The sequence below is a fragment of the Ictalurus punctatus genome, chromosome 4, assembly GCF_001660625.3.
Source record: "Ictalurus punctatus breed USDA103 chromosome 4, Coco_2.0, whole genome shotgun sequence".
In the NCBI taxonomy this organism is placed as follows: Eukaryota; Metazoa; Chordata; class Actinopteri; order Siluriformes; family Ictaluridae; genus Ictalurus; species Ictalurus punctatus.
Window position 1 is genome coordinate 23,370,974 of NC_071284.1, and position 109,834 is coordinate 23,480,807.

The 109,834-nt window shown below is 39.1% G+C and overlaps 1 protein-coding gene across 4 annotated transcripts; it reads right to left on the reverse strand.

The window, feature by feature from the left end:
• Positions 1 to 9,396: 9,396 nt before the first annotated feature.
• Positions 9,397 to 92,640, reverse strand: LOC108264294 (latent-transforming growth factor beta-binding protein 4). Of its 4 annotated transcripts, XM_017465685.3 has the most exons (35): positions 92,023 to 92,639; positions 85,176 to 85,406; positions 81,768 to 82,045; positions 78,761 to 78,863; positions 71,851 to 71,910; positions 65,068 to 65,190; positions 57,742 to 57,906; positions 54,790 to 55,167; positions 54,124 to 54,228; positions 49,082 to 49,210; positions 47,050 to 47,175; positions 46,326 to 46,445; positions 46,066 to 46,185; positions 44,876 to 44,995; positions 42,618 to 42,737; positions 42,411 to 42,530; positions 42,155 to 42,274; positions 35,286 to 35,405; positions 31,885 to 32,004; positions 30,755 to 30,874; positions 28,513 to 28,638; positions 28,219 to 28,344; positions 27,757 to 27,879; positions 25,860 to 25,991; positions 25,645 to 25,770; positions 25,309 to 25,443; positions 24,036 to 24,230; positions 18,622 to 18,693; positions 18,327 to 18,455; positions 15,497 to 15,640; positions 13,397 to 13,549; positions 13,103 to 13,274; positions 12,539 to 12,753; positions 10,537 to 10,686; positions 9,397 to 10,150 (listed from the first exon to the last, which is right to left on the reverse strand). In XM_017465685.3, the coding sequence occupies exons 1-35, from the start codon at positions 92,228 to 92,230 to the stop codon at positions 10,014 to 10,016; spliced, it is 5,121 nt and encodes a 1,706-aa protein (XP_017321174.1). In that variant the 5' UTR covers positions 92,231 to 92,639; the 3' UTR covers positions 9,397 to 10,013. The 4 variants fall into 4 exon arrangements, with proteins under 4 accessions (XP_017321174.1, XP_017321175.1, XP_047010994.1 ...); XM_017465686.3 differs by lacking the exon at positions 65,068 to 65,190; XM_047155038.2 differs by lacking the exons at positions 27,757 to 27,879; positions 28,219 to 28,344 and having other exon boundaries at positions 92,023 to 92,640.
• Positions 92,641 to 109,834: the final 17,194 nt, after the last annotated feature.

Genomic DNA, 109,834 nt, shown 5'->3' on the forward strand with positions numbered 1-109,834 from the left:
TCGAGGGAAATATGAATGCAGCAATGTACAGAGACATCCTTGATGAAAACCTGCTCCAGAGTGCTCTGGACCTCAGACTGGGGTGAAGGTTCATCTTCTAACAGGACAACAGCCCTAAGCACACAGCCAAGATAACAAAGGAGTGGCTACAAGACAACTCTGTGAATGTCCTTGAGTGGCCCAGCCAGAGCCAAGACTTGAAAAAGGTTTGAACTCTCTGCTGAGATCTGAAAATGTCTGTGTACCGACACTCCCCATCCAACCTGATGGCGCTTGAGAGGTCCTGCAAAGAAGAATGGGAGAAACTGCCCAAAAATAGGTGTGCCAAGCTTGTAGCATCATACTCAAAAAGACTTGAGGCTGTAATTGGTGCCAAAGGTGCTTCAACAAAGTATTGAGCAAAGGCTGTGAATACTTATGTGCATGTGCTTTTTTTGTTTTTTATTTTTAATAAATTTGCAAAGATTTTAAACAAACTTCTTTCACATTGTCATTATGGGGTATTGTTTGTAGAAATGTGAGGAAAATAATGAAGTTAATCCATTTTGGAATAAGGCTGTAACATAACAAAATGTGGAAAAAGTGAAGCGCTGTGAATACTTTCCGGATGCACTGTAAAAAACGACTGCAAAGTTTCAGAAATCAAAGTGCACGACAAACAGAGTTATTGACTCCCAAAAGAAGGAACCGATTCTGAACAGCTGAAACGAGTCGTTAGTAATTCCAGACTTACTTTCTGTACAAACCTATGTAGGTTTGTAACAAAAAGCCCTGCCTCTGGTCTTGATTGGCTGCTCACTGACCAATCACAACAGACTGGGACATCTGCCCAATCAGAGCAGAGTATGCTCCCTGAAAGGAGGAGTTTAAAATCGTTTAACAAGTCATTTTTGACATTGGGAGGAAAAAAGGTATTGCTGCAGTTTAAATTATGAGCATATGGATGTTTGTTTTTTTTTTTTTTTTTTACCTTGGATGCATGTTGTATGAGACCTTTAAAACAAAATTAGGCATGTTTCAAAAATAGGTGCGCTTTAACACAAGAGCTGTTTTTGTGATTATAGCGCATATAAAATAATAGCGTTGTACAACCTAGGGTCATTCATGCACAGTGTAAAATGGCATTTGAGCTTCAGTAAAAGAAAATGTGCACCTCCCTATATTTTGTATTTTAATGGCTCTCAGATTTCTCTGAAGATTAAACTATTGAATCACATGTACATATTCTTTCATTTTGGGCCACACAGTAGGATGGCACAGTGAGTATTGTTGCCACCTCACACCTCCAGGGTTCCTAGTTATATCCTGAGCTTGGATTACTTTCACATAGTCTCTCTGTGTCTGCATGAGTTTGTCTGGTTTTCTCCCACTGACTGAATGCATGCATTTAGGGAGATTGGCTATGCTAAATTCCCTTTAGGTGTGAATAAGCGTGTATGCGTGGTGCCTAAGTAAATTTAACCTGACTTGTTTGGTGTCATAGTGCTTGATTCATTACTTAGTATCTTGCTAGTGGTAAATGTTGTAAGATAGACTACCTAATAGCTTCACTATCAACGTTACTGCACTCACAGCAGTCGAACACTGAGACACACTCAACACAGTGTAAACTTTTAATAGTTTTACATGTGGAGTGTTTTAGCTAAATGTAAATCCCAATGTAATTAGAAGTATAGTCTATGACTTCAGAGAAATACAGCCCCTCGCTTCAGTCTTCAAGCCATGACCCCAAAACCCACTCAGCCATCCCCCCCCCCGTAGACACTACAATGCCTGAATGCCTTCCTGTATTGATTGGTTGGATGTTGGTGGTCTACATCATTTGTCTTCCCTCCTAATCATTTATTCTGACCAAAGCCTGGGGCAGCACAGACACTGGAGTTTTATATCTGAGCAGATATTTCATTGACAGTTGCTGGAATGTGAAGTATCGGATTCCCAGAATAAAGTCTTTATTGGGCTAGATAATTAGCCAATAGCGAATACAAAAAACTGAATAGATAGTTACATTTTAAATGCTTTTTAAAAAATAACTTTATAATACTCCTTAATTTATCGTTTACTGTCCCTTATATACTGTTTTAGCTTTTCTCTTTTCTTCCAATTTGATCAATTCCCACACTTGTTCATTTTACCTATTTCAATTTTACACATTTCCTAATCTCGTCTAAAATAAGATATTGAGTACATTGTCTTTGTGAAGTGAACTTTTGCTTATTAGGATGGATTTTGACAGCTTCAGGATCACACCATGTTCTGATCAATGTCAACATAATTTAAAGATGACGCCTAAATATTGTCAGAAATACTTTCAAAACAAATTCAGAAGATCACAATATGGTAAATCTTGCATTTCTATTTTGACACTAAAGTGGACAGGCTGGAACATTTATTTTCCTTAAGTCCTTTTGAATCTGATACTGAAATTGTTCCCTTGCAATAATTCTGCATTTCTTCATGGCTTGCAGAATTTCACATTTCATTCAAAGTATATCGTATTTAAGTTCTGTATCTATTCTACAGGTTTTTTTTGTTTATTAGATAAGATCATATAAAGCGAGAACTTATATAACTACAGACATACTAGCTTTATGTTAGCAAGGCATTTCAAGGTGCATGCACTTTAATGCATTGCTTTATTAACACTGTGGGAAAAGCACTCATATGGAAACAGTGATTAATAATGTACTGAAATACTGCACAGACCTATTCTGGCTGTGGTTCAGGTGGTAGAGCGGGTTGTCCATTAATCGTAGGGCGCTTTGATTCCCGGCCCATATGACTCCATATGCCGAAGTGTCCTTGGGTAAGACACTGAACCCCAAGTTGCTCCCGATGGCAAGTTCGTGCCTTGCATGGCAGCTCTGCTACAGACATTGGTGTGTGAGTGTGTGTGTGAATGGGTGAATGAGACACAGTGTAAAGCGCTTTGGATAAAAGCGCTATATAAGTGCAGACCATTTACCATTTACCATTATGTCTGGGCCACAAGCCAAGTTTGCACAATTGACTATCAAAGTAGAGCCTCTTGCTTGCTGTAAACCTATGGCAATACATTTTTAAACTTCACATAAATATAAAACTCCCACTGTGTTTTTGTTTTTCAAACCATTCTGTGTAAACTCTAGAGACTACTGTATGTCAAAATCACAGGAGATCAGCAGTTTCTAAAATACTCAAACCAGCCTGTCTGGTACCAACAGCCATGCCACAATTAAAATCACTCAAATCACATTTTTCCCCCATTCTGGTGTTTGATGTGAATATTACCTGAAGCTCTTGACCTGTATTTTATTATTGTGCTACTGCCACATTAAAGTCACCAATGAGTGTAAATAAATAGTTAATGTTCACATATTAATTTATTGACAAATAAATTACAAATTGTTTGAAATAAATGTACTCATTGAAATTTTTTTTTAGAATACAGTAAAAATTAACAAAATAATTTCCACATTCCATACTCCACATTAATCCTGGTATACATAACCAGATGTTTTATTTTGCTAGTATATAATTTTCCACATTAACAAAGCCAGAAATGTGGGCATGACAAATTCAGCATTTAAATGAATTGGCTACATTCTGGCACTTCAGGTTTAGTGTTTCTGTTTGACACATTTGGCCTCCTGTTCTCTATTTGACGGTGTCAGTTATGATGATCAAAGGTACCACAAACACAAACACCAGGGTTGCATTCAAACTGCAAACACAAGACTGTTGTGTTAAATAGTACTTGTTTGGAAACTCTTGAGAAAAAAAAAAACATATTAATGGCCACATGGCCAATACAATAATAATCCATATGAGCAACATTTAATGCTTTATTTCATGCAATATAATATATTCATGTTTTATGCAGTATAAACCTATCAGTCAAAAACAGATATAAACAGAAAGAGCAAAATGTTAAAATTATAACTTGTGGTAGGCTTTTTGTAACCAACCATTTTTAGTTAAAAAATATATTTTTTAAAAAGGCACATTTTAACCTTTTCCCTCCCAGGTTGGTAGCTATCAACTAGCAGGTGGGAAGTGTATTGAATAATTAGTGAAAATAAATAAAATAATACTAGTCATGTAAAATTCAGCCTGTTCACGATGAAAAAAAGGAAAGATTTTAGCAAGTAAGAAAAATCTTGGATATCGGCAAATTATTAATGATTATTTATAATTTGAAATAAACTATTTCTCTTTAATAGATTGTTTTAAATAAATGTAAAATTATTAAACATGTTCCTAGATTTTTTTTGTATTCATTTCAAGCTAGAAGAGGCCAAACTGAATGCCAACAGAATAAAATGAATTTCAGCATGTAATGACTAAGTATGTCTAGAAATAGGATTAATTGTCTTATTTTTGTTTTATGATAATCTCATAATGAGAAATATTAGATAAATGTACCTTTATTCAAGACACAGTATCTTCACTTGCTTAGGTATAATTTTTTGCTTTGTTGTGTTTAAACAACTCACCCTGCCTTTAGCGCGTCAGCTTCTGTTTACCATTACAAACAACTTGTAACAAATGAACGGTTTACTATTTCTAATGTTGGATTCTGACTGTGAGAATTTTTATGAGAGCTGCAAATCTAATGTAACCAAGAATTTTACACTAGCAAGTAACAAGTCACTTGTGTCTCTTTGGCTTTAGCTTGTAGTTTGGGCATGCAATGTCCAGCATGTTTTTTTTGTTGTTGTTTTTTTGGTGCTGTTGTTGTTGTTGTTTTAGTTCTTATGGTAGTAGTCACAATGTAAATGCTTCTAAGGTTAACTGGACAAAACATGAATCAAATAATATGCTAATCAGTGTGAAAATTGGCTGGTTGATATACATGCTTAGCGCATGTTATTCGCTAGGCTTCATATTAGCTTTATTAAACCAAGCAAACTAACTGTGCTAGCTATGTACACACCAGAAGCAGCAATGATCTGCTACTTTTTTTTCCAAACTTTATTTTTCTTCTACATGTCTCTATACCCATTTAATGAGAGTCCATAGGTGACAGGATAAGATAAAACTAGTTATAAGCACAGCTTTCTATAGGGCTTTTTACACAGAGTTTAACCCCGGGTTATTGTTGTTCTAAATGTCCCTTTTAACCCCGGGTAGATGTACGTATCACACTTGTAATTTAGAAGCAGGGTTAGCACCACTTTTAACTAGGGATGCACCAAAATGAAAATTCTTGGCCGAAGCCGAATATAATGAAAAACTTGGCCGAAAGTCGAAGGCCGAATACGAACACCTTTTTTTTTTGCGTTTTTTCCATTTATTTTACCATTTTTTTCACCATTGCATAAATTAAATAGTCAAAATGTGCTTTTCACTATTTTGTCTTGCTTTTCAAAGAAAAAATCAATTACAAAAACTACAATTTAAAAATATTTATTTAACACTGAACATTTTTTTTTCATTCCAGCAGGCATAAGCTACCAACAAGGCACAATATAACTTTAAATAAATAAATGAGTAAAATAAAAATCTTTAGATGTGGTCATCTTTGAGTCCCCTTTGAATAGCCTATGTTAGGCCTATAACTGAATGCTGAAAGAATGGAACACTCTGTAGCCTACAACTAAAAAGTGCATTAAAAGGTGCATTGACAAGAGTGCAAAAAATGGTTCTATTCGGTTCTATACGGCTGATTATATCGGGGATATATACCGCTCGCATCCCTGTACACCTCGCGGAGTATTATAGTAGATATAGTATAGTTAGATACGTTGTTAATGTTATGTTCCTTGATAGATTTAGTTAGTTTAAACTATAGATTAGTTAATTTAGTCCCCGCTGGTTTTTCCGCTCCCAGTCCATAGTCCTAGTTCATGTTTCTTGTTTTGTGTTTTGACCGTTTTCTGTGACCTCGACTTTGATTCCTGCTTTGCCCAGTTTATGCCTGTTTGCCGATCGCCCGACCCTTTGCCTGTCTTGACTACGTTTTTTGGATTACGATTTGGGTTTGTCTGCCTGCCCTTAAATAAATACGTCTTTACCTGCTTCCGTACTCTACTCCCTTACGTCTCGCAACGTGATAGAATACTCCGGAACAGAAACAAAACAAACGCACGTCCACGCACGTTTACTGTCCACAGTAAACATCCGAAGAGCACGTAGCTCGTGCACGTAGCTCGTGCATGCGCGCACCCCCTCATCGAGGTTGTGACATTCGCGCGTCTCACTCTGGTTGCTAGGCTATTTGGACACGTCATCAAACACGTCATTGTTCGGTCAAATTTATTCGGCCTTTTCACTTATTCGGCCGAACACTGAAAATGCTTTTTTTTTTTTTTTTGCTATTTTTGGCCGAATAATTTCGGTTGCCAAACATTCGGTGCATCCCTACTTTTAACCTGGGGTTATGAAACCCTGCTTTGAAGCAGGGTTAGCATTGCTTTTGAGGCTTTTGCCTCATATCACATGCTTTGTACTGTACATTCACAGAAACCCTGCATGTTGTGTAAACAGTAGTTGCTGCGTTTGAGGGGGAAAAAATAAAAAAATAATGACAAATGGTGACAGAAAAAATGTCAATTGGAAATAAGTGTTTTCTTGCCTTTATGCATCTCAGGAGGCTTAAACCTGCCAAGGAGGATTTACGTGTCAAAATTTTTTCTCACTAATGTGAAAGCATGAGACAAGCCGTTATTTAAACCTGTTAGCACTCTATTTATCCAATCATGGTTGTTGACACCGCAAATATGCAAATAAGAACGTTGACCCAGGGTTAAGGAATGTACAGTGTTAAACGTCAGATTATGAATACTCAAGATTAATTGTTAACCTTGGTTAAAGTATGAGCATTGTTGAATATGAAAGAAGATAACTCAGGATTCCGTTTATCCGGGGTTTAGAGTGATCCAGGGGGAACTATTTAAAGTGTGAAAAGCCCTTGCGTGGATCCGCCCGGTCTGCAGCTGGATGTTTAAAGTCTCATGCAGCAACATTCAAAAGAAATAAACAGAAATAGTTTTAGTTTTTAATTCACAAAATGTTTAAACAATAGAACAACAAAAAACTGCTATAAAAATGCTAATCGTATATAACCGGTGCTCAAATATTGCTAAAAACCAGTTGATAGCCTCTTTCGCATAACATATTCATTTCATAATTCATATGAATTGATTGTCATGAAGCAATGCCTACAGTCACATAGCATGTGTTGTTGCATCATGGCAAAAACAAAGATGTTATCATTAACAGAGTTGTTTTTTTTAAGAACACAAACAACGATAATGAGAAAACTAACAATGAAAACGACAATGAAAAAGGCAAGTGTCCAAGAGAGTGAGCGGCAGCAGTTTGGTTGACCATTCCCACAACTGGAAGTGATAATGCTACCCTGATTGTGGAAGGAGATGGTAATGGAGTAGAGCATGGCAAGTTCCAGAAGGACTGAACCAGTAATTGGCTACTTTGAATATCATACCAATAATAATAATAATAATAATAACAATAATAATAATAATAATAATAAACAACTTTATTTTATATAGTGCCTTTAAAAAGGCCTCTCAAGGTGATTTACATAGGAAAAGAAAATAGAAACAGAAGTACATAGCATAAAACAAAGTATTTAAGCATGCTTCAAGAATAGTTAATCCCGAGTGGAGTGCGAGCGGGGTTTCTAAAAAATGAATCTCAATTTTTATTTTTGTGTTATAACAGTATAAGTAATGCTATTTTATTTTATTTTTTTACATCTAGATCACTTCTAATGTTTAAGGTTTTGTGTTCATAAGGTAGAAAGTGGAGTACAGTCAGAAAGTCACTGGAAGCTAAAATATATATATATAAAAGAAGAAAAATGTATTTTAACACTTTTTTTTTCTTACGTGTTTGGTGGTGGTGGTGGAAAGGCTGATTTTCCGCTGCACCCTTGGATTTTGCAGGATAAACTCTGAGCGATTTAATGAGCTTGTGTGTGGGTGAGTTATGTAGGTGGCTTGGCCTATAAAAGGCTTAAGGGCTGTATTCACATAAACACACCGAGTATTAGGGTTAGGGAGCCTGATAAGCAGGTTAGAGTTTACTGTGAGAATGAAATGAGTTGTTGGTGTTCATATGTCTTATTGTCTATTATATGCCAACTTGGTGTTTCTTCTAATAAAATCTTTAGAATTTGGCTACACTACTTTATAAATGATATAGTATAGCTCCAGTGAAGTGCCCATTACTGATTCTCTGATTACAACCCTGCTCATGTGTATGGACAGTGATTTCATTTCAGTGTGACATAACTGCAACACACTGATGAAAGTAAAATTCAGTGAGGAATTACATTCATTTCTGATCGTCTGTGTCACGATTCCCCCTTGAAGCAGCGTGCTCTAAGCGCGAATGCGCGAGCACCTGCTTTTCCGTTGACTGTAATGACATCTGGACACGTGGGTTTTGTTTATGTTTCTGTCATGTCTCCTCCCTGTTCTGTCATTGGCTGGGATTTCACGTGGGTCTGAATTGCTCTCAGCTGCTAGCGGTTTAGACGCTGATCATGTCCGCATATATACCGCGCGCCTCCCAGCACACAACGCGGAAGATTAAATGTTTAGAGCTAGTTTAACGCGGCTCATAGTCATGGTCCATGGTTAGAGTTAGTTCGCGCTGGATTATCCGCTTCCAGCCCCTCGTCATAGTTCGTTTCTTGTTTTGTTTATCGACCTAGATTCCTGCCTTGCCCCGTGTATGCCTGTTTGCCAATCGCCTGACCTCTTGCATGTTTGTGGATTACGTTTTGGATCACGTTTTGGATTTGTCTGCCTATCTCTCTTTCTAATAAACAACTGTTCATCCTGCACTTGCATCCGTCCTATCTCTGCTCCGTCACGATTCGTGACAGTCTGTATTTCTTTCTTTAAAAATCCCCTGCTCCTCCCCTGCTGAAGAGACAATTCAATATAAGAGTAATCCAGTGAACGTTTTGCGTTTCAGTGTGGCACATTTTCCTCATGTCGCAAATAAAAGTACTTTTCTATAGTTCACGAGATCTTCAGAATGGTAAAATAATAATAATAATAATAATAATAAAAACTTGGGTGCCGTCTGCTACAACCTATTACAGACAATTTTGTAATTATGTCAGGAGAATCGCTGTATATTTCTTCAGAAAACTATCCTCTTCTGAAAACGAGTCCTCCAAAAAAAAAAAAAAAAAAAAAATAGAGGAAATGTTTTACAGGCTACAATGCATAATTTATGTTTTAGTATAATAATACTCAATATACTACATCTCTGTCCCAAACCATACTTCCATACCAAACAGTATGTTATAGACAGTAGGCCTGCATCACCTCTTCTTATACATAACATATTTGGTCTTGCCATACTGTATAGTATGACACTATGACACACTATACAAACTAAAGGGTGTATTTTATGGCTGGCCCCAGACAACAGTCAGGTAAATTGCATTTTTTAATGGAATTTTACAAGAAACTTTACATGAAAACTGTACTATTGAAAGAAACTGATCTGTTATATTTGCTAATTTATTTTTGACACCTCAGAATTTTAGCTGCATCAAAAATATAAGGCAATACAATGAACAAATCACCGTAAAATTCAAAAGGTCACAAATACAGTGCATTGTGTTACACACGTGATACACAACCGTACAATCACAAACAAACATAAGGATGCTTTAGACCTCTATGACGCTCAAGTTCATTCATCAAACATATCACCTAATGACATTCAAATAAATGTGCTTTCATAACCAGTTTCAAATAAACTCTACTCGAAACTCTTGCGTTTACTGAATCAGTGTCCGTATCTCAGATAGCAAATCTTTTACAGAGTCAAAATATTGTGCCTAAATGGTTTGTATATTGCATTTGTGTAACGGCTAGAAAATTAGATATAAAAATATATATAAAAAAAAACAAAACAATTTACAGCCATAACAGATAAAAACTATAGTGTCTATAAAATAATCCAACAAAATAGGATATAGTTAATAGCTAATTGAGTCAGGATTTTTGCTAGTGTATGTGTGTGTGTGTGTGTGTGTGTGGTTAAGCAGGTATGCAGTAGTTCGGTCTGCGTGACGTGATGAATCCCCTCAGACACACACATCTATACGAACCTTCTGTGTTTACACACCGTGCATTTATACACTCTGGAAAGGTTGGGTCCTCACACTCATCCACATCTGCAGGGTAGGGGAGTGACACATAAAACACACACACACACCACACACACACACGCACAATTTTAATTTTTTTGTTGTTGTTTTTTAATATTTTTGGTACTTTTGTGTTTTGGTCATTTTGTTTATTTTACTTATGGTTGATTCTTTCCTATTCTTACTTTTGTTATTTCACATTTTACTTAATAAAGGGCCAAAATTTTTATTAAGGGCAGTTTCCAGTTTATACAACAAACTCAGTGTATATAAAATGTATTATTCATCATCATCATCATCATCATCATCATCATAATAATAATAATAATAAAATAAACAGAATCAGAATTTACAATCATAGCAGGATATTGTCACACATCCCACAGGTCTGTTATAAATAAGGACAGTGTTACCTAGACAGGTCATAGAGGCGATATCGAGCTGATATCCATCATAACAGTCACAGGTGTATCCTTCACCTACACGAACACAGCGGCCATTTTCACAGCCCTGCAGTATACCACACTCATCCTCTGGCAGGCCAGCGAATGACTCGTACCGCCCTGAAAAAAAACACACACACACACACAAACACACACACACACACACACACACACACACACACACACACACACACACACACACACCAGAACACCCATCAAGACATTGCTTATTATGTGCATGTAGAGCTTGGAACCCTATTATTTTTGTTGGGATTTTTCTTCTTATTATTATTTTTCTCCACTAAAACTGATCATGCAGATTAAATCATAGGAGGCGCACACATGAAACATGGTCTCTCCCGCTAATCAGGCAAGACAGATGGGCCCGAGTGGTGTAATGATGGTGCTATCGCAATGTGATTTATGATTTGACCCATATCTCATGAACCATAAGTCCTATATTGAAATTTCTTCATTCCACTTATTCACTGGATTCTCCCAACAACAAAGCCTCAAGAACCATTTATCTCTGCCCACTTTGATTTTTTAGCTCATTTGCATAATATGCAAAACCTATTTTTGCAAACTAGTCCTAGGATTTTACAAATACTAGTCAGGAGAGTGTGTCCCCCAATAACGATAAAAAACATACTGTTGAGATAAACAGTATGGCTGCTGCATGCTAATAAATGCTAGCAATGAAAGGGTGTAACTCATGTATGGTTGCACGTGTTTGCATGAAAATTGAAGGACAGGATTCTGAGGATGATTGTGAAATGGGGTGTGCTCATACATAGGGGAAGGAGCTAACTTCAGATAAGTGGTTAACTGATGATGAACTGTTCATAACTAAATAAATAAAAATGTGGCCAGTCAGTGTTCAGCAGGCAATTGACAGGGTTATCACTGACCTATCGCCACAAAAGCTGAATGGTGGGTTCCTCTAGGGACCCATTCGTAACTACTACAATCTCACTCAAATTGGCCACTGAGGGGCAATATTCATCCTTTTGCACATGAAAACAAGCATATCTCTTGTGAAACAAGGTGTACTGATTTGATTCCTCACAACGTAAAAATCTGCCTTTGTGACCATTTGGGAGAAACAATTAATACAAGAATAACTGATAAAAGTAAATAAAGAGTCATAAATAACAATATCTTATAGCACTTCTTGCAGCATCTAATATACATGTAGCAATTTGGGAAAAACTTGTCTGATGTTGCTGTGGCTGAATTTAGGAAAACAGCCAAAAATTAATTTCTCTGCCAATAATATACTTTGACATCATATTAAGACAACATATATATATATTTTACAAAAACAATGTGGGATTTTTTATTTAGGCTATTTTCTAATGCTGCCTTGGCACCTGCTTACAACCTAGTGTGATTTTCTCATGAAAAGAATGTCATGATTTTAACAAGCTGTTGGATAGCTAGATCACTGACATTATTTATGAGTGCTCTCTTGCAAGGTGCGCTATCAGTTTGTGTTACAAACCCTTGTGAAAATCGACGGCCTGCTCTAATTCCTAGAAATCTGCAATAAAAGCAAGTCAAATATAATATAATATAATATAATATAATATAATATAATATAATATAATATAATATATGATATAAAATATAATAAAATATGACTATAGCATATAGAGTTATTAGTATTTTTTTAAATATTAAAATAGGTCAATTAGGTAACATGGAAATAGAAGTATCAAAACAATAATTAAAAAAGTTGTCGTGTTTGCATATAGTCTTATTGCTAATAAAATTATTTAAAATGTGTTTTTATTGTGCTTTTTTTATTATGAAATGTCTTTTTAAATGTTATTATTAAGTAAATTGACTATTATTTACAACAAATAAAACATAAATAAAAATAATTTTAGTACATTTAATTTTAAACTAATACATTAAATAAGATAAAAAAAAAAAAAAACTTATATAAATGCTTTCTGTGTGTACACACTTTCATAGACTCTCTGTGGTCTTTCACTTCCTGGTCTTCTGTCAGTGAAGGGTGGGAAAGGAGCGGGGCCTCTCCATGACTCCTGATCTTCAGCACCTTCAGTGAGGGGTGTGTGGATAAAGCGTGAGCCGTAGAATCGTCCAGTACGAGGATATGATGCGAATGGAGGAGCAGCAGCTGGGTCATAATCTTCTTCCTCATAGTAACGCCTGGAGCTGGATCAATAAGAATATATTTATGCTGTTGTGTTACCGTTCATTTCAATAATTGACATTATTATTATTATTATTATTATTATTAGTAGTAGTAGTAGTAGTAGTAGTACACAGCAAAATTACCAGTGTTCATTTAACACCCACAGTGTTGAATTCACACCCTACAGTGTTTATATAAGTCCATTGGACTCATATAAACACTCTGGGTGTTAATTCAACACTAGGGATTTTTCTGTGTAGTAGTAGTAGTAGTAGTAGTAATAGGAGTAATATGAGTAATAGTAATGTCAGTGGCCAGTAATACTACTTTGAATTTCAATAGAACTGAATACAAAGACTGCTTGCGTACCTGAGTCCTGCACTGTAGTCACTGTAATCAGACGAGGGTATGTCTGGGTAAATGGGGGCACTGTACGGCGTTCTGTAACCCCCTCCTCCACCTGGCAGTGAGGCAAAACGCTCTGCATACCGAGGAGAGTTTGGAGGAGGACCGAAAGTGCTGCACAGTGTCTCATATTGCTCTGATAAAATAAAAACAATACATTTCAAAATCCAATTCACACACACATACGCATGTGTGTGTGTGTGTGTGTGTGTGTGTGTGTGTGTGTGTGTGTGTGTGTGTGTGCGCGCGTGTGTTTACCCTGGTCTCTCTGGGGACACAGAGCACACTGAAGCCCCCAAGCTTCACCATATAAACAGCAACACTCCATAAATGTCACTTGAATCCCTCGCAAAACACTCTGACACACCAGATCAGCTGTTACATGCTGCCAACAGAATGAGACGTTCTCATCTAGACAGAAAGAGAAAAATTGAGAGCAGACAGCATTAATATAGAAGTAAAAAAATAAGTTGAAAAAGTGGGTGGCACAGTGGCGCAGAGGTTAATATTGCCAGCTCACAACTCCAGGGTTCTGGTTTCGATCCTGAGCTCAGTCGGGGACTAAGAGTACTATCAGTCTAAAATACCTATTGTGAGGTTAGTATAGTATGAAAAAAAAACACAAGACCAGGATAAATGTGCTTTTTTTTTTTTTTTTAACAAAGTGCTAATTTAAGTACTTCATGAAGAGGTAGGTCTTTATTGTTGTTTGATGACAGCCAGTGACTCGGGGAAAGTTAATTTGACCGCCAAGGTGTCACAACAGAGAACAGCCTTGCTTTAAGGTAGGTCGGCACTGGTCCGTTTTTTGCTTTGTAGGTGAGCATTAGTGTTTTAAATGAGTGTTTTAAAGCTGACGAGGTCTAATGGCATGCAGAGGAAGACCTACCAGAGGCAAGTTGCAGCAGTCCAATCTCAAAATGACAAGGGACTGAAGAAGCACCTGAGTGGGCTCACCTCCCAACAACTTGCCACAAGGTTGGTCCTAGGCCTGAAAGCTGTACATGTATGCATGGTGCCCTGTGATGGACTAGTGTCCCTCTCAGGGTGCATAACAGCTTGTGCCCAGTATTCCCAAGATCCACCCTGGATCCGCCCTTAAAATAAAGTGGTTACTGAAGATGAATGAACAAATGAATGAAGTTTAAAGTGCTTTAAAGATGGATTAGAACAGATTCAGATACAAATAGAAAATATACAATAAACTGCACTGATTTGCAATAAAAAAAAAAAAGATAAACATATGCTTTTTGCTAAGTGCAATCTGCTGGCACAGATTCTCTGGATGGTATGCCAATTCACAGCAGAGTATCTCTCTCTCTCTCTCTCACACACACAAACACCCACCCCCACACACACACACCCACCCACCCACCCACCCACACACACACACATACATACTTGCTCATTCGCACTTAGAGACAATTTAGAGTAGACGATCTATCTCTCTCTATCGCCATGTTACGGAGGTTCAAGGAAACTGGACTACCTAAAGGAAATGGACTTGTACATGGGAAGAACTTACAAAAGTGCTAGTCACTAAGAAGAGAATCCTGCAAAAACTCCTCAGCAAGACTGCTCACCCACTGCTTTACACACTATGCAGTCTCAGAAGTACTTTCAGCAAGAGATGCAGACCACCAAAGAGCAATACTGGTTGCCACAGGAGATGTTTACTCACTGTACCAAACAGACTGTACACCTTCTCACCTGTCTACAACTATTTCTTACCAAATATATTTATTATCATTTGTTCACTGTTATTTGTATTGTCTTGAGCAAATTGGCATGTTTTATTTCAGAACTGCCCTAAAGCCCCCCCACCACACACACACACACACTACATTTATGCATTTTTATTATGTCCAAATTTTCAGAACTGTAACAGTCACAACATGTAATAATACTAAAGTGGGAATATTCCCTAATTGGTTTAAGAATGTGTTAGTATGTCTAACCCTAATATTTCCTAACTAGCTGTTTTATACTTCCCACCATTTTAATCTCCTCAAAGGTAATATTACTAAATGTGCCCAAAGTTCCAATACTCCCAAAATTTGCTAACTGAAAAAAAAACTGTGAATGTTTTTAAACTTAACATACCCAGCATGTTTATATTCTCAAACTTAACAGTTTGACAACCTTTTAAATATTTTAGCAAATATGTCTTTAATTGAAATAAAAAGAGCAAAATTAACAGGGAGCAAGATTTTTTGGGTTGGTAATTAGTGTTATTAACCTTTTTGTAACTTTTTGTACTGTTAATATGGTGAACAGAATGGTATAGTTTTATTATAGCTTTATTATACTAGTTTTATTCTTATATGAATCATATAAATGAATATCAACATGTCTTACCCACAGTGAGGTCTGAATTGTTGACACAGGAGCGCTGTGTGTCATCCAGCACTAGAGGCGGCTCACAAGTGCAGTAATATGAACCGAGTGTGTTCACACACAGACCACCCGGACACATATCCCTACTCTCACACTCATCATTATCTACAAACAAAGAGACACATTCAATAATATTATTCAAATTATTCATATTCATATTATTACTATAGAAATTATTGAAGGAACTACCTTCTGATCATAAACTTTAAAAAGAGTGACAGGTGACAACAAAACAAAACAGGTGACAGAAAAGTGTAAGTGTAAGCCTAGATTAGTGTAAGAACTATAAGATTAAATGTGAAATTCCAGTTTGGTCACTAGTAGGGGAGACACTAAGAAAAAGAACGAGACCAAATTAAAAGTCGAACGATCCTCTACATAAAAAATTCATAAAAGCTAAGGGTAGAGGACTCTATGTGTGAATGTGCTAGCAGAAAATGTCAGTTTGGTTGGACATTGTCCAGGTTATTTATTTGTTGCTATTGTTGTGGTTATAAATGAATGCACATAAATTTATGTTGATGTGATCCTATGCTAACAAATTATTACCTCAGTATTGCATTGTTCTATCAGGCATTTTGGTTGAAAATGAGTTAATCACATAAACTTCATCCTTGAGGGAACACTTTATTGTTCTGTGGTGTTATTAATTCTATTTTGCAAAGTTTTGGGTGTAATATAAAAAAAATAATAATAAAAAATTCTATCTCCAATCTCACAGATAAACTTGGTTTTATGAGGATCTATCTGCCAGACCATCATCATACAGGATGAATGAAACATAGATGGCCTTGGCCAATCAATATCCACATTCTATTTACAGTGTGAAATAAAAGAATAGACTTAAAACCTCAGTAAGGTGAGCTGGAGGAGAAAGAAACTTTTAACTGTTCTATACAGTATATATGCTATATGAATAATAAATAGTAAATGTACAAAACAGCCAAAGTATAAGTCTAGTGTAGTCCCTGGTATAAATGTTCTGACACATTAGATAGTGTTCAGCACTGAATAAAAATAATATCGTAGCTTAAATCAGATAAAATTAGCATTAATTATTACTGACATTGTTTGATAAACAGAGCATTTTAGTGTAAGTGGGGATTGAAGGTCAGCTAGAAGATTATTTGTGCAACTGAGTGGCCGCAAAAAAAAATAATTTATGTTCTAATGTATGTTAAATGTTTTACAAAAAAAATCAAGGTAAAATATATTGTCTAGGAACAACGTCAGTTTTTAAAACTTGAAATATCTTGTATCTTAAATCTTAGAGAATACACTAAGAAATATAAAACTTTTAAGAAGCATTTATAATCATAAAGTAATCTTAACAAGCTCAATGGGCTCTTTAGTGAGTTATACCATATATGACTTATTTATTGAGATTTAAGAGATTCATGAGAATAATAAAAATTACAGAACAATAAAATTAAGCAGGTAATGTTTGGCCACTATTGAAAAATCTACTTTCTAATAGTCTCAGAATTTCCTTAATGTAAATTTGAAGGAAACAAATTGTAGGGCTTTTAAAACATGTAAATGTACAGTGCAGTCCAAAAGTCTGAGAGCACGGGTAAAAATGCTTCTGTTTGGCATTCTTTTTCAATTTAACACAAAAGGCTTTCATTACAAATTATATTATCAGCAATAAGTAATAAGTGAAAAGTAGAATTTTGGAAATATTTACATAAATTTCAGAATTTCTTAGTATTTGGTATGTCTTTTTTTTGCTTTAATGACAGTATGCACTCGAGCTGACACAGACTCCACAGGCTTGTGTAAAACCTGATGATCCATGTTAGATCAAATCCATCCCCATGTCATCTGAACATTTGCTTCAGTAGAAGGGATAAGACTCACAGAAAATTGAATAGTCAAGATGTTGCAAATTTCCTTATATATATATATATATATATATATATATATATATATATATATATATATATATATATATATATATATATATATATATATATACACACACACACACACACACACACACACATATTTTTGAAGTTTCAAATAAAAAAAATATTCCAGATTTTCAATGTGTTCTCAGACTTATGGACTCTACCGTCAATTTTAGGATTTCATAATTTTGCTAACTGGAATGTCAAAACTTTGATGTCCAATATCTTAAAATGAACCTTAAGGCTACAAAATGTTAGACAATTCTACAGAAGAGAAAAATGGGAATAGAAATTAAAAGTGTATACTATCAGATCCACTAGTACAACCAGTGTGTAAAATTAACATCCACCACATGACAAATTCAGGTAAATGAACATTAACTCACTCAACATAATGGTATTTTAGGTTTTTGTTTTCCTTTTTTTTCTAGATTGCTTTAATTGGCTTTGACTGATCTATAGCGATCTAAGCTCAGTAGTCTCTTGTGCATCAAAATTTATAGTACAGCAGTGCCAATTAATAATATGCATACTGTCTACACAGAAACACTCATTAATGAATCTGAAAGCAGATTTAGATGGAACAGCACATATATAATTTCTATAAGTGTTCACTTTCATACATGACTCAGGATGAAAAAAAGTTGATTCATGCCTTGACTAAAATATATTGCTCATACAATCTGGATCTCAAAGACAGACTTGTACTGATGCATGAAAACAGAAAAAAAGAAACATAAAGAGAAAGATTGGAGCAAGAAGGTTAGAGTAGATATGGAATGTGTCAGAAAGTATATGGTGGCCTACATTATATTATGATATGAAATGAGTCATATCGGTGTGTGCCACAAACACGGAGAATCAGATAGATGTTTTCTTACCTATACACTCCATTAAGTCCATGTCATAGTAGTATCCACTGGGGCAGTAACACGAGTAACCAGGGATGTTGTTTACACACACACCACCTTTACACACCTCCGGGTCGAAGAGTTTACACTCGTCCACATCTGCCATGATGCCACAACACACCAATCAGGGACAACAAGCACAACAAAGCAAATACATATACACAAGGCTTTGTGTTGGAAGAGTTACTATTTACAATATAAAGTGTGTATATATGTGTGTGTGTGTGTGTGTGTGTGTGTGTGTGTGTGTGTGTGTGTGTGTTACCCCTATAGCTGAAGGCCCCCAGTGCAGAAGTCACATAGCCGCGTCCGTTCGGACACATTGCTTGGAATTCAGCTGAGGAAAATATAAAACAGGTGTGTACACACACTTACTTGCCAGTTTATCAGGTAAACTTAACACATAGGTCACTTTGTAAGGGTACAGTTACTGACTGTAGTGATCAAGTGTATTCATACTGTATATTCATGTGTACAGGGAGGAGAATAAGTATTCTAAGAAAAGCAGCCCCATATCATAATGCTCCTACCTACATACTTCACTGTGGGCATTGCGTTCTTAGAAAGTGTGCGCTCATGATCCTTTCTCCAAACATGACCTGAGTTATTGCCAAAGAGTTCTTTTTTTGTTTTGCCTAACCAGAGTATACTGTTCCAGAAGAATTCTGGTTGGTCTAAATGCTTTTAGATCTCTGTGCTTTTTCTTAAGCACATCTCTGTGCTGCTTTCTTAGCAGAGGAGTTTTGCATGAGGTATAGGAATAGAGATGATGATGTGATGCAATTCACTGCTTATGTTCTCTGTGTAACTGTTTTTCCTGCTGCTTTCAGTTCCTGCAGCTACTTTTGTTTCGCTGCTGGCTTCTCTTTTACCTTCCTTATTATAGTCAGAGAGGGCATTATGAAATCTTGTTAACCTGTCACCTGTCCTGGGACTATTAATTGGGGTTCCATTAACTTTACACCTGCATATTTTCGAACCATTTGTACTGACAGGGATGTTTAAGTTCTTTGCTATGGCTCTGCAACTTACATTTGAGTGTTGTTTAATAATCTTGTCCCTGAGAACTTTAGGAAGCTCCTTTGCCTTCACTATGATTGCTACTTCCATCAAATCTGTACCAACCAATGCCTTTTAAAAAGACACCAAGTGTAATTTACACAAGAACATTCTTTTGCAGTGTTGATATCTAGAACTTTATTTATTTTATGTAACATTTACATATAATTTTTAAATATAGTTTCTGAATACTTTTCTCCCAGTCAATTTGCCTTTTTAAACATATATGTTTATATGCTTATGAATACATATAAACATATATGTTTATATGCTTATGAATACATACTTTTTTGTTCACATTTAAGTACAAAGTCAAAGCCAAATCCCTTATGCACATAAATTTGAACTGTATACAGTATACACACACACACACACACACACACACAGGTGGAAATATCATGGAAAAGTTCATTTTTTCCATAATTTATTTAAAAAAGTGGAACTTTCATATATTACATAAAGTGTATATTATATATTCATATATACACATAAAGTGAAATATTTCAAGCCTTTTTTGTTTTAATCTTGATGATTATGGCTTACAGCTCATGGAACTCAAAATCCAGTATCTCAAAATATTAGAATAAAGAATTTATAATACAGAAATGTTGACCTTCTGAAAAGTATGTTCATTTATGCACTCAATGTGCTTTTGACTGCTTTTGCACGAATTACTGCATCAATGCGGCGTGGCTTGGAGGCAATCAGCCTGTGGCACTGCTGAGGTATTATGGAAGCTCAGGTTGTTTTGATAGCGACCTTCAGCTCGTCTGTATTGTTGGGTCTGGTGTCTCTCATAGATTCTCTATGGGGTTCAGGTCAGGCAAGTTGGCTGGCCAATCAAGCAAAGTTGATAGTTACTAGTTACTAGTAGTTTTGGTGCTGTGGGTAGGTGCCAAGTCCTGCTGGAAAAGGAAATCAGCATCTCCATAAAGCTTGTCAGCAGATGGAAGCATGACGTGCTCTAAAATCTCCTGGTAGACACTGCATTGACTCTTGGCTTGAGAAAACACAGTGGACCAACACCAGCAGATGACATGGCACCCAAAATCATCACTGACTGTGGAAACTTCACACTGGACTTCACTCTTCCTCCAGACTCTGGAACCTTGATTTCCAAATGAAATGCAAAATTTACTTTCATCTTCACCACGATTATGGTTGTGTGTACTGAAACAGACTGAGAGATTAAAGGCTCAGAAAACCTTTGCAGGTGTTGTAAGTTAATTAGATGATTAGAGCCCTTCTCAGGTCAACATTTCTGTATTATAAATTCTTTATTCTAATATTTTGAGATACTGGAATTTTGATTTCCATGAGCTGTGAACCATAATCATCAAGATTAAAACAAAAAAAGGATTGAAATATTTCACTTAATGTGTAATGAATCTAGAATATATGAAAGTTCCACGTTTTGAATTAAATTACTTAAACTTACTTAATTAATTGAAAAAGGTTTTCCATGATATTCAAATTTTTTAGATGTACCTATATATATATATATATATATATATATATATATATATATATATGTATATAAATATATATATATATATATATATATATATATATATATATATATATATATATATATATATATACAGTGAGGGAAAAAAGTATTTGATCCCCTGCTGATTTTGTACGTTTGCCCACTGACAAAGAAATGATCAGTCTATAATTTTAATGGTAGTTGTATTTGAACAGTGAGAGACAGAATAACAACAAAAAAATCCAGAAAAACGCATGTCAAAAATTTTATAAATTAATTTGCATTTTAATGAGGGAAAAAAGTATTTGACCCCCTCTCAATCAGAAAGATTTCTGGCTCCCAGGAGTCTTTTATACAGGTAACGAGCTGAGATTAGGAGCACACTCTTAAAGGGAGTGCTCCTAATATTAGTTTGTTACCTGTATAAAAGACACCTGTCCACAGAAGCAATCAATCAATCAGATTCCAAACTCTCCACCATGGCCAAGACCAAAGAGGTCTCCAAGGATGTCAGGGACAAGACTGTAGACCTACACAAGTCTGGAATGGGCTACAAGACCATTGCCAAGCAGCTTGGTGAGAAGGGGACAACAGTTGGTGCGATTATTCGCAAATGGAAGAAGCACAAAAGAACTGTCAATCTCCCTCGGCCTGGGGCTCCATGCAAGATCTCACCTCGTGGAGTTGCAATGATCATGAGAACAGTGAGGAATCAGCCCAGAACTACACGGGAGGATCTTGTCAATGATCTCAAGGCAGCTGGGACCATAGTCACCAAGAAAACAATTGGTAACACACTACGCCGTGAAGGACTGAAATCCTGCAGCACGCGCAAGGTCCGCTGCTCAAGAAAGCACATATACATGCCCGTCTGAAGTTTGCCAATGAACATCTGAATGATTCAGAGGACAACTGGGTGAAAGTGTTGAGGTCAGATGAGACCAAAATGGAGCTCTGTGGCATCAACTCAACTCGCCGTGTTTGGAGGAGGAGGAATGCTGCCTATGACCCCTGGAACACCATCTCCACCGTCAAACATGGAGGTGGAAACATTATGCTTTGGGGGTGTTTCTCTGCTAAGGGGACAGGACAACTTCACCGCATCAAAGGGACGATGGACGGGGCCATGTACCGTCAAATCTTGGGTGAAAACCTCCTTCCCTCAGACAGGGCATTGAAAATGGCTCGTGGATGGATATTCCAGCATGACAATGACCCAAAACACAGGGCCAAGGCAACAAAGGAGTGGCTCAAGAAGAAGCACATTAAGGTCCTGGAGTGACCTAGGCAGTCTCCAGACCTTAATCCCATAGAAAATCTGTGGAGAGAGCTGAAGGTTCGAGTTGCCAAACGTCAGCCTCGAAACCTTAATGATTTGGAGAAGATCTGCAAAGAGGAGTGGGACAAAATCCCTCCTGAGATGTGTGCAAACCTGGTGGCCAACTACAAGAAACATCTGACCTCTGTGATTGCCAACAAGGGTTTTTAAACCAAGTACTAAGTCATGTTTTGCAGAGGGGTCAAATTCTTATTTCCCTCATTAAAATGCAAATCAATTTATAACATTTTTGGCATGCGTTTTTCTGGATTTTGTTGTTGTTATTCTGTCTCTCACTGTTCAAATAAATCTACCATTAAAATTATAGACGGATCATTTCTTGGTCAGTGGGCAAACGTACAAAATCAGCAGGGGATCAAATACTTTTTTCCCCCACTGTATATATATATATATATATATATATATATATATATATATATATATATATATATATATATATATAGAGAGAGAGAGAGAGAGAGAGATATATATATAGAGAGAGAGTATTTAGTCTATAATATCATTATTGTGTTCCTTATAGGGAGGAGGTTCTCAAGGTAGGTAGCATTTTTGTGATGTTTGATTGTGACAGGTCGAGAAGGGAAGAACTTTAAGTTAAGGATGATTAGTCAATCTCAAACTTGATCATGTGACATCACGGCTAGTCTTACTTTTTATTTCTTAATTCCTATTCAGACGGCAATAAAAAAAATTCTCTCTCCACCCATAAGCAAAATACAGACCAAATTACCGACCTACTCTGTGGCGATAACTGTAGTTCTTTTTGCATAGACACATTGGTAATTTTGCAAGTCTGCCTACATTTTTTGGCATAAAAATGTCCATCCTGTGTTAATATATATATATCTGTACATAAACACATACATAAATACAAATATACAGACAGGCTTATGTTGGTCATGCACCTTTTTGTATGTAGAGTTACAGCCTCTATTCCATACACAGTCTGTGTTAATCTTTCACCAGTCCTTTCTCAATGTCACTTTCTAACCAGAGCATTTAACTCTATAGTTTTGGTTTATGTTTCTCAATGTGACCCTGAGTTGTTTATAACACCACTTGTTCTATTATATCCAGTGGTGTAAAAAGAGAAACTGTACTTAAGTAATGTATGGATACTGTGTCAGCATCTTACTCAATTAAAAACTAATTGAATTGAAATGTAAAAATTAAAATAAAAAATTAGAAGTATGGAGCCAAAAAGTCACTCAAGTGAAATAAATGATCTATGGTTAAACATGCACATTCAAGAGCAAAAATAAATATTTGTAACTGATTTGTAATTTTCTGCTAACACTAACAAACCTAGAATTTGTCTTGATGGTTATCTAACAAAAACATAGATGTCTAACAAATTTTCCTAACTTAAAGTTAGCTAACTTCATGTTTAGTTTAACTAGCTAACTTAATCATGTTCCCTTAGATTCCAGCTGACATGATTTACAGTAGATTTGGTGACATTTATTTCACTGGTAATACATCTCATCCTGTATGAATCACTGGTAAAAATCAAGTAAAATAGTTGTGCATTTTCACTTTACACAACGGTCACTAACAGGCTCCATGTATCGTCAGTTTGGTCTAGAAAGAAATCCACCACAGCATGGCTTTTTATAAATTTACATTCATTAATGTAAATGCTTGCCTGTTATGCTTACCTTAACAAAAGTCCAGAATATATATATATATATATATATATATATATATATATATATTAGCCATGCTAGTCCACTTATACCAGCCACCCTGATTACAGTATTATTACACAACCTGTTTGTGTGTGTTTGCTTACATGTTGCAGCTTGTGGGCAGAGAGTGTGTTGGCACTTGCGCCCCCAGGCTTTCCCCACAGTGCAGCAGCACTCCTGTACAGTCGCATTAGAGGATAGAACTGTACACTGGTCCCTCTGATCCACGTTAGAGTAGCACTCTATTTGCTCTCCTGGCTGAGGTAAAGGTGATGATGACCCTGTCCCTGACGGTGACCCTAAAAAAAACAAACAACAAGATTAGATACATAAATGAATGCCCTAAAGTGAGTTCCTGATCCTACACTTAAATCTAACTAAGCAGGTATACTGCACTAGCTCTAGCTGATACAGCAGTCTCTCTACGACATGCTGCCTTAACTTACGTCTTTACTTATTTTTGCACATGGATCCTGTGATACATCACTCTAGAACTTCGGCACATTTTCTGATCGTGGTGCTTCGTTTCATTTTGTTTTCTACGTTCATATCATATCATATACTGTATGTACATATCAGTCGTGTTAAGATGATTACAAGACGCTTCAACATTACATATTGATTTTTATTTATATTCATTTTCCTCCCACACTGTAATTCCTCCATTACAGATGAATACAATTGTAATTAATTATAATTAGTATTGTTTCCATATTCAGTACAGAGGAAGTGCTCTGTATTCAATTGCTACAACACCAGGGTTTTTGTTACACTGTAATTATGAGGGCTAAAGTGTATAATAAAACATGATCAAATGTAGAACTGGTTCAAGGTTACAGGAGGCCCAAACCCTGAATGCATTTATCTATAATATAATTAACATTTTAGCATTTAATCTCGATTGCCTTCTCATTGTTTTAACTGTATTCTTTCTAAACTACCCAACTTTCTAACAAGCTGGGATATATGAAGAAAATAATTTCACTGCACTGTAATGTGACACATAAAGGCTTCTTCTTCTTAAGTGTCTGTATCTCTCAGTTTGGAACACTAGGGGGCAGTTATGTACTAAAACCAGCACTTTGTGTGTGTGTGTGTGTGTGTGTGTGTGTGTGTGTGTGTGTGTGTGTGTGTGTGCGTGCGTGTGTGTGTGCGCATGTGTGTGTATGTGCATGTGTGTGTGTGCGTGTGTATGTGTATGTGAGTGTGTATGTGTGCGTGTGCGTGTGTGTATGCATGTGTTTGCGTGTGTATGTGTGTGTGAGTGTGTGTGTGTGTGTGAGTGTGTGTGTGGGTGTGAGAGTATGTATGTGTGTGTGTGTGTGTGTGTGTGTGTGTGTGTGTGTGTGTGTGTGAGTGTGTGTGTATGTGTGTTACCTGTGGTCAAACACTGTCGTGTAAGTGGGTCAAATTCTTCCTGCCGTTTCTCACATTCACACATGAATGAACCTTCAACATTCCAACAGCGTGCCGCTCCGCACACACCCGCCATCACTACACACTCATTAATGTCTACACACACACACACATAGAAATAGTTCATCTACTCTACAACACTGTATCTATCCACATGTATATTACAGTATCACAGTATACAGTTTTTAATGACTCCTCCTTATACCATGTAATGATCATAAAAAATAATGTTCATGAAAAGGTATATATAGGTGAGGACTAGATATACAAATGTGTGGATGTATGTGTGTGACGTACCCACGCATGACCGTCCGTCTTTCGCTGTCTCATACCCCTGGTCACAGATACACTGATATGTTCCAATCAGATTCCGACAGAACATGTGATGGCCACACACACTCTCGTTTGCACACTCATTAATGTCTGAGAGACAGAAAGGGTCGGTGACCAAATTTAGCATAAGCATCAGCACATTCTGTAATTCTGTAGTGTGTGTGTGTGCTTAATCTTACCCACACACTCTCCTGTAGCCGTGAGGCTGTATCCAGGTTCACAGGTGATAAAGCATCGAAACGATCCGATGGTGTTCTCACAGCGCTGAGAACCACATACAGTCCCACCAGAGTCCACACACTCATCCACATCTGAAACGCGCGCACACACACACACACACACACACAATGAGCCTGTTTTATCAATATTTTAGCAAGGCTGTGTGTATATGTTTGCGGAAACCAAACTGAACAAAAAAATTTCCCCCACATTTACAAACGTTTCCGAAGCACTGATTTTCTTTGCATGTGCATGACACACCTGATTTTTAATCAATTATGCCCCCCAAAACTATCATAAAAGTCCAGATCACACAGCTGAAATGACGAGCGAAAGGCAAACATAGATTTACTCATGGATAGATGTGAAATTTATTTTGACGCAATAAAATAAAATTCAATAAAAGTTATTTAACAGTGTGACATCACATGAAAAGGCCAAAACCTGGAGCTAAAAGAAAAGGTGAAATCGATGTGAATTAAAACAGGTGAAAAGAATGGAGTTTGACATGGGAATGAAGAAAAAATATATAGAGTATATCTACTGTACCCAGGTGATTGTGGAGACCAAGCACATCACACAGACACACTCCTATGTTTAAATTGTTTTTCTTTTAATCAAACAGCGTGTCTCAGTGAAATCCCTCACGCCCTTTCTGAAGCCTTTCTGTTAGAAAAGCAGAAGGGCATGTGTCCCCAAGAAGTGAATGTTCTGCAGCACACTAGGGAATGCGATTCATATAAAACGACTGGGTTTGACAAAATATGAATTCAATTTGTGTGTGTAATTGAAATGCATGAGCTGTTTAAACTTGACAGTCAGTATGTTTACATGGACAACAATAATCGATATTAACCCGATTAAGACGATGCTCTGATAAAGAAACTAGCATGTAAACAACGATTATGGATTGCCTTAATCTGGCTAAAGTCATACTCAAAGTAAACACAAATCAAATTAGACGTGTGGAGTATTCCTGTTTTAGTCGCATTATCGACATGCGTTACAGACATGTAAACACCTTAATCACACTATTAACATCTTGTGGGAGCTTTCAACGCATTTCACCGCAACTCAGGTAAACACCTTAATCAGAATATTATCTTATTCAGAATAAGGTCAAAAATTTGATTATTGTAAAGTAGTCAGTGTAATCCGTACATAAAAAATGCAGAAATCCATTCGAATGACACGAGCCAATCAAGTCGACATTTGTTTTTCTTCTTACGTGTAAATTTACACACACTCAGGAGCATGAGTAGGATATGAAATAATGTTTTTCAGAAATAACGTGATTTTCAGAAACACCAACTTTCTTGTGTTTGTATCTGGCTACGTGTCTGCTTCGAATTTCCCTTCACTACATCCTGACCAAAATATTTCTCATTTGCAAGGAATAATCTAACACAGGGCCATGGCTTTATGGTTAATGCATAGACTGAGTTCGTTACAACAGTGGTTTTCCTGTGTTGAATAACAAGCCACTCCCTTTTCTATAGGAACACCAACAAACGTAATGCTTGGAACATAAGTGTGTTGGTACCTAAATGAGTTGAAACAAATAGCTCACTGATACTTGAGTTGAGATTTAATGTTAATTAAATGTGAGCACTTTCTGTCCTTAAAATGAAACCAAGCCAACTACCTAAGATGAGTGGTTTGTTAATGATTGTTCACCTGACTTACAAAATGTCTAGCTTATGATATACTCAAAAAGAACCTCAGCCGTATTCAAACACACAGAAACACACACCAGTGTCAATCATGCGCTGGCCACATTTGTAAATAGACACAGTGATGAGACTACTATTTAGCAAAGTGGATAGAACTCTTGAAGTGGGAGTGTGTGTGTGTTACCAAGGCAGGCTGTTTTTTCGGGATTGGCGGTGAAACCAGCTTTGCAGTGACACATAAACGAGCCATCAGTGTTGGTGCAGTGCCCGTCCTCACACACTCCATCTCTGGCACATTCATCCACATCTGGACACGCACACACACACACACATCTGTAATTCTACCTTTGTGGGGTATTTCCATTTGTCTTAATAATTTGGCTATAATTTTTGTTACAGCTTTGCTAGTAGAACTGTAGATTGTAATACATTTCCTGCATCACAAAGATGTCTAAGTATCGAGAATATTAAATATTTTGGCGGGTCTTATTGTCCCACCCTTACCTTTAAATCAATCTGAACAGTACATGAAACAGTGGCACGGATTATTTATAGTTAAAACTGTGATCAATTCTGTTAATTAGATGTAATAATTACATATCCGCACATGACCAGGCACAGCAATAAACACATACTAAACACATACCATGACAGAAAGTCCCATTGGCACTTGTGTGATAACCCTGAGCGCACACACACTTGTATGAACCCTCTGTATTCACACACTCTCCTCTAGGGAAGCAGAACTCACTCTCCGAACATTCGTTAATGTCTGTTAAACCACAAAAAAACCACGTTTATTTCTACAACCAGAGTGCAGTGACAGAATCAGTATCAGGTGAACTATGGCTACGTTAACGGGACAAACACCAAATTGGATTTAGACAACAAACTGTGCATGTCTGTCCTCTGTAAATTCCCACAATCCCTTGTCTCTGACCTCGGCACTGGCGTCCAGCTCCTGTAGCACGGAACCCGGGCAAACACTCGCATCTGTATGAGCCGTCCATGTTCACACACACACTCATTGGCCCACATATTCCAGAGCTCTCACACTCGTCAACATCTAAACAGAGGCAGGGGAAACAGACAATTTGCACAAATTTAAGTTAATTTGTATTTACTTTAATGACGTATGTACAGTTTAACTTTGTTTGAAATTAGAACGGTGCAGTCATGCTGCTGGACATGAGGATTTCGTCTTGGAACAAAGCTTTGAAACATCATGCATAAACATGACCAAAATTAATTTGCAGACAAATGAAATCCTACTAATCCTGTCACTTGAATGAAACCTTCCGCCTGCATCCACATGAAATCAGGCTCAAGCATTTAACCTTGGTCCATCTTTCCCAGCCTGGACAAGTTAGAAACAGATGTGCTGGAACTTTGTCTCTCTCTTACACACTCACACACACACATGGTATCTGTGAGTCTGTAATAAACACCAATCCTAACCAAATGTAGCTGAGGTACGAGTTTGACTTCTGTCTCTCTTTCTCTTTTACTGTATCTCTGCCATTTATTAACTAATTAGTTGATGAATTATCTGCAAAAAAACCGCCCACACAATTTGAAATGATACAAAGGAAATGTGGATGTGTCCTGCAATAAGTCCCACGAGCCAAACACAAGGCATAATCAGCAGAGAAATATTTTGAAGTCTCCTGACCTGATCTAAAGGAAGGCAGTGGATGGCATCTGACATGACAAAGATGTCAGGAAAAATGGACAGGCATTTACCAGACTGAACAAATGTGTCAGGATGAATGTGTGTGTGTGTGTGTGTGTGTGTACACTGAGAACAAAATGAAGACTAACTCTTACGATTTTATCTCCAACCTTTTGTCCTTTTGTCCTAAGGGTAGGCAAACATTTGTGCTTGGCAGATATTTTTATGCACCATAAGTAGAGAATATGTTACGCCACGGCGAACTCGCGGCCACCGAGCCGACGAGAACTACACTTCCCAGCCACGCCCGCGCTCAAGGTTGCCGGAGTACTGAGTGCCAACACCCGTGTTCCATCCAAGTTTATATAACACCTTGTTAATGACAGCGCGGCGCGAAATAAACGCTCAGTTTCCCAAACACTGTAGTTATACCAAGCCTTCGTATACTTTTCGGACTTTTTTGGATTACGGACATTTGCCTCGTCTTCGACTCACGATTTCCCGAATACCCCTTTTGATTATTTCGTTGTGACGCCTGATCATTCGTCTGTTGTTTCGGACTTTTCGCTCTCAGCTGTTTCCTCGTCTTCCTGTTGCGGCTCTGCCCGCGCTTGCCCCCTCGCCAGGTATCGTAACAGAATAAAAGACAATGTGGTGTGCTGTCCTGAAATATTTTATTCCTCTCATAGCACAGCAGTTTGCCAAGGAGTACAATGTTTTATTTATTAAAGAATGAGATAAATAATTTTAATTTGTTTATAATTACATTTCATGAAACAAGTTCCTATAAGTTCCTGTTATCACTTACAGCTACATACAGTACAGTCATTCCCAAAACTGTAAATTGTAAGGATTTCTGTCCTGAAGAATTTCCTGTATTCAATTCAATTTGATTTGTATAGCGCTTTTAACAATGGACATTGTCTAAAAGCAGCTTTAAAGAAACATATAAACACAGGATACAGATTTTAAGTGTGTGAATTTATTCCTATTGAGGAAGCCGGTGGCAACGGTGGCAAGGAAAAACTCCCTAAGATGATATTAAGAAAAAACCTTGAGAGGAACCAGACTTCGAAGGGAACCCATCTGAAAACTTACTGACTGTTACTTTAACTAAATGCTAAATAAACATCTCTGTATGGAAAGCTTCACCATATCAACAATGATATGTTTTGCTTTGTTAAATAATACGTTTAAATCTTTTTTTTTATTAGACTTTAGGACTTTTTATTAGGATAATGTGGAGCAACCGCCATACAAGTTTCTGTGAATTAGCTGCTACTATAGAAATGATAAAATATTAGAATGAGCAGACTAGTATACATTTGTAATTGCAGACAGAATTAGAATCGAAAAACGAATCAATGCCAAATCTGACATTTGAGAATTCAGCAGTGTTGTGGTATAATAATATCATGGAACATAAACATCTTATAGGCTCTTACAATTTCAATAGTTCCTTTAATGGGATGTTGTTCTATAGTATAAGTCACATTGTGTGTGTTCTCACCTGAGCAGGTGTTTCCCCGCAGTTTGTATCCAGAGCGACACACACACAGGAAGCTTCCAGGAGCGTTTTCACATCGGCCGTTAGAGCATGGGGATGGAGTCTGACTGCACTCGTCCACATCTGCACACACAAACACCTTATTCTCCTGCATCACGCATTGTAACTACTGTATAAAGGACATGAACTCTTGAGTCTCATTTACTGTACTTTGTTAGGCTGATGCTTCTGATCAGAAGCCAAGCAGCCTAATGCCTTAACTCCTGAGCTACCTCTGCCAGATTTTATCCTCTTTATACTAAATGCTGTACATCGGTTTAATACACCAATTACTCTACATCCATAAAAAGTCTAATATCTTAGCTACACTTAAGTGTAGGTACTGTAAGTTATTTCTAATTATGATCCTTTAAATTCTTATACAGTATATCATCCATGTAGTGTAACTAAAAAGTCTGTTACATCCCTCAAAATAAAAAGTTCTTATTTAAGTTAATTACATTAAGCTAATACATTTATTTGTACCAAGTTGCTGATACAGTGGGGGAAATAAGTACTGAACATGTCACCATTTTTTCAGTAAATATATTTCCAAGGAGGTTATTCACATGAAATTTTCACCAGATATCAGTATTAACTCAAGAAATCTAGAAATATAAAGAATTCACAAAATTAAAGTCCATAAATAAAATTGTGTGTAATAAAGAGGAATGCTACACGAAAAAAGTATTGAACACGCTTAAAAAAAAGCAGTTCTCCGATTAATTTCTTCATACAGGAAGCATCTTGAAGCTGTCATTACAAACAAAGGCTTCTCCACAAAGTATTAAATAGGTTTCAGTTAGCATGTTCAATACTTTTTTTCTGTGTTCAGCAGAAAATTCAGCGTTATTACACATAATTTTATTTATGGACTTTAATGTTGTTAATTCTTTATATTTCTGGATTTCTTGAGTTAATACTGATGTCTGGTGAAAATTTCATGTGAATAGCCTCATAGGAAATATATTTACTGAAAAAAATGTTGTTCAATACTTATTTCCCCCACTGTATGTATTTCATCTAAATAGCTGGAAAATGTAATAATTTTGGCCAACATTAAAAAACAAATACTTAAACAGATTGTTAGTTACCTTGACATTGGCCATTAATGATCTCGAAGCCTGGACTGCATGAAACACACTTGAAAGAGCCAACAGAGTTCATACACTTTTGTCCCGGGCACTGAAGCTCATTCTCACACTCGTCCACATCTGAGCATGCAGGAAAGACACACACATTAATACACTGATAACTGTCTCTTTTCAGGTATACAGGAACTTGCAGACTCAATAAGAATGACAGCTATAAGAAAAAAAATAAATTTAATTATGAAAAGTCATAAGAAAACAGAAATGACGCAAAGAAAAGACACTTGTGAGATTCATAGTTGTTCTAGAAATAAATTCATACAGCCAAACATATGTGGACACCTGACCAACACATCCATATTCTTCCCATATTCTTCTGCAAACTGTTGCCATAAATTTGGACGCATACAATTGTATAGAATGTCTTTGTACACTGTAGCCTTTCAATCTTCCTTCACTGGAACTAAGAGGCCCAAACCTGTTTGAGCAGGACAATGCCTTTGCGCACAAAGTGAGGTCAATGAAGACATGGTTTGCCAAGGTTAGAGTTGAAGAATTCAAATGACCTGTACACAGCCTTGACCTCAACCCCACTGAACACCTTTGAGATGAACTGGAACGCTGACTGCACCCCAGGTCTCCTTGCCCAACCTCACAAATTATCTTGTGGCTGAATGGGTAAATCCCCACAGCCATGCTACAAAATATAGTTGAAAGCCTTCCCAGAAGAGTGGAGGTTATTTTAGTAGCAAACTGGGAACCAACTTTGGAATGGGATGTATTATAGAAGCAAATTTTAAGCAATGATTACAACTAAAAATACAATTTGTTTTCTATTTTATTTCCACAAAACAAACATGGATTGTTTCATATAAAGCCAGCTTTTTCTCATTTTCCATTTCACATTCTTAACAGCAAAATGGTAAATACAAAAATTTTAAATCTTTCTTTAAACTTTAATCCACATGCAAACGTCATCAGCAGGGGTAGCTGTGAGAATGTGAACAGGGAACATGTGGGAAATGAGAACTTGGACAGGGAATTTGAATAGGGATGATGGTAAAATATCTCAAATACATCGGAAAGAGAGCATCACTGGAACCATAAGCGGATGTAATGCTTATGGAGAAATGCTCTGCCATGAAGATTTGCTAAAGTCACAACATGATAAGGAAAAGGCAAATGTATAACAAACTCCTAGAAACTGAAGTAGCTATGCCAGACAAAGGAAGCTACTTTGTTGAGGCCACAATATGATAGTGTTTAATGAAGATTACCACAAAAATTTGGCAGCACACAAACAAACAAACAAGCAAACAAACAGAAAACACAATGATATTATAGGCTCAACACATTTACTTCATTTATCAACCTCATTTATCAACCTAGCCAGTGCCATTTTTAGGAGGTTGCCCTTCACTTGATCTTTCTTCTGGGTCAAAACAAATGAACTGTTTAAATATACAGTTTTTGTAAAATCCTAGTCAAGACAATACGTATAAATTTGTTATTTTCGTTTTTTTGATTTTCAAAATGGTTATGGATTGAATGGACACACAGATTCTAAACCTATATTTGCTAAATAGGATATCCGCTCACGCCACAGTCCGCCGACACGCACCGCCAAGCTCCGCTCACGCCACAGTCCGCCGACACGCACGCCAAGCTCCGCTCACGCCCCCGTCTGCTGACACGCACCGCCAAGCTCCGCTCACGCCCAGCCAATCTCCGCTCACACCCAGCCAAGCTCCGCTCACGCCACAGTCTGCCGACACGCACCGCCAAGCTCCGCTCACGCCCCCGTCTGCCGACACGCACCGGCAAGCTCCGCTCACGCCACAGTCCGCCGACACGCACCGCCAAGCTCCGCTCATGCCACAGTCCGCCGACACGCACCGCCAAGCTCCGCTCACGCCACAGTCCGCCGACACGCACAGCCAAGCTCCACTCACGCCACAGTCCGCCTTGCAACACAGCCAGCAAAGTAACCTGAGCATCTGGGGCTTTCCACTGCAGGGGAGGCACACCTTGCTGCGCAATCCAGAGGTGAAGGCTGGCCCAGAAATTTTTTTTGGGGGGGCAATGAGGACAGCAGAGCTCCAGCCTGAGGCCTACGGGGAGTTCTCAGCTGTGGAGCTCTCACCTGAGGTCAACATGGCGACCTCAGAGGGACGGGCTGAGGAGGCTGTCCCGCTGCCCTGCACAGCCGAGGAGGCTGTCCCGCTGCCCTGCACAGCCGAGGAGGCTGTCCCGCTGCCCTGTTCAGCTGCGGACGTCGCTCAGCCTCCCCGTTCAGCTGCGGACGTCGCTCAGCCTCCACGTTCAGCTGAGGTCGTCCCTCAGCCTCCCCGTTCAGCTGAGGTCGTCGCTCAGCCTCCCCGTTCAGCTGCGGACGTCGCTCAGCCTCCCCGTTCAGCTGCGGTCGTCGCTCAGCCTCCCCGTTCAGCTGAGGTCGTCGCTCAGCCTCCCCGTTCAGCTGAGGTCGTCGCTCAGCCTCCCCGTTCAGCTGAGGTCGTCGCTCAGCCTCCCCGTTCAGCTGAGGTCGTCGCTCAGCCTCCCCGTTCAGCTGAGGTCGTCGCTCAGCCTCCCCGTTCAGCTGAGGTCGTCGCTCAGACTCCCCGTTCAGCTGAGGTCGTTGCTCAGCCCGCTTGCTCCATGGCAACTAGCGTTCCCCCCTTCTGCTTCGAGGAGACCCACGCTCCTCTCCCTGGCCGCACGGGGGACTTCTCTCGGCCTTCCAGTTCAGCTGGGAACGTCGCGCCGCTTTCATGCTCTGCCGAGGAAATATCTCAGCCCCCCTGTGCCATTGTAGAAGCCGCCCGGCCTCCTGGTTTTGCGGGGGACATTTTCTCCAGGGGGCCAGGACCACCAGATGGAGGACGTATAATTTTGGGCGCGGGGAGGGTTCTGTCACGTATCGGGAAACTCTGGACTCCACTTCCCATCAGCCACTGCACTGCTCTAATTGTCACATGACCACCTGCACCTGATTCATGGTTTGGTTAATGAGCACTCATGTGTGTGTATATATAGTCCTTGTCTGCACCATTATCTTGTCTTTCGTTGTCTTAGACCCCTGTGTTCCATGTTTGACTCGCGTTGTTTATGTCTCGTTGTTTGTTTCTTGCCACAGTGTGTTTAGTCAAGTTTTCTTAGTGTCTTTGTTTCTCGGTACGTTGCTGCTAATAAATGTCACTATCTGCACCTGCTTCTGGTCCAACCTCCGATTTGTGACACATATATTTAATCTGTTACATTTATTACCAATTTAGGAATACTGAGTAGTAGTAATAATAATAATAATAATAATAAACAGACTAGCCCTTAACCCTTCCTGAATCATCACATCTGAGATTATACAAATCATATCAATATCTTGTACTGAAGAGTCATATGCTGCTTACCTGTACAGGTGTTCGCCTCCAATCTGTATCCAGGTCGACATACACATCGGAAACTTCCGGGGGTATTTTCACAGCGTCCATTAGCACAGAGGCGTGTGTTCTGCACACACTCATCCACATCTGACACAAAAAACAACATCAGCATAAACGACAACACAGCCCATGCTGATCACTGGTTGTACAAAATAATATATAGTATTGTATTCTATAATATCATTATTGTGTTCCTTATAGGGAGGAGGTTCTCAAGGTAGGCAGCATTTTTGTGAGGTTTGATTGTGACCGGTCGAGAAGGGAAGAACTTTAAGTTAAGGATGATTAGTCAATCTCAAACTTGATCATGTGACATCACGGCTAGTCTTAATTTTAATTTCTTAATTCCTATTCAGACGGCAATAAAAAAAAATTCTCTCTCCACCCATAAGCAAAATACAGACCAAATTACCTATCTACTCTGTGGTGATAACTGTAGTTCTTTTTGCATAGGCACATTGGTAACTTTGCAGACAAGTCTGCCTATGTTCACTTTCAAAGGGAACTTTGTGTTGCATTTAGCATAACAGTATGGGAGCGCCTTGTGCGCATAACTGGTATCTGAAGCTTGTGTAAAATTATGCCTCTACTTATAGGCCTGCCATGATCAGGTGACATGGCAATTAAGCACGTCGCATGATATATATATGGCACCTGTGAACCACGCCGCCAGCCTTATTATCTTAAGCGAGGCTGCATGTCTGTTGTTTGTGTGACAAAAGAAAAAGAAATGCTTCATTTCTACTCTATATTTCTCAATATCTCTCAACTTTTCTATCCCTTTTTAGAAAAAGAAAAGAAAAGAGAGTGAAAGAATGAGCGAGAGGGATTTCAGGAAGTGTGTTACGCCTTGCTCCCGTTTCATCACGGGAGGAGACGGATATGCTTTCTGCGTTAAGTGTTTGGGTGTAGAGCATGCTACAGCAGCCCTCGAGGGGTCTGACTGTCAGCATTGTGAACGTTTCACAACTACGTCTCTCGGCTCGCTCTCTTCTCGTCTGAAGGGAGTTGGGTTTCAGAGCCTCGCGGATCTGGGCTTGCCACTGCCGAGGCAGCCAGCCGGCTCAGGTCCTGGGGTTCTTGTATGGATTTGGATGAGGAGCCAGAGACGAGCGCTGCTCTATCTCTTGCTCTGTCTTCCGGGTCTGGCTCTCCGCCTGACTTTAGAGCTTGCGTCGTGACTCCTCCTTCCCCTGTGGAAAGCCAAAACACCCTCACTGACTCCGAGGAGTCGGTAGAGGGTGCCATTGCACCAAAAACCGACAGCGGCTCTCAAGCATATAAAGAGCTGCTTGAGGTGATCACTAGGGCGGTTCAAAAGTTGAATATAGACTGGCCCGTGGAAGAGGAAGTGGCTCGTAGCAGGCTGGATGAGCACTTCCTCTCCAGTAAAAATAAATATAAAGCTCCCTCACACTGCAGAAAACTCCCCTTTTTTCCAAAAGTGCATGAAGAGATATCACGCTTCTGAAGAAAACCATACACTAGCCCCACAATGTCTGATTACTCAGCCATCATGGGGAGTGAGCAGCACGGCTATGTAGCTATGCCAAAGGTGGAGGAGGCGCTTGCGAGCCACCTCTCTCCATCAACGGCAGGTAATTTAGGGAGGCCAACTTTACCTTCGAAGACATGTAAAGCCACTTCGGCGTTGGTGGGTAAAGCCAATGCGGCAACGGGCCTTGCTTGTGGGTCCCTGCATACAATGGCAGTGTTGCAGGCTTACCAAGCAGACCTGCTGAGTGAGCTAGATACTGGTGAGGGAATTGGGCCCGAGGCAGTGGCAGAGCTGTGCCGCGCCACAGATTTATCCCTCCGGGCGACCAAATAAACGGCCCGCCATATCGGTCGTTCAATGGGTAGTCTGGTTGTGGCGGAGAGGCACCTATGGCTCAACCTCTCAGGGATGGGGGACAAAGATAAGGTCTCCTTGCTGAACGCCCCTGTTAAACCTTCTGGCCTGTTTGGCGGCGAGGTCAATGCCATCGGCGACAGCTTTCGTGAGGCAAAACAGCAAACAGCGGCGTTCAGCCAGTTCCTTCCCTGTCGTGTCAAGTTCACACGGGCCTCCATGAGTGGAGCCCGGGCCAGCGCTGGTGCGAGGGAGACGCAGAAGAGGAGTGTGGCGGCCCGCCTCCCCCCGCAGAAAGCCAGGGGGATCGGGCGGCCACAGCCACAGCCTGCTAAGAGGCCTGATCTAAGAATGATCATAAAAGCACAAGCAGGCAAGGAAGGAACGGTCCTGATGGGCCACGGAGGGACATATCTGGGGACATGAGGCTGCTAGGGCAACTAGCCCCCAGTGCTACTGTAAGGCCTGCCCTGGCCAAGGCCATCCCACGTTTTCAGTCTTCTCTGGTCAGGGAGCTGTCACAGGGTGACGGAAATCTGATGCTTTCCCTCCAACGAAATGTGGAAAAGCTAACATCACTGAAAGACCATTTGGCAGCATGGAAACTACTGCCAAATGTGTCCCCATGGGTTCTGTCTACCATAGAAAAGGGTTACCGGGTCCAGTTCAGTGCTCGACCCCCCCGGTTCAGAGGTGCGCTCACCACAGTTGTCAGCACAGAGTAGAGCCCAATGTTAGCGCAGGAAATAAGTTCTATTTTGGACAAAGGGGTCATAGAACATGTACCCCATTCCCTAAGGGAGGGAGGTTTTTACAGCCGTTATTTCCTGGTCCACAAAAAAGATGGGAGTATGCGGCCAATTTTAGATCTGTGTCATCTGAACCTTACTCTTCGGACATACAGGTTCAAGATGCTGACGCTCAAACTTATCGTGTCACAGATTCAGTCCGAGGACTGGTTTGTGACAATAGATCTGAAAGATGCATATTTCCACATAGGAATATCGCCCAGTCACGGAAGTTCCTGAGGTTTGCGTTCCCTTCAGTTCCCTTCGATGCTGCTCTGGCTCCCTTGGATGCTGCTCTGGCTCCCTTGCAATTCCAGGGCATCCGTGTACTAAACTACCTGGACGACTGGTTAATTCCAACACAATCCAGGGAACAGGCGGTTCAACATTGAGATGTTGTTCTCGCCCACATGAGGAGCTTGGGGCTCAGGTTGAACCTCAAGAAAAGTATGCTTTCTCCAGTACAGAGGACAACTTTTCTAACGGCTATATGGGATTCTACTACGATGAGGGTGTTTCTATCCCCAACACGCGTACAATCGATCCTATCAACTTTAAGCAAGATAAAGCTAGGTCTGGGCATCCCCTCCAGCCTTTACGAGAGGCTGTTGGGCCTTATGGCAGCAGCAGCCAATGTCATACCGTTGGGCCTATTGCACATGAGAGTGTTTCAGTGGTGGCTGAAAAGTCGGGGGTTCATACGAGGATGAAACCTCTGAGAGTAATCAGTGTCACGCGGTGATGCCTACGTGCTCTGAGTATTTGGAGGTGCCCGCAGTTCCTAGCCTCGGGTCACACTCTAGGGGCGTCCCCTTATCGCAAGATGGTAATGACAGACGCGTCCCTCACGGGCTGGGGTGCAGTCTTAAATGGCTGTCCAGCTCATGGTCTTTGGAGCGGCCCTCATCTGGAGTGGCATATAAATCGCCTAGAGATGCGGCCTGTATTCCTAGCACTGAAGTTCTTTCTTCCTCAGTTGAGAGGTCACAATGTGCTAGCTGTTTCAGACAACACAGCTGTGGTCTCATATATCAACCACCAGGGAGGGTTACGTTCATGCCCCCTGTTCAGGCAGGCGCAACTAATACTTCTCTGGGCAGAGGGAAAGATCTTGTCAGTGAGTGCAATGTACATTCCAGGCAGCCGGAATGTAAGGGCAGACATCCTGTCAAGGCAGGGGCTGAGGCCCGGGGGTTGGAGGCTTCATCCACAAGTGGTGGAGTCCATATGGCGGCGGTTCGGACAAGCAGAAGTGGATGTGTTCACCTCCGAGGAGACAACACACTGCCCGCTGTGGTTAACCCTCACTCCTCCTGCACCATTGGGGCTGGACGCCATGGTGCACACGTGGCCGAGATCACGTCTATATGCTTTCCCCCCGATCGCTCTGCTCCCACAAGTTCTAGCGAGAGTTTGCCAAGACCGTCTACATCTGCTGCTAGTAGCACCTTATTGGCCAGCTCGAATATGGTTCTCGGAGATAATGTCCCTGCTTGACGGCACTCCTTCGGAGATTCCCATCCGCAGGGACCTCGGCCAGAACTATGGAAACTGTGGGTCTGGCCCCTGAGGGGCACCAGCTCATAGATTCTGGTCTCACAACTGAGGTTGTAGAGACCATGTTAAATGCTAGAGCACCATCCACAAGGAAATTGTATGCGCTCAAGTAGCGGCTTTTTGTCTTGTGGTGTGAGGAACGTCAGCTAGACCCAGTGCACTGCACAATAGCTACAGCCCTGGAGTTCTTACAAGGACTTTTCTCAGCAGGGTTGGCGTTTACGTGGCCGCCATTTCAGCCAGCCACACCCCTGTTGATGGAGCCTCTGTGGGGCAACATCCTCTAACTTCGAGGTTCATGCGTGGTGTCAGACGGCTGAGGCCCATCTGCAGGCCGCGCATACCTTCCTGGGACCTTTCTGTGGTCTTGGAAGGTCTGTCAGGGGCCCCATTTGAGCCCTTAGAGTCAGCCTCTGAGAAGCTTCTGACTCTAAAGGTAGCTCTTCTACTGGCCCTGACATCTCTCAAGCGAGTGGGAGATCTACAAGCTCCCTCGGTTGCCCCCTCCTGCCTTGACTTTGCCCCTGGACTAGCCAAGGCCTTCCTGTATCCTAGGCTGGATTATATTCCTAAAGTGCCTACATCGGCTGCCCACCCTGTGGTGTTGCAGGCCTTCTGCCCTCCTCTGTTCCTCACACAGGAAGAAGAGAGGATGCACCTGCTGTGTCCAGTAAGGGCTCTCTGTACGTCGGAGAAGCTGCTGGTCTGCTTTGGTGGCGACAGTAAAGGTGATGCTGTGTCAAAGCAGCACATCTCTAACTGAATAGTGGAGGCGATCTCTATGGCTTACGAAGCGTGTGGTCTCGCCATGCCTCTAGGCAAAAGAGCTCATTCGATTAGGGCGGTCGCCTCCTCGAAGGCTTTGTCCAAAGGGGTATCCTTGCAGGATGTGTGTTCGGCTGCAGAGTGGTCTACGCCACACATATTCATTCTTTATTACAGCCTGGATATTCATTCCACCCCGGGCTCAATTGTCTTGTAGTGACCCTCGGGCTTGGGTATTTTTGAACAGGCCGTACCCTCGGTATGACGGAGTGGGTATTCCCGTTCCAGTACTGTTATGCTAAATGCAACGTCGAAGTTCCCTTTGAAAGGGAACATCAGGGTTATGCATGTAACCCTGTTCCCTGAGAAGGGAACGAGACGTTGCATAGCATTGTCATACCAGGGCAGGCCTGTGAATTGCGTCTTCGCTTCAGATAATAGAGGCTGGCGGTGTGGTACACAGGTGCCATATATATATATATCATGCGATGCGCTTAATTGCCACGTCACCTGATCATGGCAGGCCTATAAGTAGAGGCATGATATTACACAAGTTTCAGATACCGGTCACGCCTGCAAGGCGCTCCCATACTGTTATGCTAAATGCAATGTCTCGTTCCCTTCTCAGGGAACAGGGTTACATGCGTAACCCCAACGTGTTTTGGCATAAAAATGTCCATTCTGTTTTAATTAATTGCCATCCAGATGTGGATATATAATCATGAAGGGGAAGTATAAAAAGTTATTACATATGTCATCCAGTGAAAGTGATCCCTTTCAGATAGAGCTTTAGCAGACGTTCTTAGAATAAAAAAAGAATGTTTTTAAAGACAATGTGAAATGGAAATTTGAACTCATGTTCTTCTGCAACTTGAATTTCTGACTGAAATGGCATAATTGGTATGGCGGGATATATGGTGTATATCTTTGGTATATATCTATCAGGATTTCATTAGTTTGTGAAAATTAATCACAGAGTCAGATCTAGATTCTAGACTGCAGTCAATCATTGAGGACTGCTTATCTCCCACAGCACCACCAGCACCCATGTTAGAGGATGTGGGAGTAGCAGCAATCCTTGTAGTGCTGCTGCTTGCAAGTCGGTATCACCCTGACTGGAGTACAAGCTGTCTGAACTGCAGACTAGAGTCTAAATCTGATTCTGACTCTGAAGGATTCATCAATTTCTATCCACAAAAGCCATTTAGATGCTTGTTCTGTCCCTTGTCATATTGAGACTGGACTACTTGCTCCTGAAAGGCCATTCAGTCTCTGCAACTGATCCAGAACGCAGCTGTATGACTTGCTTTTGTCGTGTGTGTGTGTGTGTGATCCAAAATGCAGCTGTATGATTTGTTTTACACACCACCCTATTGCTGTGCTCCATACATGGGCTTCCTGTAACTGCCTGCATAAAATTTAAAACACTGCTTGCCTACAAAGCCACAACTAGACCCATTTACCTTAAAGTAGTTATCACACCGTGCACTGCACCACATTCCAGTCAATGCCCTACCACTGCTCTGTTGGACCCACCTTCTATCAGCATATAAGGAAGGCATGCATCAAGGTTCTTCTCTGTTCTGGTGCCTAGTAGCTGGAATGAACTTCCCCTAGATGTGCCCTAGATTCACTGGCTGTCTTCAAACAACTAAAGACCTACCTCTTCATGAAGTACTTAAATTAGCACTTTGGCATTTTTTTTTAATTGTTCTGGTCTTATGGGTTTTTTAGACTGATATTAGTCAATACAAGTGCCATCTACTCAGAGCAGCTAGTTAACTATTGTAAGTTAATAAACATCACATGTACAATGTGCTAATAGTGATAAATCTGTTATTGTGATAAAACATGACCAAACTGTTGTTACTGACCTGTGCACTGTCCATTATGAAAGCTGAATCCAGCACCACACGATGTGCACCGGTACGAGCCTGGAGTGTTCACACACACCTGACCACGACACTGCAGATGGTTCTCACACTCATTTACGTCTAACACACACACACACACACACACACACACACACACACACACACACACACACACACATACTATGTATGCATCTCTCTCAATATAGACAGTATAGGCCAGGAGGGCAATATGAATGTGTGTGAAGGAGTATTTCACCTGTGCACATGTTGTCCTGAAGCTTGTACCCTGTATGACACACACATCTGTAGCTGCCAGGTGTGTTCTCACAGCGGCCGTTAGCACAGGTGGCAGGAACCTGATGACACTCATTGATATCTAAGAGAGCAGATCGTATGAATATTGTTCAAATGGTATAAATGAATGAATGCAAGGATGAAGAAATTTAGACACAATTGTATTTACCTGTGCATCTTCTGTTAATTATTGCAAACCCGGGGCCACATGACACACATCTATATGAACCCAGAGTATTAATACATCCCTGACCAGGGCACTGTAGAGAGTCCTCACATTCATTCACATCTGAAACAAAGACAGATACAAATGCACATTCATATATGTATGCCATCAGATGCCCTTTATATGTTTTTAGAAGCAATCCAAGTTCTCCAAAATGAATTCTGTAAATCAAACCATGTATTTCCAATGATGTGACAAAAACAGCAATATTCCACCTCTTATGTACTTTGTTTTGTTAGCATCTCTTAGCTAGTGTTGTTTTTATGAATATTAAATTTTCCCAGACTACTCAGTAACAGATTTTTATAGTTTTTAATATTAATAATTGTTGATGCAGTCTTGCTAAATTCAAGGTGAAAGCCACAACTTCACATGACATTGTGTGAAAACATTTTTTACATGAGAAATCTTGTTAAATATCTGTAATAGCTGTATTAACTAAACCTAAAGTTTTAGAGATAAAGTTTTATCTTTTTTATATAGTTTTTCCTCAACAAAAAGACTTACAAACAGATAGATAGATAGATAGATAGATAGATAGATAGATAGATAGATAGATATCATATCAAAAGTTTACATACACATAGGTTAAAGATATTAAAACTCAATTCTTCATACCTACAAACATTTCATCTTACCATACATTACTTGCGTTAAGTCAAATTTCAACTTTAATTTACGATATTGATGTAACTCAGTCATGTTTGTGGGCTTCCTTGCTCGATTTTCAGTTCCATCCTTAAATTTTCTCTGGGATATTCAGGTCAGGGCTTTGTGATGGCCACTTCAATACTTTCACTTTGTTGTCTTTAATTTTCTTACAGCTTTATGTTTTATGCATTTGGAGGTATGTTTAAGATCACTGTCCTGCTGGAAGACTCAGCAAGTTGGTTGTGACCACGTTTTAACTTTCTGGCTGATATCTTGGGGTGTTGCTTCAGTATTTCAAGATAATCCTTTGGCCATCAGTTTTCAGAAGTGCACCAGTCCTTTTTTTCAGTCAAACAACATGATGCTGCCATCCCCATACTTCACAGTTGGGATGGTGTTCTTCAGATTAAAATCCTCACCCTTTCCCCTCCATGCATAGTGATGATTATTATGACAAAATAGTTCAATTTTTGTTTCATCTGACCAAAGAACACTCGCCCATCTTAGAGTAGGGACATCTCTTAATAGTAGATGTACATACTTTGTTACCTGATGCCTCTAATTCCTTCACCACTTCCTTTGTTGTTGTCTTGGTGTTCAGTTGAACCTTTTGGACCAATGTTCATTCATCCCTAGGAATTTGTAACTCCTACTTGAACAATGCAGTGTCCGTGTGGTCCCAAAATATGTACATTTGCATATAATTGGTTGTACAGATGCTTGTGGTACCTTCAGTTGTTTGGCAATTGGAGGGCCACTTTTTTTTTTTCTGAACTTAGCTGAGTTGCTTAAATCTTCCCATGGTTTCAAGGGTAAACAGCACTGGCTAGACTCCTAACTCCTAATTATGACAATTGGCCAATCAGAAACTTCCTATAGTCATTACATAATAAAAAAAAAAAATTCCAGACTGTTTAAAAAGAGACAATTAAGATTTGATCCACTGGAATTCTGATGTAGTGAATTACAGTTGAAATAAATGAGTCTCTAACCGATTGATTTCAAATGACCTATGAACAAAGATGCCCTAATTGACTTGCCAAAAGAAATGTATGCTAACATGAAATGTGTGAGATTGAATATCTTTAAACTAGATGTTTGTAAACCTTTGACCTCAATGGTAGATAGATAAATATATACTTTTAATTAAAATAAAAACAAAAATTAAAGAGCTTTATTAATAGAAAAGTCAATTAATAGAAAAATTCAGAATGAAATTCAGATTAAAGCCAGCACTGTATGTCATATATCATGGAGGTAACTCTGGACTTCATTTCCCAGCAGCCACTGCACCATACTACATCATTCTCACATGACCACCTGCACCTGTATCACGTTTCTGTTTAACTAGCACTGCTATATATAGCCACTGTTTGTACTGCTTCCTTGTCTCACGTAAATTGTCTTCTATGCTTTTGTCGACGTGTCCATGTTTAGTTTTTGCCACAGTATTTTGCCAAGTTGTCTTAGTTTTGTTGTTTGTTTGTTTATTAAACTGTTTGGAAATCTGTGATTGCTTCCGCACCTACCTTTGTAACATGACACTGTACCTGTGCAGGTGTTACCCTGTAGCTTGAACCCATTATTACACACACATCTGTAGCTGCCAGGTGTGTTCTCACAGTGGCCGTTAGAGCAAAGAGAAGGACGCTGACGACACTCATCAATATCTGTGTGACATGAGAAAATTAGCAATAAGGCTAATGATGAAAATGTTTTAAAAAATAATAATAATTACACAGTCTTAGTAGCCATCAGTTTAGGATTGTGCAAGCTGCATGTTTAAATCACCACTTAGTTCAAACGCTGTGTTGAGTTGTTAAGTAGTTTGGGGTTTGGCAGTGTTCTAAATAAGAAAACACATGTGAACAGCAGGATTGAAACCTGCTGAGCTTGTGAGGCAGTAAAGGCTGATTTTTACTTGATGTTAACTATGAGAGATGGCCTCAGTGCGTATTCTACGGTCACCTGGCGAGTCACGTAGAAATGAATGCAATTAACACAGTGCTATTGAGTACTAACGCTAACAGGTTTCCTGTTACAGTGAGTGTTTGAATTTTAAAAACCTCTTTAACCTACTGAAAGGTTTGTTTTGAGCACCTCTTTTCGGGATTTTCTAAATTTGTAAATACTTTTACATGTATGGTCAGGGTTTTCGATTTGAAACACAGCCTGATGACGACAATCACACCCACCGCAGAATGTTTTAAAAAGAAACAGAGCTTGTCAGCGTGCTTAAAAATGTTGTGCATGAAATTGCTAAAGATTACAGTTTGATTTGGAAACAAGACGGACAGAGATTTTTTGGCTCTGTTATGCCATATAGTGGATGCTGCATTTAATCATCCAGATGTACGTAAGATACACAACCAAGTGTACAGTGCCAATAGCTTAGGTGCTGCTCATGCTCACATATGCCTGGTTAAAATGAAGCATATTTGCAGCTTAACGCTGCCTAACAGCCATTCTATTAAACGTTTTAATGGAAATCGAGACAAATAATGTTCTATGAGTGTGTAATGACTCACACACAAAGTTTACACAATGAAAAACTGGAGACTGTAATTTAACTTAAACTTGTAACTCCAATACAAAACTATTGATGTCAACTTTGGACAGCAAACATGTCTTGCTAGATGGACAATTTGGGGGAAGAAAATGTGCATGCGCATTTAATTTTTGGTTAAAAGGTTCCTTTAACCCTAAATGAATAAATTGAGTGTGTGTTGATTTAACACACCTGAGCACTGGCCATTAAGGAGACCAAATCCAGGTTTGCAGGGCACACAATTGTAGGAACCTTGAGTGTTTACGCACTCCTTCCCTGGACAGCGGAGCGGGTCATCACACTCATCGATGTCTGAAACACACAGATGTAAGTTATCTGGATTCCACGACATCATAAATTGTACATCTTTATATGTTTATACGTCTCAATGACATATAAGTGAGACATTGGGATCCACTGGGAGTAAGAATTAGAGGAGCAGAGAAGCTTACCTGTGCAGGTGTTGTTCTGCAGTTTGTATCCTGTCCTGCACACACACCTGAAGCTGCCGAGCATGTTCTCACAGCGCCCATTAGTACAAGGGTTAGGGATCTGACGACACTCATCAATATCTGTAATATATTAATAAAAGTGATTGATTATATCTAAAAGTCCGGCAGGGATTAAGTTAAAGATAAAGTAGAAAATTAAAAATATGCCCACAGTGTGAAGGATAATTTGACTGAGCACTCATCTGCTATGCTTACAGCTCATTTACATGTAGTTCATAATTTTATCTGTACAAAACTCCAATCCTATAGGTCTAAATACTGATTTGCACATTTTTGGTATTAAGTTCTCAGTATGGACACTTAACCCAACTCTGAATCTGACTCTAACAGAGAAAAAAGTTGGCAGACAGAGACTTAGCTGAAATTACTAAGAGACATTTGCCAAAAAACTGCTTTAGTTTAGTTGATGTCAGTAAAAGACCAACACAGAGTTTCAGTACCCGATTTAACAAACCCTTGATAACTTGCTCTAGTATTTATATGCCCATCAAAAAATATGATTTCAATATAGGTTGGCTCCTCGATTTGTACAGCCAGGCTGGAGTTTGTTCCACTGCTAGTACACACCTGTGTGACGGATGCAACACTCTTCAAGTTGTTAGGCATACTGCAAACAATATTGGAGCAAGATCAACTGCTAAAGAGACTGTTAACACACACTGACCTGAGCATAGGTTTTGCTGGGCATTACTCCGGTAGCCTGAAGGACACACACACTGAAAACTTCCCACTGTGTTCTCACACTGACCAGCCAAACACGGCCTCGGAGTCAACAAACACTCATTTATATCTGTGAAAATACAAACCGATACATTTCTATTCATTTGAATTAAGATTGTAACGCTAACATTGCTACTTTCAACATGCCAAATACTTTTTATGATGGCTAAAAAAGCTTGTGCATTACCAGTGATGTACTGCACAAAGAAAAGCGGGTTGGTTTTCAAACATAACATACATAACATTGTATAATGAAATAATATGCAAAGTTATATATACTATATTATGTGTAATATGGTACTAGAGGTCAGATGTTTTTAGCTTCCTCGTGTCCCTGATTAGAAAGGAGAATATTTGCTAGCTACTAATCATGTTAGAAATGTAATGCATATGACAAAAAGTTTGATGTAGTATCTATGTTCATTAGCTCAAAGTACATACTGTTTGATGTATTCCTGTGTTGATTACTTACAACATATTCCAGAAAGTACTCTTCTATCAAAGAGCATTTGAAAGACTGATATTTAATTTGCAATTAATAAAACTTAAATAACTATGGATTGGGACACTTGACATAGTATAAGATGAGTTACAAGAAAAGAAAAAGTCAAAACTTTGTGTTATTGTAGTCTATTTAATAGTAAGTTGTTGGCTAGTAGGCTAATTAGTGGTTTGTACAGTTATTGTTTATGGCTCAGCTCAAATAAAATCTAGCATTTAGAACATAGACTTATACCTCCTTCAAGGACAAAAGAACAGCTGAGGAGGCTTAACGGTTTGGATCACATGACCTTTGGGGTCAAAGGTTATTATCGAGGCAGAAAAATAAAAGTCTAATGGTGATTATCTGGGTGGTAAATACAAAGACTCTTGAAAATAAAAGGCCAATGTGACGCGTGAAAGCATGACCAAGTTTTCAAAACCTTTTAAATGAACTTTGACCTTTGAGAGCTTTAAAAGGCCTATGGAAAAATGTAGTAAAGCCTAAAGGATGCTGAAAATGGGTAATTCTTGAAGAAAAACAACAATGGCATCACTCCATAGACGAATCCTGAATTTTAATTTAGGTTGTAGCTTTTCGAAGAAAAATATACAAATTTCAGTCTCACAGAAATACAGCATTTTATTCAAATGTATTACTTGAATCAAATTTTCATTTATTATGGCAATTTACTATTATTATTATTATTATTATTATAAATTATAGTTGATTTTCTATTAAGAATCCATTATTTAACACCAAGACAGATCCAGTGTTAAAATCTAGTCGAAATATTCTGTTCTCACACAGTTCATTTTTTGCATACTGTTGTAATGCATACAGAATAGGGGTGTAACACAAAGAGACTATCTGTATCTGTTTATCAGTTTAAAACCCTACCACTATACTGTCAGCCTGGTATGTGAATTCTGGCATTTTTAAAAAAAATTTTTTATGTAACTAGAGATGTGCACACAACTGATTTCCTAGTCATGTAGTTATTATTTTTGATTGTACTTGATTTTAAGTTTAAGGGGGCAATTAGTTTTTCACATTGGTGATAGGTGTTGGATAACTTTTTTTTTGCTTCAATTAAAAAAAAATGCATTGTGTGTTTACTCAGGTTGCCTTTTGTTTTATTTCATTTGAAGATCTAAAACTATTTACATTTACATTTATTCACTTAGCAGACGCTTTTATCCAAAGCGACTTACAAATGAGAAAGATACAAGCAAAATTTATATCTCATATTTAGTATGAGATATACACAAAAACAGAAGAAATACTTTTTCACAACATTGTATCTCAAAGATCATGTCTCCAATATTTTTCTTTTGCCTTGCCACTTCTTCCACAAGTAGCTTGCATAAGTATTTTCTACCAGATAGGGTGAAATTTTGCAGCTTTAACTACATGCCCAAAAAATGCACTAATTTTAGTTTCTGCTGTTTTTGGAAGATTATAATGCAGGAGAAGCATGGAATACATTTCATACCTTGGCAATGACCTGATTGAGAATTGAGGATGAACCCAGGATTACACAAACATGTGTGCCTCCCTCCAGGCTTATCGACACACCGACCCGGCCCACAAACCTGAGGGTTAGCCTCACACACACGCTTGTCTGTAAAACACACAAACAATGTAAATAGCAGTGATGACCGTTCATGATATTAAATAGAAGGGCTAAAATCTAATATCTATCAATTGCACTACAGTGAAACTATTAGGGTTGCACAATGCATTATATCTCATTGATGGTATAATAAGAATGTGAATGATAACGTACTGTTCTCTCTTCTCATCCTTTTCTGTTCTTTATACTTTGATTGGACAATGTATGCTTAGTCTATTTACTTTTAGTTTCATTTAATTTATGTCAACTAGAGACATGCATAGGACTCATATTTAAGGAATATAAGGGAGTCATGCAAAGGGTGCAGAGCTATGAGAGTAAAACAATGGAACAAGAAGAGGAGGTACAAACCTGATTTACCCTCATACATGGGCAATATAAGATCTGCCACTAATAAAATGGAAGAATTCAGAGCAGTAACTAGGAGTCAGTGAGAATACTGTGAGTGCAGTATCATGTGCTTTCTTTATGGAGGCCTGGCTAACAGAACTGTTCCCCGATGCCAATTCCTGATCTCATTGCAGACTTCCATTTAATGAATAACAGGGAAAGTTTCTAAAGCAGAGGAAGTGGGCCAGCGATATTTGTGACCATTAAATGGTGTAATCCTGGACATATACATTTAAAGGAACAGCTTTACACTCCATACATAGAGCTACTAGTCATTAGCATGCGATCATATTTCCTGCCAGGGAGTTCTTGCATGTTATCGCAATGGTGTATGTCAAGTCCTTTGCCGACACAGCCTCTGTGTGTGACTTCAATCATATCATGCCAAAATCTCCCAGACTTTGCCCACTTTTTTTGACTTTTATGTCAAATGCCATACCAGGCAGAACAGAATCCTGATGCAAACATCAAGGGTGCATACTTCTCCAACCCATCACTGTAGTGCTGACATCACATCTGATGAAGCCCCTCAAAAGGCTTATCTTACATCACCTCAGGACACATGTGGGCACAACACTGGACCCCCTACATTTTGCCTATTTCTCACATATAGGGGTGGAGGATGCTGAGATCTACCACAGAACTTATTCTCATCTGGAGATGATGGGGAGCACTGTGAGAGTCATGTGTTTAACTTTTCATGTGCCTTTAACACCATCTAGCCTACTCTGATGAGGGAGAAGCTGCATGCAGCACAGGTGAAGACTGCTCTGGTGTTGTGATCATTGATTACCTGATCTATGGGGAAGTGGTGGCTTGGCATTTAAGGCTCTAGTTTACTGATACGAAGGTCGGGGGTTCAAGCCCCAGCACTGCCAAGCTGCCACTGTTGGGCCTTTGAGCAAGGCCCTTAACCCTCTTTGCTCCAGGGGCGCTGTATCATGGCTGACCCTATGCTCTGACCCCAGCTTCCTGACATGCTGGGGTATGCGAAGAAGAGAATTTCACTGTGCATATGTATATGTGATAAATAAAGACTCATTATCATTATCTGCAGGCCCCAGTATGTGCGGCTACAAAACTAGGCCAGCAGCATGGCTACAAACGATACCAACAATCATTAAGGGAGCCATATCAGTCATGGGTTCTGGCCTGGACACAATGGAGGTACTGTTGTTTTGGACATGAGGGAACTGTCCAAGCTCACTGTCATGAGCAATCACTCCCACTCACTTCATGCAACAATCACTGTACAGAGGAACACGCTGAGCAGGAGGTTACTCCTGCCTCAGAGCACTTTCACAGGTCCTTACTCACTGCAGCCATCAGACTGTGCAACTACGAACATACTGTAACTTCTCCACTGGAGAAGGCATGTTGGTTTATTTGCACTACTCCTTTGAGGATGAACATCATACTTTAAGAGTTTTGCTCAGTCCAGTCCTGCACAATGACATTTTTGCACACTGTTATAACCTACATATGAGGGTATCTGATTATATTCTGTCTCATTTTGCAGATAATCAATATTCCATTTATATACACTCGCTGTCCACATTATTCGGAACACCTGTATATTCATGCAGTTATCTAATCAGCAAATTCAAAAAATCATACAGATACAGGTCAAGAGCTTCAGTTAATGGTCACATCAAACATCAGAATGAAGAAAACGTGTGATCTCTCAGAAGGGCTGGTTTGATTATTTCATAAACTGCTGACCAGGGAATTTCACACACAACACCACAGAATCATGCAAAAAAAAAACATCCCATGAGTGTAGGATCTGCAAGCTAGAAACACTTTGTTGATGAGAGAGATCAGAGGAGACTGACCAGACCGGTCTGAGCTGACAGGTAACTCAAATAAGCACTCTTTACAACCATGGTGAGCAGAAAAGCATCTCAGAACGCACAACACATCAAACCTTGAGGTGGATGAACTACAACACATCAGAATCTGAAAGAATTCACACATCAGAAAGAATCTGAGGCTCTCATGGGCACAGACTCACAGAATGAAACTCACTGGACAGTTGAAGACTGGAAAAAGACCAGGCAATTTTTTTTCTAATCTTCAACTGGCCAGTTTGTTACCATGGGTGTAAAGAGTGATTATTTGAGGTATACTTTCCAGTAGCTGAAATTAACCTTGCCATCTTCATCTGATCTTACAACAAAGCGTTTCCACCAACAGAACTGTCACTCACTAGGCTTACTGCAATAGTCGGTGTTGCCTGTGCAACAATTGACAGTGTTCGGCTGCACACGGATACACATCACTTGCCAACCACGGCACCACCCCGACTGTATTTTGCTTTTATAGTAATGAAAACCATTTTGTTCGGTTACAGAATGGACTCTACAATTAAAAACTGAACACGTCTGCTCAATTCCGCATGAGCCGCATGAATCAGAGTCGCAGAACACATCAGCAGGAGTCAGATTTCGTTTATCGCATGATGAGAGTGAGGCGAGTTGACTGAGAAGAGGAGTGAGGCGAGCTGACTCACAAGAAGAGTGAGGTGAGCTGACTGACAAAACGATGGTGGAAGATTTGGTTTCAAAGCAAAAAGTAAAAGCGCCTATTTGGCAATATTTTAGATTTAAACCCAATGTGCTTATTCATTTTGTTAATACAGCTGTCTTATTCGTTTTGTTAATAAAAGTTCTATGTTTAATATATGCAAGTTTGTCATTGTACTGTTTTGTTGTTGCTGTGTTTTTCATTAAGAATAATAATGAACCCACCATTCAAGCAGCTGCTGCCACTGATTTGAAGCTAATTCAAAAGGGAGCGTGAAATGCGCACGGCCATTCATAAGCAATTTAAAAGCAAAGGGGAAAAAGAGGGAAACGTGCCAATGACACCCCTCTGGGAAAATTTCCTCACCAGCACATCCCTATCGCTTAATCAATGTATTTTGTTTTTTGCACCATTCTGTGTAAACTCTAAAGACTGTTGTGTTTGTAAATCCCAGGACATCAGCAATTTATTAAATATTCAAAACAGCCCTTCTGGTAGCAACATCCATGCCATACTCAAAGTCCCATAGATAACACCTTTTCTTCATTCTGATGTTTGGTGTGAACATTACCTGAAGCTCTTGACCTGTATCTGCATGATTTTTTTGCATTGCGCTGCTGCCTGCTGATTAGATAACTGCATAAATGTGCAGGTGTACAGGCGTTCCTAACAAAGTGGATGGTGTGTGTATTTGCTTATCATTTGAAGAATAGCTCAATAAGCTAGCGAACTATTTTTCTGCAGACATTAGCTAGCAACATTAGATTGAAGTTCAATTGTATATGAGGCAGATTAAACAGACAGACAGCAGACAGACAGATGTGCTGAAGATTAGAAAACAGGTTAGAAATTATATCCTACCACATGTTAATCCATTACACCTTTTTTTCAGGAGAAGGCCCTGGTTAGCTATGATAGCTAGCATCTATGGAAAAGTAAAAAATCTTGTATCCTGTATCATGGGTTATAAAGCAGGTTGCTGGTAGCATTGAAGCTAAAGTCAAGTACGCAGCATGTCTCAAACTCTTACCAGGACTGTTCTCTGTATCTGCATCCTAGTGAGCCAGTCCATACAAGGTAACTTGGCAAGAACATTCTTCCCTGCAATGCTCTTTGCATATTTGGTTTTTAAAAAAGCAGGCCGAGATTGTATTAGCAGGGCAATGTGCTGTATTACATACTTGTGTTTATATAGGTGCATATGTGTGTTTATACTCTATTTGTGTAATGTATGTGTCTTTCACTCACTGTATGCCTTTGAGTCACTGAAAGTCACTATACATAGAATGGCTAGTGATACTCTCTCAACTCTGTCCAAGTCCATATTTTGTGGCTTGCATAAAACACTGGCACCAGCTCAGTCTATTTACATATCAAAGGAATGGACTGAAACCATATTCCATATCTTGTTCACATTTCTCTGAACAAAAAATGTAAACAGCTTTCTGGCACTGTTGTCGTTTGTGCGGTTTTCAGTCCAGTATCTGCTTACAGGTTCCCATTTTCAAAAAGGAAGACATTAAAGGCCATATAACAATGCAACAGAGTGAGGGTTCAGTTATTCAGTAAACAAAAGCTGCTGGAATAAATATTGTTTCTAGGAACAGTTTATTAACAAAAATAAATTAAATGCACATAATCTTTCCCTTACCAAGAGATGCTTGATGTCTGTGGTTTGCTTTTGTAGTATTTCACTGAAGCCACATAACTTATGCAGGTAACATGTAAGAAAAGCTTATACCCAAAGGACATGGCATCATACACATTTCATAGCTACATTATTTGTACTAGTATTACACACACTTGCTTAAACTATCAAAATAAACTTATTGCCCTATGATTTTTTTTAAACAAACTAAAATACTTACAGAGGAAATTGAAAAATTAAAGTGTGTATAAACATAGTGGAAGCAAAGAAGATACAAGAGTAAAAATTAATTGGACAAGAAATTAGGAATGATTGTGATTTTTAATTATTTTCTGACCTGTTCCGCGTGGAGGTGGGCGGGCCGTAGAGGGAACTGGGAGAGGTATTAGAGAATAGTGGTGTCTGTTAACCGATGGCCTGCTTGTCTGGCTCCTAATAACATCTATTTATGAAAAAAAAAATATTATGCTTATCATTAAACATAAATGAACATAAGAAAACATAAAAATAAATTAGTTAAAGTAATAAACAAGTGCTCATTTGAATTACATTTTGAAATGGAAAATATATAGGCAAAAAATATCTTTTGATTTTGAGCTGATTTTTGAGTCAAGCTATTAAAATGAGTCAATATTTAATTAAAAAAAAAGAATTCCATCTGTGCCTGTGAGTCCAAGAGAGCTAAATTGGAAATGCTCTCAGGGAGGGAGGGGTGGTACATCCTCTCTCCCTTATCAATCACAGCGACACTAGCCAATATTGGGCATCTTTGGGCGGATAGTGCAGATAGTGCTTGTGTGTTATGCCGCCCCCAGCATTTCTGAAACATTTGTAAATCTGGTGGAAATTTTTGGTTTGGTTTCACTTACACAAACATTTACACACAACTTTACTAAAAGACTGATAAATGAGGCCCAATGTGTACTGCAACCAGTTCTCACACTGAGAATAATAAAGTTAATTCAGTTGCGTTCATGTCAATTCTCATGTTATGGGTACTCACAGGGCTGTTCTTTGTTTGGCTGACTAGTTGATGAAGCAGGTCTTCCTGTTTGTCTGTGTTGACTCAACAGTGGTTCACTCTGAATGATGAAAACTTCTGATGTAGTTGGCTGTCTCTGACCAGTACTGGATTGCTGAATCCTGACATTATGGGTGATAGTCGCAGATTGAGGCCTCGTAGGTGTTTGGTTATGTGGTGCTTCATTTCTTGTTGTTGATTGTAATAATGATGTATCATATCTAGTCACTGTAGTTGAAGTGCGATTTGTCTGAGAAACCAGTGCAGGGTTGGGTAATTCTGCAACCCTCTGATTCAATTTTAGTGTGTTGGGTGAGTAATGGTAGCCAGGACCAGCAGGGCAAATCTCCTTAAATTCAACTGTGGACAGACAGATTGTTCAGCATTAGCAAATTATAGCAAACTGACTTGTGGTGTAATCTTGAAGCTTTCTCATTCCTAATTCCCAAACCCTCTGTGTGTGGTGTGACACCTAGGAAATTATTAAATAGTTTGGGCAAAAATGATCTCTACTCAAGAAAAATCGGCCAACTGCGGAGGCGTGAACTACTTTAATGCATGTAATTTGCAAAATCTGAATGGGAAACCCAGGAAATCAATTTATCCAGGTGCTTAACACTTCCCTCAATCTGCATAACTTTCACCACTTAAATATTGATGTAACTTAAGTTGCTAAAATTGCCCTAAATGTACTGTGTTCTTCTTATCCCCAAATGTAGTCAATTAGCCAACACATGGTGTCTGAAATTTTGCTTCTTTAGTTTTGCACTGGAGCTAGGAAGATAACGAAGCTAACCAGTAATGAAAGCCTCCAGTGTAGTGTAGTGCAAGTCTACAGTAAATTTCCACACACTTCTCTTAAATCAGCTTGTTGAGTTGTTCAATATCTCTAGTCTTGTTTATGTGGTTTTTGACACTATATGACACACAAGAAAAAATTATGAGGATGTCAAAGATCCCAATGAAGAATACTTTATTCCAGCATGGCAGTGACAAAGTATATGAAGCACTTCAAGTTCCTCGGAGTCAAAGTGAACCCCGAACAATATCAGCACAGATATTTCATACTGTGTTTCAAACCAGGTTTTTTGTGTGTAATGTAAATGAACTTTCACTCTAAATGTAAATTAAGGATTTGATGTGATCACTTGCCATTCTCACAGTACTGACATTGTTACAGGTGTGACCCCCAAATGGTGAGGTGTGTCTTTCTGAATGATAATTACAGTCATGTAACCCTTTGTTCAGGGATGGTTCTTAATGTCCCACTGCCGCTCCTATACTATAACTGTGTGAATGTCACTTTAGGTGGTATTATGCACATATTGCTGAGATTGAAGTGAATTGTCCCTTTGATAATTCAGCCTTTTTTGGGGAACAAGCTAATCCCAAAACAGTTCGGGGTGGAATCTGCTGAGAGGCAGTCTATAATTTCTTACACTGTTGTTTATACATACATATACATATATGTTAAAAACTTAATTATTGATTCAGATTTCTAAAACTGAACGGAACAAGTGATTTGGATGTTTGTTATAGTTCAAAATGTCTTTTAAATGTTTTAAAGTCTTTTAATTATTCTTTTTTGCATTTCCATACAAATGGTCTTAACTATAACTGTAACTATAGAAGCAAAATTCAGATACAAAATTCAAGAAAGACATGTCTTGGCTGATTGCCTACATCCGGCGTAAGAGGGAAACTTTCATTCTATACTGTATTCACCTCCACTTTTTGAGCATTGGCTGATATTGATGTGATTCTAGATTTTTAATCAGGTGGTCCTTTATTTAGTGACTAATGAGCAACAAGGCATGATTATTGTTCAGTATACAGTATCATTCTGTGCATTTTACATTTACAACCTGACAGGTGCTTTTATCCATAGTGACTTATTTAAAGCACAGAAGTGAGTTTATGGTTAAAAAATTTGTTTATATTTATATATTTCCCCTTGCCATAATTAAGCCAGTTTGAGGCACAGTAATAAAAAGTTAGACAGTAAGTTTACACAATGCAAAACAAAGTCTATAAAATGTTCTTGCTTGCTCTGAACATTTGAGGTAATTGGTATATTTCATTTTTGGGCCAAACTGGTCATTTAAACCTCTATTCTAATCTCTTCTAGAGAAGGCAAGTGTGACTTAAAACAGCTGTTTTATTAAACATATGTGAAAAATGCTAAGGAGAATTAAAACCTATCACAACATTAAAACCTGTCTAAAAGACTCACCTAAAAGACCCACAGTTTTAAAATGACAACTTTTTTTTTTTTTTTTTAAATACAACCTAATCATATGTAATGTTGAGTAAATTGAGTGGGAAAAAAAACCCTACATATCCCAGCACTCCACACTTTAATCTGTTTCATTGCAACATTTTTGGCTGGAAAATATCTAATCACGCTTCTCTCAGCTGTGGCCAACATTCCCATACTTTCCAAGTAAGTGTATTACATAAATCATAAGATGTTTATTGATAAATGTTGCACAAAGAAATGCACAAAATATGTGTCATAGAGAGGTTTTTGACACAGAAGTTTTCCCATTCAGTTAATGCATACATTTTCATGCAAAATGATTTCTTATCTTTATTGTTCTTGTTGTACATTTATTATTTTGATATGGGTTTTAAGTTTTTAAATGGTTAGATCTTTATGGATTTTAAGGTTATACATTTTTAAATATTATCATTTAATAATATAACTAAAAAAATAAATAATAATATTAACACATTAAATGTGAGGTAACTGTGCATTAATATGTCATAATTTTATTTGTATGGGTAGGTGTTGTAGTCCACTGCTGTATTGTTGTTTGTATAGTTAAAGATTCTTTGTCTTGCCCTGATATATTGATAGATAATAAAATATGTAAAACTAAAATCTGAGGATAAATATGGGTAAACATTCACAAAATAAAACAAGTGACTCACCAGATCCAAAATAGGGGCAGGCCTCACACTTCCTTCCCCAGGCTTTACCGACACGACTGCAACAGCAGATCTGCTTGGTGATGTTCTTCAGGATGGGCAAAGAACAGGAGCCCTGAGAGACAACACGGAAACACTGATCCTTCTCCTCTGAGATCACCTTCTGGGCTGTGCAGAGGGGAAAAAAACGTCATAAAATATAGCATAAAGGCAAAACAATACCAATCAAACATAAAAGGCTGTGACTAGACTGAGTGAACAGAGACATGGACTCAAACATGCAGCATTCTTCTCATGCCGGTCCATTAATATTAAGGAAATCATAAAGTGGTTAAACCCACTGAAAACCCCATTTCTGTCATATCTCAGCTCAGTATCTGTAGGTTGTCTGTTACATTTGGGTCATAAAGAAAACTCTTGCACATCATGCTTTCTTTATATATTCTCAAAGTGGAGTCTGTTTATTTATTTTGATAAAGTGGTGGAAATACCAAGCTATCATTATCAAGGTTTTTATAGTTATTTGCCTGATTACTCAACTTGGACCTAATTTGTTCTGTCAGTGGAAAGTTCAGTAATAAAAAAAAAGCTCTATGCCTCTAAAATAGCCAAAATATTATTAGTATAATATTTACATTGGAATAATAACCTTAATATTTAAAATTGTTGCATTTCTAAAGTAAATCTACAATGGAGGGGGTCTACAAAGAGTTTGAGAACCCCTTTTTGTAGACTAAATGAACTCTTCCTATGGCTACACAATATATGGTTTCTTAGCTCTTACTGTAATTATTACATCAGTAATATGTCAGTAATTATTATGTCAGTGAGGCTGAAATATTGTGATGGTGTGTAATATTGTTAATTATTCTCAGACTCTCAAGAAGATTTTCGTTGTGTTTGGATGAATCATGGTGTTCACATCATCCAACACATACCGGGTCTGTCAGAACAAGTTTAATTTATTTGAGTACTAATAAATCTTTTCATAATATTTACACAATTTACATATTGATAACATAATATTTAAAGGCAAAATCTCCATTTTAAAACCCCATGTTCTACTTTTAGTCAATAACAAAAGTCAACAAATGTTTAACAAACCTTTTGGCAAAATGACCAAAGCTACTAAGCTTCATACAACTATTTTCTGGTAATTATGTATTTAAATCCATTTCTCTTATTTTGCTATTGTTACTGCTGTTTATTTAGACAATTTAATTGGCTACTATTTCACAGATGTTTGTGTAGAATATAAAATCTAAAAGTTTTCCTAGCATTGATTTTTACTTTCTGTGGTTCATGTGATTTCTAAACATAGTGTAGAACTGTTCTACATTTCAACATTTCTGGTTGGCTTAGTAGAACAGATCTTACAACCAACACAGCCGAGGAAAAAAAAAAACTGACACAACATTTTTTAAAAAACACGCACATGCACATGCATGAAAGCATAAACACACAACATACATGTATCCATATACAAAATGCTTTAACAACATTCCAACAAAGTGAAAAATGCTTGTTGAAGCCCCCAAACGTGCACTTGAACAAAAAGGCAGCTGGAATAGTGTAGAAGTCAGAGGTCAAAGGCATCAAGTAAAGCACAAGAAAACAGCAGCACAGCGACGTCTTCTTGCAAACAGCACGGTGAGAGCATTGCACAGCTAAAACTGCTTTTAGCAATTCAACATTCAGGCTTTGTCTCTCTGTCTTTCAGGTCATTCATTTTTGAGGCTTATATTACCTATTTGGATGAATTTATGAGGGACTGAAGAGTGTGTTACATTTATAAAGAATGTATAGAGACACATCCAAAAGTCTGAGTGCACTACCAAGAAACATGTTTATTTAATCAACTAAGGAAAAACTAACTTAGCCAATACTTCACTATTCATTACTTAAATGTAACTACCACCTCTAACATTTGATAACACCTACTGCTGTTAAATTGTTGTTTCTGATTGGTCAGAAGGTGTTCATTATATAACAGCACAGCCCGGCCTATAATTCAAATGATTTCTATTAAGGTGCTCATTCTAATACATTATTGTTTCTATAATTAAGAAATCATTCACAGAGACTTGCATGGCAAGTGAGCTATATAACCTAAAGCTAATAATAAGTGGATTTAGAAACCATATTATCATTAACCATATAATCATTCTATTTTCAGGAAACATTTATTTAACATTTACAGAAGTTATTGTGAGTGTCAGTACTTTGTAACAGTCAGTAGGTTCCCTTTCAAAGGGAACTCAACGTTGCATGAGCATCACGCTGTGGGAAGCATCCTCGTGCGTGACCGGTATCTGAAGCTTGTGTAACATCATGCCTCTTTAGAGGCCTGCCTTGATCAGGTGACATGGCAATTAAGCACATCACGTGATATAAAAATGGCACTTGTGAACTGCGACATCAGCCTTATTATCTTCAGCGAAACCGCATGTCGGTTGTTTGTGTAACGCTTGCAAAAAGACTCTTAATTTCCTCTCTATCTTTTAAAAAAAATATCTATTTACTTTTCCTTTTTAAAAGAAGAGAAAAGTATGAGTGAAAAAGAATTTAGGAAGTGTGTCACGCCTTGCTCCCATTTCATCATGGGGATGGATGGACACATTTTCTGTGTGAAGTGTCTAGGGTTGAGCACGCCAGGGCAGCCCTCGAGGGGTCTGACTGTGCAAATTGTGAAAGCCTTACAATCAGGCAGCTCCGTTCGCGTGTCGCTCTCTTCAGCCAGCTAGCTCAGGTCCTGGGGATCTTGTATGGATCTGGAAGAGGTGCCGGATGGAAGAGGATCTCATGCTCTGTCTTCCAGGTCCGGCTCTCTGCTGGATATTGGAGCTCGCATCGCAACTCCTACTTCAGCTATGGAAAGCCAAAACACCCTCTTGAATCCGAGGAGCCAGTAGGGGGTGCCACTGCACCAAAAACAGAAAGCAGCTCTCAAGCATATAAAGAGCTGCTTAAAGTGATTACTACGGCAGTTGAAAAACTAAATCTAGACTGGCCCAAGGAAGAGAAAGAGGCTCGTAGTGGGCTGGACGAGTGTTTCTCCCCATTGAAAACAAATCTTCCACACACCGGAGAAAACTCCCCTTTCTTCCAGAAGTGCATGATGAAATATCACACTTCTGGGGAAAACCATACACTAGCCACACTTATAAGCCTACAATGTCAGATTATTCAGCCATCATGGAGAGTGAACAGCATGGCTATTTAGCTATACCGAAGATGGAGGAGGCACTTGAGAGCTACCTCTCTCCATCGATTGCAGATAATTTAGGGGGGCTGGCTTTGCCTTCCAAGCCACGTAAGGCCACTTCGGCATTAGTGGGCAAGGCCTATGCGGCAGCGGGTCTTGCTTGTCGTTCACTGCATAAAATGGCAGTGTTGCAGGCCTACCAAGCAGATCTGCTGAGTGAGCTCGACATTGGGGAGGGAATTGGGCCCATGGCAGTGGCAGAGCTTCGCCGCACCATGGCACTAGCAAACGCACAAGAAAATGGCCCATCATATCGGCCATTCAATGGGCAGCATGGTTAAGGAAGAGAGGAACCTATGGCTAAACCTTTCAGATCCTATGGCTAAACCTTTCACCTCTGGGGAACAAAGATAAGGTCTTCATGCTGGATGCCCCTGTTGAACCTTCTGGCCTGTTCAGCGGCGCAGTTAATGCCATGGCCAACAGGTTTTTCGAGGCAAAACAGCAAAAGGTAGCGTTCATCCAGTTCTTTCACCATTGCGTTGAGTTCACCCAGGCATCCATTAGTGGAGCCTGGACCAGCGCTAGTGCAAGGGAGACACAGAAGGGGAACTGGGTGGCCATAGTCACGGCCTGCTAATAGGCTTGATCTGAGAATGCTCATAAAGGCCAAGCAGTCAAAGAAAGAGCTGATGGGCCATGGAGGGATGTATCAGGGGATGTGAGGTTACCCAGTGCTACTGTAGTAGCACCAGTGCACCTACCCTTACCCAGTGCACCTCCCCTAGCCAAGGTCATTCCAAGTTTTCCCAAATTTTAGATATGCGTCATCTGAACCATACTGTTCGGACATACAGGTTCAAGATGCTGATAATCAAGCTTATCATTCCACAGACTCAGTTCGAGGACTGGTTTGTAACGATAGTTCTAAAAGATGCATATTTCCACATAGAAATATTGCCCAGTCACAGGAAGTTCCTGAGGTTTGCATTTGGAGGCAACGCGTACAAGTATTGGTTTCTTCCCTTCAGGCTAGCTTTATCACCTCGCAATTTCACAACATGATTGAATGCCGCTCTGGCTCCATTGCTACTCCAGGGCATACATGTACTAAACTACCTGGACGATTGGTTATTTCTAGCACGATCCAGGTAACTGGCACTTCAACATCGAGATTTTATTCTCGCCCACATGAGGAGCTTGGTGTTCAGGTTGAACCTCAAGAAAAATATGCTTTCTCCAGTGCAGAGGATGACTTTTACAGGGGTTGTATGGGATTCTACTATGATGAGGGCGGTTCTATCCCCAACATGCATAGGGTCAATCCTATCAACATTGAGCAAGATAAAGCTGGGTCTGAGCATCCCCTCCACTCACTATGAGAGACTGTTGGGGCTTATGGCAGCAGCATCCAACGTCATACTGTTCGGCCTATTACACTTGAGACCATTTCAGTGGTGGCTGAAAACTCACTGTCATGTAATCACTGTCACGCGGTGATGCCTGTGTTCTGAGAATTTGGAGGTGCTCCCGGTTTCTAGCCTCGGGTCACACTCTAGGAGTGTCTCCTTATTGCAAGACGGTAATGACAGATGTCTCCCTCATGGGCTGGGGCACGGTCTTAGATGGCTGTCCAGCTCATGGTCTTTGGAGCGATCCTCATCTGGGGTGGCATATAAATTTCCTAGAAATGCAGGCCGTATTTCTATCACTGAAATTCTTTCTTCCTCAATTAAGAGGTCATTATGTGTTAGTTGTGACAGAGAACACAGCAGTCGCATATCAACCACCAGCAAGGGTTACATTCACGCCCCCTGTTCAGGCAACGCAACTAATTCTTCTCTGGGCTGAGGGAAAGTTCTTGTCAGTGAGTGCAATTTACATTCTGGGCTACTGCAATGTGGGGGCAGACATCCTGTCGAGGCAGAGGCTGAGGCCTAGGGTTTGGAGGCTCCATCCACAAGTGGTGGAGTCCATATAGTGGAGGTTCGGCCAAGCAGAAGTGAATGTGTTTGTCTCCGAGGAGACAACACACTGCCCACTGTGGTTTGCCCTCACTCCTCCTGCACCATTGGGTGTAGATGCCATGGTGCACACGTGGCCATGTTACATCTGTACGCTTTTCCCCCGATTGCTCTGCTCCCACAAGTTCTAGCGAGAGTTCACCAAGATCATCTACGTCTGCTGTTAGTAGCACTTTATTGGCCAGCTCAAATATGGTACTCAGAGATAATATCCTTGCTAGACGGCACCCCTTGGGAGATTCCTGTCTGCAGGGATCTATTTGCTCAAGCCGGAGGGCTGATTTATCACTTATGGCTTATTAGAGACCATGTTGAATGCTAAAGCACCATCCACGAGGAAATTGTATGTGCTCAAGTGGCGACTTTTTGTCTCGTGGTGTGAGGAACATCAGTTAAACCCAGTGAAAAGCACAATAGCTACACTCCTGGAGTTCTTACAAGGACGTTTCTCACCAGGGTTGGCTCCTTCTACAATCAGGGTCTACGTGGCCACCATTTTGGCCAGCTATGCCCCTATTCATGAAGCCTCTGTGGGGCAACATCCTCTAACTTCGAGGCTTATGGGACTGGGACCTTTCTGTGGTCCTGGAAGGTCTGTCAGGTGCCACATTTGAGCCCTTAGAGTCAGCCTCAGAGCAGGTTCTGACACTAAAGGTAGCTCCTCTGCCAGCCCTGGCATCTGTCAAGCAAGTAGGAGATCTACAATCTCTCTCTGTTGCCCCTTCTTGCCTTGACTTTGCCCCTGGACTAGCCAAGGCCTTCGTATATCCTAGGCCGGATTATATTCCTAAACTGCCTACATCTGCTGACCAGTCAATAGTGTTGCAGGCTTTCTGCTCTCCTCCATTCCTCACACCGGAACAAGAGAAAATGCAAATAATGTGTCCAGTAAGGGCTCTCTGTACTTATGTCCGCTGCACCGGCCAGTGGGTTAAGTCAGAGCAGCTGCTGCCCAGCAGTGCTTTGGCGGTGACAGCAGACAGTAGTGATGCTGTGACAAAGCAGCACATTTCTAATTGGATAGTGGAAGCAATCTCTATCGCTTATGAGGCACGCGGTCTCACTATGCCTCCGAGCATAAAGGCTCATTCCACTAGGGGGGTTGCCTCTTCGAAGGCTTTGTCCAAAGGGGCCGTACACATACATTTGATATAATACCCTGCATATACATTCCACCCTGGCTCAAGTGTCTTGCTGTGAACCTCGAGCTTTGATCTTTTGAACAGACCATGTTCTCAGTATGACAGAGTGGGTATTCTTGTTTCCACAGTGTGAAGCTCACGCAACGTTGAGTTCCCTTTGAAAGGGAACGTCTCGGTTATGAATGTAACCCTGTTTCCTGAGAAGGGAATGAGACGTTGCATAGCTTTGTCATACTGGAGCATGCCTGTGAATTGCATTGTTCCTGTTTTTTTTAACCAATCAGAACACTGTACTGGACTTATTTTTTAAATAAGTTTGATACTGTTTTTGTGGCCACACTCTGTAGTACACATTCTGAATAACTGGTGACTTTTCAATGTCTACATGTACTTTCTCCCATTTAAATGTAAAGTAGATGGAGATAATATTGAGGAAACCTTCACCCAAATCAATCACAAGACTGAATAGAATTTCCTTACTCACTCTCACCCACTGTCAGTAACTGCTTTATCCTGGTCACAGTGCGACAATTTATTTGATCAAATTATACACTTTTATTCATTTTATAGTACGTGGAATCATATTATATTGAAAATATGATCCAGTGTGTGGAAAGAAATATTTTAAAACATTGTAAAATTTTACAATTATACAATTTTTTTTTTATTTGTCCTGGAAGACCGTTCCTGTGAGCTGCACAATACTAGTATATTGTGCATTATAATTTCAATATAACAGCCATTTCTGATCCTGTCTAGAACACTAGATTATTCTCTACAGCACTTCACAGACCAACTCACTCTTCCTGAAATACTTTTTAGTAAATAAAATGTTTATTACAGAAGAAATAAAATCAGTTCTTGTTGGTAGTGAACTTAAACATTTGGACTTGACCATGCATTGTAGCTGTGTGACTCTTCAGCCTTGCCAATGTTCCGGCATTTTCCCTTTACTTACAGATACAGATGCCACGTGAGGCGTCCAATAAGAAACCAGGTTTGCAAACACAGCTGTAGCTCCCACGGGTGTTCACACACTTCCCATTCTCACAGAAAGCTGGATGCACGCACTCGTTAATATCTACACCAGGGGAGGAAGACGAGAGGTGGGTCTGTGGGTGTGTCTTTGTGTGTCATCTTGTTTCCATCCAGCTAATTTTAGGTTGAATTAATGTTGCAGTTTAGTGTTTCCTCCTGTTTAAGGTAGTGGTGTGGATATATAAATATACACATACTGTATTATACACAAACAGAGTGTGTGGTATAAATCAGTGGTTTTCAAAGTGGGTGCCGCCAGAGGGCGCCCGGGGGGCCTCAACAATTTGGTGTGAAAAATAAATAAATAAATGATTTTCTCTTTCTCACTCTCAGACAACCACACACACAATCAATTCCTAATGTAATGTAATGTAAAGATGCAAGACGTAATTATTAATTAAAAAAAGGGTGGATATATTCAGAAGTCTGTATTTTTAATGTGTTTTAAAGACATCTTGCAAAAGGGGGTCCTCAGTCAAATGTTAATGCCATTTGGGGGGCCTTGCCCTGGAAAAGTTTGGGAACCACTGGTATAAATTATGCCATAAAGTATATGTATGTTCCAGTTCCTCTATGTCCCCATCCTTTTATATGAACAGCTGGCATTTGATGTGTATGTACTAAAAGTTTAGAGGATGGTACTGTCCTTAGCATGCCCAGAGCCATGGCCCAAACCCAACAGTTTCATGACTTGTGAAAGAGGGGCCCTTCAAGAGGATTCCACACTAACTATCATAAACAGTACCAGGTGTTGATTGTATCTGAACTTCTAGACTATTAGTCTTGGGAATGTGATGTCATGATGCTGTTTCTTGTGGGAATTAGACACAGACCTGTCAATCTAGAAGATGAAAACTGCGTAATCCCACCTAAAGACAAGAGGTGGTGATGGTGGTGATAGGGGATAATTGCCATAATTGTGTTACCCTTGTAACACCCTAAACTCAATACCCTGATTTTTAAATTAAATACCCTGTCTATATTGGTAACACAGAGCAAAGATCACAAAAGCCTACAGTATATTAATATTATGTGACTGTAAAATTTAACACAAAGGCACTGTCACAATGAGAAAGAAAACATACATTTTTTACTTTTACTACATCAAATGATCTTTATAGTTATATAATAGTGTTGAGATTCAGAATGGACTTGTCACACACACACACACACACACACACACACACACACACACACACACACACACACCAGGCTACAGCTTTGTATCTCAGTTGGGAATAAACTGTTCTATGAAGCAGAGTGATTCACAGACAGTTGGTCTCCATCCCAGAGATAAGTCACAAGCCCCAAAATCTCCTCCACTCAAACACCACACACACACACACACACACACACACACACACACACGCACAGAGAGAGAGAGAGAGAGAGAGAGAGAGAGAGAGAGAGAGCTTTCAATGGTGGGCTATGTGACATCGCTTATCTGATCGATGGTTTTGCAAGGGACATCACAAACAGAAAATTAAGCCATCTACAAAGTTTCCTGCACCGGATTAGCAAACACACACACACACACACACACACACACACACACACACAAAAACACAGAAACCCGCACACCCGCACACATGCTCACACACAGAGTTATGGGCAGTTGATAAATTACCTGTATGATTAGCATCTTTCCCAATCTTACAACACTGTTGCAGCAGTGAGGATTCAGTTCTGAAGGGTCCAGTAAAACTACCATAATTTTTTTAAAGCAGACTTGTTAAAAGGATCACCTGTAGTCTCCAGTAATAGTAGATATTACTTTTTTTTCCCTATGACCTATTTCTTTATTATGCTATGCAATCACACTGTGATGGTATTTAATGCTGCCATGCACTTTTTCATGCATTTTAGATTAACATTAATATTATATCATATTTTACATTATATTTCACATTTTACATTACATTTCAATCCTATCCATATTCAAAAATATTATAAGAGAAATTCTTACAGTTAAACCAGCAATCTGGGTGCTAGTGTAATTGCTGAAAAGATGGTTATGGAACAAGACACCAGGTCCAATGGTGTAGCTAGCACATCATTTGTCTCCCTTTATTAAAGGGATAGTTTAGGTTCTAAAATCTGATTAGTTGAGCCAAGTTCAGAGCAGTGAAATGCACCAATGCTGATATACTAAATATCAGCACATCTGGAATGCTGCTTGTCCAATCAAATGAATTGACCACAACCAACTGTTCTGTAATTAAGCAATGTCAAATGAGAAGAAGACAAAGACGAAAAAGAAGAAAGCATTTATTTGTCCCATTTACTTTACAGTACAGTGAAATTCTTCTCGATGCATATCCCAGCTTTTTAGGAGTTTGGCCATAGGTAATAACAGCCGTGCCATTATTAAGTACACGAATGTGAGCGCGATATTGGTAGGATTGGATTCCCTTCTTCCTTTTAATCTTCATCTGATGAGCTTTCATACTTTAAGTCAGAAGATGTATACATGAAAAATTTACCATTTGCCATGACTGCTGATGAAGTCAGTAACTCTACTGTAGTAATGGTTTCAGTGGGGCTATTGTTAAGATAAGATAAGATAACATTTATTGATCCCACACTGGTGAAATTCCCTCAATACAGCAGCTCAATAACACAAAAAACAGATAGGAAAGAATACATGTTAAATAGGAATACAATTGAAATAAAGTATCTATCTATATATATATATATATATATATATATATATATATATATATATATATATATATATATATATATATATACAAAACAAATAATAATAATGTGTGGGTTGATAATGCAAAAAAACAGCTAGCAGTGCTACATTATGTTGTTGTTGCATGAAAGAGTCTGACTGCTGCAGGGATGAAAGACCTCAGGTAGCGCTCTTTCTTGCACTGAGCGTGCAGCAGTTTGCTGCTGAAGGAGCTGCTCAGGGACCCCAGTATCTTATACAGGGGGTGAGAGGAATTGCTCATGATAGACACCATCTTAGATAACATCCTCCTCTCCCCCACCACCTCTATGCTGTCCAGAGGGTAGACCAGAACAGAGCTATCCCTCTTAACCAGTTTGTTGAGACATTTCCTGTCCCTCTCTGTGCTCCCAACTCCCCAGGAAACTATTGCATATAAGATAGCAGATGCTACCACAGTGTCATAGAAAGTTTTAAGCAGGGCCCTGCACACACCAAAAGACCTCAGACTCCTCAGCAGGTGGAGACGACTTTGGCCCTTTTTGTACAGGGCATCTGTGTTTGTGGATCAGTCCAGTTTATTGTTGAGGTAAACACCCAGGAATTTATATGTCTCCACCCTCTCGATGTCAATACCCTGGATGCTCACCAGCGTAGACCGGGATGGTCGACTACCATCTCCTTTGTCTTGCTAGCATTGAGGCAGAGGTGGTTTAATTCACACCAGTTGACAAAGTCAGCGATGACCTCCCGGAATTCCTGATCGTTCTTCTCTGATACTCGTCCAACAATGACCGAATCATCAGAGAACTTCTTCATGTGGCAGAAGTTCTCTGCTGTTAGTGTTATGCCTGAAGTCTGCTGTGTACAGGGTGAAGAGAAATTGAGCAAGCACAGTACCCTGCGGTGCTCCCATGCTGCTGACCACCACATCAGACATACAGTCCTGGAGACTCACATACTGTGGTCTGTCAGTGAAATAGTTGATGATCCATGCAGCCAGGTGGCGGTCAACTCCAGCTTCCAAAAGCTTCCCCCTAAGTAGTGATGGCTGAATTGTGTTGAAAGCACTGGAAAAATCAAAAAACATGATCCTCACAATGCTCCCAGTATTCTCATAAATAATGGCGTCTTCAACCTCCATGCCTGGTCGGTAAGCAAACTGTAGGGGGTCTAGCTCTGAACTCACTAGGGTCTGCAGCTGTCGCAGTACAATCCTTTCCATGGACTTCATCAGGTGTGAAGTTAAGGCTACCGGTCTGAAGTGGTTTGGCTCACCCGGACGTGCAATTTTGGGTATTGGAACCACACAGGAAGTCTTCCACAGTACTGGAACTTGCACTAGTCTCAGGCTCAGATTAAAGATGTGCAGGATGACCTTACTGAGCTGATCTGCACAGTCTTTAAGCAGTCTGGAGCTGATTCCATCCAGGCCTGGGGCCTTTCTTGCCATGATCTTCTTCAGCTCCATCTTCACCTGATTGAGTGTCAGAGAGAGACTGCAGGGGTGAGCTATTGGCGATCCCTGATGAGTGGTATGGGGGGAGGGGTGTGAAACCTCCTTGAATGAGGGATGGTGAGCAGTGGTGAGGTGTGAGCCGTGTAATGCTGATATCTCAGAAGCTCTGAGGTGTGCGTTGGATGATGCTGATATTCCTGGAGCCCTGGGGGTGGAGGAGGGGGTGCCTAATGGCACAAGAGGGAAAGGTTGAGTCGTTGACAGGTCTGAGGTCTGGTCGGAAGGGGGAGCAGATGGAGCCAAATCAAATCTATTAAAAAATACATTTATTTCATTTGCTCTGTCACTGAATACAAGGCCCCTCCCATTGTCTTTATTCTGACCTCAAATTGTTTTCAGTCCCCTCCAGACCTCCCTCATGTTGTTCTCTTGAAGGCACTCCTCCAACTTTTTTCTGTAGCTGTCTTTTCCTTTCCTTATCTCCCCTCTGAGCTGTTTTTGAACCCTCCTCAGCTCATCTTTGTTCCCCAATCCAAACAGTCTCTTTTTTTCCTTTAACAGAGCTTTGAGCTCTGGAGTCACCCAGGGTTTGTTGTTGGAAAAATACTGAACCTTCTTCTGAACGGTGCACGGTGTTCTCCACACAGAAATTAATGTAGTCCATTACACAGTGAGTGAGACTGTCAGTGTCCTCTCCGTGCGAACTACAGAGCATTTCCCAGTCTGTACACTCAAAACAGTGTCTTAGTGCCTCACTGGTCTCCTCAGACTATTTTCTCACATACCTTGTGATTGGAGGTTGTTTATTCACCAAAGGTATGTAGACAGACAGCAGATGGACCAGGTTGTGATCTGAGTGGCCAAGCGGGGGAAGGGGTGAAGAACTGTATGCATCTTTTGTGTTTGCATACAGCAGATCCAATGTTTTATTGCCCCAAGTGTGGCATTTAACATACAGTGTGAAGGTGGGGAGAGTTGAGGACAGGGAAGCATGATTAAAGTCCCCAGAGATGAGAAGAAGGGACTGTGGGTACGATGTCTGCAGCTGTGACACAAGAGTGTGAAGTAGCTCACATGCCGCTGTAGTATCAGCCGAGGGGGGGCTGTAGACAGTTATCGTGATGACGTGCGAGAACTCCCTCGGCAGGTAATATGGCCGCATGCTAACCGCTAGCAACTCAATATCCTTAGTGCACCGCTGCTCTTTAACCCTGATATGCCCGGGGCTACACCATCTCTCATTCAGAAACATCGTTATTCCCCCACCCTTCCTCTTGCCGCTCTCCTTTGCTTTCCTGTCTGCTCTCACAAGTTGAAATCCATACAGTGTAACCAGTGAATCCGTACTGAGATTGTTCAACCACGTCTCCGTGAAGCACATGATGCTACACTCTCGGTACTCCCTCTGCAGCCTGGTTAGCGCCGTTAGCTCTTCCATCTTACTGGAGAGAGATCTCACATTCCCCATAATAACGGACGGAATGAACAGTCTGTACCGTTTTTTCTCTTCCGGCGTTTAAGTCCAGCTCTGCTTCCCCTTCTCCTTCTCCTAATTTCCTCGGGGATCACAGGTCTTTCTGTAGGAAGTATCCTGGTGTTGCTCAGTGCTAATAGCTACTCCCTAGTGTAAACAATAGAGCCGTGGCCGAATGGGTCTCCCAGTGCGTAGCGGTACAGTCCAACAAACAGAAAAATAAATATTGCTAACCTCCACAATTGCGTATCCATATCTGCAAACGCAACGCCGAGGATTAGTGTAGAAAAAACATGAAGAAAGTACAAAAAAACAAGGGAAATATACTAAACTTAGCCAGAAAAGAGCAGAGCTGCTGCAACAGGCGCGGCGCCTATACCTTCATGCGCCTATACCTTCCGGAGAAATATGCCTTCATTAGAACTAGAATTTTATGAGAACACAGACGAGTGGACTCAAACAGCGAAACAAACAGCGAAACATCTCAGTGCAGTTATACTAAATATAAGTACTTTTGGGACGCTGCTTGTTCAATCAAATTAGTGGACCAGAACTTAACTGTTGTATAATCCACAATGTATGGACACCTGTGCCTCCATCACAATAACTGAATTCTGTTATGTTACTTAGCAACCACAGCCGCCTGTTAATAGGCTACATTGCATGGTGGAAGAATTGTTTATTGCAAATTTTATTAATAATAAATGTAATTATTGATTGAGTGTGAATGCTCATATTATTTTGTCACTGTTTTTGAAAAGAAATAAGCCACACATAGACTTGTAGTTGGGTTAGGGGGTTTTAGGCACCCTGCTTCACACTGTGCCTAAGAACACCCTTACCTGTGATAAAGTCACACTAATGCACACCATCTTGTGGCTTTTTGCTGTATTAAATTGAATCACAAGTCAACCGATAATTATACTCACACACATACATAAATACATACATACATACATACATATACATATATATACATATATATATATATATATATATATATATATATATATATATATATATATATATATATATATATATATATATATATATATACATACATATATATTAAAGTGATTAGTGTACATACCCATACACTGTGTACCATTAACCCTCTCAAAGCCTTTTGGACAGCCTCTCTCTCCACTTCCTGTGAAGGAAACACACATTTACTGTCATCTGTTGCTGTAGAGTATAGCCCAAGACTTTATTTCCTCAGTTTAATTTCATGAAAGTATTATTGTCCTACAGGTTACCCATGAGACTTACAGTTTTTGGCCTTTGTTGTGGTCTGACAGCCATGAATGCAAATCTCAGGTTTAAAAAAATAAATAAATTACACTCAAGCATACAAGCAAAACATTTTGTTCACAAAATACTGTTGCGGAGTGTCATCACAGTAACACTGGGCTCAGTGACCTATTTAGCTCCACCCAGTATAACTGGCCTGTTGAGTTAAAGTTAATTTCACACACAAACTAAACAACAACACAACAATGGATTCTACCAGCGATTAAATGGCCTGGATATGTAACACACCTTTCTGCTGAATGGAGTGTTCATTTTGACTGCATAGAGAAGTCAAATCTAGGGGAGCACTTTGCATTTTATAAAGTGTGTAAGGGAGCACGGGGACTAATGCTCACTGCACTGCTAAAATGTCAATTAAATATTGACAGGCTGTGTTATAACTTGTACAGTACAACACTCAAGAGTAAATAAAACACACACACACACACACACACACACACACACACACACACACACACACACACACACACACACAAACAGCCTTTTAATGGAGCACATTTTCCTGTGGGCTCAGCATCACTTAAATATGGCTTACAGTCAACAGCTGTTCATTTTTGTGCAAGGATATCATACATCATACATTATAATCAGTATTCGTGTTACAGAATATCTCGGGAGAGTTGAGCCCCTGTAGTTACCTCCAAAATGAAACAAGTTGGGGCCACATGGTTTACTCTATTAGGAAGAATATCATGTTTTCAAGTAGTTACACATATTAGCTGTCTGATGTAAGCAGCCTCTGGAGGCTCTTAGAGGACAAAGACATTGTTGTTTTTCTCCAACATACTCGAAGAACTAAAATGTCTAAAAAAAATACCCTTTCGAGCTTCTGGCTTGTAATGGCTTATATTCATATATACCACAATTAAAGAGTATAGATTATTTTGTAACAATTTATTTAATAGATTTCTTTATAGACTGGCAATGTATACAACTAAATGTGAATTTAAAGGTGAAGAGTTTCTGTACAAGGTGTTGGAAGTATTACGGCGATCTAATGTCCACTACTGTTAGAGCATCTGTAGCAACTGGAAATAAAAAATAAAAAACAACAACAATGATTCCAGTGATATGCTCAACCAGCTCAAATATTATTCTCTCATTTCCTCTGTATTCCCATATGTGACTTGTGTATCTGCAATTTATTTTGTATAGCGCTGTTGGAACACTGCAGTTTCCCTGACAACATCAAAAACGCATTCATCAATCTATCCATCCATTAATTTGTCCATGTATCAATTACTGTACATTTTGTACACACCATCTTAATATTGTATTTTTATGAACTGTGAACTTTTGGTTAAAATTCCATGTATACAGAACTGAAGTTAAAATAAAATGAAATCTTGTTCACATCATGTCAAAACTTGTATGACTGTGTCTCAGATTTTGTGTCTGTATATAAAATGGAACCAACATGTGTGGTTTAAATTGCAGTGTGTAATGTAAAGTGTAATGAAGTTGACACTTTGGTAAACACTGAACCTCAAAGCAGAACATCATGCTCAGAATTAAAAGCTGTGATCTTCCAGGTTTTCATATTCTCACAGGGTTTGTGCATTAGACAGACATCACTTGGGTCAGGCTTCATAACACATTCTTGCTTAATCATGCTGGACCAGACTTAACATTGTGCAAACGGGAATTATGCAACTATATGATTAACATTATAAACTTTGACAGAATGCTTCTGCAGTTGTTCCTACTGATCAGAGTTGTGTTTCTGTAATCCTGTATCTTCTTAAAACTACCCTTTTCATCTTTGTGTTGATTAGTATTAACAAGCCTGATGAAAACTCTTTGGAAAGAGTGCCAAAAGTTATTTCCATCCACAGAGATCCTCCTGATTACAGATGTGTATGTTATTACATATATACAATCTTCATTGAAGAAATTGAACTGTGCAAAAAACATTTAATGTTGGAAAAATATGTTTTGTACTGTGCCACTTTCAGTAAAAATAAATAAATAAATAAATAAAAATTTAAATGGCCCATTTCCCCACTAACTCACAGTTCAAATGAGAGTGATGCAGACTGTAAGCTACAGAAATCAGGCTAAATACTGAATCTCAAGTTATTTATTAATCCATTCCTTCCTTCATCATGTAAATGTTTAGAAAACTGTCCTGAAGCCTGATGTATTGCTCACTTTATGGCTTCACATAAAGACTAGTTTTTATTAAGCATCTTTATTGGCAACAGATGGAACAGCAATTTCAACATCAACATTATCATGTCACGCCAACATTTCAGTTATGAGCCAGACTACATTACCTACAATGCACAACCCATCACCAGATCAATCAGAAACAGAATTGCATGCACAACCAGGAAGTAAACAATCAACACATGTCCATTCAACATCAACCAAATAATTGTGATTTTCATCTTGCCCTTTGGATTCGCTTTCCTTTTTCTATTTATTTAATAAATGCATACTGTGATGATAAAAGACTTTGTTGGGAATATTGATGTATCAGGTTACAATGAGATACATCATGCCATCACCAACCATGGACACCTTGACGCTGAGCAACAACTAGCTGCCATTCCAACATGTTCAGTGAGCTCACTAATCAGTTGCAGTGTCACCCAATGCCATTGTGTCAGTACTCACCTCACCTCATCTGACCCCTTTCTTATCACACAACCAGCTAAGAATGATAGTGACCTGTCAAACTGTTAACGATTTATATAGCAATTTATACATTGCATCATTGAATATATCAGCTGGACATTCACAAAAATAAAGGAACCTGCTCAGAGGAAGAGCTCTGGACTGGGCTTCTTCAGGTGGATTCAAATGAGGCGAGGAGATGCAATCTTATGACCTATTTTTAACCCTGTTCCACAATGTTTTCTATCATCCGGTTGATGGAATCAAGACTGGTGAACACTTATTAACAATATAAAAAATAGAATGGACAGCAGCTGAGTATGCACTAGAGTTCTGGACTAATGTAGCAGGTAGCAGTTTGACTGAACCCACCCTCACTTCCATGTTTTGCCAAGGGATGCATGAGAATGTAATCACTGACTTGGCATGTAGCGATAGCAATATATCTCTCAACTCATTCATCAACCACACCATTTGCCTAGACACACTCCTTGCAGAGAGGAGGTGCACCATCTTCCCATGAACTTTACAGAGAGAATAATCAACTTAGTGCCTGAACTCATGCAGATTGATCATAACAGGCTCAGAAAGCCAATAAAAAATCCTGTACTTCTACTTAGGTGAGAGGACTCATCTCGTAAAGAACTGTTCTGTACATCAGTATCACAGGAAAGTGTGTGGTTCATCAATCAAGAACTAATGTTGTAAATGCATCCAATTTCTTAATTTCAAAATCATTCTTCTTACCTGTAGTGATACATCATTCAGACATATTTTTCATTCTTTCAGCACTCATTGCCACCAGAGCCGCAGGGAACCTCCTCAATTTTAGAACATTGTAAAACCTGCAAGTGCCCAGCCAACCACTTCAAGAACCCATCAAGCCATAGACGGCAAGCCTATAGGCGAGGGAATAATCACCCACCAAACTGTTCCTGTCTGGCTCCAAACCAGCGCCTTGCACAATGTAACAACCATGTTGTTATTGGCTGAATCCCACAAATTTCATGGACTGCCAGGGTCAAAGAGAACATAACTCTCACACATCCTTGTTAGACAAAGATACTAACACAGTCCTCTGACTTTTACGAAACTTAAAATGATCATAAAATGTTATGTTCGTAGAAAGGAGGTGCATTTATGCATTGATTAACATAGTAGCATTATCATTATCCATATCCTTTGGTCCCTGCAGCTTGTGAATAAGTAAAGGATCCAATCAGATTTACTAATTTGGATCTTCTCAGGTTTAGACAAGGGGACAAGTGGAAAATGGCTTTCAGCTCTGGCCACTTTGAGTACTTGGTCATGCCGCGTGGATTTGTTAATGCACCATCTTTCAGGCTTTAATCAGCAATTTTGCACATTTGCACATTTTACTGCCAGTTCATAAGAAATTCTGTCTCTATTGCTGCACAACTGACCCCTCTTCTTCAATGTGGCTCCAAGAGGCTTCTTTCAAAGAATTCAAGCAAGCATTCACCATAGCTCCCATCCTCAAACACTCTAACCCTTAATTTCCTTTAATAGTGGAGGTCAACACCTCAGAGGAGGGAATAACATTAATGTACCTTGTTGCAGTCTTCTCCCCCACTGACAAGAATTAGTCATAGGTCATTGAATGCTCATAGTATTGAAGCTAAAGCTGCAGGAGTGATGTACAATCAGACACAATGCTCCCTGAATGAAACCTTGCAAACTATTGAAACACCACTTGAATGCCCAACAGACAAGATAAATGTAACAGATCTAAACCAATTACTAGTGGGTATCCATGTGTAGTGAGGTGTGTGCCATGATTAAAGCGTCACCCTTATTAACTACGTGGCCAACGAGCTACCTCCCTACCACAGTATATAAGTTGTTTATGCCTCACGGAATGCATCATGGTCGAAAACCCGCCCCTTCCTTTCGTTGCTACGGACTACAGAGGTATGTGTTTTTAGCTTTGTCGCTTTGTCCAGTTATCATGTGATTTACTTGCTTAGTGTGACGTTCTGCTACTGAGACTGTGCATGGGTGATGTGCTGCTCACTCTCAGTGCAGTGTGCCATCAGGGCTCCCATCTGTGTAGCTACAAACAAGCCACTTGCTGCACATGCTAATTTACATTCAGCATTTTGTAAACTTTTGTAAAAGTTTTGTAAACTTTTTTTTTTTTAACTTTAGTCCTAAACAAGTTATCATTCCTAAGCTAATGGTCAGGTTGAAAGAGCTAATCAAAAAATTACTAATTTCTAAAGACATTTTGGGCTAAATACCCTGATGAATGGATTCAGTTTTTTTCCAATGCGCTGACTACACCAAGAATTCACTGCACCACTCATACATTCAGCTGCTTTTCATCTTGCCTTTCTGATTCTTTTCCCTGCTTCTTTTTCTTCAATAAATCATACCGCAATTGTATCCATCTGTTTTATGTGATGACAGTCAATCACAAATTTAAATGTATGATGTCATCACAATAGATCACCTAATACCAGCTAGCATATTAGGAGATTTGGCAAGTACTCTCTAACTACAGCTTAACAGACTGGCAAATAAGAAGCCCTAGACAGGGCATAAAAGTACATGTGGCATTTGAGTAGCTGGCTAGCTTAGCTAATATTGCTGAATTATTCTGTTGTGTAATTAAAACCATTCTGTTCTAAGCAGTACGTGGCACAGAAGTAGTAAAAAAAAAAAGTAAGTTTGCAATCCGGTAATAAAAAACTTAAGCTGCTCTTTTGTTGACTCTGTTGACCCTAGTGATTGGCACTGAGTCAGTCAGAGTAATCAACTCAGTTCACCAATAACGGCTACCACTTTTGATTTCCAACCAGCTTACTTTTTTCAAAATCACTCAAGGGTGTTTCTCATTGACTATCGATAGTTTAAATGCAATGAATGTAAATAGACATACATTTATTTAAATATGTATTTACCTAGAGCAAGGCACTGCATTTATATTTATTCATCTTAAATAACTGCTTTATTCTGGTCTGGGTGTGAGGTTGGAATTCACCTTGAATGGGATGCCAGTCCATCTCAGGGCACCATGCATGCACACACTAACAAACATTTATACCTAGGGGCAACTTAGCTAATCCACCTACTAGCATGTTTTGGGAGGTGGGAGAAAACCAGGGAACCTGGAGGAAACTCTGCACAGAGAGTAACCCAAGCTGAATAAAACTGGGTAACATGGAGCTGTGAGGCAGTAATGTTTCCTGCTACTGCACAACCAAGATGCCTGTCTATATATGCATTGGCAAAAACATGTCTCACCTTTACTCATCCTGACAGATTTGGCTTTGTTGTGCAACAACTCAGATGTCAGTGTTTCAATGGATGGATTTCATTCTTGGTGAATGTAACTGCATGTGTAGGCCTACGGCATACTGAAGAAATTTAATTAAAAGCATCACAGGATCTATTTGTCTCATATTTCCAAAACAGAGGGAACAAATTAGGCATTTTCAGACATGTGAGTTGGCCTCCAATTCTCAGCTAAAGAGGTGTCTCAAAGAATCAGCTAATTTGCAAAGGACACAGCACTACCAGGGTCATTGGTCACTCTGTAAAATTAGGATACCAGACCCAATGGTAGTGCTTAATACATACTCCACGCTCCTGCTCAATCTAAATAAACTTAACAGTAGCATAGCAAAGATGCTATGTGTTTCTGGAGAGAGGTCGCACATGTTTGAGCTGAGATCATTTGACATTTGGTTTTGCATGCAAACACAAACACAGAAGCCCATTTCACAACTTCAATATGACACACAAACACAATTATACTGATAATTATACTGATGAGACACTTTTGCTATTAACTATGTAGCTCCTACTATAGAGTGATAAGTGCAGTTTTATGTTTAGGGAGAAGTACATATGCATTACAGAGAGCATTTAAGCATTTATTTGTGTATATTTGTAACTGTAATGACCATGTGTTGAAAGTGCTATGTGAGGCTAATATCAAACCTCACTAGTAACATAAGATAGATAAAAAGTTCTTATTTGCTTGATGAGAGGATATTATTTTCTGTGTGTGTGTGTGTGTGTGTTTGTGTGCATCCTAGCCCTACCTGATATTGGAGGGCAGAGTGTGCAATCTTTTATTCCCCATGCTAAACCATCTCCCTTGCAGCACGTTTCCTGACTGCGGAGCCCAGGCAGCGGTGAACTGCACTGTGGAAGACAAATAGAAGAATCATTATGGATAATCAGAATTGTGCTTTATTAGCCAACTACACTAGATTATACAAGTAATTTGACGTGGTTGACAAGCTATTGTTATGCTTATAGATATTACACATTACAGGAGTGCTCATGTTGACCACAGAGCACAGTTTGCAGTCTGCTTAGCTTTGATTACTATAATTGAATATAAAAAATATATACGCCCATATCTCAGAAGCAGGCATTAGATGTTGGTACAAGAGCAATTTCTATAAGTAAATATGGCAGCGGGGAGTGGTCGAGCATGTGACAGCTGTGTGGGGATAGCCAGAGGAGGAATGGGCTCTGTGACTCCTCCTCTTGCCACCAGAACAGAGCATCAATCTGGTGGTATGGGAGCAGATCATTGCTTGGCGCCTGACAGGAACAGGGACATCCCTGGACGAAGCCGTGCAGCTGGCGAAGGTTCACTGGTCGGCAATCACTGGTCCAGGCATCTATCATTTTCCTTGATCTCTCCCTTTCTCTCTCTCTCCTACTCCTCCCATGGTCCCAGTTCTCCAGAACCAAGGTGTGGGGGCCCCAAAACCGGCCCCCCAGAACCTGGTTTTCTCACCGTTGTTCCTTCCCTGCTCATTCAAATCTGATGTCTCACTCTCTCCCTCTCTCTCTACAGAGGTATAACTTTACACATTCACAAGGATGAGGAAGCAAGGCATTTTGAAAAGCGGGAATATTGGTTTGGATCCCTGACACACCACAGACCTCCCCCGACTAAGCGGGAACATACCACGTAACAGTGAGTATACAAGGGAGTACACAGGAGGACTTGAGGTGTAACCAGACCTTCATCCATCAAAGCCTGATTCAATGCAAAGCATTGAGGAATGCACAATTGGTGAAAGTGAGGTGTGCACACAGGGATGTTCACGAATATCCACTGGTGCCAATCAGTATTAAATTCTGGGGGCAAAAGCATAAAGTGGAGGCAGCGGTTAATCTCACCTCACCCATCCACTAATTCTTGTTACAAATTGACTAAGATTTCAGGTATTAGTGTAGGAAATGTTTGTGGATAAGTCCTGCAGTGGCGAGGCACCTCCATCTTAGGGGAGTCCCATAGTGCCCTGGTCACTATGACTGACCAGGGCACTATGCTCATGTCACAGACACTTTGGAAACTTTATGTAATATTGGGGATTAAATAAATTTGCACCAGTGTTTACCATCCGCAGATGGATGGGCTGGTCAAATGGTTTAATCAAAAACTTAGCCCCTGTTATTTACAGTATGAGAGGTCCAGCAAGCCTGCACGTTGTTTTCCCAATTCAAATTACTGTATGGGCGTAAGCCTCGTGGCATCTTTAGACAAGATTGAGAGGAGGAACCTTCTAACAGCAAAAATGATATTCAGAACAAACTTGACCTGAGAGCAAAACTCCACATATTGGGGCAATTAACACAGGAGAATTTGCTATAGGACTGTATAACAAGAGTACTCAGCTATGGGAATTTGCACCAGGAGATAAAATACTCATTTTACTACCCACGTCAAGCTCTAAATTACTCGCAAAGTGGCAAAGACTCTCTGAGGTCACGCGGTGAGTCAGAGAAGTTGACTATGAGGTCAGGCAAATGGATTAAGGTGATGCACTTCAAATATACCACCTCAAGCTTCTGAAACTGGCAACAGTGGTTCCCAAGAAGGAGGAGCTAGGACAAGAGGTAAGTCTAAAAAGTGCAGCCCAATTCACCCCAGTCTCCTGTGGAGACCACCTCCCACTGTCCCAGAGACCACAGGTTGACAGGTTACAGGAGGAACTGTGTTTTTGCCTCTACTAGGTCACATGGACCTCATACAACACCACGCTGAGGCTCCTCCAAGTGTGGTTGTAAGCAGCTGCCCAAAACATGTACATGCAAAAAATGTGGTTCGGGAGGAACTCTAAACTGTACTTGACATGGGGTAATCTAGGAGTCCCACAGTGATTGGAACAGCCTGGTTGTCTTGGTGCCCAAGACTGATGAGTCGGTCAGTTTTTGTGTGGACTTTAGAAAAGTCAATGCTGTGTCTAAATTTGACATATATCCGATGCCTCACATTGATGAACTGTTTAATCAGTTAGGTGTGTCTTGCTTTTGTTCAACACTGGACTAAACCAAGGGGTATTGGCAGATTCCCATGATCTCAGGAAACATTGTTTGGCTTACACCAATCTGTCACACTTCTTTTTTGGTTGTATTGGGCCCCAGCGACGTTTCAACATTTCATGGACAGAATCCTTTCCCCACACAATGTGTATGCTGCTGCTTATTTAGATAATATAACCATTTATAGTGATGATTGGCATTTACATCTGGGGGCTGTCCTGAGATCCTTGAAATCAGCGGGAATCACAGCAAACCCATAGAAGTGTGCAATTGGGCAGGTAGAAGTATGGTTTCTGGGCTTCCACTTGGGCCATAGACAGGTGCGTCCCCAAATTGAATAAAACCGCAGTGATTGCGGCCTGCCTTAGACCCAAGACCAAAAAGGGGGTGAGTAGTTCCTGAGGCTGGCTGGCTACTATCGAAGGTTTGTATAAAATTTTTTGGGCATCACCAGCCCACTGACTGACCTCACTAAAAATGGGGTGCCAGATCTGGTCCAGTGAACAGAGCCATGCAAGCAGGCTTTCTGCCAGGTAAAAGCAATGTGGGCCAATTTTGTGTGTGCATCCTGGTGCCATCTCTTCCCCAGGAAAGCAATACACATGCACCCAGCTGCCCACATGATGTAAAAGAAAACATCAGACCAGACCAGGCCACCTTCTTCCATTGCTCCATGGTCCAGTTCTGATGCTCACGTGCCCATTGTAGGTGCTTTTGGCGATGGACAATGTGTTTGGCATCTGTTCGATGTATGTTTCTCACCTGTCCGTTGCGAACTTCTCTGAAGCAATATTTAAACCCAGAAGCCTCTGTGTAGATAGAGTCTCCCCTGAATGTTTGAGCCTGAACAAGAGCAGGTGTAGTATCTGCTATGTCTGCCAGAAAAGTGCTGCTATGACCACTGTTGCCACGGGAACCTGAGAGCCCTGATGATCGCACCGCTGTGTGCGAGCCTGAACTTGAAGTGACCTTCACCACCTGATGGATCTTCACCGTTGCTTCAGGAGGATGATGAACTCGAACTGTCACCATAGGAGACCCTGAACACACACACACACACACACACACACACGCACACACACACACACACTTACTTAACATGCACACCTTCATCATAAAAATATAACTTTATTACATTAATAAATAGATTATTTTACCCATTTTTAATTTTCACCCCATTTCTTACTCTATAATTCAGTATACTTGGCAAGCCTATTCTAAGCCATCTTATTGTTTGTTTGTTTTTTTCATTTTCATTATTCCTTATCGTTGTTTTCTGTAGCATGAAGAGCATTTTGAAAAGCTGAATTAACTAGCAAAACAACACAACCCTATTCGCTATTAGCAGAGACTGCATGAGCAGAAGCTAATGACCAAATGGAAATGTGGCTAGTGCCATCACACGCACTTGAGAAAAGAAAGAAAGAAAAAAAAAACAAGCGATGTGGATCTGGGAGTGCTTGGGCAAAGAAATTTGAGCATATTGTTTTATTTCCTACTTGAACACACTACTTGCAAGTCAGTCCTAATAATCACTGCTAGCTGTTTGCAAGGCTGGTTTGCAAGTAGTAAAAGAGAAAATCAGGCTGGACACTTCGAAGTTCAAAGGTCATATTTGTTTATATCCATTTCATGAGGAGTGAAGAAGTCAGTGAATATTTGCTTTCAGACATAAGAAAACAAACTAAGAACATCAGCCTGGATAAAATAGAATATTAGTTACATCTTACATCACTGTTAGTTAACTAGATTTTATTAACTAGCTGATTATTCCCAGAGAAGGCTAGTTCAGATTTCTTTTGAGACATGCTAACACTGTTCTGTAGAAACCTACAATATATTTATTGCAAGCTGCAAATATTCTCAGTAATAACTTTTTCTTTCTATTTTTTTTAACTTTCAAGACTTAAGAATTCAGTCTCATCCCTACTATTCATGCATTGACTTAAAAATATGCTTGTTTAAATAAACTAACAAAATGATGTTTCAATTTACAACACCAAATGGACGATGACATCAACTGTGCTCTCCAGGGTGTATCCATGAGCCAAATATGTGAAAAATAATGCAGTTGTGCAAGACTTCAGTGTAAACAACACCAAGTCATGGACAGAGAAGGAAAGCCCTGAGCATGGGAAGGGTTTTGGGAGTTCCAATTCCATCAATATGGTTCATATTGAGAGATGTATTACTGTAAAATGTAATGAGATGAACTGGGGCAACAGAACATTGCACTGTTAAGTAGTGAACACTATGAGAAGGTTAAGATTAAGATGTAATATAATCATTCCCTGTTCTCTTTGTCCATGTGGAGTTTGTTATGAGTGAGTGAGGGGATCTGTTTATAGCCCAGTTATGAAATATTTTTATTTAAAGGCTTGTCAGTGCATACACCATGAACCAGTCAACTTCAAAAATCTGAATGCACACCAAAAAGTACTGCTATGATTTCCAAAGTTAGAGAAATTTCATATGCCAAGTTCTCAAAACATAATCTACCATTCTTCACTAATATACACTCAGAAACGAATGTTATTTTGGGCTGAAAACAGTAGGGATAGTGATAGACGAATGTACTTGAGCAAAATATTAAAAATATCAACATGTTTAAAACTGTCTTAGAAGGCTCCTGAGTTGTGCAACAGAAAAACATTCACCCTATCGTCATGATATTGCCTTTTTCAGTCAAACAAGGCACAGAAGCTTTTAAATACTGTGGTCAAGGCCATCACTGTAGAAATTGGTGTGCACATATATACAAGGTTTTACAGTACCCACCAGGTGCTTCGGGTATAAATGTTGCTGTTCTGTTTTGTAGTAAACAATAGAAAAGTTTTCATACAAACTTTCTAATTAACTACTGTATTTAACATAATCCACGTGTAACGTATCAATGTAAGGATCAATATCAGGATGAATGTAAATTATGAAAGTAATCCAGTGCCATCAATGATGTTTGTGCACACAGCTGCATATGGAAAATTATATAAACAATTTAAAATTCAATTTAATTCAGTTTAATTCATATTCTTTCTTATAGAGTATGTTTGATTTAGTTTACACCTACGTGTTAATTAATACATTAACCAACAAACATGTACTTAAGGTGGTCGTTATTCACGCATGAAGTCATAAGACTCATGTCGTAGTTAAAGTTAGCGCTTCATTAGTTTGTGATTAGTTCATGCTTTAACTCATCATTACTTCATATTTAAGTAAGTATTAATTCAGGTAATTCATGGACCTCGAAATTTGAAGGATCTGGAGAGATTCTGTGTGGAGGAATGGTCTCAGATCCCTTGCCATGTATTCTCCAACCTCACCAGACATTATAGGAGAAGACTCAGAGCTGTTATCTTTACAAAGAGAGGTAGCACAAAGTATTTACTAAAAGGGCGCCAATAATTGTTGCACACCTATATTTAACAAAGCTATATTTTCATTTTATAAACCTGTGTTATGTTTGCAATTGTTTGATATCCATGACAGCAGAATATTTTTGTGAAGTTTTTTAACAAAAGATCAAAATGTTAAACAATATAGACGATTTTCACAGCCTTCTTTGCTCATATTTACCAAGGGTGCCAATATTAGTGGAGATCACTGTAGTATTTTCTATTATAGGATTACAAGTAACCAAGAATAAGAAAAACTATATATATATATATTTTTTAGGTATTCTTGTTAGTCTTGTCCTTGTAGCAGATAATTTTGATTGATTTAAGCACTTATTTCTAGAAAGAAGGTTTTTTATTAAAATTCTTAAGAAATTTTAAACTTCAAATTAGTAAAATAAAACATCTAGAAATTGGTTTATAATATTTTATTGGATTTATTGTATTGTCTTATAATAGGAAATACTATATCTATATACAAACAAAATACAGTTTCTACTATTTGTGAAAGGACTATATTGAAAATTTACCCTTTTCACCCTCCCCGGCTGTTGTGTTAAATACAAGACCTAGCTAGTAGTTGATACTTGGCAAATGACCAATTTGGGAGAAAATGGGGTTAAAAACTGTTTGTAAAGAGTGTATGTGTGTCTCTGTGTATTTCTGAGGAAGACTTTGGATTAGTGTTTGATAACTGACTTGTGCATTTATAGATTGAGAAACAGCTAGTTCCTCATAGTTTCCAATCAATCTAGATGCTATTAGTTCATCTTACCATTGGTGTGGTTCTGCTGTCGACTCTGTAAAGGAAGGACATACTCCGAACGCATCAGCGCCTGATTGGCTGGTAAATTACCAGTTGAGGACAGCTTCTCAATCTCGTTGGTAGAGGCGGAAGATGAAGATGCTGGAATATGGCAGAACTTTCCAGTAAAGTTGGAAGGACAGAGACATCGATCTTTCTGAATGCACACACCTCCATTTTTACACAACATGGGGCACAAAACTAAAGAGAAAGACAGGAGAGAGAAAGTTAAATACATATAATTGAATCAAAGTCAATACAGAGGTGTCACATATTGTACATTGATAAGCACTTAGTGGACATTTTATTAGGTACACCTACATGAGTTACTATCTAAAGAAAGCAGAACAAGTCTGGACCATAATACACTGTAATCTGTAGATTCTTATGACTTCAGTAAGTGTGTGAGCTGTTCAGGGTCAAAATGTATTTAATATGTTATTTAATTCACTCTATTAACTGGCTACTCAAATAAATCTTTAACTATCATTAATACATTTTATATGTATAGAACTTTTAACAAATAACATTGTCACAAAGCAGCAATATAGAAATCCAGACATAGATTTTGATCCCTAATAAGCAAGCCAGAGAGGACAGTATCCAGGAAAACTCCCAGAGACACCATAAGGAAGGAACCAGACTTGAAAAAGAATACATCCTCTTCTTGGTGACAATGGATAGTGCAATTAGAAAGCATTACTCTTCCATAGTTATACTATATATATATATATTATAAAATCAAACAGTACTAAGTGTGTTGAAAGGATGTTCATTATGAGCATCATTGTCTTTATGATTACAGCAGCAATTCCTCATTGCAATATCTTCATTATCCATGGGTCTCATTTATCAAAGTATGCATACTGTTAAACAAGTTCTCAATTGTATGTAAAGAACGTTGATAAATCCCACAAATCCTAAATTGCTCTGTTCATACAGAACCACACTCATTCACATAAAGCCCACAAATCACCATATATGGCAAACAACTTTTTTAAAAAACCCAGTTGATTGCTCATGGCACTGCTTGCTTCAGATGACATGGAGCAAGTCAAAAGGTCTAAGAAGATGAACTTTACCAACATTGAAGTAGAGATACTGTGGCCTACAGTAGAGTAAAACCAAAATGGTTTATGGTATTAACAGCATCAAATTTTATGTGTAGAATCATGAATATGCACAATTTACACACAAAACTATGTATACACCTGATTGTTAAATGACTCCCCAGATCATTAGTTACAAATCTATGGTTATCATTTAATGTTGTCTTACATGAAAATGGAAATCTACAAACCAACACTGTGATGTACTGAGAACTGCCATGTTAGTTTTCACAATTATAAGAATTTATCAGGAATGTACATTGTCAAATAAAATTATTAAAACAAAAGGTTGGGTTGGGTTTGAAGAAAAAGTGGAGATCCACCTAGACCCAAGTTTAACTTGGGGTCAGTTCATGTGTATATAAAAGCATCTGAGGTGAACTCCCAACATGTTCATTCAAAAGGATTTTATTTGTCTCTCAGCTATTCTGCATTCACTCTTCCATATGTACATCCTCAAACACACACACACACACACACACACACATTTGGAGGGCCAGGCATGATGTCCTCAGAGACAGACCTGTCATAAAAATGATTGATAATTGTAGACCTTGGAAAATGTTCAAGCTTTCACCTAGGCCATGCTTATGCGTGTGTGTGTGTGTGTGTGTGTGTGTGTGTGTGTGTATGTGTGTGTGTGTGTGTGTCTGTGTTTCTCGAACACACATTTAATGTCAGCACAAGCCTAGTAGAGAAAATAAAAAAGAGAAAATAAAAAAGAGCCCAAGATTGATCACACACAAACACAGCCTCACACCTTATCTTATGACATCACTATGATCTCACACAGTTTAAGTAACAAGACCTGATTGTTTGCTGAGTCAGATCAGTCCTCCAAATTTGTTGTATAAATCATTGATTAATTGCATTGTTTGTTATTACTTTATATACTGTGCAGTTTATCCACTCTAAATCACATTGTCTCAGATTTGGATAAAATGGATTGGATCACTTGGGATTAAGTAAAATTCTTTCACAAACCAACTTACTTACAATTATAACATATTGTCTTCTCTGTTGTCCTTATTTTTAAGGAATCCAATATTTAACACTGAGGCAGTCCATCGTTTAGCAATGTAAGAAAAAAAATCGATCTGAAGTCCACTAAGGTTTTTAAAATATTGTGACACCAAAAATTTTACTCATATACACCAACACTTTCTATCAACCGCCAACACTCATCACCAAAAATCAACATTTACCACAGAATAACAACATCCTGCCTTGAACATAGGTAACTGTTGAAGCATTAATATGTTGCAAATTCTGTCAGGATGAAAGATGACAGAATAGAAAGCGAACTAGTTTAGAATAAGCTCAGAGTGAATGCTGCATTCAGAACATTCAGTAGAGCAGCTTGAAATATTTTGTAATAAGCAGCAAGTTTAGGTAATATTCTGACAGCATGTGTTCTTATTTAAGACTTTTTTTTTCTTTCTTATAGGCATGGAGCTGCAATTTAGTCTAGCTAGTGTGGGTGAAAATGTGCTGTGCTGGAACCAGTTCAGTTCCACGTATGAGACTTGCATTATTCAATTATTTCATTCTCTTTAATTTTGCTCTTCTTATTTTCATTTTCATTTTCAATATGTGGCAATGAGAGAAAGCCAAACATCTTAAATTGGTGAAATGCAAAATTGTTGATAATGTGATTAGCATTTTCGGCTACAAGACAATGGTACATGGAGAAAAAAGTCTACATACTATTTTTCAAAGAAAGCAATTACATACAGTGGTCTGAGACAGCATTGAAAATCTGTGATTATTTATTTATTTATTTTCGTTAACAGAAATTTGGAAATAAACAGAAGGTCTTAGAATTGTAAAATGTTTAAAGCAAAGAAAGTAAATGTTCAATATCTTGAATATTAATATTCAAGATTCTGCATTATTTCTTGGTCTTTATTTAAATGTAAGCAAATGTTTAATATTGAGCATGTTAACTGCTTTGTACAAACTGTGAGATTGTCCTCATGCTTAATCTCTTCTATTGAAGCATGTGCTCAGATGACACTTGGATTTGATCTACAATGGATCATAAGGTTTTGCCCAAACTTGTGGAGTCTCTGTCAGCTGGAGTGCACACTGTCATTAATGCAAGAAGGGATAAACCAAATACTAAGAAACTCTTAAATATATGTAGATATTTCAAAGATTCTACTTTGAGTGATCAAGTTGTTGTAAATAATATAATTCATAGTGAAAGTTGTTGTATTAAATTAGAAAATAATGTTCCATGTCTGTTTTTTTTTAGTGCACTAGTGGTTTCTTTCTTTCTATTTCAGGATTTTCTAAATTGTTGTATTGGCTATGGCCAGTGCTAATGCAATGGCTCAGATAGATTTTCCATCTTTTCTCATCTTCAAAATGGCTTGCTTTTCTCCATTAGTCAGCTCTCTGGTTTTCATGTTGGTTTATCCTTTTTAACAACAAATGCAGTTTTCACTGGCAAAACCTAGAGCTCAAACCAATAGTAGACCTTCGGAGCTAATAATTGTTTAAACAATCAATTTAACAGTGCATACCTGGGCAGCAAGCAACACCTATCAGTCACATGTTTCAGTATTTTTGATCAGTTGAAAAAATGGGTGGGTTCAAACAAAAGGTGGCATGTTTTATCACTTCTAGATGTAAATATTCAGAAATGAAAAAGCTGAAATTCTGATCTATCGTCTCATATTCAATTTTTCATCTTAAACCCAAATGTCTTCAATTAAAATAATAATAATAAAAAAACAGTATTGGCTTTGCTGATTTTTGTAGTAGACAATGAACTGCTTGACATGCAAGTTCCCTAGTCTTTTGTGTTTTGGATGTCCTTTTCTAATGGTTAACTAGTGCTGCATGCCTTACATTTGCATACTAGAACATGATATGCTCTTATACAGTATTTAATGACACAATAATGGCATTGCCTGTCAAGTATGCTATACTAGGTATTTCCAGTGAGATATTCACCTTCTCCTGTTTCTTAAAAGAATATGACAAAACTGCTGTCCTTTCTGCTAACTGAAATGATCATCTCTGTGAGACTTGAAATTTACTCAAAACCACACTGTGACTGATGAGTTGATCGAGTTCCTGATTGATTGTCAGAGCAAATTAAAGAGGAAAAAGTGAAAATGTTTTATATTCACTGGATTCAACAATCCAATACAATAGTAGAAAGAAAAAAAACATTATTACAGCATAACTCTTTGTGATGTTAATGTACCTATAGGCATCACACACACATTTCAATGCATAAAATTACTCAGTTGTAACATTTTGGGGGTCTGAAATGAACAAGCTTCATGTTGTACATATGTGTATGTGAACAAGTGAGGTGTGTAGGTTTTATCTCTTCTCGGCCTACTTGCAGCATGTGGTTTTAATTTAGTGCAAAACACCCCCTCCCATCGGTTTTCCTTCTTCAATTCGAGCATTAATGCAGAGTGCACAGTGTGTGTGTGTGTGTGTGTGTGTGTGTGTGTGTGTGTGTGTGTGTGTGTGTGTGTGTGTGTGTGTGTGTGTGAGAGAAAGAGAGACAGAAAGCATATGTGGATGTCCCCAAAACACACTTCCATCCTTTCACATTTCTGTGTCCTTTTACTCATCTCAAATGTGTGCACCCCCCCCCCTCTCTGGGTGTGTAAGACAATGGTATGATTTATCTTTTTAGGATGCATAAACATTGCTGGGAGGAAATGATGTCAGCAAGAACATATGGACATCTTCTTTCTGATTTGTTAGTGAAATGTTGACACAATGACACTGTGTGTGTGTTCATAAAGGTCAATTCTTCATTGCTGCTGCATAAACGGTGACTTAATAGTGCAGTGTGCAACATTTAAAAGTATCCTGCAATTGATTTGTTGAGCTTATTCACTTTAGAATTCAGTTTATATTTTTCTGGCTCAAAAATTAGTTCAGCTGGAACACAGATGCTTTTTCCCCTCAAAGGCATACGTACACTGTATGGCCAAAAGTATTTCAGACACCTAACCATCACAATCATATGTGCTTGTTGAACAACCCGTCCCCCCCACCCCAGAAGAGTGGAGGCTGCTATAACAGCCTCCACTCTTCTGGAAAGGCTTCACACTAGATTTTGTAACATGGCTCTTGGGATTTGTGTTCATTCAGCCAAAAGACCATTTGTGAAGTCAGATATTGATGTTGGGCAAGAAGGCCTGTTCCAGTTCATCCCAAAAGGTGTTCTGTGGGGTTGAGGTCAGTGCTCTATGCACGCCACTTAAGTACTTCCACTTGAGTTCTTCCACTCCTTACTTAATGTCTTACTGGACCTCGCTTTGTGCACAGGGGCATTGTCATGCAAGAACAGGTTTGGGCCTCTTAGTTCTAATGAAGCGAAATCTTAAAGCTACAGCATACAAAGACATTCTGGACAATTCGATCTTTGTGGCAACAGTTCGGGTGAAAAAGCTCCACATACAGTACGGGTGTAATGGTCAAGTGTCCAAATACTTTTGGAGAGAGGCAGTGTGGAGGTTTGTCAGTTCATTTCTATTGTAATTTGCCTTACAGGCAACAGAGGGCTCAAAGTTACAAACTGGTCATTTAAAAACATCAAAAATCTTTTTTATATTAATATTTTAATATTAAACAATATTTTTTTTAAAAGCTTACCTTTTTATGCTGTTGTAATAAAAGAACATGATTTAAAGTATCGCTCCTTGATCCATGTCTGAGTGCACTATTGAGAACTATTTTTGTTTGATCAGTTATCCAAGAAAAATATTAGACTGCATTATTCTCCCCTTTCTGTAAGCCCAGTTGGCTGAGGAACTGCAATATATTCGGCATATGGGAGTATACTGAGTGTATCTGTATTCTGTGTGTGTGTGTGTGTGTGTGAGAGAGAGAGAGAGAGAGAGAGAGAGAGAGAGAGAGAGAGACATCCCATCCTGGGTGCATCTACACCTTGTGCCCTATGTTCCCAGGATAGACTACGGATCCACCACAACCCTGATAAAGAGCTTACTGAAGATGAATGAATGAATGATACAGATTAGCTGAGTGAATGAGAAGGTATATAAATATAGATATTTATAAATATTTAATAAAACCACATATTGACTTTAGCATCTGTCTGTCTCTCTGTCTGCTTCTACATAACCACATGCAGCTTGCTGATGTAAGTTCAATAATATATTGTACATCCAAAACACCACTGTAAATGTATGGATGAATTAATGTAATAATAATAAGAGTGATATCACATAATAATCGTAATAATAATCCCAAGAAAATGGGATTTAAAAAAGGAAGGGTTTTTTTTTATTATTTAAACAACCCTGTAGGGATGGTGTCCACTTGTATTCACCCTTAAATTCAGCTTCATGTGCACACACACTGTGTGTGTGTGTGTGAGTTAAGCTGTCTTGACTGTGGAACAGCTGGAACCAGACAGCTGTATGTTTATGTATATGTGTGTTTGTTTGGTTTAGTTAACTAATCATTCCCAAATACCTCATAAAGATATAACACATGCACACAGATGTGTGTGTGTGTGTGTGTGTGTGTGTGTGTGTGTGTGTGTGTCAAGAGTCTTAAGCAGAAAACACCTGGAACCAGACTGCTGTGCTGTTAGGGCTGGTTCTGAGTTTTGGTCAGTTATTTTATTCATTCATACAAAAGCATGTGCAAGAGTCTCATACTGTGTGTGTGTATGCGTGTGTGTGTGGGTGTGCGTGTGTACTTACACACTCTGAAGCCGGACGTGTGTGTGGCATCCTCATTGCTGTACAGTGTGGTAATGTTGCCTCGCTCGCAGTAGTTGTTGCAGTGTCCGTTGGAGCAGCGCAGCCTGCAGATGGTTGGCGTGAACAGAACTTTAATCCGCTCGGCCGCTGGAGACACATGCAGCAGTGCCGAAACACAACACAGCAGCACAATCAGTGTCCGAAACATTGTCACACACACCCACAAACACTCACACTCAAACACACTGAGAAAAGAACAGCTGAGGAGCCTGAGTGAAGTCCATGCGTCCTCTCAGCTTCACTTTGCTTTTCTGCTTTTCGTCTTACAGTTGCAAAACGGCAACAAAAAAAACCCCCACACGCTAGTTAAAACACTCTCAGGCAGTGTTACCAAAACATACACACACACACACACACACACACACACACACACACACACACTGGTGTGCATACGTTTAGAAGTAACAAGAAAAAAAGTTCAAACTGCCTGTTTAGAAAGTTTAATCATTCCAGTAATTGGAAAAAGATATGCAGTGCAAATCCAGTGTGTAGTGAAGATGAGATCCATCACGCACTGGAGTGAAGCTCGGAAACACACTTCTGTGCATAAGCAGAACTTTCCGCGTCATATGAGTGGAGAGTGGGCGGCAATAGAGGGAGGAAAATGAGAGAGGGAGTCAAGGAAATAGAGAGGAAGGGGTGAGAGAGAGTGTGTGTGAGAGAGAGAGGTGCTGCTGGCATTGTATATGTGTGTGTGTGTGTGTGTGTGTGTGTGTGTGTGTGTGGAAGGAGGTAAGGCTGTACTTTTGTTCCACTCTACACTTTCACTTGCTGTTCTTGCCTGGCTATAAGTGAGCACTGTAATGAGGAGCCCAAACTGGCTTAATGTAATGGAGCTCCGCCCCTCAAATGATCATGTCAAATAGCCACACCCACTTGTTATCATGGCACAAAGTCTAGTATAATATCATATATCATATACAGTATAGATTTGCCAATTAGCAGCATATCAAGGAGTTTAACGTAGAGTACACAGCCTCATATCACTGTCTGTCCACTAATAATGTTCTTTGATGTACACTAAAGAGCACTTCTGTAAGTCACTTTGCAAAGTGCTGTAAATGTAAATATAAAATGTAATGATTATAAAGTATCATGCTGTGGAGTCATTTTTAGATAATGTGATTTTTGCCATGTCAGTATTATTTCATGGAAAATTGCACATTTCTGATTACGGCTCCACCCACTTATTACAGTACCATCAAGTCTGTCTCATAATCATACCTTTGGTCATTAAAACACATGATACATTTCAACCATGTCAAACGAATCTTCATAAGAGCAGGAAGTGACATCACTGTTCCTAGAACATTATTTAATAAGCTTGATTTAATGACAGGATGTCCAAATTAAAATTAATATCATGTTGTTCTGTTGATGGATTTTCACCCAGGCCAAACAAACATGTTTTCAGAAATGAAAGTGTGTCAATTTCCAAAAGACAAAGTACAGCAAAACACTTTCTGCATTCAAGAGAGATGGCTGGATATCCACTAACTCCAGGGTCTGAAGCAAACGTTTTTATCTAAACTTATATCAAACATTGCCTTATTAAAAGTTTGTTTAATAATATTGTTGTATGATGGGAGTCATCAACATACTGCATCAGGGTCTAATATTTAATCAGAGGTCAATATGAGCTGCCTGTCGTATCTTAAATAGGTGGATACTCAGCTGAGTGATGCATTCATTTGCCAAACAAGAATGCTACCACCTAGCTAGCTACAGGCCCACATATGGGTGTGAACATCAGATGTCCATATAATTTTGGCAATTTAGTGTAGTTATCTTCTCATTATCCTTATCGTGTGCCTCTTAGTATACTATCACCCTTTGAGGTTAAAATAATGGATAATTCTATAATCTGGTCATTTTGCCTAATGATTCTTGGATTTTTCAATCGAATATAATGTAAATTACAACCTACAAAAGAAATCCACATGTGCATTTCTGTTCCAGACTTCTCAAGCTTTTTGCTTATCTCTTACACCTGTGATCCTGCATACTGAGAGTCCCAGCACTGCCAAATCTGATGGAGTAATAAATCTGGGGTGCGACTACAGGGAGGATACAGCTCTGTCTGCATTTATGTGGATGATCTATGGACCATTTTATCCCAAACTGGACCCTGTTGTGCAGCAGTAATTTTATATTCCAAGGGACACATAAGGACATAGGGCTGGGGCCAGAAGTCTGAGTACACTACCAAAAACAGTTCTTTATTTTATTACTTATCAATTTTGCCAAAAAATATTCAATTATTTTTCACTAATAAAACACCAGGCTATTCACAACACGCTATACATTAATAGCCATGCTAATGCTAATGTATAAAACAGAGGTAATGCTAATGTATAAAACAGAGGAGCGTTCTGATCGAGTTAATATTAGCTGTTGGTGGTTATAATATTACAACAACACTGCAAGTTAGGAGCATCCATTTGTTATAGTTTTAGTGAAATGCTCGATAATGCTAGTCTTTAATGAAAAATATTTGTGCAGGTTTGATGGAAAATGGAATTTAAAGGAGAATGTTTTTGTTGGATAACACTCAAGATTACTGGTTTGTAATATTATGTTGGAGTATGTTGGCATTTATTCAAGAGGATTGATGTGTTTGCTGGAGAATGTTGATGTCTGATGGGAAGTAATCGTATTTTATGGAGAATGATGGTACCTGATTGTAAGTAGTGTGGTATTTTATATAGAATGTTGGTGTTTATTGTTGAGTATTGGTGTGGTTGATGGATAATATCAGTGCCTGATGGGAAATAACGATGTTTGGTGGAGAATTTTGGTGCCTGATGGGAAAGTATTGGTGTGTTTGATGGATAATGTGGGTGCATGGTGGAAAATAATGGTGTTTGTTTGAGAATGGTGGTAGGCCTACCTGATGGGAAGTAATGATGTTTGATGGAGAATGTTTGTACATGACAGGAGAGTGTTTGTGTGTGTGTGTGTGTGTGTGTGTGTGTGTGTGTGTGTGTGTGTGTGATGGATCATTCCAGTGCCTGATGTGAAATAATGGTGTTTAATGGAGAATTTTGGTACCTGATTATTGGTGCGTTTGATGGATAATGTTGGTGCCTGATGTGACATAACGGCATTTGATGAGAATGTTGGTAGGACTACCTGATAGGAAGTAATGGTGCATGATGGAGAATGTTGGTACCTGAGTGGGAACAATGGTGTTTGATGGAGAATGTTGGTACCTTATGGGAGATAATTGGTGTGTTTGATGGATAATGTTGGTACCTGATGAGAAGTATTGATATTTGATGGAGAATGTTGATGCATGATGGGAAGTAATGGTGTTTGACAGAGACTATTGGTACACAGTAAAACATGATAGCTTATGTGAACTTATTTCTTCTCTTTAACTCCAATTGTCTTGACAAGTTTTGGATATTGAGCTCAAGTTTACAAGTTTTCAAAAGTTAAACTTAAAGTAATTTATTGTCTTGACTTGGAAAACTTGTAAAACATAACTTTTTGAGTTGAAACAAAGGTTATCTTCAAGTTGAGTTTATTCACATTTTTAAGGCAGCAAGTGAACTTTTGTTTCTAAGCTTAACCACCCAAAATGTTTTACTGGTTACCTAATTGTAAGTAGTGGTGTTTGATGGAGAATGTTGAAGGTTGTTGGGTAATAATAATAAAACAGAATTTTTTTTTCTTCTGTTTTAGGCCCACTGCTTTTTACTTTATATATGCTACCTCTAGGTCAAATTATTCGTAAACATGGAATTAGCTTCCACTGTTATGCTGATGATACACAGTTGTATGTTTCAGCGAAGCCAGAGGACAGTCAGCAGTTTAGTAAAGTTGAGGATTGTGTAAAGGACATTAGACGTTGGATGCTAACTAACTATCTTTTACTTAATTCTGATAAGACAGAAGTACTTGTATTAGGACCACGTGTAGCTAGAAGTAATCTTTCTGATCACATAGTTACTCTGGATGGACTTTCTGTTTAATCATGTGCAGCAGTAAAAGACCTTGGAGTGATTATTGACTCCAGTCTATCATTTTATGCTCATGTAGATAATATTACTAGGATAGCCTTCTTTCATCTCAGAAATATTTCTAAGATAAAAAATATATTGTCACTACATGATGCAGAAATACTAGTTCATGCATTCGTCACCTCTAGACTAGATTACTGTAATGCCTTACTGTCTGGATGTTCCAGTAGGAGCATAAACAAACTCCAGTTAGTCCAGAATGCAGCTGCTAGAGTCCTAACTAGAACCAGAAGATATGACCACATCACCCTGATCTTATCAACACTGCATTGGCTCCCAGTGAATTCTCGCATTGATTATAAAATACTATTATTAACCTATAAAGCACTAAATGGTCTCGCGCCACAGTATCTAAGCGACCTTTTGGTTTTCTATGATCCGCCATGTGTACTTAGATCAAAAGATGCAGGCTATTTGATGGTACCTCGAATAGCGAAGGCTACAGCAGGGGGAAGAGCTTTCGCTTATAGAGCCCCACAGTTATGGAACAGTCTTCCAATTAGTGTTCGGGACTCAGACACAGTCTCAGTGTTTAAGTCTAGGCTTAAAATGTATTTGTTTACAGAAGCCTACCCTGACTAGACCTTCTGTTATGCTAAGCACAGTCCTAATAATCTTTTCTTTCCCTCTCTCCTTCTGTCGAGCCACAAACGATTTTTGGAAATACTAGAGAGCCTGATCCTCTTTGCTCTCCAGACCTGCCTGATCCGTTTCGGATGTCCTACCGCTGGATGGAGCTCTCATCTACTCCAATTCCAGATTGCTGAGAATACGGCTGCTTCTAAGGCCAAACAGACTTCATATAAATCCATAATGAACTTTTTCACACTATCTGTTGTTACCCAGATGAGGATGGGTTCCCTTCTGAGTCTGGTTCCTCTCAAGGTTTCTTCTTCTTAACATCTTAGGGAGTTTTTCCTTGCCACCGTCGCCACTCAGTGGCTTGCTCAGTTGGGATAAATTCGCACCTTTAATATCTATATACTGTGTTGATATTTCTGTAAAGTTGCTTTGAGACAATGTCTATTGTAAAAAGGTGCTATAAAAATAAAATTGAATTGAATTGAATTGAATAATGGTATTTAAAAATTTTTTTTTTTGGATTAAAATAGTGTTTTAGATAATAAAAAAGTTGTTTTGTGGAATATATTGGTGCTTAATGGACCATACTGGTAGGGAGTGTATTGGAGAATGTTGATGTGTGGAGTTAAGTGTATATTAGATTATGTGTGATAGGCAATGTTGGGGTTTGTTGGAGAATAACGGTGTTTGATAAAGGATGGCGGTGAGTTTGATTTAAAAAAAATGAGTGAAAATGTGTTTGATGGAGAATGCTGGTGTTTTAGGGATAATGGGGGCAATGGTGCCTTTGATGGAGAATGGTGCTTGTTGCAATATTAGTATTTGAAAATATTTATGTCCTTAATAGGAAATGTGGATTTAAGGTGGTGTGTGAAGTGTAGAGGTTTTGGGTGGAATGTCCAAAAATCCAACGTTTATTGGATAATACTGGATTGGAATATAGTTGGAGGAGGGGGCAGGCGGGCTAAATCTCTGAATGTTGATTTAGTGATGTCACAAGTCTGAGTTTATTTTTTTAATTACTAATGCAAGGCTCTATTTACACAAGCGCTCATACACAGAAACAAGGGGCCTAAATCCCATTACGAGTACGGGGGAATAAAGAAAAAAATTAACCTGGCATGTCTGTTTTATATGGCCATTTTCCTTTGAGTGATTTTTAGTAACTATGCCCCCTTAATATTTTATTTCTATACCAGTTCCCTCTTACACGATTTCATCCTCATGACAGTATTTAATATTCACTTAGTAGACACTTCATTAGTTGCATCAAATTTGTAGCCACATTTATTGGTTTATGTGAAATAGTATATCTTTATATAAAAAAAACAACTCATAGCACACACACACATACACACAAAAAATATCCCTCAAAATCCAGCTTTTTAAATTTTTGGATAAAATAAAAAACTCACAAAAGACAACAAGCAAAATAACTCTCACTACTTAAGTCTCATATATCGAAAATGCACAAGATACCCTTCACATCTCTGGTTAAATCCAACCAGGGTAGAGTATAAAGGCCACCACCATGCAAAGTTTAGTAACAAGATCAGAGTTCAAAGACACAGTTTGAAGATAATCTTAGCCAGAATCAACACTGTGTCACGCAAACATCCTCATTTGGCAAAGTAGAGATGACACAAAAAGGCCAGACTGAGCATTCTTTACCCATGGAATCTGCAATGACATTCCTCTCTTTGCACTAGAAGTATCTCGGTATCAGCCTATTTGTCACTAAATATTTGTGCAGGGTTCTTTTGTGTATGCAGATCAGAGAAGAATAAGTAAAGGCTTTTCTAATCTTCAGGAATGTTCTCAGACTGAAATCCCATCTCACCATTACAAAGCCTTACCTAATGTGGAAAGAAGTACTCAATGTTTTATAGCCTACAGTAAAAGATTGGGATAAAATATGATTATTGTCTAATTTTTACCCTAGTACTCTCTCTCGTACTCTCTCTCTCTCTCTCTCTCTCTCTCTCTCTCTCTCTCTCTCTCTCTCTCTCTCTCTCTCTCTCTCTCTCTATCTATTCCAATTCTTAAAGTTATACTTAGCAATTTCTGAGAAGATAATAATCCACAGACATCCCTCAAGTCACTCTGGCTGCTGGTTGACGTTTGGCAGCATGTTCAGAGTGTAAAAATGATGGTTTTCTGTAGCTTTTGGCAGTGTTTATGCTCACTAGCAGGCACCATTGAAGAACAGTCAGAGTCATTTACTATAACCCTACTCAACTACAACACCAAAATCTCTCCAAAGCTCTGCACATCACCCGATTTAAACCCTCTCTTTCTTAATGTGGAACAATTCGAAAAATGCATTGTCCAACACAAGCTTTATGTGCTGGGCTCTGTTTTTCTAATGAACATAAAAACCATATTCTATTACAGCGATGATAGTAAGGCTCATTTAAGCTGAGTATAACAAGATGAAATAAAAGAGTTCATTAAAAAGTAACTGGTATTTGGAAATGTGAAGAAGAATGGTGATGTTAGTGATGTATTATTCACTCCATTTCCCCTTTCCTATTGGAAACACACGCCAGATATCAGGATGAGCCATGAGCATGGGCCTCCATTTTAATCAGGATTGTTTATCTTGACCAGCGCTAAAACAATGAAAAAAAGTTTCTTTTGGAATTTTTTAATTAGATGTTGCAGTTGTATTGCAGTAAAATTCAAACTGCCTAAAAAGGTGGGTCATAACATTGTTAAGCAGGAAAAACTCCAAAAATGGCTGAAGACAGAATATCCAGACTGAGTACAAACACATGACTTTTGGTACTCACTGATATCAAGACTGGATGCCTCTCAGCTGTGTTTTTTGTAGGAGAAAGAAAAAGTAACAGCGGCCTTCTATTTTGGCAACTCTATCATTCAATTTAAACTGAATAAAGACTTATTGCTTTCACTTGATTCTTTGTATTGTGCCATTTTAATCATGCTTGACCTCACCTCTGCGTTTGATACAACTGATTACATCATCCTTTATATCTACTTAATCTTGTGGCGGGAATCCAGTTGCATCCAGTCGGGGAGTCAATATTTCACCAGTCATAACATCTCTGCACTGGCTTTCAGTCAAGTATATAATCAATTTTAAAATTTTACTGTTTGTTTTTATGGCACTACATGAGATGGCTCTACAATACATCAGCGATATAATTAGTCCTTATATTACTGGCAAGGCACTTTAATCTACTGAAAAATTACTGTTAACCAGCCCACGTTTATAATTAAAACACAAGGGTGACCATGCATTCTCAGTAGCTGCCTCTAGACTGTGGAATACGCTACCTTTTAGATTAAGATCTGCTTCAAATATTTTGAATTTAAATCTTCCCTTAAGACCCATCTTTTTTCCTTGGCATATGACAGAATCTAAACCTTGTTTTTTTAAATCATGTGTCTACTATATATATTTTATTATTTTTAGTCTTGTGCTGTAATGTTGATGTGTCTTAATTGAATACACCTTTTCAAGAGCCCCCTCTCAGCCAAACTGAGCAAACACTCCCATTTACAACCCCAATTCCAAAAAAGTTGGGACAGTATGGAAAACGCAAAAAAAACAAACAAAAGGAGTCATTTGAAAATTAATTTCACCCTGTACTGTATTAAAAACACATTATTAACACATTATATTGTGGTTTACTTTGTCAATGTAATTTATTTCTGAAAATCTGATGACTACAAAACTCTCCAAAAAAGTTGGGACAGTCGACTGTTTAACACTGTGTAAAGTCACCTTTTCTTTTAATAAACCATATTAAGTGTTTGGATGCTGAGTGAAGACACCAGTTGATTAAGTTTAGCAAGTGGATTTTTCCTCCATTCGTCCATTATGCATTTCATCAGCTGTGCAACTGCACAGGGCAACTGTGCAACTTCATTGCCTTATTTTTGCTTTATAATGTACCACACATTCTCAATTGGAGACAGGTTAAGACTGCAGGCAGGCCCGCACTTTTTACGCAACCATGCACTTGTAATCTGGGCAGAATGTGGTTTGCCGTTGTCCTGCTCTGGATGGCAGCATATATTGCTCCAAAATGTGTACATATCTTTCTGCATTAATGGTGCCCTTACAGATGTGTAAGTTACCCATGCCATGGGCACTGACACACCCCCATACCATGACAGATGCTGGCTTTTGGACCTGACTCTGATAACAGCTTGGATGGTCCTTTTCCTCTTTGGCCCGGAGAACACCACGGCTATTTGGTCCAAAAACTATTTGAAATGTTGACTCATTGGACCACGAAATGTGATTCCACTGTGTTACTGTCCATCTCAGATGAGACTGAGCCCAGAGGAGCTGGCATCGCTATTGGACAGTGTTGATGGATGGCTTCTGCTTTGCATAGTAAAGCCTTAACTTGCATCTGTGGATGCAGCGGCAAATGGTGTTCCCTGACAAAGGTTTACCAAAGTATTCCCAAGCCCATGTCAGAATATCCATTACAGAATCATTACGGTTTTTAAGACATTGATGTCTGAGGGATCGGAGATTACACGCATTCAGAAGTGGTTTTCGGCCTTGCCCTTTACGCACCGGATTTGACCGGATTCCTTGAATCTTTTAATTATCTTGTGCACTGTAGAAAGTGAAACGCCCAAATCCTACCGATTTGTCTTTGGGGAATGTTGTTGTTGTTGAATGTTGTTAATCAAAAGTGTTGGATTATTCGCTGATGCATCTGTTCGCCGATTGGCGAGCCTCAACCCACCCTTGTTCTTGAACGACTAGGCCTTTTTTGGAGGCTCCTTATATACTATGATTAGACAATTTCCTCACCTGTTTCACATTTTCACTAGGCCTTTTTTGGAGGCTCCTTATATACTATGATTAGATAATTTCCTCACCTGTTTCACATCACCATCTTATTTCAACTTGTTACATCGCTATTAGTCCTAAATTGCCACTGGCCCAACTTTTCTGAAACGTGTTGCATGCATCAATTTCAAAATAAACCTTTATCTTCAAAAAACTATGCAGTTGATCACTCCTCTTTGTTTTTATTAGCATTTTCCATACTTTCCTAACATTTTCAGTATTGGAATTGTACTAAATACTGAAGTGCTTTTGCCAAACTGTCGTGAAACAGGTCATGACATCTTTATAGCTTATGACAGCATGTAAAAAGTGCAGTTGTGTGAATTCAGTGGATTTCACTGATGTGCACCAATGAAAAAATTAATTAATTAATTAATTAATTAATTAATTTGTATGACACATTTGGGTTGTCTTTAGCATTAATCAGGGGCATCACTGAACATTTTATTTAGCTCTGTTTATTTCCCTTTTACTTATGCTGCCTTTAAGTACTCCTCTGAAGCTTGTGAGTACAAGTTTGTGGGTGGTGATTACAATGTGGTTTTGTTTGGGGAAAAAATGGATAGTGTGAGAAAATGTCTTCTAGTTTTATTTCGTTTTTGTATCAGCAATGAAATGAAGTTTATTTAGCCTTACTAAAAGAAAACGAAGAACTGAAGATGCTAAATTACCAGTTAAATCTTACCGTCTGCTGTAGCTGTCACATTCGTATTGGTCAAAATTAATTTGCACTCGGAAAGTTGGGGTTCATAGACAAATATGAGTTCCTCATTATGACATTGTGCGTACAAGTGTGTATATATGTGCTCACCTCATGATTACGATATTTCTGATAGTTGCAATATAGTGACCCTGGATTGAACAAGGTTGTGGTGGAGAAGAGCAGGCTTTGTTTCATTTCAGAAAAGCACTTCTGTACAGCTGTAAGTAAAATATGTTTTTGTTTTCATTACGTCAAAATCCATTGTCGTCAATGTCGGATAGAGGCTGATCATCAAGAACAATATACTGAGTAAGGGCTGTTATTTTCCTTGCCCTAGCATCGTCTTCTATCTTTTATGTACTTCCAACAAATTGCCATAGTTTACAGCATAGTTGCCATAGTTTGCATTGCAAATCATGAAATTTTAATAGCGCCACCTGCAATATGTGACAGTCAATATAAAACCACAGAGAGTATGCAAGCTTGTAAGATTGTGGAGGAGGTTTCGTCTTCATGCAACACTCACAGACGTCATCTCCACATTAAGAATGCTACAACCTTTTGTCTGAAAGCCTACCCAGTGTCTGCCACAGAGCACCTCTATGCCATACATGATGTCATAGTAATAATAACAACAACACATTTCATTTACATTCTGCTTTTAACTAACACAAAAACATCATGGAGGAGACTAGCACATTAGCAAGCCACATTCATCTCATCCAAAGTCATTATTGGACCTCCACCCCTGGGCCAAGGCAAACAATGGCAGGAATCCCCTACAATGCTATCTGAGTAAACACTAGTACAAAAATGTACCCAGCCATTACCAACCTTATCTTACTCCAAAAGTTTTCGAAAAGCAGGAAGTGTGCCAAATTATTAACACAATCTGTTCGCCAATGATGGCTTTCTTTGGAAAGTGCCATGTTTTTCACAGATACAGGCTTAGGTATGTGGGCATTTATCAAATCAGCTACACTCACACAATATTGTGAAAACAAAATTTCTCTGTGGTTAAACAACATTAATGGATGAGGTTAAACAGCATAAATGCCTGAGCCCTCTATGTTTGCTTTAAGGTACAGTACTGTGCAAAAGGCACATGCAAAGAAATGCTGTACAGCAAGATGCCTTCAAAAATAATTAAATTAAATGCTTCTACAAAAAAAAAAAATACTATAAGGAGCAGTAAACAGTAATACATGAAAGGGAGTCAATATTTGTCGTGACGACCCTTTGCTTTAAAAAAAAAAAAAAATTAGTTGTCTCAGGTACAATTAGTGCAGTTATATAAGGAAATGAGCTGTAAGTTTTACTGAGCATCTTGCAGAACCAGCCACAGTTCTTCTGGAGACTTTGTCACACTTGCTTCTATTTTTTCAGCAAAATCCAGCAGCCTTCATTGTGTTGTTTGTCTGAAAAGTGTTTCTTACCACATAATATGCTGCTTTCTTTATTGACAATTTTCTGTAACATTTAATTTTGTGTTGGAAAACCAATGTTTGGGAATACAAATTGTTTTTTTTACTGAATTGTTATTGTAGAAGTCATAAAATAAAAATCTATAGCAAAGTTTGTACAAAAAAAATAGGGTGCCTAAAACTTTTGCACAGTACTGTGTATGATGAATAGGGTAAGATTGTGGTTTGATTTTTGGTCAATGTGATCACAGAAAATATATGGCAATGTACACACAAAAGTATATATATATATATATATATATATATATATATATATATATATATATATATATATATATATATATATATATATATATATATGTGGGCATTTGATGGTGAATGTTAGTTAAAGAAAGTTCCAACTAACAAAAATATGTAGTGATAAGTAAGTTAGTTGGAAAACCGAAGGTTTTTTTTATTTTTATGAATAAATAGGCAGTGTTGGTATATGTTGTTCTTGGAGAATGTGTCAGTGTTTACAGGGTTTACTACAGATAACTATTCATTAGTGTTTTGTTGATGTTTTGAGAATGGAACTTATTGGAAGTGTCTGTTTGTGCTTTCAGATTGTTTAAGTGAATATGTTTGATGAATGTTTGATGGAGCTGTGTGATGCTATGTAATGATTGGTGTTTGCTGATGATTTGTGGTGGTGTTGGTGTGTGTTGAGGAATACACACTGACCTGGAGTGTATATGAGAGTATACTGGCCATGTTGGCTGTAAAAGGCCTTAGTGGTGGTCTTTTCTTCAGTACAGTTGCAGGACTGGTATCTGTTCCTCTCAGCCTTGATGTGTTTTAGCAGGATGTTAGCAATTTTATTCCCTCCTACTGCTCTGACTAGAGCTTTTGTCATCAGCATCGCCTGGGCCTCTTTCAGACTGGAACAGAGTCACACATACACACACACACACATACACACACACAGTTTCAGAATGAGGGTCTGGCAATATATAATATAGGAATGCGTACTACAGAAGTGCACAAGCTGAATGGAAATGTGTAAAAAGTGTATGGATTAGGGGTATAACACAATGACACTATCTGTTTTCAGTATCCCTATCTGTATTTGGATTTAAACTCAAAGTGGGTATGACCTAAGCTGACCTATACTTTTAATCCTACTCACTCAGTTATTATTATTATTTTTTTCTAGTTGGTTTATAAATATAAACAAACCAGTAGCCTGAATTAAAATCAGCAAATAAAATGAGTTACTCAGGCAGTTACTAAGGATGATTGATGAACTCATAAGTGCATCACTGTAAATGCATCATTCATGCTAACATTACTGAATGTGGCCTTTTGAACAGATACCAGTCCTGTATTACAAGCTTCATACCTGACGACTTGCTTGCGTAAACAAGCTTCATATCTGACTGCTTGCCCAGAAGAAATTAAAAATAACCCCCACATGACTTTTTCGCAACAGCATCCTATTCATATCTGTATTCATATCTGTTTAGAACACATTATCTGTTCGATCCGAAGAATGTATTCATATTCAGTTACATCTTTCATTGCATCATTCAGGAGTACATGACAGTGTAATGTGTGTGTGTGTGTGTGTGTTTGTGTGTGTGTTCCAGTTTGTCCATAACTGTGTAAGTTTGCCAAGGTTTTGATGCCATGTTATTGCTCCTCTTTGGAATATTGAATAGAAGAGAATTGATAGAACCATAAAACATCTCCCATACTTTATTTGGATGAAAACATATGAACAATGACACACGGTTTAACACAGGTCTAAAATGCATTCGAAGAAATGTATGAATATATTATTTTAGATAAATTGTGAACTGGTTTCCATACCAGCTGTATACATACACAGACAGAGATGCACTTAATGCTGTTAGGTCATTTTTGGTGAATAAAGCCAAATATATATGAGGCATGGCAAGGTAAACTCATGAGAAGGGACATGACATCAGGTTTGAAGCTGTACAGTCCAAGCACACATAAAAAAAAAACAACCTTTTCATACAAAGTTCCCGATTTATTTAGTTTTTAAAAAATGCTGATGTCATTTTATGACTCAGGACAAATGAATAACAGAACAAGAAAAATCACCTTAGTGTACACACAGAAAGGTGGATCACAGAGACATAGGACATGTTTTGAGGGAGGCCCCATGTTAAAGTGAATATGACATAAGACATTTGGCTTAGATCCAACATACACCCCTGCAGCACATCTGGATTTTCACTGAGCCTTACCAAAATGAACACAAATCCAATGCTATCCTCTCTGATATGGTAAAATAATCCGGTGAATGTCCTTATCCTCAGTCTTTCTTTCTCATGACCATTTGAACATTTACCTAGTTTATATTTGTTGTTATACTGCAAACATACAGTATCTCACAAAAGTGAGTACACCCCTCACATTTTTGTAAATATTTGATTATATCTTTTCATGTGACAACACTGAAGAAATGACACTTTGCTACAATGTAAAGTAGTACATGTACAGCTTGTGTAACAGTGTAAATTTGCTGTCCCCTCAAAATAACAACACACAGCCATTAATGTCTAAACCGCTGGCAACAAACGTGAGTACACCCCTAAGTGAGAATGTCCAAATTGGGCCCAATTAGCCATTTTCCCTCCCCGGTGTCATGTGACTTGTTAGTGTTACAAGGTCTCAGGTGTGAATGTGGAGCAGGTGTGTTAAATTTGGTGTCATCGCTCGCACACTCCCTCATACTGGTCACTGGAAGTTCAACATGGCATCTCATGGCAAAGAACTCTCTGAGGATTTGAAAAAAAGAATGGTTGCTCTACATAAAGATGGCCTAGGCTATAAGAAGATTGCCAAGACCCTGACACTGAGCTGCAGCACGGTGGCCAAGACCATACAGTGGTTTAACAGGACAGGTTCCACTCAGAACAGGCCTCGCTATGTTCGACCAAAGAAGTTGAGTACACATGCTCAGCATCATATCCAGAGGTTTTCTTTGGGAAACAGACGTATGAGTGCTGCCAGCTGCAGAGGTTGAAGGGGTGGGGGGGTCAGCCTGTCAGTGCTCAGACCATATGCCGCACACTGCATCAAACTGGTCTGCATGGCTGTCATCCCAGAAGGAAGCCTCTTCTAAAGATGATGTACAAGAAAGCCCACAAACAGTTTGCTGAAGACAAGCAGACTAAGGACATGGATTACTGGAACCATGTCCTGTGGTCTGATGAGACCAAGATAAACTTATTTGGTTCAGATGGTGTCAAGCGTGTGTGGCGGCAACCAGGTGAGGAGTACAAAGACAAGTGTGTCTTGCCTACAGTCAAGCATGGTGGTGGGAGTGTCATGGTCTGGGACTGCATGGGTACTGCCGGCACTGGGGAGCTACATTTCATTGAGGGAACCATGAATGCCAAGATGTACTGTGACATACTGAAGCAGAGCATGATGCCCTCCCTTCGGAGACTGGGCCGCAGGGCAGTACTCCAGCATGATAACGACCCCAAATACACCTCCAAGATGACCACTGCCTTGCTAAAGAAGTTGAGGGTGAAGGTGATGGACTGGCCAAGCATGTCTCCAGACCTAAACCCTATTGAGCATCTGTGGGGCATCCTCAAATGGAAGGTGGAGGAGCACAAGGTCTCTAACATCCACCAGCTCCGTGATGTCATCATGGAGGAGTGGAGGAGGACTCCAGTGGCAACCTGTGAAACTCTGGTGAACTTCATACCCAAGAGGGTTAAAGCAATGCTGGAAAATAATGGTGGCCACACAAAATATTGACACTTTGGGCCCAATTTGGACATTTTCACTTAGGGTTAATTCACTTTTGTTGCCAGACATTAATGGCTGTGTGTTGAGTTATTTTGAGGGGACAGCAAATTTACAATGTTACACAAGCTGTACACTCACTACTTTATACTGTTGCAAAATGTCATTTCTTCAGTGTTGTCACATTAAAAGATATAACCAAATATTTACAAAAATGTGAGGGGTGTACTCACTTTTGTGAGATACTATATTATGTCTATATTAGCAAGTGAAGATATATTGAATAAAAGCATTATCTAATATTTCTCATTATGAGTTCATTATATAACAAAAATAAGACCATTAAGCCTATTTATAGACATATTACTAATTTCAAGCTTAAATTATCTTATTCTATCACCAGAAAATGTACAGTATCTTTTTTCTAGAAATAAGAACTTGAAATAAGCAAATCTAAAACAGTGAAATATTAGTTGAATTTTCCTATACATATTCTAAGATATAATATACAATTATTTGCAGTGTACCTTCATTAAACTTTAAATTACTATTGTTATAATTACTATAATTAATACTATCTGCACTGTAGAGAATATTTGTGTGTTTGTGTTTGATGGTAAATTATATTGGTATTTTTATTTGTGTTTGTTAGAGTATGGTGATGTTTGATGGTGTTAGTGGGAGAATGTTGGTGATTGATGGTAGAGCATTTGAATGTGGTGTCAAAAAGATATCAGTGTATATGCCAAAAGAGAATTTTGATGGAAAATGCTGTTGTTACTATAAGTGGTGTGCATTTAAGAATGTTAGAATTTCATGTTGATGCACTCTGCAGTTTCATGGAGAATATTAGTGCTTCTTGGTGGTTGATGGTGTTCTTGCTGTAGATTTTTTGGTGTATGTTAGTCTTTGTTGGAGAATTTTGCTGCTTGATGGAGCATATTGCTGTTTGATGGTGTTTGGTGGAGAATGTTGGTGTTTGGTGGTGTTAGGTGGAGAATGTTGGTGTTTGGTGGAGAATGTTGCTGTTTGATGATGTTTGGTGGAGAATGTTGGTGTTTGGTGGTGTTTGGTGGAGAATGTTGGTGATTGATGGTGTTTGGTGAAGAATATTGGTGTTTGATGGTGTTTGGTGGAGAATGTTGGTGCTTGGTGGTGTTTGGAGGAGAATGTTGGTGTTTGAGGGAGCATATTGCTTTTTTAAGGTGTTTGGTAGAAAAGGTTGCTGTTTGATGGTGCACATTGGTGTATGATGCTGTTTGCTGGAGAATGTTGGTGTTTAATGGTGTTTCTTGGAGAATGTTGGTGTTTGGTGGTGTTTGGTGGAGAATGTTGGTGTTTGATTGTGGTTGGGGGAGAATGTTGGTGTTTGATTGTGGTTGGGGGAGAATGTTGGTGTTTGATGGTGTTTCTTGGAGAATGTTAGTGTTTGATTGTGTTTGGTGCAGAATGCTGGTGTTTGGTGGAGAATGGCGTTTGTTGGAGAATGTTGGTGTTTGATGGTATTTGGTGGAGAATGTTGCTGTTTGGTGGAGAATGTTGGTGTTTGATGGTGTTTGGTGGAGAATGTTGGTGTTTGATGGTGTTTGTTGGAAAATGTTGGTGTTTGGTGGAGAGTATTGGTGTTTGGTGATGTTTGGTGGAGAATGTTGGTGTTTGGTGGTGTTTGGTGAAGAATGCTGGTGTTTGGTGGAGAATGGTGTTTGTTGGAGAATGTTGGTGTTTGATGGTATTTGGTGGAGAATGTTGGTGTTTGATGGTGTTTGTTGGAAAATGTTGGTATTTGGTGGAGAACGTTGGTGTTTGGTGGTGTTCGGTGGAGAATGTTGGTGTTTGATGGAGCATATTGCTGAATGATGGTGTTTGTTGGAGAATGTTGGTGTTTGGCGGTGTTTGTTGGCGAATGTTGGTGTTTGATGGTGTTTGTTGGAGAATGTTGGTATTTGGTGGAGAATGTTGGTGTTTGCTGTTGTTTGGTGGAGAATGTTGGTATTTGATGGTGTTTGGTGGAGAATGTTGGTATTTGGTGGAGAATGTTGGTGTTTGATGGTGTTTGGTGGAGAATGTTGGTGTTTGATGGTGTTTAGTGGAGAATGCTGGTGTTTGGTGGTGTTTGTTGGAGAAGGTGTTTGATGGTATTTGGTGGAGAATGTTGCTGTTTGGTGCAGAATGTTGGTGTTTGATGGTGTTTGGTGGAAAATGTTGGTGTTTGGTGGAGAATGTTGGTGTTTGGTAGTGTTTGGTGGAGAATGTTGGTGTTTGATGGAGCATGTTGCTGTTTGATGGTGTTTCTTGGAGAATGTTGGTGTATGATGGTGTTTGTTGGAGAATGTTGGTGTTTGCTGGAGCATGTTGCTGTTTGATATGATTGTTGGAAAATGTTGTTTTTATGGAGTCTGTTGGAGAA

Bases quoted from the DNA above. Each gene is read 5' to 3' on its own strand.
- LOC108264294 (XM_017465685.3), bottom strand. From the start codon at position 92,230: ATGTTTCGGACACTGATTGTGCTGCTGTGTTGTGTTTCGGCACTGCTG. The intron at 28,345-28,512 runs GTCAGAGACAAG...GTGGTTTAACAG, and splicing joins AGCTGGACGCCAGTGCCGAG to ACATTAACGAATGTTCGGAG. The intron at 25,992-27,756 runs GTAACACACACA...CGCGCGTTTCAG, and splicing joins CGAAAAAACAGCCTGCCTTG to ATGTGGATGAGTGTGTGGAC.